The following is a 121,896-nucleotide window of genomic DNA, read 5'->3' on the forward strand; positions in this document are numbered from 1 at the left end:
TCATGTGCTATGAACAGTGAACGGCACATCAGTAGCAATAAATATGTCGAATGAATGGAACATAAAGCTATGTTTTTATGACCTCAGCTAATCCTCAGAACAGGCCATAGAGAGGATCATCTCATTTCCCAAACAGGGAAACTAAGGTTCACAGATGTAAGACAGTTCACTCAGCGTCACCTTCCAAGATGATAGCAGAACAGGAGTTAGAATCCAGTTGACTCTCTCCCATGGCATCCCGCAGAAGGGTCTGAAAAGTGGAAGGGACGACTTGACTCTCAGAGCCTGGACACAGAAAATAGCAATCCTCCACCCATCAGCACCCCCAAAGGCAGAGCAAGAAGACTGGACTCATAACCACAGTAATCACACGACCCAGCAATTCCACCCCTAGGTTTATATGTACCCAAGAGCAATAAGGACATACGACCACTCAAAACGTTGCACACGAATGTCCGTAGCAGCATTATGCACAATAGCCAAAAAGTGGAAACAACCCAAATGTCCATCAACTGACGGATGTATAAATAAAATGTATATCTATTAAGTGACAGAGTCTTCAACAATAAAAAGGAACAAAGTACCAATCCATGCTACAACATGGATGAACCTTGAAAACATTACACAGTGAAAAAGCCAGGCACAAAAGACCACATATTATATCATTTCATTTATATGAAATGTCCAGAATAGACAAATATATGGAAACGGAAAGCAGACCAGTGATTGCCCAGGGCTGGGGGGATTAAGGGACTAGTAGAGGGTGATGGCTAAAGGCTGTGGGGTTTCTTTGGGGAGGGAGGAGGTAATGAGCATTCAAGCAGATCTCCAATGCAAAGTGAGATGTGCAGGAAGGAAGGATTGGGGATTAGGATAATGGGGATCCCATGACCATCAGAAGAACAAACGTGCCAAATACTCTCTCCAAACACTACATGCGTTAATGTGGGTCCTCACAACACCCTGTGAGGCAGGGGCTAGCATTACCTTCTCCACTCTACAGGTAAGAAGACTGAGGCCCAGAAAGTTTACGTGGTGTGTCCAAGGTCACGTAGCTAGAAAATAATAGAACCAGGACACCAAGCGGCAGGATGGGAGCACAGCAATGCTCCTAACCTCCTGCTCTGTTGTCATCTGTCTGGACTTATGACATAAGAGCGTCTTCTTTGACCAGGAGGTCAGAGAAGGCCTCTCCGAGAAGCTGAGACCCCCAAGGGGGAGCAGTCAGGCCAGGAAAGGGTGGGGGATGGGTTGAGGCCGGAGGTAGTGAGGGTCTGGCAGAGGCCATTACCCAGGAAGCTGATGACTAAGTTCTGAGACCCACAGCGCAGGAAGCCTTTTTCACAGGAGGAGGAGCTCAGGCAGCTGGGAATGTTTCCAGGCAGGGAGGGAGCCAGGTTACTATCAGGAAGCATTTCTATGCAAGCATTTCTGGGAAATCGCCTTACCAACTCTCAGAAGAAAGGAATCTGAAGCTTGAAAATCTCCAGCAACTTGCTGTGATTTCTTTTCACATTCTTAATAAATATTCACGTCTGTACCCAATGTTATACTCATAATTTTATTTTATATTCTTTTTCTTAAAGATGGTTGCCCAAAATTAAAATTAAAATCACAGTGTTTTCACACGGCCTACCCACCAGAATGGCTCATACAAAAGCCCCTCGTCCCCCACCACACACACACAAAGTGTCAGTTGAAGATGTGGAAGAAGAACTTTCATACGCAGCTGGGAGAGGAGTGGAAATTGTACGGCCACTTTGGAAAATTATTCGCAGTATCTTCTAAAGCGGAATGTTCAGTTGCTCCCTAGGAGGCAGTAATTCCTCTCATGGATGTTTACCCAACAGAAATGAGTCCTTATGTGGTCCAAAGACACGTGCAAGAATGTTCATAGCAGCTTTTTTTTTAAATATAATATCCCAAAGGTGAAAACAACCTGAGGGTCCAATGCTAGTAGGATGGATATATAAAATGTGGTATAGTCGTTCAAAGTAATAGTATAAGAGCAAGAAAGAATGAACCAGAGCTACGTGCAGCAATTTCTTGAATCCCACAAACACGTTAAGCAGAAGATGGAAGACATTGAACGGCTTTTATTCACGTGAAGTTCAACGCCAGGCAACACTCCTCTGTGCTGTTAGAAGTCAGATAGTGGTTCCCTTTAGGGGTTGGGGAGTGGCACCAGGGGAAGGTCTGGGGTGCTGGTGATGGTCTGATTCTTGAGCACCCAGGGTGCCAGTTTACATGGCCATGTTCAGCGTGGGAGAATTCCTGGAAGTGTGTGCTTATGACACATGCATTTTCTATATGCACGTTATCCTTTAATAACAATCTCCCCAATGGGATAACCTTTGAGTCCCTCAGAGCCTTGACCTGCCTTTGAGATCAGAGAAGGATTTGGATTTTTATCCTCATGCAGTGGTTCCCGCTGGAGGGATGTGAGTGGCAGGTGATATGATCTCCTGAGGCTTTAGGAAGCTGCCCCTGGGTGTAAGTGGAGACACTTGAGAGGTGCTGTGGAGGGGCCCAGGGAGGGGTAAAGGACAGCGAAGTCTCCCCTGATGGGATTTCAAGGGCAAGACAGGCATAGAGGAGGTGGAGGTGGGTGGAGAGGATTACTTGGGCAAAGATGGAATAAAATAGGGGCAACCAGGGTGGGGGGTAGAGAGAGGTCTGGTCTCTGATTATCCTGCAATCAGCCCGGTGCCCTGGCACCACCAGGCTCTGCGCTACCTGGAAGCCAACTCTCTCTTGGCCAACTCCCCCTTCATTCCTTCCCTGGGCTGGCCAACCCTACTCACGGAAACTCTAAGGGGCCCACAGCCAGATCTTGGCGGTCACCCAGACCTTTACAGCACTGACAACTTGTCTCTCAATCGTGCCTCATTTTTCTTTTTCCTCTTTCCTATTTTATGGACCCATGTCTTCGTGAGGGCTTTCTTGGGGCCGACTTCAAACTTGATGACCTGTATCTTATGTCATTGAGCCCCCTGGTGGCACTGGTGAAGTGGCTGTTACTAACCCATTTCACAGATGAGGAAAGTGAGAATGGACGAGGTGAAGGGACTTGGAGTCAACACCACCCACCCAATAAGGAGCAGAGCTAGATGTAAACAATAACAACAATGGCAGCTGCCATGTATTCGCTCTAAATGGTGCCAGACGCTGTGCTAAGCACTGTGCATACATTTGCCCACCCATTCAATCCTCACAGTGACCCAGTGCAGGAAGTTGCAATTATTATCACCACCTCAAAAAAACTTTTTATTGAAGTCTTACATACATATGCAGAAAAATGTATAAATCATAACAGCCTGATGAATTTCCACAAACTGAAGTCACCCATAGGACTCGCACCCAGGTTAAAAAATATAACAATTGATACAACACCAAAAGCATAAGTGATAAAAGAAAAAACTGATAAACTGGACTTCATAAAGATTTAAAATTTTGGTGTTTCAAAGGACACCATCAAGAAAGTGGAAAGATGAGACATGCAAATAAAAACCACAGTGAGGTATAACTTCACACCTGTCAGATTGGCTATCATCAATAAATCAATGAACAAGTGCTGGTGAGGATGTGGAGAAAAGGGAACATTCGTGTACTGTTGGTGGGATTGCAAATTGGTGCCGCCACTATGGAAAACAGTATGGAGGTTCCTCAAAAAATCAAAAATAGAACTACCTTATGACCAAGCAATTCCACTCCTGGGCATTTATCCAGAGAAATCTAAAACATTAATTCAAAAAATATATATGCACCCCTATGTTTACTACAGTGCTATTCACAATAGCCAAGATATGAAAACCATTTAAATGCCATCAGCAGACAATTGGATAAAGAAATTGTGGTTCACATATACAATGGGGTTTTCTCTGCCATAAAAAAAGAATGAAATATTACCATTTGCAACAACATGGATGGACCTAAAGGATATTATGCTAAGTGAAATAAGTTGGACTGAGAAAGGCAAATACCACATGATATCACTTATGTGTGAAATCTAAAAAACAGAATAAATGAGCAAACAAAACAGAAATAGACTCAGACAGAGAGAACACATTGATGGTTGCTAGATGGGAGGGGGTTGGGGGGGATGGGTGAGAAACGTGAAGGGATTAGGAAGTACAAATTGGGAATCACAAAATAGTCACAGGGATGTGAAATACAGTATGGGGAATACAGTCAATAATATTGTAAAAACTATGTATAGTGTCAGATGGATACTGGACTTACCAGAGGGATCACTTCATAAATTATATAAATGCCTAACCACTATGTTGTACACCTGAAACTAATGTAAAAATAATATTGAATGTCAACTACAATTTTAAAGAATATATAGTCACGGGATGTAAAGTACAGCATAGGGAATGTAGTCAATGGCATTGTAATAGCTATATATGATGTCAGGGGTAGTAGACTTGTTGGGTGATCAATTTGTGAGGGGTATAAATGTCTAATCATTATGTTGTTTTATACACGTGAAACTGATAATAATAAAAAAAAATGAAGTGAAAAGACAACAAATAGAATGGGGAAAATATTTGAAATTATATATCTAATAAGAGCCTAGCATCCAGAATATATAAAGAACTCCTACAACTCAACAATAGAAAGGCAAGCAATCTAACTTAAAATTAGGCAAAGGATTTGAATCAGGCATTTCTCAAAAAAAAGATATACAAATGGCTAATAATGAAAAGATGCTCAACATCATTAGCCACTGGGAAATGAAAATAAAAACCACACAGAGATGCCACTTTACACCAACCACATGGCTATGACCAATAAGACAGGTAATAACACACGTGGGCAAGGATGTGGAGAAATTGGAATCCTAATATACTGCTGCTGGAAACAAAATGGTACAGCTGCGTTGGATAGTTCCTCAAAGGGGTATACACAAGAGTTGCCATCTGACTCATCAAGTCCACTTCTAGTAGAATTAGAGAACAAAAACATATGTTTACACAAAAAGTGGTACATGAAACTCGTAGCAGCAGTATTTATAGTAGCTGAAATGTAGAAACAACTTACATGTCCATCAACTCATAATGGATAAATAAAATGTGGTATATCCATAAAATAGAATATTATTCAGCAATAAAAGGGAATAAAGTAATACATGCTACAACATGAGTGAAACCTGAAAACATTATGCTAGATGAGAAAAACCAGTCACAAAAGACCACATATTGTATAACTCCATTTATATGAAATGTCCAGGATAGATAAATAGAAAGTAGATTAGTGGTTGCTTCAGGCTAGGGGTTGGGGAAGTTGGGGGTGAGGTCCAGAGGGTAGAGTAACTGCTAATGAGTACTTCCTTTTTAGTACGATGGAAATGTTCTAAAATTATATTATGGTGATGGTTGCACAACTGTTAAATATACATTGAATTGTATACTTTAAATGGATGGACTTTATAGTATGTAAATTGTATCTTGATAAAGCTGTTTAAAAATAAAAAAGATATTCCGTGCCTTTTTCATGTTGTTCATATACCTGAATTGCTCCAACCTTTCCCGTTTTCTCTGAATGTGCAAAACACAATTGATTTCTAAGCTACAACTCAAATGCCATTACAAAGGTTTCCTTGACCTATTCCCATCAGAAGTATTTCTCTCTCCTCTGAACTCCCATGGCAATTCACAACATTCACTTAGAGATGATTTATAAAGGTACCTATTAAGTGTCTGAAACATATTACATTTCACATGATTATTTAAGTAGCCATCTCATCTCTGCTACTATATCGTAAGCTTTTGGAGAGAGGAGATTGTGTTTTATTCCCTTCTGTGTACTCAGAACCGAGCAATGTGAATGGCATGCAGAAGTCTTTCAAGGAGACATGTGGAGTTTACTCTAAATTTTCTTTTTTTCACATCAGCCTCCTTCCAGAAAACAGCACTTCAATGGCAGCTTCAAGGTATGATTCATCATTCATCCCCCAGAGAAAGAGCCTAGCACTTAGTAGGTTTTTGTCGAGTAAAAACAAAATGATTAAATGATAAAGGTGGCTTTAGTTTCCATCATAACTGTCCAGCCAAAGTTTTTGAAAGGAGGTGAGTCTTACCTCCAAGTTTGGAAGATGGGCAGGGATAAGTGAGGAATTGCAACCAAGATGGGGAACAGCAGAAAATGAGTGTGATCTTGCAAATATTTGCAGGGAACAGGAAACCATAAAAGGTACCTAAAAGAATTAAATGAGAACCAAACAGAACTTTTAGAAATGAAAAATATAACAACTAAACTTAAAACTCAGTGATTGAGCTTGATAGCAGATTAGACAGAGCTGAAGAGAGAACTAGTGAAGTAGAAGATAAACGATCCAAGATGCTGCACAGAGAAATAGAGAAATGTAAAATACAAAAGAGAAGTGGGGAGGCATGAAAGACAGGGTAAGAAAGTTGAAAATATTTTTATTAGAAGTTTCAGAAGGATACAACAGAGAAAAAGAGGCAGACGCAATAATTGAAAAGATAATGACTGAGAAATTTACAAAACTGCTGAGAGCTAATAATTCACAAAATCAAGAATCCCAGCAAACCCCAAGCAAGGTAACAAGAATAAACCAATGTCTAGATACATAGTAAAGCTGAAAATCAAAGAAAAAGAGGAAGCTCTAATGAGCATCCAGAGAATTAGAGAAAATACCTTCAAAAGAATGACAGAATTATGCTGACTAAATGCAAAATGGAAGTCCAGGTGATGGTGAAATTCTGTCTTCAAAGTGCTAAAAGAAAATAACAACTTAACTAAAATTCTATATCCACCAAAATGTACTTGAAGAATAAGGCTTATAAAGACTTTTCAGATAAACAAAAAGCAGAGCTTCCTGCTACTAAAATCTCATTAAAGAAAATTCTAAAGGATATATTTCATGTAGAAGGATTATGAAATGTTATGGAAGGCTTGAGACGAAAGAAGAAATGAAGAGCAAAGAAACTGATAAATACATCTGCAAATCTACGTGAGCATTGGCTACATAAATAACAATATTACTGTCTTATAGAGTTTCTCTCTTTTTTATTTATTTGATAGAATTAGAATACATGAAAACTATGGCATATATGTCAACGCAGTGTTGTAGTGTTCTAAGCCTGGGAAAAGATCAAAGTTATCTATTACCTTTAGACTTTGGTAAGTTAAATATTCAGGTTGTAATTTCAAGGGTAACATTTTTTTCTTTTTAATTGGGGAATAGTGTGTTTCTCCAGGGTCCAACAGCTCCAAGTTGGTGACCTTCAATCTAGTTGTGGGGGGCGCAGCTCAGCTCCAAGTCCAATTGCCATTTTCAGTCATTAGTTGCAGGGGGCGCAGCCCACAATCCCATGCAGGAATTGAACCAGCAACCTTGTTGTTAAGAACATGCACTCTAACTAGCTGAGCCATCCAGCCACCCCTCCGGAAGTTCAGCAGCAGTTCATTGTCTTTGATCTAGTTGTGGAGGGTGCAGCGCACTGGCCCATGTAGGAATCGAACCGGCCGGCAACCCTGTTGTTAAGAGCTCGCGCTCTAACCAGCTGAGCCATCTGGCCACCCAAGGATAACATTTTTTTAAAAAATAGAAACAATGTGTAATCTCCAAACTAGTGGAGAGTGGAAATAGAATTTAAAAAATAATCAACTCAAAATAGCACAAAATGAATAGAAAAATAACAGAAAAGATGAGATAAAAAGAAATCACAAAATAAGCTAGTGGACTCTCACATTTATACATCAAAAAAATGTATTAAATATCAAGACAAAATGCTCCAGTTAAAAGACAAAGATTGATAGCTTGGATTTGAAAAATCCAAATATATATGTTTATAAGAAGCATACAGGAAACATAAGAATACAAAAAGGATTGAGAATAAAAGGAAGGAATAAAATATAACTTGCAAAAGAATAATGGTGTGACTATATTAATATAAAATAAACAGACTTTATCATTAAAAGTATTCCTAGAGATAAGAAGGGCACTGCATAATAGCAAGTGTTTTAATTTACTGGATCATATAACTATTTTAATTTTCTATACACCTAATGACATAGGTTCAAAATATACAAAACAAAAACTGATAGAGCTCTAAGGAGAAATACAAATGCAAATCACAATGGAATGTTCGATACATCTCTCTTTCAGAGTTTAACAGAACATGAAAACAAAAAGTCAGTATAGATATAGAAGATGTATTTATCAGATAGCAATAGATACGCTGCAGTAACAAAAAGATCCAAAGTCTCAGTGGCTTAATACAACACAGTTTTATTTCTCACTCACACCAGTTCCCCTGGAGTCAGGCAATTCTCAGGGACGTTCTGCTCTATGCAGTGACCCAAGGATCCAGGCTTCTTTCATCACATGACTCTGCTACCTAAACGAGATGTTTCTCAAGAAAAGAAAGCATGAAGGTAGCACACTGGTTTTAAATGCCATGGTTCAGAAGTTATACACATCACTTTCATTCAAATCTCTTAGGCTAGAACTGGCCACAGGGTCTCTCCTACCTCTAATGGTACTGAGAAATACAGTCTGCCTATGTCTCCAGAAAAGAGAGAAGAACCAGGTAGGAGTGAGCATTTGTAGTCTCTACTCACAGGATTTCAACAAAACAATGAGTAAACTTGACCTAATGGACATATATAGATAACGTCTTATTTTCAAGCACATAAAACTATACAAAATTTTACTATAACCTGGTTATAAAGCCAGTCTCACAACGTTTCAAAGAACCCAAATTACATAGAGCATATTATCTAAACAGTTATTCCTTATAACTAAAGTATTAATCAATAATGAGATAATTAGAAATTTTCCATATGATAGGAAATACAAAAATACACTTCTAAATAACCCATGCGTCGCGTCAAAAAAGAACTCATAAGGAGCAGCCAGTTAGTTCAGTTGGTTAGAGCTCGGTGCTCTTAACAACAAGGTTGCCAGTTCGATCCCTGCATGGGCCACTGTGCGCTGTACCCTCCACAACTAGATTGAAACAACTACTTGACTTGAGGCTGATGGGTCCTGGAAAAACATACTTTAAAAAAAAGCCAAAAACTCATAAATGAAGCCAGAAAACATTTTGAATCAATTGACAATGAAGAAAATTCATAACAAAATTTGTAGATGTAGGTAAATCAGTACATAGAAGGAAATTTATAGTCTTAAATGCATATGTCAGAGAAGAAAAAATGCTGAAAATAGATAAAATAAACATCCACCTCAAGAAGTTGGAAAAGGAATGTCAAAACAAACCCAGTAAAAGTAGGAAGTAAATAAAGGCAAGAGCAGAAATGAATAAAATAAGAAAGCAAAAATTAAAACAAAGCTAATCCAACAAGGCCAAAAAGTCAGTTCTTTGAAAAGACAATAAAATTGACAACCTTTGAATGAAACTGGTCTAGAGAAAAACAGAAATAGCACACACACACACACACACACACACACACACACAAAATATTAGGAATGAAATGTGGGATATCACTACAGATGCTGCCAACATTGAACAAATAGGATATTTTGAACAACTTAGAATCAATACATTTGAAATTTTAAATGAAATGAACAGCGTCCTAGAGGGACATAATATACTGATTTTGACTCAAGACAAAACACAAAAACTAAAGAATTTTCTAACAATTAAGGATATTGAAATACCCTTTCCATAAAGAAAACTCAACCCTCGATGGCTTCATTGGCAAGTTCCATCCAACATTTAAAGAAGACAAAATTTTAGTCTTTGATAATTTCTTCCAGAGAATAGAAAAATAGGGAATAATCCCCATTTCATTTTATGAGGCTAACATAACCTGTGTACCAAAACAGCACTAATAGTGCAAAAAAAAAAAAAAGGAAAATTACAGGCCAAATTTGCTCATAAACAGAAAAAGAAAATCCTTAATAAAATGTTAACCACAAAAATCCATCAATCTATAAAAGGGTACCACAGACAAAATGGGCTAATCTCAGGAACCCAAGGTTGATTTTAACATCAGAAAATCCATTAATGTAATTCAGCACATAAACTGATTCAGGACAAAAAACGACATTCCAAAACACATTTGATAAAAATTTAATATTTATTTATGATTTTAAAACTAAAAAAATAATAATCTGGGAAATTATGAATGAAAAGGATTTTCTGTAGTGTGATAAAGATTGTGTCTGCAGCGAACATAATCAATGGCAAATATAGCAAGCTTTTCCTTTTGAGGTCAGAGACAAGTCAAGAATGCCCACTGCACCCATTTTATTCAACATTTTACAGGAAGTCTTAACCAGTGCCATACAGCAAGAAAAATAAATTTTTCTTAACATTTTAAGAGATGTTATCTATGCTCAAGCAGTAGTTCGCCATAATCAGAAGTGTCTGGATGCTGATGGGAACCACTTTGAGCACCTCTTGTAATTGCAGAACTCAAATGTGACTTGTATTCATCTTTTGTTATCGGTATATATTGAGTATTACAATTTTAGTAGTTTTTTCCTTTCTTAAAATGTGTCTACATTTTGTTGGCATCCTCTGTATAAGAGGTAACATTTTGGAGAAGAAAAACAGTCATCTTTCAAAGGTGGACGGAAAAAGGGGTTCTGTGGAAAGTAACCTCACAGGGTGATCTGATTATAAATTCCTAACTGGGCAGGTCATGGTGGGTAGTCAGGCCCCAGGCCTATAACTTCTTTAGTAAAAGGTTTATCTTCCCCTTAAGCAAGCCCTGTCCATTGTTCTTATGCCTCTAGGTTAACATACCTTTAAAATACCAGAGTAATCCTCTTTTTTTAGACCCCTGTGAAGCACCCACCCTCAAGAAAGCACATAATCAAGTTGACTGTTTCGTAATCTAATCCCTGCCTTGCTCTCTCCCACCTTTGTGTAATGTTCCTTAGTTCCCTCCTTAATTCCAAAGCATAAAAGAAACTGCAAAACGGTCACTCTCCGGAGCATTTGAGATCTTGGCAATTGTCATTAGTTTTGGCTCAAATAAACTCTAAAATTCTCTACATATCTGGATGTTTCTCAGGTCGACAAAGGTGATATAATTATGTATAAAGAAACCTCAAAATAATCTACAACATGCTATTTAAATTAACAAGAAAAGGGGGGTTATCATTTTGAGAAGGGTGTAAATGTCTATTACATGGCTTTGTACACCTGAAACATTAAAAAAAATTAACAAGAAAATTCAGCATTTTTATTAGATGCAAAATAAATATAATAAATTACGTTTCTATATAACAACCTACTGAATTACCGAGTGAAGCTACTGAAGGGAAGATATGTGCTTGGGGGGCAAAAAGCTCTTCTGAGCATCCAGAGATAAAGCTGTGGAAACAGGCTACTCCATACGTGAGCGAGCTCCCTGTTATTAGAAGGGTTCAAGCAGGAACAGGATGGGTTGCGTCGCGGGGTGCTGGAGACAGAACTTGGGCCCAGAATAAGAGGCTGGGCCCTCCCCAGGCTGGTCCTCAGCTCTTCTTACACTTGGCCCTGGAGTCGGCCTCTCTCCTCTCTTTCCATGTCTCCTCTTTAAATCAACTTAATCCTCCCGGTAAACTGCGTAAAATGAGCCAGGATTTACAGCTCCAGGAAATGTTTGTAACAATCCCTAATCTTATCAGAGTCCACTCCCTTCTCCTAGGCTCCACTTTCAGAGAAAACCCACAACCGTTATTTCTCTTCCTCTTTCCCCTGCCCCCACACCACTAGATATTTTCCTAGTTCAAGTTCTCTGGCAGAACGCCCGACTCCCCAGGTGTGGTAGGTATTGGGCCAGGGGCTTCTCTACAAGCACAAAGCAGAAAGGTCACTCTGGTCAAAGGTTCCCTTATTGCCAAGTGTCATGTTTTTCTTCAACCACACAGACCACATTTACAAAGGCAAATCCTTCCTAGGTGGCCAGCACTGTGCTAGGGGCTGTGTATGGCTGACTTCACCAAATCCGCTATCCATCCCCATAGGTACGGTCTATTATTTGCTCCTCAGGTCACCCAGTAAGTGGGTACTTGAGACTAGAACATGCTTATTTCAAATCACACATTCTGAAACACCATGCTACGTGGTTTGGTTTAGTTTAGTTTTTGTAACTGTTTTTCAAGTGACATTTTACATGGTCCTTAAGGGCACAACATGAACAAGTAGAGCTGCTTTCTCTGAAGCAGGGATGGAGGACTGAAGCCCTGCCTCCTCCACTTTCCCACCTTATGTCACCCAAACAGCCCCCCCAGACCACTAAGGCACCAAATCCATAACCCTTACCACAGAGGTGCCAAGGAAGCGGAGAGCATAAGCACGCAGACTTGGGAGTCAGCCAGCTCTGTACTTGCCATCTACATGACCTTTGGCCTTGGGTTTCCTTATCTGCAGAATTGGGCTTGTAGGCACTCTTACTTCTGCAGGGTTATTGTGAGGCTTTAACAAGATGGTGAAATGTAAGGGTTCATCACCTAGGAGGTGCTCTATACACGTTGTCTGCAGTTATCGGCAGTCTCTGGGGTTTGGGGTACCCCGCAACACCTCCCTCTGGACGCTCAACAGAGCAGAGCTGGAGCCATAAGCTCTGGAAATGCTGCAACCCAGGGGCTGCAGCAGCCCTGATCCCGTTGCGGACACAGCCATAGAGCCTCACCGGCTCTACTTGCAGCTAGAGCATCAGGGCAGATGCAGAGAGGCAAGGCTGATAATAAATCTGTCAGTTTCCAGGAGGCCCCCACTCCAGGGCCCTGCACTGACAGGCACCACAGGAAGGCTGAGGCCCAGCTGGCAGCAGACCCCAACGTAGGCTGAGCCGCTAGATAACTCCGTAATAAACTGTCCCTCAAGCTGAAGGCAGTAACCTTGCTTCCACCCAGAGGCCTGGGCTCTGGGCTTAACCCTTCCCATCCCAGCCCCAGGGAAACTGAGAGCACAGCTTGTGTGAGGGAGGGCAGGATTGATTATCTATTGCCACCTAACACATTACCCCAAAATTTGGTGGCTGCAAATAACAAATAATTATTAGCTCTCAGTTTTTGTGGATAAGGAATCTGAAAGTGGCTTCACGGGGTATTTCTGACTCAAGGATTTTCATCAGAGTCCAATCAAGGTGTTGGCCTTCGTGGCAGTCATCTCTCAAGGCTTAACGGGGGTGGGAGGGATCAGATTCCAAAATCTCTCAGGTAGCCAGAGCCATTGGCAGGCTTCCAAAGATACGTCCCTAAGCAATTGCAGGGGCCTCTCCACAAGGTTGTCTCACTGGCTTCCTCCAGCACAAGCAATGAAGAGAGAGCAAGAGAAAGCACCCAAGATGGAAGACACCGTTCTTTTATAACCCAACCTTTTCATCCATCAGTCCTGACATATTTTGTTTGTTTGCTGCAAGTGTCACTAAGTCCAGTCCACACTCAGGAGGAAATTACACAGGGTGTGAAAACCAGGAAGTAGGAGATCATTGGGGGCCATCTCAGAGGCTACCTGCTTCAGAGGACTGTTGCTGGGACACACTCATAGATCTGAGGCCAGCTCACCTTCAGGTGCTCCTGCCCAGAGACACAAGAGTTGGTCTCAACTCTTTGTTCCATCGCTAAGTCCTGTTGATTAAAAAATCTAAACGGCCCTCAAGTCTGACCACTCGCTCTCTCTTGACTGTCATGGCTCTAGTCAGCCCCTCATTTTGTCTCACCAGGATGTCGTCACCACCTCCTCACTGGTCCCCCCGCATCTATTCTGCTCCCCTCAATCTCCACCCATCCCTTCCACCATCCCCTGTCTCTTTCCAACAGTATTCAGAGGAGTCTTTTCAAAATGCAGAGCTGATCTGTCTTTCTCTGCTGAAAACCCTTTTGGGTCATCCCACATTTTCTGCATGTCGACCCACGTCTCCTCCAGGGCCGACAAGATTCTGCAGCGTCTGGCTCATCCAGAACCTTGACAGCCTCACCTCACAACAACAATGGCTCTTTTCAACGCCCCGAACATAATTGTGCCCGCCTGGCACAGGCTTTACACATGCTATTCCTCTTCCAAGAATGCTTTTCTTGTCCCCTTCACCTAGCTAACCTTTCATCACCCTTTGGATTTCAGTTCAAGACTCACTTCCTCCAACAAGCTGTCCCCATTCAGCCCTGACTTGGTTCCAGTCTCCTGCTGAAAACTCGTCCTCTTGTGCTTGCACTCTGCTAGGCACACGGTTCCTTATCTGATTAGTTCCTGTTTGTTGCCCCCCCCCCAAGACTGTAAGTGCCCACGAGGGCAGGACTGTACCTGGTTTTCCTAGCTGCCTCCATAGTACCTATCACCAGTGGGTACTTAAGAAACAACTGTTGAATTAAAACAAATTAAAGTCCTTGTGCAGGTGATAAAAGCACAAATTTGGAAACATGTTTTCATTAGAATCACAGAACTCCAGGGCTCAAAGGGGGCTCAGTAACCAACCAGCCAACCTCCTCGTTTTCAGAAGAGGAAACTGAGGCCCAGAGACAGGGAGTACTTCCCAGGCTGTGGAGTAAATAAGAACAGAAAGAAGACGCCAGGCCTCTGGTGACCCCTCACCTGCCATTTTCCATCTGTCATAAGCCCCATTTGCCTTCCATCATCACTTAAACTTCACCATTGGCACCTGACAAATGCTAACAGATCACCTCCATCAGCCCTAAGACCTTGGCACCCAGACTCTGCAAGCTGCTGGCAAAGCCTCCTTTCTGGTACATTCTTTTCTTAGTTTTGGAGCTACTTAAGGATGCACAAACAGTCCTGAAAACAGCTGTTTGACCCCAAATCAAGAACCAGCCCTGTTTTTGAAAAGTCTCCTGATTGGGTTCCTCCCAAGTAGAGCCCTAGGCCATTTGAGCTGTCAGGGAGCTGAGATATTCTAGTCCAATTCCAGAAGGGGAAACTGAGGCCAGAGAAAGCCAGAGACTTTCCCAAGACAACACAAAGAATCGGTGACAGGGCAGGGACCAGAACCCGGCCTTTCCCACTCTCAGGCCGGTGCTCTCATCTCTACAGAGGGTTGCAAATAGCCGAATTGGGTTAACTTGAAGGTACCCACAAGCTCTGATCTGAGGCTAACAGATTCTTCTCAGAACAGGGAGCCTTTCTCAGACGGTGGTCAGCGATGCAGACTCCTCTCGCAGATCCTCAGCAGAGAAGAACCCTCGACTTGCGGAAGTGGCAAACTGGCATTCCAAAACAAACAAACAAACAAACAAACAAACAAACAAAATAAATTGAATTTGCAAAGACACTGGTATTAAAAAAAATCTTCCAACTGGGATTCAAATTGTTTGCCAACATTTTTAAAAATTGAGAGATTTTTACATGCAAATCTAGGTTTCCATCTTCTCAGAGACAAATCAGACAATGTGGCAACACTAGTCCCGCCTCCTGGCATGCCAACACTTGGCTGAACTGCATAGCGGTTGTCACACTCGCCTGTCCACAGCTGGCAAAATTCCCTCCTTTCCGTTGCCTTTCCAGGCCATGAAGGCATTTGTGTTTGCAGCATCTCTTCTACTGGATTTGAGAATCCCCTCTATAACCTATTCCCCAGATAAGTGGTCCCATAGGTCCTGTCTGATGCCTCCAGGGAGTTCATTACCAGTCTGTTCCATGGCTGGTCCAGTAGGTGGTGGTGGGGAGGAAGAGCTTAATTTGAACCCTGGTGAATCTGAATCCATGTTTGACAGGTCATGCCATAATGTAATTCCTGAGCCGAATAAACTTTAATTGCCTCATGGCCAGGACTCTCCATGCTTGTTTTGGCTGAGGTAGGTAAGAAAGCCACTCTTGGTAATGACTTCAAAGATTTCCAGGCCATTAAAATTAAGTCCAGATGCCACAGCATTCCAGGCAAACAAGGGGCCAGGTCTGGAAGGCCCTTTTGAAATTTCAAAGGCAATGGCCGCTGTTACCCAAAAAAAAGGTTTGGAGGTTCATTTTTGGGTTCTTGAGCAATGATAACTCTCAAATTGCCTTTCGATGACCTCGCCAGGAGCTGTCACCACCACCCATATTTCATAATCTACGGGAGGAGCATGGGAGGGGGCGGGGCCTCCCATTAATGCAGGCTGCTGAGCACGTCATCAAGAGGCAGCCTAGGGTATCCGGGCAGACACCCTTTATAGAGTTCTTGGCAAGCTTCACACTTTGGAACTTTAAAATATCAGTGGCTTTGTTCCCACCACACTTATCAGTCCTCAAATTTCAAAGCCAACAGAAATGTTACCGTCCAGGACTATTAGACCTGGGAGGGCCCTTGTATGTTTTATCTCCTTCCAACTTTCTGCCTTCATCAAGAAGCTCCCTACAGCACAGCAGATAAGAAGCGTCATCATCCAGCCTTGTGGGGCAACAAGCGTTCCTGATAAGGAGGCAGAGGCCCTCCCCACTGAAACTTCCATCTCCTGCCCTCCAAGGAAGAAGCGTTTGTATGCTCGTCTTCATCTATAGCCTTTGAGCACTTCCAGGCTTGCTGTCCCGTGGTCTGCAGACTAACCCACTCCATGTCATCTATTTCTTCCTGGGAGGCCTCGATTTAGAGGCCTGACCACCCTCCTACAATTAGCCAGTGTCCCTCTTCAGCAGTGACTTCACAACAGCTGTGACTTTAAGAGGACACAGTTCTGGCTCCAGGACCTCTAGACAAGAAAGGCTGAGTCCAGCTGTGCCACATCCTCGGCTTGCATGCCCAGGGTTTGCACAGATTGTTCCTATCACCAAACAGCTTTTATTTATTTAATAAATACATAGCTCCGCTTACTTTAGCAGCATTGATTCATTACATCCCCACAACCCTCTGAGAGAGAGCGTCCATTGCTATCGTCCCCAGGGCACATATGATGGAACCAAGACAAGGGAAGTGAAGTCACTTGGCTGAAGTGCCAGTTAGGTGAGGAGATTGAGACTCAAACTCAAATCATTGGCGTCTGAGCTGGTGCTCGTTACCTGTGCCGTGTCTCCATGTAGTTGTCAATATTAAACATGGGGACGAGTGCCTCCAGGGAGATCTAGAAACACGAAACCTTCCTGATAAGTCAGCGCCACCCCTGAGATGTGAAGTAACTTGTCTAAAGTCACTCCATTCTGCAGTGATGCAGTTGGGACTTCAACCGGATTCCAAATTCAGGGCTCGTTGCTGTCGCCTAGAGCATGCTGAGTGGACAAATCTGATTCAATCAAAGTGAAATCCTCCAGGGTAGCATTATCACAAAGATCCTATCGGGGGAGCAGGGCACATTCCAACCTGTCGTGGAGCCCACATGCATATCTGACAGGTCACAATTACCCAGTGGGTCCCTGGGCCAAGGAGAGGAGAACTACCCAACCTAGGCATCTGATATTTGGAAAGTACACCTGTTAGAAAATACATGGCGACCTCATTCATTCATAACCCAATAACTTAGAAGCCATCATGGTCTCTGCTTAGCTGAAGTGTACATTAATCAAGAGATGGACAAACTCTTTCTTGCCAAGGGCCAGATAGTAAATATGTTGGGAAACGCAGTCGTACACAGCCTGGTGACCCTTGCACAATTGCATCAGTGTGTACCTGGGGCCTGAAACATTTCCTTACAGGAAAATGAGGGCCTGATGTGTACTTGATTGTTCTGTTTAAGCGTGGGCATCATGTGGTACCTGTCCAACCCTACTGTTGTCTCTGTTCCCAGCAGGAGAAAGCAGGGTCCCCCACCTGACGCACAAGAGGGCCGTGTACAGGTCATCTCCCTGTGTCAGCTGTGGGACGAGACCCGCTGGCCCTGGGGGATAGATGCTCACTATTGAAGCTGATATTGCTCTGTCTGCTCTCTCTGTAAGTGACGCATCATTCCACCAAGTGCCTATGTGAGTCGTGTCTTCCTTGGTGACATTGACACACTTTAAATATCTTACTATGTCTGCCTTTTAATTGAGGTATTTGGACTATTTACATTTAATATGATTTCTGATATGATCAGGTTTTAGTATGTCGTAGTATTTGTTTTCTATTTGTCTCACCTCTCCTTTTTTTTTTTTTTTTTTTGCCTTCTTTTGGAATAGTTGAATAATTTTTATGATTTCATTGCCTCTGCTTTTTTGGCTTATTAGCTACAACGCTTTGGTTATTTTCGTGGTTGTTTTAGACTTTTTAGTGTATATCTTTAACTTTTCATATTCTACTTTTAAGTGGCATTATAATACTTCACAAATACTGTAAGATCTTTATAATAATATACTTCCATTTCTCCTCCTGACCTTTATGTTATTGTCATGCATTTTGCTTTCTTATGTTATAAACCCAAAATATGCTATTACTTCTGTTTAAACAGTCAATTATCTTTTACAGAGATTCAAATAATAAGAGAAAGTTATATACTTCCCCATGTAGTTACTCTTTTCAGTGATCTTCATTCCTTTGTGTAGATCCAGAACTCCATCTGGTATCATTTTTCTTCCATCTGAAAAACTTACTTTAATGTTTCTTATTGTTCAGGTCTACTAGTGATATATTCTTTCAGCATTTGTTGCTTTGAAAAGGCTTATTTTGTCTTCATTTTTGAAAGACATTTTTATCAAATACAGAAATCTAGATTGACAGGTTTTTTTCCCCTTTCAAAACTTTAAAGATGTCGTTCCATTCTTTTCTGGCTTGCATAGTTTCTGATGAGAAGTCTGCTGCCATTCTGATCTTTGTTCTTCTGTATGTTTCTTTTTACTCATTATCACTGTTTCAGCAATTTGACTATGATGTGTCTTAACACGTGTAGTTTTTTCATGTTTATTCTTCCTGAGGTTTACCAAGCTTCTTGGGTCTGTGGCTTTATAGTTTTCATCATATTTGGGTAATGACCATTATTTCTTCAAATATGCTTTCTATCTCTTTGCCTTTTTCTTCTCCTTCTCGTTTATATTTTCAATACTTGGTATCATCCCACAAGCTGCTCAGGTCGTTCACTTTCTAGTATTCTCTCTCTGTGCTTCATTTTGAATAATTTTTATTTCTGTGCCTTTTATTTCACTGATCTTTCCTTCTGCAGTGTCCAATATTCTGTTAACTATTCAGTTTAGTTTAGTTTCAGATATTGTATTTTCATTTCTAAAAACCTGATTTGGATTTCCTATGTCTTTCTTTATTATGTTCATGTTTTCTGTTATATCCTTGAGTATTTACAATATAAATAATAGTTGTTTAAGGTCTTTATCAGCTGATTTTACCATCTGTGTCATTCTGGATCTATTGATTTATTTTTCTCCTGGCTCTGGTCATATTTTTCTACTTCTTTGCATGCCTGGTGATTTTTTTTATTGTTGTTGGATGCCAAACATAGTAAATTTTACATTGTTGAGTGCTGGATTTTGTTGTCTTTCTTCAGGCAGTGTTGGACTTTGTTCTGCCAAACAGTTAAGTTACTTGCAGATTAGTTTAAGGCTTACGATTAAGCTTTTGTATGGCAGGCTAAGAGCAGCCTGTACTCTAGGGCTAATTTGACCCCACTACAAATGTATGACCTTTTAGAGGATTCTACCTAATGCTCTGTGTATTACAAGGTCTCTCCACTATAGCTAGCAAACACTGCAACTATTCCCAGATCTGTGCGAGCTCTGGGAATTACTTGGCCTACTGCTTTTCTGTTTGTTCTTTCCCTGGTCTCATGCAGTTTCATCCCACATGTGTCCTGATCAGAGCTCCCCTAAGGGTGAAAATTTTCTGAGCTGTGTTTCTGCGCAGCTCCCTCCTCTCTGGTATTTCTCCCTGCAAATTCTAGCCATCTCAGTCTTCTTGAACTCTGATCTCTGTCTCCTTAATTCAGTGATACAATGGGCCTCTAGGTCCTCATCTCTGTGCTGTAGATTGAAAGCACTTTGAGTCAGAGGGGCACACACCTCTCCCTGTTCGTTGTCCTTCTCTCGGGGGCTCACAGTTCTGTGGTTCTTGATGTCCAATGTCTGAAAACATTTTTAAAAATGTATTTTGTCTTCTTTTCTAGTTGTTTATAGTGGAGGGCAATTCCCATAGCACTTAATTTGTCATGGGTGGAACTCTACACTTGTTTTCATGATTGGTTTATACTTTAAAATATTATTTAACTAACAGATGGTGACTTCATTAAAGGTTGTTAGAAAATTGTGTTTGGAGTTAGTGCCTGGATATTTTTGAGTGTTAGAATTCTACCAGGAAGCCAGGCTCTGTAAGGATTGTTAGGAATATGTTGAACTGGGAAGAGATCGTCAAGGCTAAGCTGACTGATCAAGGCACACCTCGTCTTATTGTGCTTCGCTTTATTACATTTCACAGATATTATGATTTTTACAAATTGAAGGTTTGTGGTAACCCTTGGGTCAAGCAAGTTGATCGGCGCCATTGTTTCAACAGGCTCAGATAATGGTTAGCATTTTTTAGCAATAGAGTACTTTTTAAATTAAGGTATGTACATTTTTTGGACATAAGGCTACTGCACACTTAATAGATTACAGTATAGTGTAAATATAACTTTTATAGGCACTGGGAGAAAAATTTGTGTGACTCATTTTATAGCCATATATGCTTTATTGTGGTGGTCTGGAATATCTCCAAGGTATGCCTGTATGTAAGATAACTTTTAAATTCACTTTTAAAAGTGTTCAAACTTTTGACAAGGGTACCAAAACCATTCAAGGGGAAAGAATAATCTCTTCAATAAACGGTGCTGGGACAACTAAGTACCCACATGCAAGAATAAATTTGAACTCTTACCTCATACCCTATACAAAAATAACTCAAAATGGATCAAACACCTAAATATAAGAGCTAAAAGTATAAAATCCTAGAAGAAAACACAGGAGTAAATCTTCATGACCTTGGATTGGGCAATGTTTACTTAGATGTGAGACTGAAACAGGGCCCAGTTGGGACCCCCATAATAGAGGCCTTGCAACGACCAGGCCTTACCTTTCCTTGACCTACGCATAGCTTAACAATAGACCATCCATCTATGGGTTGAGCTCGGAATATACCCTATCCCACCCAGTTCCCTGTTTTAGGAAATTACACTGAAACTTGTGATTAATACCTTAGGCTTATTGATCACAATCTCTATGGTCTAGCATTCTTTCCAGGCTAATCCCATCATTGTTCCTGGGTTGCTGACTCCACCAGAGAATCACATGGCCAGAAGGAAGGCTCCATGCAGACCCCTGGAACCATCTAGTGGCCTCTAGAGGAACACCCAGATTTTCCCTTAAATACCCCAAGCCAGTCTGAGAATGTTAAGGCAGTTTTTGGCGGTGTTAACCTGCAGCCTCCTCAGACCACTGGTCCGCTGATAATAATTCAATATAACTTATTCTGTGGCCCAATTCCTGTGTCGGTCTATTGGGTGAGAGAAGCGGGCAGCATGAGTCCCGCAGTCACTTGTCCTCTGGTTTCAAGACCAAAAGCATAAGCAACAAAAGAAAAAAACAACTAAATTGGAATTCATCAAAATTAAAAACTTACATACATGAAAGAACATTATCAAAAGAGTAAAATTATACCCGCAGGATGGGAGAAAATATTTGCAAATCATGTAAGTGGTAAGGGTCTAGTATCCAGAATATATGAAGAACTCTAACAACTCAACAATGACAGAGACAACCCAATTCAAAAACAGGCAAAGAACTGGAATAGACATTTCTTCAAAGAAGATATACAAATGTGCGACAAGCACAGGAGATGCTCAATGTCCTTAGTCACCAGGGAAATGCAAATCAAACCCATAAGGAGATATCACCCCAACTAGGATGGTTACTGTTATGGATTGTGCCCCAAAAATATATGTTGAAGTTCTAACCAGCAGTATCTGTGACTATGACCTCATTTGGAAATAAGGTCTTTGCATATTTAATTAGGTTAAGATAAGGTTATTAAACTGGACCTTAATTCAATATGACTAGCATACTTATAAAAAGAAGGAAAATTCGGACAGAGACACGGAAGGAAGATGACCATGTGAAGATGGAAGCAGAGATTAGAGTTACATTGCCACAAGCCAAGGAAAGCCTGGGGCTACAAGATAATAATAATAAACCCTGTAGTTACTTAAGGAGCAAAACAGTCTCAGAAATGTCAATGACCAATTCCATGTTATAATCAAAATGGCTTATCATTTGACGTGGGGGCTTCTCGGCCTGCTGCGGGAGGGAAGCCAGCATCCGGGAGGGGAGGCCTCGTTGTTTATTAAGGTTTAGGGCAGTGAGAGTGAGGGAAGGGAGGCAAAGCAAGAGAAGAGTCTCACTTGAGGCGTTGCGGTGACTGGGCACTGGCTTGGCAAATTACTTCTTTCTCTGGACACTCCTCACAGTGAATCATCCTAGGCCTTCTCCCAGCCATCCCGTCTTGGCCCCCATCACCAGGGATCTCTCAGGGGTGGTGCCTACCTCGCTGGCTCTTAACTTTCTGCTTGTTACTCAGCACTGCAAGTCAGAAGTGCATGTCCTGGAGAAGACCCCTGCCTCTTGGGTCAGCCTGAGATGACTCCACGTTGGTTCTCTTCCATGCAGCTCACATCTGACCTGCGGGAGTGCAGACATGCACCCCCTGCCCCGACAAACTTTAGGAATGGATGCTGCACCCAACTCAGCCACCTATCCCTTGCTCCATCATCAAAACTCCTAGCCAGCTACTGGCACCTCCTCCTTTAGATTTTTTCCAGACATGGGTCTCTCTAGTACACTGGATCACCACCTTACAGGGGACACATAGTAAGCTCCACTGAGGCCCTTTTCCCCAGCCTTGACGCAAGGGACAGGTGGCATCCACTAGTCTCCCTTAGAAGATTCAAAACACACAATGGCTCTCGTTACAGAAATCCCCAGCCCAAATCCTCTTGCTTCAACTCTAACTCCTGACTCTTATATACTCACTGTAGGTGAGAGAGTTTGAGGGAGCTATAGGTGTTTGACCATCTTCCATTGTAAATACAGCATATGTTATAGGTATGTGGTATCTATTGTTGCCTTCCAAAACATGTATTTTAACTGCTTCTTACATGTGCTTTTAAATACCTACATTCATTATTGAATATAGTAACAGCTACCATTGAACCCCTTCATTTGTCCCAGACATGGCACTAGGCCCGTTTTGCAAACATCTCATTTAAAGTTAATAGGTGTGTTTGAAATACTTCAATTTGTCATTTTCATAACTAAGAATTCATACAGATAACTGGCATTTAAAACTCTGTGGAGTGCATAATTAGTAAGATTTTCGGTAAGAAAAAATATTCTGAAAGCCTAGTCACAGAACTTCAGTTCTGGAAAGGACTTCTGTGGTTAGTCAAATTTCCTCATTTCCTTTAAAAAGTTGCTGAGGTCCCGAAAAGCTGAGGGGTTTCCCCAAGGTCATCACAGTGAGAGATCAGAAGATGTGAGTTATCATTTGCCACAGCTGCCTCTTATGTTCATAAAAAATATTAGATAAATTCTGATTCATGCTGCTAATTTTCAAACCAGTTGTAGAAATGAATTTTTAATGCAAAATAACTATTTCAGAGTCTAAAAAACTGAACAAACTGGGCTTCCAATACTACATAGAGCTGCATGAATCCCAATCTACTGTGCAGTAGAATAATGGATTTTTATTTTTTTTCAATTATCAGTGAATAGTGTGTTTCTCCAGGCCCATCAGCTCCAACTCGGTGTCCTTCAGTCTAGTTGTGGAGGGCGCAGCTCAACTCCAAGTCCAGTTGCCATTTTCAATCTTTAGTTGCAGGGGGCGCAGCCCACCATCCCATATGGGAATTGAACCGGCAACCTTGTTGTTGAGAGCTCTGCTCTAACCAACTGGGCCATCCGGCCGCTCCTCTGAAGCTCAGTGGCAGCTCATTGTCTTCCATCCAGTTGTGGAGGGCGCAGCTCACTGGCCTATGTAGGAATCAAACTGGCAACCCTGTTGTTCGGAGCTCGTGTTCTAACCACCTGAGTCATCGGCTGCCCGGAATGAATTGAATCTGTGCCTCAGAGTGGAAGAATAATTTTTAAATGGAAAATCTCATGGAGGTGGTGATGAGAATTGAGTTGAGCCAGATGAATGATCCTAGGAGAAAGTAAGATAGCAAAGCAGGCTGGAAAATAGCTTTTTCTTAAAGATCTCAAGTGAACCAAATGCAGATTATTTGTGCCTAGACAATGAACTATCTTTAATTCCATCTTCCTAGTCTTGGGACTCTCTTGTGTTCTGATCCTTATAGATGACGATCTCCAGGATTTCATATATGCTCATATATACTGGGGGTGCCAAAAAATTTGTACACAAAAAATTGTGTACAAGTAGACACTTTGGCCAATGTTACTCAAGCAGCAGTTTGCTGCAATCAGAAGTGTCTGGACGCTGATGGTAACCACTTTGAGCACCTCTTGTAATTGCAGAGGTCAAACGTGACTTGTATTCTTGTTATCTGCATATGTTACAATTTAAAGTTTTTTCCTTTCTTAAAATGTGTATACATTTTGGCACCGTCTGTATATATAATTATTATTCATCTAATGTTCCATTGGGAACCTAGGACATGCCACCCAGCGTTCTCAGGCTTTAGTCCTGCTTTCTTTTCATGCAACACAATCCTGAGCTTTCTGGGTTGGCAGGGAGCCTAGAAATCGTTTAGTCCAATACTACACTTCAAAGGTAAGAAAACTGAGGCCCAGAGAGAGAAGTACCTTGCCCAGGAAGGCCACACAGTTAATAGCTCTCATCACAAGAGTTGAGCATTTTGACAGATTCATGAACTCTTGGGTAGTTCCACCTTCAACTCTGAGGCCCTCAGTCACACTTTGTAGCCTGAAGTGCTAATTAAACCAGAAGAATTATGGACTTACTATTTATAGGGAGGAGTGAAGACATTAACTAGGCCATGAAAACTGGGGACACAGAAGAGCTTGTCTCCTGAGAGCCACATATTACATTCCATCTTTGTATTTTAAGACAGAACTTGGGGAATGCACAGCCTCAACTTTCCTAATTCTGAACTTCAACTTGAGTTGCATTTGGTCTTGAAGGACCACAGCTACTGCCATTTTCTGCCTGAGATAAATAGGTAAACCCACTCCTTCTGGCAAATGCTGCCCTCACCCAGTAGAAAAGTTAAAGCCATCTTTCCAAACATCAACGACTTCAAAAAGAACTATTTCAAACCATTTTCCTATTATTTTGAATTTTAACCAATAATAATCAATATGCTTTCATTGAATTTAAAAGTGAAAGGGAGAAAGGAAACCCACAAACGTGTTTTTAAAGGCAAACCACTTGGGTTTCAATTATCTCATTTTTCTTTTCACTGTGCAGAGTGGCTTTGACTGTTTTGCCCAAATCAAATTCTCAGGAGGCCTCATGGTGTGAATGAAAGTGCTGAAAACAAAGAACTTGCAAGTTTTAATCTGTCAGAGACTGTGTGGCAGTGGGACGAGAGTCATTTTTCTCTCTTCACCAGTTCCCACTTCTGTACAATGAGGATAAAAGGATGGAGGTACCTCTCTCCTGGGTACTGTGCGGATTGGCTAATTAAGCCCCTGGAATGAACCAGAAAATACTGTGTAAGTGCTGAGTATTTATGGGCCACTAACAGTCACAAAAACTCCTGAGGGACAAGATTCTGTGCAGACAGCACAATCTCTACTGGTGATTACTAATTACCCACTGCTTACAAAGCACTGGGTGTTCCGTAACAGGGCAGGGAAAAGAAACATCACGCAATGTCATTCAACAACACCATCTTTATTCAAAAATATATATCTATGAGACATTTCAGAATATACTGCTGCCACCAATGACAGCCTATACTTCTAAATAAAGTCCTAAATTAATATACAAATTTAAGCTTTAAAAATATTCTTTAAGAAAAAAAGGGGGACGATTAAAGACTTTCTGAGGAATATGACCTAAAGGAAAGGTCCTTTGAGGCCTATGGACGCCCGATGGATGCCCTCAGTAAAGATGAAAAAACACAAAACAAAAACCACCCACCCCACCCCGCCAGATCACCTCATACATACAAGGAGAAAGGTTCACTTAAATTAAACAAATGAAGTAAGCACACTTGGGGAGGATGTGGGAGGATTAAGATTTAAAAAACAAAAGCATTTCATTAAAAAACAGAAAAAACAAAACTAACTTCCTCACAGGAAGTCCACTAGTAACAGGTGTTAAGAGGCCAACCCATTCATTTACATAATTGCTACTTTTATTTCTTGCTCTTGCTGTAATAATAATTATGTACCAATTGCTGGTCAAAGACTCAATCAGATAAAACATAGCAGGGGGTGAAATCCATTACGTTCTAACATTTCCTCTAGCTGATTGGAGCAAATATCTACTGTACCCTTTTGGTTGGTTTGTGGCTAGTAAAATTCTGCTTCCTTGGTGAAAGTAGAGAGAATGTCCAAGGGTCTGTTGAGAAACAAGCTTGTGAGTAGGACTAAAGCAGCACGCCACACAGGGAGAGGGTATATATGCAGAAACAGGAAAGACTGGAATTCCATCTTTCAATTTTAGTAAAGTCACCCATTGCCCTATGGCCTCTGGGAGAAAAACTTTATATAGACTCATTAATTTAATAATGACAGGACAACAGGCAGTGTTAATAAGCAAACACAGTCCACATAGTCCGTATTCAAATCTGAAACAGCTTAAATGCTAGTAGGTTCTACAGAGTTACACTGAATAAATACCTGCTATGACTTTCCATTTTTCTCACTTCATGGCAGGCAGGAGGGCTCCCTCAAGGGAAGCCTGTTACACTTTTTAAAACATAGGTTATGTTTTAACATGTTTAACATGTAAAATTACATGTAACTGGCTTTTGGTAATGCTGAAAAGAACAACTCAAAATAATGGAGATTCTGAAGCCCCCTCCGCTGAATCCTTTTATAGTTTTTGGATTTCAGCCTCTGGGCTATAATTCCTAATACACAATTGGGGCAAATTGTTTTCTGTCCTTTCCAATGTCAGAAATAAGCCTGCCAAATTAGAATGATTTAGTTAGCAGGCCTAACCGTTACTAAAAGCAAGGTAAAAATCCTAACTACATTATGTAGTTGTAATGTCAGCTGGCATGATAATAGAATTAAAACCCCCAATTAATGTCCCTGACTTCCCTCCCTCCCCTGCCCAAGATGACTATTCAGTAACGTCTGATGCAAAGTACCCCTCCTCCTACGAGCACAAGGACACGTGCAGTGGTGTCTTATTTGTAAGGGAGACATTCAAGTTTAGTCATCATACTGAGGCCATGCGCCCACAGTGAACTTGGCCCGACTCCCCCAAAGAAAGGGTCAGAGCAATACCCACGCAGAGCCAACTCTCAGCATGCCTTTAGCTTTTGGGGCCCACCAGCGCCATACCTAACAATCACCTTCACAACCAATTACGGTCAAAACCTTGTGTTTTTAAGAACGAGCTCTGTGACAGGGAGTGGGACCCTCGGTAAGGGAGTCTGGAAGGCTGTATGTAGAAACCTGAAGCAAATAATTTTGAACTCATACTTGTGATTCCTGTTACTCTGTCTCGGAACTGACTTGATGCCCTAGATCAGCTTTAAATCTTCCTCTACATTCTCTAGTCTGCTTACGAAACAAATGACCAAGCCTCTGACTGTACATGGCTAGAAGTAATGGTAAGGGAGAACCAAATTTGGCAAACTCCTTATGGCAAAGCTGCTCCATGGCTGTGCCTCCACCCTCTGGGGCGGATGGTAGTCAGGAAAGCCAATGATTCCAGAGTCCCTCGGGAGAAGCCTGGACTGAACTTGAACAAGCCCAGCTCAGATAGGAGAAGCTGCTTTCATGACACAATGCTGTCATCAGGGACAAGATTCTTCTGAAAGCTTCCAGAAGCACACGTGATTTTCATAACATCTTGGGTGTAAAGAGAGAGCTAAGAATGGAAAATCAACAGTGGCATAAAAACACGAAGTAGGAGTTTGTATTCTTTCCAAATATCCACTTGCCACTGTTCTGAACTGTGCTCAGCAGAGGCCGGACAGGAGACTCAGCCTGTGGTTCTTGCTTGAGGCTGAGGGGCTGGGTGGCTTGGGTGGAAGGAGGGATAGAACCAGGGCTGTGAGGTTATTTCCACCCATGACCTGCCCTCTTCTTTCTGCTGGTAGAGATGGGAATCTGGGGCACGACACCTGCCCTAGTCAGTAGAAAACAGATCACCAGCAGAGGGCAGAGGGGCCAAGCCCCCGGTGACATTGGGCAGCAGGGAGAGGTCTGGCAGGCTCTGAATGTGGGACTTCAGTTCCTTGCGGACCTGGGTTACCCGAGCGAGCTTCTGTTTGTATTCCTGAGGAGACAGAGAGGACAATGCAGTTAGATGTGTGGGCTGAGGTCAGGTTGAAGGAGCTGCTCCAGACCCCCTCACCCTCCTGCTCCACTTTCTTCCCACCAGATCGTCCCTCCCCTACGCAGCTAAAGGGTTTTCAAACTCTCAAAAGGTAGAACTTCGTATAAAAAGAGGAAAGCAGAGCTCAATTCCAGCAACAGTATTCAATGGTATTTAACAGCACTTGAGATTTGGAAGTAAAAAGAAGTGACACTTTGTATTTGCAGTGTCTTTTTATTTGGTTCTTACCTATTTCAAAATGCCTTATAAAACAAAATACAGATGCTCAGGAAATTATTTTGAGGGGTACCCCTGGACATGGCTAGAAAAATCACTATAAAGCTATACCTTCTGTGGTAAACTTAAGAGATTAACCAGGATTGATCATTTTTGCAGACAAGGAGCACAGAACTCATCATGCCCGACGCCACTACCCGTGGGCAGCACTTCCTTATTCCATGCACGAGTAACTGCAACAAGTCTCTCAGGAGGCTTCTAGTCGTTTCCCCTCAACATGCCACATGTATCTTCCAAAAGCCCACCTTTCCTCAAGCCACTCCTCTCAGAAGGTGAAACACAGCAACCGCGCTCTCTACATGACTGCTCACAGCTCAAGGTCTAAGCTTAGCTCCCGCCCAGATGAATTTCTCACAACTTCCCCGCCCCGTCTGCACAGGCCACTGCCTGCGTGGGCCATTTGTCCAGGATTCTCCTCAAGCCTAGAGGGGAACACAAATCTAGACACGGACCCTCCTCCTCCCGGTCCCAGCGCGGTGCTGCCTACCTGCCGAGTCCCACCCGCCTCTCTGGGAAAATCTTCTCCCCTCATCCAGGAGACTGGTCCCCATCTCCGCCTGCTCTGGATGACACCCTCCTGTGCACTGAGCGTGCATCTGGGCCCCTTGCAGGCTGCTCGGAGGTGCTCTCTCCTTCCACGTTAGAATTCCATGTTCCTCTAAAATATGACTCTCCTGACAACAGGAACTGGGTATCCTATTTTCTTTCCTCAGCTCCCAGGTAAAGGTCTTCTTGGTCAGTCTGTATAGAACCACCACCCTGGGCCATGGGAGGTCTGTGGTTTATGGTCCCCTTGGGGCTTGTCTTTTTTCCTCTAGCTGTGCCACCCTCCTTGGTGTTTCTGCAAAGACAAGCATGCTCCTGAGGCTGGGTCCCTGCTGACTAAAGCCTCTCCTGCTGGAACGTTAATGGAAAGAGCTGGACTGAGACTCAAAGACCTGGGTTTAGTTCTGGCTCTGACTCTTACTTGCTGTGCAACTATGGACATGTTCCCTCTCTTCCTTCGTCCTCACCTGAAAATGAAAGAACTGGACCACCCCTAAGATCTTCCTTCAAGTTCTAGATACCTTCACGCCAGACACCTTATATACACTTGAAGAGGCAGAGGGTTTGAGGGCATAAGGTTAAGCACACCTGGGAAGAGCGGTAAGACAAGAAATAGGTTAAATAAAGAACACTTAGTTCAAGTTGTCAAGATGAAGTCCAAGCAAGGAGTGGGACAGGGGAATCGGGGAGACGAGCAGAGAGGCTCTGTCCCCACATCACTGCAGGCCGTCAGCCTTCTACCTGAAACGAGCTGCTCACACAGAACATCAATGAAGAGACAGGAAAGAAAGCAAGCTCTCGTGGCACCCCATTTCTTTCTTGTGTAGACTTCATAGAACTAAAACGATGACTTATGTAAATGATTAATTACTCCCCCATCAAACTTGTCAACTCCAGGAGGCTAGGACCACCCCGTCTGCTGCACCCAGCATCCATCATGCCCAGCAGGGCCCTGAAAACAGTAGGTGACCAATACGGTTGCCCAAAGAATTAATAATATATAAAATATGTAAGTACACAACATTAATCAGCTTTCATTCTTAAAACTGAAGACTAATTTCAAATGTGAGGATGTAAAATGTCAAGGTTCCCTGTCCTTCCATCTACAATCATTTTTCTTCCTTGGTTTTAGATACTTCAAGGGAAAATAATAAAGACCAATTCTCTATTACTTGACATGGATTCATTTAATTCATTTCTTCTGAATTCTAGGTATAAAAAGGGCAAAATAGTTACTAAATAGGTACCCCTTGTTCCCTGCCCAAATCCTCTGACCACAGGCGACAAATGAAGCCATCTCAACGTGGAGCCATCCACTCCTGGCAGCTACACAGCACTTCAGTTGAAGGAATTCTTTAAGAACAGTTTGAAATCACTGAGTCTCTAGTGAGCTGAGCTGAGATCAGAATCCCAGGCTCTCCACTCTTGGGTGATCCTCAGACTAACTTAGCAAGTCCATCCAAGGGTAAAAGGGAAGGCAGCTGGTATGATTCAATACCACCCTGAGTTCCAATAACTCTCTCCCAGGTGATCGTTACAACAAATAAACAACAAAATCCCATCTGTTCCTGTTTGGGGTGAGGTGGGGTTGTCTCATCATGCTTCGGCTACTATTATATTCTAGATATCATAAAAAAAACACCTTCATTTTAATAAAAAGAAGAATGTCTCCACATTAAAGTCCTCTCCTCAGTCCACTATGAAAGCCAACGGATCCTGTCCACCTCTCCTCATGCCACTGGGTTACTCTTTCCATAGGGATTTCTATTTTAAAAGCAGGTGCATGAGCCTAGGAGAAGGGCAGTACTAGAGAAAGGATGAGAGTGGCACTGTCACTTAAAAAACATAAAGTTGAAAGACACAAGGTTAATAATATACAAGCCAGTCACTATGCTATGTTAGCAGCAACAAACAAGTGGAATTTGAAATTAAAACACAATAGGATTTACATTAGCACCCAAAACAATGAAATACTTAAGTATAACAAATTAGGTACAAGATCTGTATGAGGAAAACTGTAAAACACTGAAGGAAACAAAGAACTAAATAAATGGAGAGATATTCCACGTTCATCGATAGGACTCAATATCACTAAGATGTCAGTTCTTTCCAACTATCTCTATAGATCCAATGCAATCCCAATCAAAATCACAGCAAGTTATTTTGTAGATATAGACAAACTGATTCTAAAATTTGTATGGAGAGGGAAAAGACTCAGAATAGCCAAAACAATATTGAAAAGAATAGTTAAAACCTACTTGACTCCAAGACTTACTGTAAAGCTACAGTAATCAAGACCATATGGTACTGGCAAAAGAATAAACAGATCAATCAACAGAATAGAAGGCCCAGAAATAGACCCATATAAATATAGTCAACTGATCTTTGACAAAGGAGCAAAGGCAATACAGTGGAAAAAAGACAGTAATTTTAAAAAATGGTGCTGGAACAATTGGTCATCCACATGCAAAAAAAAACAAATCTAGACACAGGCCTTACATTCTTTTCAAAAATTAACTCAAAATGAATCACAGATAAAAATGTAAAACACAAAACTATAGAACTCCTAGAAGATAACATACAAGATCTTTGGTTTGATGATGACTTTTTACATACAACACCAAAGGCTCGATCCATGAAAAAACTGATAAGCTGGACTTTATTAAAATGAAAAACTGCTGCTTTGTAAAAGACTCTGTCAAGAGAATGAAAAGACAAGCCACAGCCTGAAAGACAATGTTTGCAAGAGACACCACATGTCATCAGGGGAATGCAAATTAAAACAACAATGAAATATCACCATGCATCTATTCCAATGGCCAAAATCCAGAACACTCGTAACACCAGATGCTGACGAGGATGTGGAGCAATAGGAACGCTCATCCACTGCTGGTGGGAGTGCAAAATGGTGCAGCCACTTTGGAAAACAGTTTGGGGGTCTCTTATACAAAACTACACATACTCTTACCATCCGAGCCAGCATCACGCTTACCGCCAAAACTTGGAAGCAACAAAGATGTCCTTCGGTAGACGGATGGATAAATCAACTTTGGTAAATCCAAACAGGATATTATTCAGCATTAAAAAGAAATAAGCTACCAAGTCATAAAAAGACCTGAAGGAACCATTCTTAAACGCATATTAATAAGTGAAAAGCTAACTTGAAAAGGCTAACTACGATATGAGTCCAGCTATATGACATTCTGAGAAAGGCAAAACTATGGAGAGAGGGGTTGGTGGCGGGGAGGATGAATGGACAGAACACAGAGGATTTTTAGGGTAGTGAAATTGCTATAATGATGGATATACTAGGTGTGATAAAAACAATACGATGAATGCTGCTGCCGAGTGCTATCCGATGGAAAAGAAGGGATCTTCAATACGAGAAGTGGCACTTCCAACCTTAGTAACAGTGTGTGACAAGTTTCAACTTGTTTGGTGCAGTTAGGTGTGAGCTACGGTTGAGAGAGAAGGTGTGTTTAAAAGTGTGCAATAAATTGTGGGTCATGAACAATACATTAACATGAAATTTTTTCAAACTGCAAAAACGTGCTAAAGAAAACCACAAAATGTTAAAATTAGTTTATGGTGATGCTGCAGTGACCATGAAGACGGTTCACAAGTGATTCGAGCAACTTCATTAATGGTTGTGAATCGAATGAAGAGGAGAGATTGGGACGTCTTCAACATCAAAAACCCAAGAGAATGCTGAAAGAGTAAGTAAAATGATTCAATCAAATAGGCGACTGACTATTAGGAAAATTTCTGAGGATCTGAACTTCTCTTATGGTTCCGTTCAAAGCATTTTAACAACAGATTTGAACAGGTGCAAGTGAGTGCGAATTTTGTTCCACACGTTTTGATTGTTGAACAAAAGCAACAACGTTTTGTCAATTTCATTGGAGTTGTGCAATCATGCCACTTCAGATTTCAGCTTTTTAAGACATGTCATCATAGGAGATGAAACTTGGGTCTATGGTTATACTCCTGAGACAAAGGTTCAGACTTCTCAATGGAAATCACCCAGTTCTCATGTTAAAAAAGTATGTCAATTAAGATCTAACATCAAGGTGATGTTACTTGTAATTGTTTATTGACCTTGATGGAATTGTGCGAGCTGAGTTTGCACCTGGGAACACCATGGTGACCTTTGAATATTATAAGGGCTTATTAGAGCGTTTAAGAAATGACGTGCGTAGAAAATGTCCTGAGAAATGGGCAAACAGTTTCATCCTCCATCATGACAACGCTCCATGTCACACATCGCTTCTGGTATATGGCAATTTCTGTCAAATAAAAACATTACGGTGTATCCTCATCCATCTTATTCACTGGACCTGGCACAGTGCAACTTCTGGCTCTTCCCCAAAGTCAAAATGACCATGAAAAGTAAACGTTTTGAATCGATTCAGGACATCGAGGCAGCTACAACAGCACAACTAAAGACACTAATGAAAGAGGACTTCCAGAACTGCTTCAGAAAGTGGCAAGAACAATGGGATAAGTTTTCGAAGCGAGGGGATTTTGAGGGGGATTAACGGCAATGTGTCTTTTACTGTAATACATTTTTTAAAATTTAAACATTCACCATATTGTTTGATCACACCTCACATGTCATTGTACATTTGTCCAAATCTGAAGAATGTACACCAATGTGAACCCTGTAAATTATGGACTTTGGGTCATTATAATGTGTCAACGTAGGTTCATCCACAGTGACAAATGTACCACTCTGGTGGGGGAAGCTGACAGTGGGGGAGATTATACATGTGTGGGGGTAGGGAAGGGGGTGTATGGGAAATCTCTGTACCTTCCTCTTAATTTTGCTGTGAACCTAAAACTGCTCTAAAAAAATAGCCTTAAAAAAAGCCCATACACACAACTTAATGGGCCTAGAGTTTTAAATGCATCAGCAAAGGTGAGTAGGTATATACTCTGAATATCCAAATACAGGTAAAGCTTGCCTTTAAAACAGTTAAAACAGGTATCTGCCCAACTGAGACAACTGAATGACCTAGCTTAATGCCTTGAGGAGAGATGAGCAGGTTAGAATCCACGGCAAGCTCTGACTAGGTCAAACTGAAACTAGAGTAATTTTACGGTCCCCTAAATAGATTCAGTAGTAACTGACCGTCATCCCCCTGCCTCCTTTTTAAAACAGATTCAGCTTTTTTCCAAATGAAGTCATCTGTAAATGCTGCCATGAATCAAAAAAAAGTTAAGAGTGAATCCAATCAAAACCATCCCCCAAATACAACTCCGGCCTTTACTTGCCTCCCAATTCTCCCCCTTCTGAGGCTCCCTCAGTAACTGCCTTTCCAGTTCTTCTCTTTGGTTCTGCACAGCTTAAGGAGACAAATCCAGAAAAATCCAAGAATCCTTTTTCTCAACACTACCAGCCTGCTTTTTGCCAAGTGCGGTCCACAAGCTTTGCTGCTACAAGGTTCCAAACTGTGCCCTCAGACACTCCCGTTCTCAGAAGTTCAGGCTTCTTTTCATGGTACCACTAAACCCAACTTCAATGTGATGAGACCCATTCAAGTTCTTTTGACTCATTTAAGTGTGCCGCGTCCCACAATCTCTAGTACACAAGTACCACTCAGACAGAGAAAAGATGTGGCAATATGGTTACATGTGCTTTATAAATACCTTACACCTGTGTGCAACAGAGCACTGAGCCTTTAATCTAACACTCACGCCACGTTGCCTGGTATAGAAATTCAAGAGATCAAGACCTGCACAATTTTTATCAGCAGGACGACACGGCTGCAGCACGTCTGCTCATCACTCTTCTCCCTAATGCTTGATTCATCTCAACCACAGTCCACATGGCTCTTTTTTGTACTCTTGTCTTCAGACCCCTGCCTTTCCTCCACTACCAATCTTAAGCGCGAGAAGACAAGGCAAACCCAAGCAGTCCTGTTGCCGTTCCTTTTCTGCTCATGCAGAATTTATACTCTGCGGTGGCAGAGGTGAGGGGTTGAGCTGAATCCTCCATTCGGCTACTTCCTGCAGCAAATTCTATCTCACTGCTGAGAGGCCATGGGGATGCATGAAACAGATAAATGTTCTATCAGACTTCTGCTGTACCTTGTTTCAGGATCTGTGGAGGGAGGGGGGGAACGGGGCACCTGTGATAAACTGCCTGGGTTTATTTGCCTGCCAAGAAATGTTTAAAACGTAGAGGGTAAACGCCCAATGTGCAGTTCTGAGAGAATGCCTAGGATTTATGCTCCTGGCAAAGCTTTGGAATCTTGCCTCACAGACTCTCCAAAGTTGCAAGAGACAATGTCTCCAACATGCCCGCTTCCAGTGAATCCAGCTGACACTGTGACACAGACCTTCATGGAGCATCAAGACAACTGGCCGAGAGGAGCGAGCCTTACACATTCTTTGCCTTTTTTGGTTAGAGCAGTAAGCCAGACCTGACATGCTGCAGATGAGCTCCGGGATAAAAGGGTTAAAAATGACAGGCGCTGACATTGCAATGACCTTTCTGCAGGAATTTCATTTTCAAAACAAACAAAATTACAAGCATTTCCTCTAGCAACCCATGTAAGAAATACTGATCAAAATGTAAACATTGTCAAGCCTACATTTTTCTTGCTAGGAAGTATTTATGTAAGAAAAATTATGTTAGAAATAACACCACAGGCAGGGGCTTGACTTGACAATACAAAACTTCAAGTATCAAGACTCAGGTTTTCCTTTATCTTGCCCTGTTGTGCTACAGCACATATGGTATCTAAAAATCACCCACTGCTCGGCTACTGCCGATTAAGAGTTAAGGGTTGTTATGCACAAAACCATCTAAGAAGAACCCTGTTTTAAAGGTGACCTGCCTCACCGAATGTAAGTCAAAGAACTGATTCATTGCATGGAAGAGCCCAACAGCAGGGGAAGCTGACTTTCACCCCACTATTATGTAACATGCCCACTCAGCCCCCCTCACCCTGCCAGGAGGCTTACCTTTCGCCACTAAGGCTCATGGGATCTACACTCAGAAATCACAGCTTCTACTTCAATCACAACGCTCTGATTTTCTTTCATTTTTTTAGGGAAAATAGAATGTATAAATCTTTCGACTGAAAATAAGAACGCCGCTTGTAATTTTCCTTCAAGGATCTATATAGGAACAAAAAAGCCATCACTGACCTGCACCTCTCTCCCAGCCAGTTCCACGCTCCCACGTGACCTAGTGGCAGCTGCGACACTTCACAATTATACACTCTGAGGTGTCACAGCAAGGCTAGAGCTGCTCAGTAAGCGGCTGGGGAAGACACAAGGGAAAGAGGAAGCTGTGGACGCCATCCTAGTGCTCAGGGCCTCTCCGCTCCATCACCAAAACCAGTAAGAAAGGCACACACAGTATTTCCCAGAAGGAAAAATGATAAAATGGCTCCCATGAGAGCCACGTTCTCAGAGCAAGCCAACCGTCCAGTGGAGGAATCTTAAGCCCGAAATCGCACCATGAACAACTGTTTTCAGGGTACGTCCTCCCCTGCAGAGGGCCTTTACACCGAAAGGTTTATGGGAGCTTCTACTGCCACCACAAACACCCCCTCAGACAGGGATTTGCGGAAGCAAGGGAAGAAGTATAAAAAGTTAAGTGTTTACACATAACTAAGCTAATAAAAATAAAATCCATTTTAGGGCTGGGCAAATTTTCAAACCTTAATTATAAAGCTAAATATTTACAATGTAACAGATATCCATTACATGCTTTAAGAGACTTACTTAAAAATGCACCTGGGGCCTTCAAAAATTCTCACATTATTTACTCGGGTACCTCATTACATAAAACCAGAATACTAAAGTACAAGAAGCACTATTTATATAATCGGTTCTATTTTTTTTAAGTTAACTGTCAAAAATGTAAGCTTTCTGCAAGTATCAAAGCCTCACAAACAGGCTTCCTTAAAGTCCACTTTAATGGAAAACTAGGTTACTGATGTTGTGAAGACAAAGGTGTAGACCCTTCTGTTGTTTCTCCTTTTGAGCCAAATACTGAGAGTTGAGCATTCCTGGAGGGCAGCTGAGAAGCAAAGGGTAGAAAAGGAAAAGGGCAGTTTTCACACAAAGTAATTTTAAGCAATGTTTATTGTCATTTTAAGTGCTAGAAGGTCTGCCTGGGCAAGGCAGCCTGTAGGTTATTGCACTGCATTTGGATGTAGCTCTATACAAGCAATAAAAAGACTTCAATTCCTTTCCACTAGCAAACAGGAAAGGAGGGAGTTCGCTATGGTAGAACAGAGTCAGAAAATCCAAGTTCAAATCCTCCTGTACCACTTGCCTGCTCGGTGGGACATATGACTTCACCTCGCTGGGCTTAGAGTCCTTCTATGTAAGACAGGAATAGAAATAATGCCTGCACCATGGAGTGGCTGCGAGATCTGAATGAGACCAGTTATTAGTCAATGTGAATTAGCAGATCTGAGGGGGAAAAGAACAATCACCACCCCCCATGTTTATTATTTTATGAGCCCTATTTAATCTTCCTGATTTATATGTTAAGACATGCAGAACTGAAGAAAAAGAATTATTAATGGGATACAAATGATTCGAGTATGTCCTGAAAATTTAGCACATTTACTAGAAGCTGGCTTGAGAAAATGAAAGGGCCCTTGAGCTCCAAGTTGGGGGACAAGTCACAGAATTGTATGAGCATCCTCAACTTGGAAAGAGCCCCCACCAAATGTATACAGTTGACCCCTGAACCCCTTTGGGGGTTAGTGCCCACATCTCGAGCAGTCAAAAACCTGCATGTAACTTCTGACCACCCCCCAAACTTACCCAGTCTCCCCTCGGGATCCATGGGGAACTGGTTCTAGGACCCTCTGCAGATGCTCAAATCCCTTCTATGAAACGGCCCAGAACAGTGCATACAGTCTGCCCTCCACATCCAGATTCCCAACTGTGGGATCAAAAACACTGCTTCTGACCCCGCAGTGGGTTGAACCCACAGATGTAAAACCAGCCACAGAGAGGGCAAACTGTATACTTACTTTTAAAAAAACCCAAGTATTTTTCTACTACCACGGGTTGAACCCAGGTAGTTCAAACCCGTGTTGTTTAAGGATCAACCATACTCTGCCTGACCTAGCCGGGCGATGAACCGAGCTGCAAGCGTATTGGCTACCGGGGATCAGGATGCGGTGCCAGGGGCAGGGTTAGTGTGAAAGGGTGACAATACAGATAGGATTTTATGATCTGGTCAGAGTTCATAAATAACTCATAAACAGAATGACGAACCAAGGACAAAGACAGGGAGCTGTGACAGTATATGCGGGGAATGGGAGAGAAAGTCCTGGCTCCATTATGGGGTAGAAATGGGAGTGGGGTGTCAGAGAAATACTGTTTGACTTGGGATATAAACGATAAATAGGAATCAACTAAGGGTAATTGGTGGGAAGTAAAGGGGGCAGAGTGTTCTAGGCAGAGGAAATAGTGCATGTAAAGCCAGAGACAAAAAGGCCAGCGAAGACAAAATGCAATGGAACACGGCAGGAGATATATGGCTGATGACATCAGCAGGGGCCAAGTTACGGGGTGTATGTGGCAGGGGGGAGAACATGCAAGGATTTGGGCCTATATTCCAGGAGCAATGAGAAGCCATTTAAATCTTGGAGCAGGGCAATGATGCTCAGGGCTACATGTGAAAACATCACAGAGCTGCCATGTGAAGAATGGACGAGGATACCTTCAGCCAGGGGAGACCTCTTCCACAGAAAGGAGAATACATTGGCCCTAAAGGTCCTGCGTGGTCAGGAAAGTCAGATACTAACAACTTCAGGTTAGACAAGTGTTGGAACCTGTTTGTCCCAGGTGAGGGTAAAATTGTTCTTTTCTAAACGAGAAACTACAGTGAAGAGAAAAGGCTGCCAGGACTATGGGCCTCGATAGAGAAAGCACAGAGTCTGGAATAGGCATTACAGACCCTCATCACTGAATCATCACTGGGGTAACTGGCATCCTTATAGGATTAACTCCAAGTAAATCTGTCCCCCACAGACTAGAAACTGGGCAAAACAGCAGGACCTGGTAAAGCACCAAATATATCATACCATACATCATGATGAAAAAATAGGGTGTCCATTCAAAATCACTATCCAAACCCCAAGAATGCTTAGAAGGCTGCTGATAAATTCCTGGGTTGAAATTTACAGTTACTCTGCTTAAAATTGTTTATAATGGCAAGAGAGCTGTCCACACTTTTTCCTAAAGATGCTTATAGGATCTGAATATGGAAGAGAACAAATAAGGGCTTAGGAAGTCTGAAAGACAGCTGGCTGGTATCATCACTTCTTCACATGAAGCATGCCACATGTTGGGAGCTCATGGACTTTGTTTGCAGGTTTCATTTTTGGATTCCTGATTATGACCATGCACATTTTTGCCTTAATCATGGAAAAAGAGTCTTTCTGACCTTATTTCAGATCCCACATCTTATAGACAGGAAAATGAAGTCAGAGATGTAATTTCTGAGATTACAAAGTATACCACAATCAATTTTACTTTCTTCAAAGACCACAACTTGGAGTGGGAGTAGAAGGCCCACCTTAATAACACAGGCATACCTCAGAAGATATTGCGGGTGGGGTTCCAGACCACAATAAAATGAGTCATCATCTTTTTGCTGGTGGAGGGTCTTGCCTTCGATTTGTAAAAAATGTAACATCTGTAAAGTGCAATAAATTGAGGTGCAATAAAACAAGGTATGCCTGTAGTAGGAACATTTATAAAGACTAAAAATAGATCTTTGCTCAAAATAACCCATACCCACTGGGTCAAATAGACACTTAGACACTAGAGCTCCAATTTCTGTAATCTGAACTCTGCTCTCAAAGTTATGCTTACTCCAGTCCATGTTATAATAAGAAATATCTGTTATTTTTCCACAACTGTTTCAAATGTAAACAGATAATTTAAAACCCAGAAGAGAGCCCCATTTGTATAATTAAACTATTCAATGTTCATTCCTTCATAAAACAAAGATTAGTCTTTAATTTGTAGAGATATCTATCTATCTTTTGTCTGTCTGCCTGCCTACAAAACTCAGTGAAATTCTAGACTGCTTAAGATGCTTTGGAAAAGAACAAGAATTCCAAAGGCAAGAATGCATTCTGGTGACAAAGACCTTGAAATGTGTATAACCTTCAGTGTATATAAGACAGGTAGACATCTGTACATACACACAGAATCCATTTTTAGAAATTTACAGGAAAGAAATAATCCAAATACTGAAAGTTAGCCTAAAGTAAAAAAAAAAAGAAGAAACATAAATGCTCAATAAAAAGAATAGTTGAATATCCAACCACAGGTATTCAAGCAGCCATTTAAATGTTTATAAAGGGAAATGATCAAGTAAAAAAATAAAATAAAAGCATGACAGAAAACTTGCTACACATTACGATCATTTTAATTTTAAAATAGGGGGGAAAATAAGGAAATAATACCAAAATTAAAAGTAGTTGTCTCTAGGTAGTGAGATTTTGATTTTTTTCCTTTATACTTACTTTCTAAGTTTCCTATGATGTGTTTCTTTCGTAATGAGAAAAAAGAAATAAAGAAAGAACTGAGAGTATCAGGTGAGCAAGAATGAATGTCCTGGCAGATAAGCCCAGTGACAAGGGGCCCAGATGCTGTTTTCACTTTAACATATATGTGTACTTTATAAATGTAAAAAATTAGTGCTACATACACCAGCTAAAATTCAGTGGAGCTTCAGAAAGCAGGAGGAGTCACCAAAAGTTGGGCTGTACATATGAAAACAAGGCTATGGCTAAAAGTATGGGATTCTTGCTGGGAGAGCTCTGAAATCATGTCAGTTTTTCAATGTCAAGTCTCAAATGTTGGCGAACCAAGCCCTTAGGTCACCAAGTATGTGAAGTACACTATAACGATTATAATGTGGCATTTTTTCCCTGGAATGAAGAGACGAATAAATACCAAATGTTTCACATTGTGATATGGAAAGAATGCACACACGTATCTTTGCACACGCACCTTGATGCTGAAGCTGCAAATGTGGCCTGAGCTATAAGGGTCAGAGTGACTGACACGAATGACAGGAATCCCAGGACCCAACATACAGTCTGACACTTCATATTACTCACAGAAACATACAACTCAAGAAAAGCCACCTACTGGAGGGAAACCTGGAAAAAAGAGACGCTCCCCTATCAAAGCAGGGATGAAAAAAGCAGTGAGCAAGCCATGGGCTGCTAGTGGGGAAGGATGAGGGCAAGCCCCCCATGATCACCTGACCAGTATAAGCAGACTGACCTTTTTAACAACTGTTCTACCAGCCCATGGTGCTGACAGCACGGCTCATGTCGGGAGGAAAGAATTATGCGCTAAGGAAGGACAGTGAGCGCAGAGGACTGGTGGGCAGGCAGCGCCAGGCCAGGCAGAGCTGTGAGAGGCGGCTCGAGGCGGTTCCCTCCTAGAGTCAGAAGTCAGGAGATCGGGGTTCTGGTCCTCACTAATTTCTTCTGTGACCTTAAATTGCTCATAAGAGCCCAGAACTTTGTTTTCTCATCTAAAATGAGGATTAGATCACCCGCTCCCATCTGCTCTTAATGGACAATGAGATAGTGGCTTTGATCATCATGGGGGAAGGAGAGAATTTACTTCAAAGTAGACTCTCTATCTCCACCTATTGCCTACCCCGTTATTGAAATGAACGCTTTTAACCATCTGCACCCTGCAGGGAGGTGGAGGATGCTGCCAAAAACAACAGATGGCCATCAGTTTGGTTTAGTACTCCCTCAGCTAAAGCCAAAGAATTTCTCAAGTTGTTATAACCAAATTACAAACAGAAATATGAAGAGTCACAAGGCAATGTTGGATTCTGGGCCATTTCCCCTCCCCAGCTGTGTTGTCTGAACTAGAAGGCTCTATTCCTGAGTATTCTTTACAGCCAAAGGGGAGGGCAAGCTGGGGGGAAACAGCAGCAGTTTCAAGTTCAATGAGCCAATCCTCCCCTCCCTCACCTCAAAGCAAGAACATGCACAGTTACAGTGAGGAGGGTACTTAAAGCCTTGGTGGCAGAGTGAGTACTCTCCAACTGAAGGTATTCTTGGAGGCCACTCTGGAATGCATCATGCAACCACTTTAATCCCTCTCCATAAAATGTCACTTCACCAAAACAAGGTTCTTGGGGATTGCCGACATGATTCAACTTTGGCTACTCTTCTGTGTAGGATGTCCTCCTGCTGTTGACCTTATGGAATCAAATTTAAAAGAAACAAAACAAATGAAAACACAAACTCAATGGAAAGTTATCAGATGTCTGCCTTGGATTCTATTCCTGGTCTGGGCTAACTCCCTCCTCTGGGTCTTGAGTTTCTTTACCAATTCGGGAAGTCAGACTACACAATGTCTAAAGTTTCATATCCGGATCTGTTAAAAGCCTTTATCTAGACATCCAGGTCTCTCTGTGCCACTTTACTCTGCAGAGTAAAGTTGGCTGTCTTATGACTGTGCCCTAGTAATTTTGTTGAGCACAAATGCATATACACCCATTACCTTCTAAAGGTGGGGGTAAACACTGTCTACTGAAAGGTGACCCCGATACCTACAGCACCTAAACAGAAATGCTGTAATGTCAAATGCATCAGTAAGTGGTACTCTAGCATGCTTTTTAAAATTCTGCAGCAGAAATTAAAGATTTAAAAAAATGAAAAGAAATCCCATGTTCATGGATAGGATTGTTAAGATGTTAAGAGTCCCCAAAGCAATCTACAGATTCAATGCAATTCCTAATTAAAATTCCAACAGGCTTTTTGAGGAAGTGGAAAAGCTGATCCTCAAATTCATATGGCATTGCAAGAGGCCCTCTGACAGCCAAAATAATATTGAAAAAGAAGAACAAAGTCTGCGGACTCACATTTTCCAACCTTAAAACTTAATATGAAGCTATAGTGATCAAAATAGTGTGATACCAGCATTAGATCAACGGAACAAAATAGAGTCCAGAAATAAAGCCATATATCTCTGGCCAATTGATTTTTGACAAAAGTGGCAAGCATTCAGTGAGGAAAACAGTAGTCTCTTCAACAAATGGTGTTGGGACAACTGGATCCACATGCAAAGATCAGCTCGTTCCCTACCTCACTCCATATACAAAAATTAACTCAAAATGTACCCACGACCTAAATGTAAAAGCTAAAACTATAAAACTCCTAGAAGAAAATATACGAGTAAATCTTTATGATCTAAGATTTGGCAATGGATTCTTAAACGTGACACCAAAACAGGAGAAACAAAAGAAAAAAACAGATACTGGAACTTACCAAAATTCAAAACTTATGCACTTCAAAGGACATTATTAAGAAGGTGGTAAGACACGGAATGGGAGAAAATATTTACAAATGCTGTATCTGACAAGAGTCTATTACCTAATATGTATACAGAACTCTTGCAATTCAATAACAAAATAAACCACCTAATTAAAAAAATAGGCAAAGGCCTTAAAAGACATTTCTCAGAAAGAGATATACAAGCACATGCAAAGATGCTCAATCATTAATCACGAGGAAAATGCAATCAAAACCATAATGAAATACCACTTCATATCCACTAGGATGGCTAAGATTTAAAAAAAAAAAAGACAAACAATAACAAATGTTGTCGAGAATGTGGAGAAACTGGAACTCCCATACATTGTTAGTGGAAATGTAAAATCGTGCGCCTGCTGTGGGAAACAGTTGGGTGGTTCCTCAAAAAGTTGAACACAAAATTACTATATGATTCCAATTCCGTTCCTAGGCATACATATACCCGAGAGAAATAAAAACATTTGTCCACACAAAACTTTTACACAGGTGTTTATAGCAGCATTACCCTTAATGGCCAAGAGGTGGAAATAATCTACATGCCCATCAGTAGATGAATGGATAGACAGATTGTTGCATATCCATGTAATGGACAATTTAGCCATAAAAAGGAATGAAGTACTGACACAGGCTGCAATGTGGAAGAACCTCAAAAAACATGGTAAGTTAAAGAAGCCAAACACAATTGTATGAAATCTCCAGCACAGGCAATCCACACAGACAGAAGGCAGGCTAGTGGTTGCCAGGGGTGAGAGGAGGGGGCACAGGAGCGCTGGATAATGGGTATGGGGTTTTCGTTTGGTGTGAAATGTGAAATGTTTTAGAATGTGATACAAGTGGTGGCTGCACAATACTATAAATGTACAAGATGTCACTGAAATGTATGGAGTTTAAATGGCTGCCTTTAATGTTTTGTAAATTGCTCAAAAAGAACAACAACAAAAAATTGCAGATAAACCACTTTTCAAGCAACCTAAGAAAAAAACTCCTATATAGAAAAAGATTGTATCAAGTGCCCAATTTCACTCACGGAATATTTACAAACTTAAAAACAAAAACAAAAAAATCCCACTAATGAGTAAAGGAATTAGAACTTTGAGATAACAGACCCTTAAGCAAACAATTACGTTTCCAAAGTTCTAAGAAGTCCATGCATTAGGTTGGTGTAAAAGTAATTGCGGTTTTTGCAAGTATTTTTAACCTTTTAAACCGCAATTACTTTCGCACCAACCTAATATTTACACATGTATATTACACATGTAATATACACATTATTTACTACATTGAAGGCAATAAAAGGATTAAAAAATAAAAGCACATTCCATTAGCATTCTGACATGGCAGTTTTGAAACAAGGACGGGCAGTGTTAAAAAAATGAATGCTAAAAAGATAGGTATGCTTTATGCACTGTGCTCATCAATAAGACTTTTGGAGGCTTTAGAAGAATTCAGAAGTAATAATGTATCTTTCAAGTGGCATACACTGACATGTTTTACCACCACTATAAGGAAATAACGAAATAAGACCAGTCTATTATGGGATGTGAGAGAAAAATCTTAGATTCTAGAGAGCAGACTGTTCACATTTTTAGCAAGCATAAAGAATGAACTAAAGCCATCTCTCAACATCTTATGTTGTATCTAGTCATTTGCTTTTTCACATGCTTTTGCTCAAGTGGCTGAGAGACGTGGCTTGAGATAAGAACCTTTAGTTCAGAATCTGTACTTTCCAGTGGTGGGTCCTTCCGGCTCTGATTCTTAAGCAACAGAAATCCAACGCCCAGGTGAGTAGGGAATTTAGGCTGGAAAGCTACAGAAAAGACCCAAATCTCTGACCGTGTCTCTACTTTAATGACCTCTCATGGCATCTAGCAAACCTCTGGTTCTATAAACACTATAAGGAGGAAAGTATAACTGTAAGAAGGGAAAGGAACAAAGAGTTAATCCATTCTACCAACCCAATCTCCTTCCCAAAGACTCTGATCTCTATGGTTGCCTGCCACGTCCCGCCCAACAGCTGCTCATGATAATCAATGTCTGACAGATCAGAGAAAGCCCTTAATGTGTCGCCAAGGGGCAGTTCAACAGATGGCATGGTGACTTACAACCAGAATCATTAATTACACTCTCTTATTAGTCCCGGGGCACAGTGCTAAAAATGCTTCCTCAGTGAAAGACGAGCATTTCAGATAAATGACCGTCTGGTACTGCCTATGAAGCTCCCTTTAGGACTTTTGGTCAGTGTTGATTTCTAAATCTAAGCCATACTATTTTTACAGTCGTTTCCCACATTCCGCTTTCAAGCTGGCTAGGAATGTCAAGTTCCCAATACCACGACCCATCATCTCTCCCATAATCACTGCAGGGAAAGCTATGATAAAAAGTGCCCATCATTCATTTACCCCCTCAAGTCAGGTGACTGGGTTCAAAGGCAAACACAATAATCTCAGCCCCGGGACTAGCTCGGTTTTCCCTCCAGCGGCGCCAGAGAACAGTGTTTCCTGAGCGCACGATGGGTCGGGGGTCTATCCCCTCCCTCATCTACTCTGGTACTTCATGTAATATGTGATTAGTTCTCCAACTCTAAACTGTAACCCCCTCCCAAACCACTGGCTGCAACTCTTCTCCAAGTCTCTTTTTAAAACACGAAGGGCAGAAATTCCTGAAAAGGAAGCCTAGCAGCCTGCGGCTGGTCCCCCAGCAAAAGGTCCCCCGTGTCCACACTGCTGGCTGTTATCCCAAGGGACTAAGCACTGAAGTTAAACCACCACCCCCTTAATTAACAAGCCAAATAAATGCAAGTGACGAACTCATTCTGAAGCTCCTCCCCAAGGGCATTCAGACTCAAGTCAGCTCAGGGTAGAAATTAGTGCCTTCTCAACAGTCTGAGAACTGGACTCCCATAAACAGGACTGAATTTTTAGAACTGACTGCAGACAGGGGTTGGAGGCAGGCAGGATATTTACTGGCTTTTGCATGATACAAGTCAGAAATAAATCTCAATACGATCCAAAAGAAAGACATGTTTAAGCATTTCCCAAATACTACCAAATAAATCACCACATAAATAGTCTTCGGTTTTGCTGACCTCCTGTCCTTTTTTTGTACCTCAATCTCTAATTGTTTTTGTTTTAATGTGAGTTCAAACTAACACAACATTAAGATCCTATATGCTATGATTTAAAAGTTCATCGTTTGTGTTTCCTATATTCTGTTTTGTTCTCTCTTAGATATATAAAAATGTGGCTTCAACTTTCAATTAGGTTCAAATAATTGCAATACCTGATGGATGTTCTCATCTCATGAAATTTTAAAAGACAAAAAATGTGTCAAGGCATAATAAAAACTTTCTATTGTGGGCTACAGGAAAGGAAACTTGGGAAGTCTAGGTCTGCCTTGCAATGTACTCACTTCTAGTTTTTTCTCCTTTTCTGACAAAACGTCTTTCTGGTTCTGGGTGTACTCCACCAACATCCGAGCCAGCTGGCGCCGGTCTTCAAGTTCTGCTGCCAGGCGCCCGTTATATTCTGCTAGTAACAGACATGCTTCATCTACTGTTTTCGAAAGACGTTCAGCTGCCTCTTTGTCTAAGCACAAATGAGACCAAAAAATAGAGACAACAGACAAATCACATAGGCACGAGATGCAAACATTTCTGGGGTGGTGATCAGTTTCTCTCCCAAAGTCCAAAGTCCAAGACTAAGCCAGAACCTGTGGACAAAAACATGGACTGGCTGACCGAGAAATCCAAAGGCTCTCAATCCTGTTAACAAGACAGGACATTTCTGAATTACCTGAAGTGAGGCAATTAATTGTACAAGGAGGGAAATCTGGCAAAAATTTCTTAATGCCTATTACTGCAAAAGCTCTACAAATAAAACAAAGTAATATTTAAGGTCATACATGAAATAATTTTTCCTTGTCTCTGAGAATGTCAAAAGTGCTTTCATTCATATTACTTTAAGTATTCTTTGAACATTCCTCTGAAATACAAAATACAAGCACTATATGAAATACAAAAGCAAGCATTCATTTCTTGGGTGTGGAAACTAAAAAAAACAAAAAAACAAAAAAACCCCAAAACACTACACAACAGGTTAGACAGCAGGCAGTTAGCTAAGGAGTTGGGACTCAAAACCAAGTCTCTAAAATGGACTTAGAGGACTCTACCTCTTAAACTCTGCAAGCCTTGAACTTGGGTATGAGCTCACGTCTTTCATTCAGCAAAGTATCAGGTCTGATAAAACAGAGGCTTTCAAATGCTTCTGAACATGACCCACAGTAAAAAATACAACTTTAAATACATATACTTTATGTGAACATATATGAAAGTAAAAGAAACAAAAGTTTCATAAAACAATATCCTTACTATGTACAAAATGTTCTATCTTGTATTCCATTAAAAAAATGTTGGTCATTACCTAACAGACTGATTTCATGTCCAATTGATGGGTTGCAACTCATTGTTTGGAGAGAAAAAAAAAAGACTGTGCTGAAGTATCAAAGAATCTGAGGAAGGGTATTCTCAGAAAGAAGTGATAAAAAAGGCTCAAGGTAGGAAATGAGAAAAGAGACAAAAGGATGATTTATATTTAAAAGAACAGATAATTAATTATCCTTGGGCGGTGGTGAGATTAGAACTTTAAATATGTATACCTCACTTTTAAGAGGTCGTTAAGGATCAAAAGAGGAGACGGGTGTTTTGAAACAGGGCACCAGAGACTCCAGTAGCTCCATGGGACAAACTAAAAGTGAGTTACACAGTGACACAGACATGGTGCCTCTACTACAGGGTGTGAGGTGAGAGACCTCAGCCTTCTCACAGGTAACTGGGAATTCTGAATTCCCAACACAGTGTCTCTGGTGACAGTTTGTGCGGCTTTTAGATGCCTTCTTAAAATGAATATTGGGAGATGAACAGTGGAGGGATTCCAAAGTAGGCCTGACGCCAAAGATCAGGCACTTCTACCCTCTCCAGGGATAGGGCAACAGAAAGATGCTCTTGGGGAAAAAGAAAGAGACGTCAGCCTTAGAGGGAAGAGAGGACAGCAAAACATTCTTCTGGATTGGTGGTCTGGTCTGGGAATAAGCTGTTGGGGTGGTTAGGCTGGTTTTAGCTTTGTCGTTGCTTGACTATACGATTTTAAAAATGTTTAAGTACCCATGGCAAAAACTGGCCAGGAAAACACAAATATGTAAGATTTTCTTTAAAAAATCAATTCTCACCCTCTAAGAACTTGTACAAGGGAGAAAATTCAAACACAGAAATAACTGCAACCCAGAAAGATAACTTGTACAAATTTTGAGCTATAGAAAAAATGCCATCAAAATGTAGCAGTGAGACGCTCACTTCAGAGAACTTACCTGTGGGGGTCCTCAGGTGCTCTGCCCTCCCTGTTACAGATGAGCGGCCGTGTGCCTTTCAGCCAGCCCTCCACTCATGCTCAGGCGTCCCATTCCCTCTTGCTTACTCCAAGATTCAGTTTCTGCACCTGTCCCGTTTCCCCATCTCGCCAACTTCTCTCTTCCTCCCCTGCAGCACTACCATCAGCATGCAAACATGCTGTTCTATCTTCGGACCACATGTCACGCCCCAATTACTGCCCCATTTCCCTGCTCCCTTTACAGCAGAACCCCTCAAGGGAGTTGTCTATACTCGCAGTACCCATCTTCTCGCCTCCCATTGTCACTAAACCCAATCCAATCAGACCTTTGTATCTGTCAGGCCTCTGTGCAATGAGCTAAACAGGTATGTGGGCTCCTAGTGTGCCCAGCACTGTTCTAGGCTCTCAGAGACAGCAGGGAACACAAAGGACAAAACAAAAACCTCTCTGCCCCCAAGTTTACATTCTCAGGTAGAAAAGAGAAACAATATACTATATTTTACTTATTTATCAGCTGAAGATAAGAACTCTAGAGGGAATAAGGCAGAGGAGGAAAAAAACAAGGCATGGTGGGGGGGGTGAGAATTGCAATTTTAAATAAGGTGGTCAGGGTAGGCTTCACTGAGATGATATGTAAACCAGAGCCTGAAGGAAGTTAGAGAACTAGCTGGGGAAGACCATTCCAAGCAGAGGGAACAGCAAGAACAAAGGCTCTGGGGGGGCGGGAGGGGCATGTCTGGCAAGAAGTCCTAGGACCTGAGCAGTGAGCGAGGGCAAAGTAGTGAAAGTCTATGCAGTAATAGGGGCCAAGCTGTAGAGGCCGCTGCAAGAGTGGTTTGTATTCTAGGTGACTGGGGTGCCAATGGGGAAGACATGGTCCGACTTCCACTGGCACAGATCACACTGGTCACTGTTGAGAACAGAATGAGAGCTGCAGATGGAGGACGAGGAAGCAGCTGGGAGACCCGTAGGCCTCGCTGATCCCAGCGAAGATGGTGGTTGGCTCTACCAGGTGGCAGTGCAGGTGGTGAAAAGGTGTCAGATAACTGATTTTGGTTCCAATCAACAAGAATGATGAGGGGGCATTTATTAAGATAGGGAAGACCATGACAGAAACAGGACTTGGAGGGAAGATCAGAGATTTGGTTTGAGGCAGTTTAAGTTTGAAAGGTCTACTGGCAATGAGTAGGAGGTTGGATATAAGGGTCTCAAATAGTAACAATGAGTAGGAGGTTGGCTGTAAGGGTCTCAAGGTCTAGAGAGAGGTTTACATTAGATATGTAAATTAGGGATCATTAGCATTTAAAAAGCCTGTTATTTAAAGTAACCAAACTGGATGAGCCCAACCTGCAGTGAACCTAGCTAGTATAGAGGGCAAAGTACTCAACACTAAGAAGTCAAGAAGTGCAGAAGCCAGCAAAGGAGAATGAAAAGGCTGAGCCAGAGACAGAAGAGGAAAACTAGGAGAATGCAGGGTCCTAGTTTCCTACTGCTGCTGTAACGAATCGCCATAAACTTAGTGGCTTAAAACAACACAAATGGATTAAGATTTATTATTGTAGCCCCTTCTTCCATCTTCAAAGTGTATCATTCCAACTTCTGCTTCCAGTCACATCTCCTGCTCTGACTCTTGCCTTCCTACCTCCCTTTTACAAGGACCGTGATTACACTGCCCCCCCCCCCCAATAGTCCAGGACCACCTCCCCATCTCAAGATCCTTAATTTAATCACATCTGCAAAGTCCCTCTGACCATGGAAGATAATATATTCACAAGTTCTGGGAATCAGGACGTGGACATTTTAGGGGATTATTTTTCTATCTACCACATCAAGTACTTTCTGGACAAAGAAATGATCAACTGGGCCAAATGTTACTGAGATCAGCTTACGATGACCTCAGGCTACGAGTGGGCAAAATAGTCACCACTGAGTTTAGCAACATGGAAGTCAGCAGCAACAGTGATAGAAGCAGTTTCAGTAAAGTACAATCAGGAGAGAATGAGAGGAGGGTAAATGGAGACAGATGAGCACAGGCAATATATTTAGGATGTTTTGCTAAAATGAACAGAGAAATGAGGCGGTAGCTAGAAGAAGGAAATGGGTCAAAGAAGAATTTTTTCCCCACACAGGAAAAAAAATACATGTTTTTACATTATGGATAATGATCCAGTAGAGAGGAAAACTGGGAGATACAGGAGAAAAGGGAGATCTATTGGAGAAAAAACAGGTCTAACAAACAGGTAGAGGGGCTGGTTTAGAAAACAGCACGTTCATCTCCACACAAAGAGGAAGAAGTCAGCCAATGTGTGTTGTTTTCCTCAGCCACATTCAGCTGTGCAGATCCAAGACATAAACAGATGAAAGGCTAGATTTAAGAATGGTGGCTGCCAGGAGCTGGGGGTGGGGGGGTAGGGGGGATTTGTTATTTAATGGGTATAGAGTTCCAGTTTTGCAAGATGAAAAGAGTTCTGGTAATTGGTTGCACAACAACGTGAGTATACTTAATACTTCTGAACTGTACACTTAAGATTATAAAGACCCTAAGCTGAATAAAGAAAATGAGGACATACGGTGAGTGAAGGCTGGGAAATGGTAGAAGGATCAATAGACTGTTAAATCCAGTAGGGTTTCATTGTTGGAGCTGAGAAGTAGACAGTAAGTGCAACTGCTTCTTGTATGATTTGGAAAGCATTGTGCTGTGCTCCCCATCCATCCAAGCACACTCCTGCCTGAAGGTCTTTACAGGTACTGTTCCCTCTGCCTGGGGCCCTCCTTCCCCTCAGACAACCTCACAGCTAGTTTCCTGTTTTGGGTGGGGCCTCTGATGGAAGAGCATCTCATCAGAAAGGCCTTCCCAGGCCACCTTTAAAATAGTGCCTCCTTCAATTATCTCCACCCCCACATCCCTGCTTTATTTTTCTTTTTGGCACTTAATCCAGGAGGGGATGTGGGTGGGACACGAGTATTTGCTACACCGTGTACCTCAAATATTTATTGAATGAAGGAAATATTTCATGAGCAACCTTGGTTTTCTTTAAATGAATATGGAGGAAGTTTGTGAAGCAGCCAAGTCAAGGGACTGGAAGGGAAAAATGGTAGCCCTTGGATGAGACTGTAAGGAAAGACCTGAGCTTTTGTAATGGAAAGAGCACAGGCTTTGCAGCCTAGGGTGGAATCCCAAGATGTACTACTCATGTGACCTTGGGTAAGACCCGTAACATCTCGAGGCCTCAATTTCCTCCTATGCAATAAGGAGATATACATGCAGCGATCTCAAGAGATCATCTATCACGAAGAGAAGTATTATCTGGCACAGAGCATACTCTACAAATATTAGTTCATGCTTCATCCCTTCCTTGTAGTATTAAGAGAGATAAAGGATAAAGAGAGAATAATGTCAACTGCTCCTCCCTGTTTCATTGGGGGTGATCATCAAGAGGGCAAAATGACATACTAACAATACATACCCAGAGTTCTTGGCACTGAAGGCACTGTTATCTATGGGGTGTGTCAGTGCGCAGTGTATAAATCACAGAACACTGAATTATATAATTTTTTTTAATAAGAGGGTCATAAGTTTAATGCCTTCTGCTCTTAGCACCTCCGCACACACAATGTGCCCTGTTTTCAACAGACCTCCCTTAGAGTGCCATAAGTTGTGGCATGCCAGCCTTTCTGCAATAATTCCTAGGCTCACTATGCAAGCTTGTACTTTTCCAGCAGCTTCACTGTTCGGCCTGTGAGTTATGTTTGCAAATCCCAAGAGGGCAGAGCACCTAATACCAAATGAAAAGTCTATACCTGCAGACATAAGCACGTCCTAGGGTTTGATGCATTAGAGGTATGTACCTCTTCCCTCATCTTTCACCCAAATTCTACCCTCTTACCTGTTATTTTTTCTAAGAGAGAAACATCTTGGACTTCCTGGGGCAAAGAAGCAATTTTCTGTCGGACCGTAGCATCCCCTGATGCGGCATTTTCCAGGTCCTGTAAAGCTTTGATTAGTTCCTCAGTCTGTACAATAAAACACAAACAACACTATCCATTAAGACAGATGGTGTTTAAAGAAAATTAGTTGGAGTTAAATGAGGTGGAGGCAAATTTTAAAAATGATCATTCCTAACATTTAATATTGTTCTTAGTCCCAGACCTTATACCAAAGTCAATGATATGGAGTCTAAGAGAATGTGTAAAGTTAATTTTTCCAACTCTGTGGCAGAACATGAATAAAATTCTACATAATTCTTTTAAAAACTGTTTTAAAGAGCATTTATGGGCAACTTAAAAAATAGAGTCTGTTTTGTATTGCTTAGTACCAAATGATGCATTATTTCTATAAGGTACGTGCAAAAGTAACTGCGGTTTCAAAGGTCAAAAATTGCAAAAACCACAATTACTTTTGCACCAACCTATGGTCTAGCATGGCCTCCAGTATATAATAAAGGTATACATATCAGATCTTGAACAACTGTGTTGACTGATTAAAAGAAATGACAAACACGACATTTTAAATTTTGGTAGCCCCAAAATTGTGTCTAATTCATCAATTACAAACAAAGGGATTAAAAAAAAACAAGAGCAAACTAAGAATGCATACGCTATATACCAAAAAGGGGTTTTTAAATGATCAGAAAACAGAATGCTGACAGCTTAGCCAGTCCATAATGACCTACCATGTTTCCCGAAAATAAGACCTAGCCGGACAATCAGCTCTAATGCGTCTTTTGGAGCAAAAAATATAAGACCCAGTCTTATATTACATTATATTACATAAGACCTGGTATTCAGTTGTTATGTTATGTTATATAAGACCCGCTTTTATTTTACTATAATTTTTGCTCCAAAAGACACATTAGAGCTGATTGTCCGACTAGGTCTTATTTTCGGGGAAACATGATAGCAGTAACTAACCAGATAGATATAGATGGTAGTTAGGTTATCCTGAAAGTTGATAATTCAGGCTGTTCTCTTGAAAGTTTTCAAATGCAAAAATATATGGCTTAACATTGCTTTCATTTAACCCCAGTCTAATTCAACACTTTAACATAACACAAATCACACGCCATTATTTATTATACAAAGACCTTAAACACCCATGTGTAATAAAGGAAAGCTGTTTTAGGCAGCATAACTCATGGGCTTTGAAGTCAGACCCAGATTCAAATTAAGACATTGGGTAGATTACCTAATCTATCTCCCTGAGCCTCCCTCTCTTTGACTGCAGAGAGAGACACAGACAGACAAACAGCTAGCTAGCTAAAACGAACCAACCACATCGAGTTCATGAGCTAACATATATAAAGGGCCAAACAATGCAAACATATGATTAAAAATTCAGTAAATGGTAGTTCCCTGTTTTACTATTTAAACAGGTTATAGTATAGCAAATCTGCTATTGCCACACAGACTGTCCTTAGAAACTAAAGAGTGGTTTACTTATAAAAATCAACCATGCTATTGGAGACAAGACATTGCAGAGGCCTTTTGAATGTCTTTGTAACATTACCTATCCTACGCCTTTCACCAAAATCTATTCTTTTGAGAATATTTTCAATGTCTAAGAGTGAAAAAAACCAAGTCCAGGTCACTATAAAACATCAGAGGCCTGGCATGCAAAGAGCAGGTCAAGCCCGCGGCCTGCCGAGCCTCACTGGGTGGATCTTGCACCCAGGACCCAGAGCTACCCTTTAAAGGGTGATCCCATACTAGTGGACACCAGCGCCACCTTGTGGTCATAATCTCTAACTAGAGGTCATTTCAATAAACAATTTGTGCCCACTTCTCTGGGGATGAAAACATACCAGCAGGGGTCCTGCAGAAGGATCTTGGGGAGAGTAGCTTCCAGGGTAGTCGTCATCCTCCTCCTCTTGTATCTGCTGAAAAGTTCGCTTCAGAGATTTCTTCTCCTCTGTTGCTAGAGGAAAGAAAACAGTGACAAATTTGGGTCACCACACCCTGTATTGGAGGAATCATATGCTATGCACAAAATGGGTCACATGTAAAAAAAAAGGGCAGGAGGGGTGTACATTTCCAGAGATAGTTTAACATTAACCTTTATGCCAGTTTTTTTAAATTGGTGGTAGTTCTACTACAAAGAGTGAAAATGGCCTTAGTCTGTCATCTCAGATTGACTCACTGGAAAAATACTACTGAAAACAAGCACTGAAAAGTGAAACTTACCAAACTAACACATTTCGTTAAAAAAACCTCATTATCTTTAGAAATGGTAAGAAACCCATCAGACAATATAATGAAGCAAGCTGATGGGTGTGAAGGTTTAGAGAGAATATACTGTGTATAAACGAGATTCTTTATACTTTCCAGGATAAGTTCAGAAAATAAACAGTAGTGAGAAACCCATCAATAAAATTTTGTCAAAAACTCTAAACACAAATAGCCTTTAAACTATCCCTTTGAAAACAAAACAATATTACCTTAAAATTAAAAGTAATCATTATTGAGAAATATGATTGATACCACTGGGAAAAATTACTTAAGTTTCCATTTTAAAATTAACCTCTTTTGGGACTAACAGGTTACATTTTGAATTATCTGTAGTGAATGCTTTTAAATTGTTACGATAGATGTGTTAATTCTAAAATCATTCCTTTTGCATCAAATTGAACAATACAAAGTAAATGTCCAACAACTGTGGGACATAAATCTAGATGATAAATTTAAGGTTTGGAAAGTAAAGGAACTACTGGACAACTCACATGTGCCAGGCATTGCAACAATTTAATCCTTCCCACAATTCTAAGATTATAATATTTCCATTTTACAGGTGAGAAAATGAAGACCCAGAGAAGTTAAATAACTCATTTAAAGGTACGACTGCAAAATCTGTGCTCTTTCTACTGCCGTCAAATTACTTAGCACCACACAATTACCCTCCCATCTGTCAAATGAGGGGTCACCATGCTTCTTTCTCAGAACTCTGAGTTATAAACAGAATGTACACTTCTTGCTTAATTAAACATTTTCTTCTAGAACCAAGGATGTAGTTCCTGTTTTCTACCTTACACATTAACTGACCAAACTGTTTGATGTGAAAGCCAAGTCAGTATCATGGGTTTTATTTTTTCTTCATGTTTGTCTGTTCCACCAAAAAACCCATTTGCAATACAGGCAGCCCTCACTTTGCACAACATAGATCAAATACCATGGCATATTAACTACGAGTAATTGCATAAAGAATAAGCTTCGCTACTGATTTCAGTCCACGAATTACTCTGTAAGTAAGAGAAGTGGATCATGACCAGTGACCATATCATTTCTTTCAAGGTCAGTGACTGGTCAAGGCACATCTGGTATTCAGTTCACACACTGACAGCAAAGTGGTATTGTCTCCCAGTGATAAAATCCACATTTTATAAAATGCATAATCAAAACAGGGAACTGACTGACAAAGATGAAAGAGCCGCAAAGAAACTACAACTAAAACAATGCTGGGAATGAAATCTGAATCAATGGAGTTGTAGCGGAAAGAGGCCGCTGTGGGATAAGTGGCAATGCCACACCCTTCTAGAGACTTGATGCAAGCCAGAGAAACTCAGTGAAGACCAACTTATAACATAAATGAAGAAAGTGTTGTGATGAAAGGGTGACAATGGCCCACAGAAAGTGATGCTGACAAAAAAGTTTCATGTTAAAGGACCTCTCGGAGATCTTGCACGACTCTGAAAGCGCAAAGGATAAAATGTTGGAAACTGACTCAAACTTAGAAAGGGGTATGACAATTCACTAAGAAAAGATACTTGCTCCATATTTTAAATTATATAAGCAAGCAAGCTTTGTTTAAACTACTCTTGAAAAGTTTGTTAGAAATACACATTAATTCTCAATGTTTCTAACTAGTTACAGAATGCTGAACAGTTTTACTATCTTTATCTTTTTTGTTTCACTATGCAATTACAATCAACAGTGAGGTTTTAATTCTCTGGCAAAAAATTTTAGTTCCAGAACAACTGTAAATTTCCCCATTGATCATTAAGATCACTGCACGGTTTCAGCTCGCATGCTCGTTTTTACAGTCCTGTGCTAGAATGCAAGGCAAGGACTGCTAATTTTTAAAACAAAATCTATCAGGATATAACTTACACATGAAATACCTAGCAGTACTTTGCCCACAATAGCTAATTAATCTGTAGTGTGTGGTGTGACCCACGTAGACATTCAGTCACTAAAGCATCAAAGTGGCCGTGTGTGAGGAATGGATACAAGAATGTAAGCACAAGAAGTAAAAATGTTTACTGTTTGGTTCACTTCCAAACACCTAGAAGAGCGCTCAATAACTAATTGTTAAGACATTAAAGAAGGTAGAAAAAAATTATACAGCTTGCATCCTTCAGTTTTCAAACTCTCATACAGAGATTTTTATATATTACACGAAAACCACACATCACTCAATACCACAGGGCACTCAGAATCACTGAATTTAGGAACTGGAGGGCTTTCCTCCTCATTGTTCTTGAGAATATCAAGGCCCGCAGGCCGCGGTTTGTCCTAAGTCAGGAGAGCTCCTTAGTCTCAGTCTGGGTCCTACAGCCGAATCACCTGCCTCCTGCTCTGGATTCCTCACAGCACTTCGTGCTTCCCCTCATTCGCAGACTAAATCAAACGGATGCTAACAGTTTTCGGGCCACTTCCGTCCTTTGCCATTCTGATGGAAGAGGGGGTGACAGGGGGTAACCATTACCATCATACTTTTCCAGTTCTCTCCTATCCACTTGGAAGACCTACTGGAAACGAATTATTCATCATTTCCCCGTAGGGCTCCTCCTTTCCGGAACTTCCTATTTCCACTATGAATACGTCCACTGGCTGCATCTTCCAAGTACAACGCCATGGAGACCACCAGAGTTTCTCCCCGAGTCCCAACTTCTAGCAGATTGCACACCTCTGACAAATCTTACCTGTCTCCTCTCTGCTCCTTCCCATGGCCTCTCACCAGCAACCTGCCCTTCCCATGCCTTGTCCAGACCGCTGTCCCAACTGGTCTCTCTGCCTCCAGTCGCTCCTTTGCCAACTTAGACTCCTTCTTATTCCTGGTGATGGTACGCAGTAGCATCGTGAGTTCTCTCTCTCTCTCTGTCATCATCTCCCTCTGCCTCCCACAGCGCTTGGCCACTGCTATTTTGCATGGTCACCTCTCTGATAGAAACATTGTCTTACTCCTTTACATCCCTCTAATACCTCGGAAAATGCCAACCGACTTGAGTTTGAAGCCTCTTCAAGGCAGAGGAAGCACTGAGCTTGGAAAGCCTTGGTGCTGTGCCAGAAAAGACTATCACTGCACCCCTTAAACAAACAGGACGGTTGCTCTGGTAACTCTACCCTGACTCATCTGTACAAGTTAGCAGCTAGGATGCCCAGTATTCTCAATTTAGTCAGCCATTAAAAATAACCTAGGAAATCTGTCAGTCTGATTCTTATGGCTAAATTTAAGATAAGGCATCCTTCCACTATCACTTCAGCTTCTGACCACAGGATTTATTAATACACTCCTGTTTTAACTCAAACAGCGTTTGCAGGCAGGGCAAACACTACGGGTGGCCAAAATCCTTCTGCCTGCATATTGGTATACCTTCTAGATTCTGTCCTCCAACCTGTCCGCATCTCTAAAGGGCCTTTTACTCAGGGAACTTTCAAATAATCCTGGTTCCCTCAGTGTTTATGGTATGCCTTTTGGAGACCTGCATTGTGGTAGAATTTCAGACACCATGGCAGACTGTGAAACTAATTTTAAGGTAAAAAGGTAGCCTGAAGGTTCCCAAATCACATTACAGAATGTAGTCATCTACTTATAAAGCTGGATATTCTAAAGAATGTACTTGAAATTTTCTGGGATTAAAAAAAAAAAAAAGGAAGAAAGAAAGACCCACAGATTTTTATATGACTTTTATAATGAGAAAAGAATTAGGAAATATTGTTTGCAATAGCTCCCTCATTCTTTGTTCCCTCCTTGCAAAATAAAGAAAAATATTTTTTAAAGCACATTAAACTTTATTCGTGGAAAGAAAAAGATCTGCAGCGAACAAAGGGCGGCCATTTGAGGCACAATTCTGACAGCACTTTACCCGTATCATCTCATGGAACTGAGTGGCCAGGTCCGGACTTGAACCCGGGAAGCTGGGCCTAGAGCCTGTGTTCTTAACCACGATGCTTTCTAGTCTTGCACAAAATCTGAGAAACCGAAAACACTAATAAGTCTCCTCCTACTTCTGCTACTGGTTCAAATTTAGAAACTCAGAATATCAGACATCAGAACTGGGGAGGACAAGTTCAAGTCCAATCATCACTCAACTCTTCACATCTTACCTATGTTATCTCAAGTGATCCTCACAACCCTATGATGTATTACTATTAATATCCATAATGTACAGTGTCGAACCTGAGGCTCAGAAAGGTCAAACGCTGTGCCCAAGGTCACACAGCCTGAAAGTCAGAGAGCGGAGATTTATATTCTGGAAGTCTGATTTCAAACTCCCGCTCTGAGTAGCTAAACTAACTATACTAAGGTCCAGGAAAGTTGAGTGGCCTGCTCATGAATTCATAGCTTCATTCAAGTCTATTGCATCCATGTGCTTTCAGGTAAAAGTACGGTATAAAGAACACAGACTTTAAAGTCATATAGATCTGGGTTTGAATTCTCCACATCAATTTCACCTATTTGGACAAAATTACTATATCCTTTAGAGCCTTAGTACCCTCATCTGAAATATGGAATTAATACCAAATTCAGAGTAGTTGTGTGGATCTAAAATAAACATGAAAAGCAGTCAACAGAAAGGCAGGTACCTAATAGATGCTCAATAAATGTCATTTCCTTTGTATCTGTCTTTCCTTTCTAAATCCCTCTACTATAGGATACTGTGTGCCTCATGTGTGACTCAAGTAAATAATGACGTTCCAATTAGTCAAGCAAAAGCTTGAGTATTCCTAAGAAAAGACAGATTACTTTAGAATACCTGGGTCTTGCACATGGGGAGACAGGTATCAACTCAAGAAAACTCCAGTTCGAAAACAACACTCCTAAGCTCATGCACGTTCCAATGTTAGAACTATCAAAGTTCCATAGGAAAAGTTTTATTTCAAAGATAAATTTGAAAGCTGTCTGAAATCAAAGAATTATCCACAAATCAACGGTGAAATATAAAAGGACTATTCAAACTTGGAAATAAACTTCTGGAGAAATCATCAATATTTTGAAAGGGTTGTGGTAAAATATTCTGATAACTCAAGTCCAAAGAAGACAGTGAGAAGACAGAGTGGGTTATAACTTGGACTAACATACACACGCTGGAACCTTCTGATCGGTGTTTTCGTCTTCACAGAACAGAGGAGAAACTACCTTTCAGCAGCAGCATTATCCTTCCACACACAGGGACACTGCCTCTATTGTTAATGTCTAGCCACACAAAAAACTCAGAATCCCAACTGAGATATTTTCAAATCTACCACGGCCACAGATTCCCCCATTTGTCTGACTGCTCCCTGAGGGCAGAACTATTTCTCATTCCTCTCCCCCTCTTTCCTATAGCACCTGGCATAGCTGTTTACTCAAAGCACATGGCCAGCAAATGTTTGTTGAATTGAAATTCAACACTTAGCTTCAAACATTGTCTTTCAAAGCTCTCCTACTTGCCCAAAGGTGTTTTAAAAAACCAGCACAGTTTACCAATGAACTGGAAGGCAGAGTAAAGAAAAGAATGCTGGATAATTCCCCAACACTGCAGAATCTCCAAAGGATACAATACAAACACCACCAGAATCCAAAGTAGGAAACATCTTGCTTTTTAGAAGCTACTGCCCAGAGTGACCCCAAAATTGTTGCTATCAACTCCAAGTAAAATAACAATAACCTGCACGTATGTCATTCTTAGAGAGCCGCTAATCTCTAGTTTCACAGGAAAGTTACCCCGCCTTAAAATGCACATAAACTCAGACCTGGAAGAGATCATGGAAGGTACGCAAATAAAGGACTGCTATTATCATGTGTGCTAATCATGGTGGTATTCCATAGCAGAGGCATGTAAAACACACCAGGGGCATGTGGAGGGAATGGCTACATGCGCCCAGACGAGCTAGGGAAGATGTCAGGAGGAGAGGAACATTCTTGAAGAATGAATTCACCACACAGTGAAAGGGGCAGAAGGACATTTCTGGCAGAGGTAATAACAGATGCAAAGGAAGAGACACTGACAGAGCATCCAGAGGGGACATTGTTGGGTATGGCAGAGAATACGGTGTGTATGAGGGAATGGCAGAAGAACCTGGAAAAGTAAACTAGTTCAGATTATAAAGGGTCCTAAATACTATGTTAGTACTTGGACTTGATCCTCCAGGCAATGAGTACGTGTGCAGTTAGATCAGATCTGTAGCTTAAAAACATGTTATGCCAACTAGGAGCCAAAGAACCAGATAATGTTTGATCTTCCTTCTCTTTAATGGAAAAAATAATGTAAGCTCTTAAGAAGGACTTGGTAAAATTCACACACATGTAGGTACACACTTCCCAAGGACATCCTTGGGGTCAGTAGAGCCCCAAATCAATTTTAGACGGCAAGCTGACAAATCGTGGTCTAACACCGCCTGCATTAACATTTAATGAAACCAAGTTCTGAAAGGGCTAAGGGACCACAATCTTATAGTCATTAGCGGCAGGGCTAGGATGAAATCTTAGTCCAGGGCATTTCCTAGTTCCCCCCAACCCTACACAACTTTGCTGTTCCTTTTCCTTGTCCAAGGAAAGTCTCTGAAAGGCAGAGGAGAGCCGAGGAGAACACAGAGCAAAAGTCAGGGTGTGAGATGATGAACAGCATGAATGCTAGCACCAGGCTTACACGCTGCGAGCACTACATAAATTCTCACCATCGTTCATGAGCATCTCTCCCTGAAGAATCATACAATCGCTGATGGTTCACAGCAACCCCCACTGCAGCTTTTCACATTTGATTCGAAAGTAGGCAAAGACCAAGAGCTGTAAACATGTGGTGATGTTTCTACCTTTGGGGGGAGGGCTCTTGGAGTCCTCCATAGACAGCTTCAGCTGCTGTATGAACTCGCCGCCATACACACTTCTTTCTTGCCAGATGTTCAGCAATCTTTCTAAAGGTTTTTTACAGCCTTCATCTGCCTCTCTGCCCAGAAAAGATGAAAAGATATATATAAGCTTAAGGTTTTTTGCTTTTAATTAGGACAGATCTACTCAAAAAAAAAAAAAAAAAAAAATCAACAACTGACTAAATGATTTACACATTTAAAAACACCAAGAAGAGTAAGGTACATATTGTTGTAAATGGATACCCCAAAACGTGACCAGAAACTACATTCTTCCTGGGGTGCACAGGGGAGAGTGATTATGTGATAGAAATAATCTGTGTCTTTTATCCCCTTTGAAAGATGGGGCAAATGAGGTAAAAAGCCAATGGATAATTTTTACAGACGGAGAATTATCAAAAATTGCCTCATCCATTGTGACAGCTTGCTTTTTTAGGAAGACATTAATCGGAATCTAGTGCCAGACATTCTGCTGGAAACTAAACTTTTAAGGATAGGAAAAAAAATTTTTTTAAAGCCAAATATTTAAAATGGGGAATTCATTACAACACATCAATGCTAACGCACTAACACCTCTACATGTATCATTGCAATCATACACACACATATGCCAACACTGGTCTCAACTTTAACTGAACAACATCATTATTTTAATTCTGGGCTAGGTCTGTATTCCATGTTCACATAAAGATGTCTAGTAGATGATCTTAGAACACACTGAGCACAATACAGTTCTTAGTAATTTAGACAGCTTTTTCCCTGACATATTACACTCTTGAAACAGAGTATGAGGCGACTATTACTAGCACTCAGTGTGAACCAATGGCTACCTAACATGTCAGACAGCAAGTGGAAGAGTGGGGAAGACTTTCTGAAAGGAAAACAAATTCAATTCCCTCCCCATCCATCCACTAGCTACTATAAATTTTTCTAGTTTGTAAGCTGTCTGGATGTCAATTATCTTGCATTGAATGACTTCAAACTAAGTCAATATCTTTAATAGGAACTTCAAGAAGAAACCATCCCAAATCAACTGAGATGGGAATTTCATCCACCCTCAGCCCTGACAGCATTTTTCTAAAACATATGTTAACACTTGAGGGGAGGGGAGGTTTTGGCCTAATCTGGTCAAACTGTGATACTTATGAATTATTTGTGGCAAATTTCACCGAATTGGGGTTCAAGTACTAAATCAGGGCACATACGAATTAATTTTTTGTTGTTGTTCAACCCTTTTCTTTTAGGCAGAGGTGAGCGGGAAAAATTTCTACTTATAAATAATTAAACATAAAGATATGACCTAATTATTTGATATTTGTGATAAAACATTTTTACTCCACCTTCAAAATGTATTTAGAAACAGGTCACTTCTCACTTCTTCCTCTGCTATCAGCCCCTGTCCGAGCTCCTGTCACCTCTCGCCTGATTACTACAAAAGACTCCCGCATGACTGATCTCCTTGCTTCCACCCTGGTCCTCCTACAATCTGTTCTAAAGCTTTAAAAATATAAGTCTAGCTGTTGTTACAGCAGATCATGTCACTCTTTTGCTCAAAACTTCCAACAGTTTTTCCTGTGCTCCCTCAGAATAAAAGGGCAAGTCCTTATAAGGCCATTCTCTACCCAGTCCATTATTTCTCTGGCCTCCCCGCCTCCCTTCACAACAGCTACCACGGCAGCCTTCCTGCCTCAGGGCCTTTGCACTTCAAGTTCACTTTGCCAGGAACCACATTTCCCCAGATGGTGGCATGGCTCTTTGGCTTTCCTCTTCCAGGTGTGTGTTTACTCACACAGCACCTTTTCAGTGAGTCCTCCCCTAATGTCCCTATTTAAAAGTACACTCCCTACCCCTACTTAATTTTTCTCCACACAACTTATCTTCTGGTATGCTATATAGTTACTTGTTGTTTACACGCCTTCCATTTGAACGTAATTTCCACAAGGACAGGGATCTGTCTCCTTCCCCCTACTGCTATTCACCCTGGAACAAGCACAATATTTGTCTAATTGTAATCTTTTTTGAAAAACTTTTAAGCAGGTTTCAGTAAGCCATACAATTAGTTAACTTTCAGCGATCACCTTACTACATCAAGGTCATTCATGTCAGACATCAACTAGCTAATCACTCACCTGTGCATTCAATGAGGTTTATGAAATACTGTACTTGGAATACAAGGGATTAGGCCTAGGTCCTGACCTCTAGGGCTTGACCCAGTAGCCTCTCACCTTTCCATACCCTACGTGGGGCTTCATATTCTAGCAACACTTGAACATATGTATTTTCTACTCAGAGCTTGCAAACTCTCATGCATGAGCCTTTACTCATGCTATCTCCTCTCCTTTGAATGGAACCCCCAAAGTAGAACAAAGTGAAAAGGGAGAAGTTGTGAGTGATTCAAGTGGCTGAAGTGTATGGGGAATGTGTAGAAATAGCCGAAGAATCTGGAAGGACAGAGTGGAATTAGATTTTAGAGGGTCTTGAATGCCTTCTTAAGTGTGTGGCCTTTACCCTGAAGGCAAAGGGCAGTCCCTAAAAGGATCAAATTTATGGTTTAGAAAAATGGTCATTTTAACTAGTACAACCAAGTCACAACTAATCAGAACTTAACTGGTTGGTACTTTTAACATAAAATCTGTTCTTTGAAAAATTTCCCTTCACTTAAAAGAGAATCCAATCATGACAACCAATTCTTATCTAGGATTTAGTTAAAAGAAAGGGGAGGGACACAACACCCACCTACCCACCATCTCTGGGGATATTTGGGACTCAAATAAGATTTAAGTACAGCTTCAGCCATATACTGTACAATAGAAACTGGTGCTCAAACCTATTATAACCTAAAGACATTTTCAAAAGACTTTCACCACGAAAAGCTAAAGTCAAAAAGGGGCTCTGGGTTAATTGGTGAATGAACTTAACCAGGACTGGCTAATTCTTTGAACACTATAGTAAGTCAAGGTTTTGCGAGATAAATTTCAAAGTTACACATAACAACAGTCAAGAAATCTTTTTACTGATGAGGTTTTGCCATTAAGTAGCTCCAACAAACTGGAAGTCACTTTAGCACCTAGAACTGTACACAACTAAAGCAATAAAGTAGTTTTACAACAGAAGGAGCTATCTTTTCAGATTGCACTAACCCCACTCTAAATTGAGAAATCTTTAAATGAAAAAACACCAAAAAAATCACTGCCACTCATCAATGAATAAACTGGAAAATGATAAATAATTACATACATAATTTATTATATTAAACACAATTTAATATGAATTTTAATTCTGATTAATTGAATCACTGCAAAATTGATCTAAAAACTGAAGAGCGTGTATTATACACACATAGGACTGAGCTTGGAGTGTCAGCTGGATACCTGAGGTCTTGTCAAGCCAGCTTGAAGGGGCGGGGGGCAGGGGAGGGCATTTCTCCCTTTGCAGTTTTAATGGCATTTCCTTGGTACAACCACTATAATTTCTGTGTTTCTGTCTTATCCCATGTACAGTAGGTCTACGACAGCCTACTAAAGGCAGGAATTCTTTCTAAGTATCTCCAACACCTCTGAGAGCATCTCCTGTGTAGCTGGAGCAGAAATGTCCCTTTGTAACTGGGCAGAAGAGAGTTAACAGAGTAAGCCTGAGACAACTACCCTTAGCCCTTAGAAAGGCTTGCTTACGAGGCTGGCCCTTGGCGGGCATCTGGGACCTTGGGTTTCAGGAGTGTTGCTGTCACATCCTGATAAGGGTGTTTTACTGTGCCGAAATTGTTTGTGCAGAAGGATTATGCTGCACACCTGCTTTCCTTCTAGGAGTCCGGAACTTTGGCAGAGGATGCCAGTGGCCAACCCTAATCAAAACTCTGGGCACTGAGTCTCTAATGAGCTTCCCAGGTACACATTTCACACCTGCTGCCATAATTCAATACTGGAGGAATTAAGTGTGTCTTGAGTGACGCTACTGTGAGAGCACTCTTGGAAGCTTATGCCAGGTCTCCTCTGAACTTCATCCCATGCACGCTATCCCTTCGCTGAGCACAACTATATACTGAGTCTTTTAGTCCTCCTATTAAGTCACCAAACCTGGGAGTGGTCTTGGGGACCCATGAGTAAGTAAGTATGCGTATGGTGCTAACTCCAGAGTCATGTCTCCAGAAATTAATTTCCTAGAGCTTCAGACTACAGGCATACTTTGGAAATATTACGGGTTTGGTTTCAAACCACCGCAATAAAGCGAGTATCTCAATAAAGCAAGCCATGATCTTTTTGCCAGTGGAGGGGCTTGCCTTCAATTTGTGAAAAATGCAGCATCTGTGAAGTGCAATAATGCTAATACCCACAATAAAACAAGGTGTGCCTGTATTTTATCCATCTGCCTAGCTGGCATTGCACCTTGGAATGTCTACTAGACATCTCAAACTTAGCACGGCCAAAACAAAACCCTGGATTTCCTCTACCCCATCTTTTCCCCAAACCTCATCTTAGTAAAGGGCACCACTGGCCATTCACTTACGTCAAAAGCCTAGAAATAATCTTTGATTTCTCTTCCCTTACTACCAGTTCCCATAAATCCTATCAGTTTCACATGGGGGTGGGCGAGAATCTATCCACAAAGCAAATTCAATAAAGAGAAGCTATTATCTTCTCACTGCTTCGGAGTCCTCACTGATGTCACCACTAGCCTGTACTAGAGCAACACCCTCCAAACTAATGTCCCTGCCCCTCCCTTGGCCCTTACAACCCATTCCCCAAACCAAGCCAGAGGGATCTTTTAACAATGTGACGAAATATATCATTCCCCTGCTTAAAACCCTTCACGGACATTCCATCATCAGAGCACAATCCTCTCCCCCAAGGCTTACAAGGCACATGTGACTGTCACCTGCCTACCTTTCTGATCCCATCTGGATGCTCCCTTTCCCTTTGCTCACTGTGTTCTCCTCGCTGGCCCTTCTGACCCTCTTAACATGCCCAGATTATTTCCACCTGAAGTTCTTACAGCTGTTCCTACTTCACGTGATTGCCTCCAGCGTCACTTCCCGAGACGCCTTCCTTCCCCACACTAGGAGAGACCACCCTCCAGAATGTCATTCTCTTGTATCACGTCCACATCAGCGCTCTCTGAAAGTATCTGTTCATTTCTCTGTCCTGGTCTGCATTCTTCACTGCTGCTCCCTACTGTCTGGATCGGTCCTTGGCACGAAGAAGGCACTCAAATACATGCTGAATGAAAAATAAGGGGCACAACTATCTCCAAACTGAGGAGAAAACAAGAAGACATTTGTAGGGGAAAAAGTTCAACGTCTGGTTAATTAAACTGCTATTCAAATTAAATCTACCCTATGAGTCTGGCAGCTTTCTCTGACTTGAGAAGTTTGGTTTTGGGGTTTTTTTGGGCGGGGGTGGGGGAACGAGGGAGGAGGTAGGAAATTGTCATAAAGAGATTCCTAATCAATTTTGGTCAGTATTAACACGTTGCGTACGGCGGGGTTTAAATCCCTCGTGAAGATTCTCGTGATCTGTACGCAACGTGTTAAGAGGCCAACTATCTTTGTTCATCAACTGGCCACAGAAAAACCATACAGAGAGCACTTCTTACTGTTGATAAGGTGCGTCAGACCTGAAGTGGAGTGACTGGCCTTTCTGTTGTAACAGTGGGGGGTATGGAAACATGGGGATCCCAAATATAATACCCAAACAGGGTATTAAAAGAAATAGAAGAATGCAAAAAAAGAAAGAAAAGAAATGAATGAATGAATGAATGAATGAATAAATAAAGGCTAATTTTTAATTTTAATTTTATTTTATTAGAAAGGACCAGATTTATTTTCCCCACAATGCCACAGGCTCTGCCAAGACCTTTTTACAGTTCCTGCTAGATAGGTTTTAGGATGTTACTAAGTAGAAAAGGAATTTTCAATCCTGGTATTCCCATCCCCCTTCTCCCACCTCTTTCTACTTATCCTTTTCTGGTTTTGGTGCAGTTAACAATTATTGTTCAATTTTTACATAAAAACATTCTTTTTACTAACCCTACAGGAAACGATTTTAGTCAACTTCCTATACGCTGAATTAATTATCTTCTTCATCAAATAGGGACTGAATCTCTCTCTGTGCCAGGGTAGACCACGTCGCCCAGCTCCTAGGACACCATCCATTCCATGAAGGCTACATAAATGGTGTTCTCTAAATCTATGTAACCCAGCAGCTCCATACCACACACTTAATTAGGTGCTTGGGATACAGGAAAAACCAAAACAGAAACGGACTTTCTCTTCAGTTTATAATTTAGTATATTCCCATGAAGGAGCAAAGACTATGGATTGGTCACTGTACTCACTATATTATGTACTTTCAAACACACTGTTTTACTTTAGCTTTACAACAACTCTGAGATAGGTGGTGTCATCCCCTTTTAATCAATCAAGAAACTTGGGCTCAATAAGCTAAGTAAGACATCTAAAGTCACTCAGTGTTGGAGGCAGAGCTACAGCCAACATCTGAGGAACTGAACTAAATCTCTTCGAAACAAGAAAATGCCTGTCTCTAATTTCAGACATCTACTCTACTCATTTGTTCTAAGCTTACTCTCTGTGATGACTAGTCAGTATTTATTCAAGTTCATAACACATTCTGCTTCTTCAGTGTCCATGTTCACCAAAAGAAAGGACAATCAAAAAACCCCTTTTTTCTGGTGGCCAGGTGGCTCAGTTGGTTAGAGCGCGAGCTCTGAACCACAGGGTTGCGGGTTCGATTCCCACGTGGACCAGTGAGCTGTGCCCTCCACAACTAGATGGAAGGACAACGACTTGGAGCTGATGGGCCTGGAGAAACACAGTGTCCCCCAATATTCCCCAATAAAAAAAATAAAAATCTTTTTTCCCATCGTTAGATAGCTAGATGTCATTTCTTTCTTTAGGATTTCTCATTTTATTTCTTCATAAAGTTTCAAATCTTTCATGGAATGCCAGACTTATCTTCACATTGAAGACCTTTCACTTACACGTTGGTCTCTAGATCAATTTTTATTTAACCCACTAGTCTCTTTTGTGCCGTTCCCAATTTCCTTTTGCAAAGATGTTTATTTTTATGTTTACCTAGTAATGGGCTAGTGAAAAATAATCTTTCTCTGCTCCTCCTGAGCAACTTATGTCTCCAGAGAAGCAGTTTGTTTTTAAATAAGAATAATTGATAAAACCTCTAATCAATATTATGTTTTGTGATATTAGCTGTATGTATGTTGTGCTCCAGTCCTCTGTTACAAAACACGACAGTGACAGACTTCATATGATATATAGCCAGAGCAAACACCTACTTTCCACCTTAGCAATTACCTTTGCAGTTATAGTAATGACTCTTTCTAGTAAACCATACATCTAAACATCCAGAAGGAAGGAAGTAAAAATGAATACATAAGCAACGAATTTCTTGCTAATTAAGGTTTTGTTACTAGAAGGTTCCCTTGTACTATTTGGCTGTGTTTTTTGACCATACGCTAATGAGGCTATTGAGCCAAAATAAGAAAAATACCATGTTCAAAAAATGAATTCAATAAATGAATACATGCAGGGAAAAAGATGTACTTCAGGGGCTAGATCCCTTCAATGCATCAAAACGTTTGCATGTCTGAGAGTGTTTCTAAGGGCCCAGCAAAACATACAACCGTAATTTGGCCTCTGCACCACTCTCTGTAAACTACAAGCTGTCAATTTACAAAGGCTATCTTGGAAAAGGAAAGAACAAAAAGGAGGAGAGGTAATGCATTTAAAAACAAAACAGAACAAAAAAAGGGACAACATACCTGGCAACATGAGAAAAAGCATCCACAAGGACAGATTCAAATTCTCTAGTGAACTCAGGTCCTTTCCTCTTACTGTTTTGGATGACATCATTTGCTAAGTACAAAAAAGTAAGCTTCCTATTTGATTTGGCTGGAAAAAAAGAAAAGAAGATAATTTAACTTACACCAAGGAAATTCTCAATTCACAATTCTTTTGCCCTAAGCTATACCAAAAAAAAAATTTTAAGACAAGTATTATCTACTTGAGATCAAGGCTCGCTATGTGTTTGAAAAACAACTTAAGGAACTCTTTGACATCTTTAACAAAAGAGGTTTGAGAACACAACATTTGTAAAAAACAAATACAAAACAAGAATAGGCCAGCTTCATTTCCGTGTTATCTTAACCAGGGTTAGTTAATTATCGGTAAAGACGAAGATAATCTGAAATTACTACAGGATAAGCAGTCAATATTCTCCAGAAGACATGCTAAAACCAAGATTTTCATTTATTCTATTGCAAAGATGAACATTTCTAACTCACTGTTAATTACCAAATACTGCAGAATGCAAGACTGAGTTAGATTTTAATTTTAAAATAGATTCTTGTAATCGATGCTCCTAGACTAAAAATTTCTCTTTGAACATTCCAATAACCATAATCAATCAATGACATCAACTCTACAATCCAGAGGAATCTCTAGATGCACCAATGGATATTTATCTCAAATACAAACATATATTAATGCTACATTATTATTGAAAATTTACACACGTCTGAGATCTGGGTATACAAAATTATGACTCCTATAAAAACCATAATTCTTCTCTTTTATACATACTAAATGTATCAGTTCCTATTATTCTATCTGGTATCATATTTTAAACCATAAAAACCTCATGCAATATGTCTGAGTTACAGTTGCTTGGGGGAACATTACTGAATTTCCTGGCTTCTGTGCACATAACTCCTCAACTGTGAAGTTATATCACTACAATTTTTGGTCCCAGTTTTCTCTTAAAAGAAATAAATAAGAACACAATCAGTAGTTCAAAACACTAAGTAAGTTTTCTCCAATGCCAAAGTACCTGAAAAACTCAACCAAGCCTTAGGTCAACCTTTACACACTTGAGTAACTAGTCCTTACTCCATTTCTCTCAGAAACCACTTCTTTCTTTTGAGATGCACACACCATGTATCAATTTTGAAACAGCAGGCATAAGTGCTGACATTTTTAAATGTAGCTACAGAAGAATAACCCAAGTTAAAAACAAGATTTTTAAAGCACGTTATAGTTTAAACTGATGACTTAACGTGCTCATAAAATTAAATATGGATATCCTGAATTGTATTAACCTTCTGGTAATAACCTAATTTTGATAGCCAATTGATGAGAACGTTGAAAACCTAGTTATGGTGCTACAAAGGTATGATTATGGCAAAAGCCTTTTTTAAAACAAATAATTTATTTTAGGTGTGTTTTTCCAGGACCCCTCAGCTCCAAATCAAGTAACTGTTTCAATCTAGTTGTGGAGGGCGCAGCTCATAGTGACCCATGCAGGGACTGAACCAGCAACCCTGGTGTTAGGAGCATCGCCTTCCTCCCTCTTTTTTAAGCAAATCTTATTCTGGGATGCTGCGAGTAAAACTACCAAGTCTATAACGCCATGAAAGTTAACAGATTCAAAAGTAAAACAGAACTGCAACAAAGCACATTTTAGTTAAGTGAAGCTTTACAAATTCCATGTACTTTACATTTAAAAAAACAACAACAACCCAGAATCCTTATTTTAAAATGTCAATTTGGACACTCAAGATGTGGTACATTTTTCAGTATTACAAATATGACGGCTAAGAGAGGCCAGAGAGCCAAGGTTTTCACTATCTACAAGGCCAATTAATTTTCATCATCCTCCAACTTAGCAATGGGGATTGATTTAGCATAAAACTTTCGTCCCTCCACATCCAGCACCCTGAATAGTCAATAAGAGCATTGTGTGCGTGAAGGTGAGATGACAAAGCCCTAGGGTACTTCAACATAGTTACAATGCATGCAACACACACACACACACACCCTCCACTCCAACCCCAGGTGACAGCTCACCTGTTCAGATGTCTTTCCAGAATGACAACATACTCATAGATCTTTTTACACCCCACCTATGCTCTTTCCAAACTGGTTATTGAGCAAAGTTTAAATAACTAGCTAGACCAAAAATTTTCACTTATATGGCTGGTTTTGACATCTAGAAAAGTAATTTGGGGGGAAAAATGGCCTATTTATCTGCATTCAGGCCAAGATACAAAAACATTACTGAAAAATATTCATCTAAGAGCATGTCTACACCAAACTGCTCCAAAAGAAGGGGAGTTCTACCTAGAACAGAGCCCAAAAGGATAAAGAACTATTCCTAGAAAATGGAAAGAAAATAACACTTCAGGAATAGAGGCAATATTTAAGCAAGAATAAGTAATTTTTTGTTAAGTCTCGTAAATATTTTGAAGGCAACTCAGAGACAATCTGTGAACACTTTAGGGAAAATGACGTGACCATAGATAGAAATGTCTACTTTTAAAGACTCAGGGTGGGCTAGAATCCAAGGGGCTGGTCAATTTGAACATCAGGGCACAAAATATTTTTCACTTTAGAGTGGGGGCATTGTCCATTCAAGAAGGAAGCGTGGGTCTCCGGAAGCTGTGTTCTGATGCTTGGAAGAGCATCCTCCAGCTCTGCACTGTCCAGGATGGTAGCCGCTGGCCAGATGAGTGAACAACTGAATTGTGGCCACTTACTAAAGCTCAGGACCTCAATTTTTAATTGTATTTATTTAAAGCTTTAGTTCCTTAGTCACACATTTCAAGTGCTCAATAGCCACCTGGGGCAAGCGGCCACCTTGCTGGACAGAGCAAATACAAAACATTTCTATCATCGCAGAAAGTTGTACTAGTGTAGTTTGGATCCTTTACAACCATGAAAATGATGTTGAGAGACCACAATTTAACTCTTACCATATTTTTAACTGTGTAACCGTCACCATGCTAAATGCTGTAGGCGTTACAAAGACGCAAGAGGCCAAGTTTCTCCCTCAAAACACAATCTAGTGAAAAAGACATAACTAGTAAGGATGAAATACAGTAGGCCCTTAGTATCCAAGAGGGACTGGTTCCAGGACAACTCTTCCCCACCCCCTCTCCCAACCTGCTGCTCGAATACCAAAATCCACAGATGCTCAAGTGCCCTAAGTAAAATGGTATAGCATCTGCATATAATCTAAGCACATCCTCCGTATAATTTTAAGTCATCTCTAGATTACTTATAATACCTAATAAAATGTAAATACTATGTAAATTGTTATACTGTATTGTTTAGGGAATAACAACAAGAAAAAAAGTCTGTGCATGTTGTTCAGTATAGAGGCAACCATCCCAGGCCTAACTAAGTACATGTCAGCAACTATAATATAATTTTTTCTCTAGAACATTTTCAACCTCCCCCCCTTGGGTTGAATTCAGGGATAGAGAGAACCAACTATAAATGCTCAACTGGTGTGGGATGGGGTGGGAGGCAGTGATTAATTCTAATAAACAAACGCACTCCGGGTTTGGTTGGAAGGTTATGATCTCCTTCACGTATTATTAAGTGCAATGAGGCACTGCGTACTTGAAAGCACATGTTTTGGTGTTAGAGCGTGCTGGGATCATGTCCCAGCTGTATGCCCCTGAACAAAGCACTTAATCTCTCTGTATCTTTATCTTCTCATCTATAAAACGGGGGTAAGAATGCCAGGCTACTCCACTTACAACATAAGGTTCCATCATATGAAGTTAGGATTCAAGGAGCTTCATAATGACTACACTCTCTAAACTGCTTTTTACAACAACTCAAGTAGGGTGAGGAGGGGAATCAACTAGTAGTAACATTTGAGATGGAGTCTGACCTGTCTCTGAGATCCTACCAGATAGAATCCTGCAGAGGTGATTCCTTTTTTTCACATCTCAGATTTTGGAAATATTTGAATGGCACAGCGGGGATAGAGCCTGGGAGCTCCAGGCTCTATCCCCCAACTGCCCAGAGGGCTGAGGGGACTCCTATCTCAGTAAAGCACATGATGGGGGGGGGCGGGGGCAGGTTCTCTGCTAGAAGGCTAGCACTTGGTCTCCTGAAAGAATCCTGGATTTTGGTGTCGGCCAGCCTGATGTAGTCTGAACCTCACCAATTCCAATGCCTTAAAAATACTACTTAGCCACTTCGGTTTCCTCATCTGTAACACAGGATAGAGTTCCCACTTTATAGATAGTAGAGAACACATGCAAAGTTGCTTCCTATGCTATAAAGAGCCTGCCACCCATAGGCTGTCCAAAGCAGCTCTAAGCTTCATTTCCTCAGCTTTCCGCTATGGAACTCATCAGAGTATCAGATAGCTGGTGACCATCTTTCCCCACCAGACTCCAAGCTACTTGAAGGCAAAGACCATGCCTCACATTGAATAATCAATAATTTCATCTCGACCTTATTTCTCGAATGCCTACACTGATCCAGACACATGCTGGACCTTCATTTGAATTATCCTGTTTACGCCTCACCACAAGTTGTATGACCCTCAGATTTTCCTCATCTGCAAGTTTCTATTCATAGGGCTCTGAGAATTTAAAAAATGACAATGTATGTAAAGATATAAGTACTGCACGTGGCACATAATAAAGGCTCAGTAAATCGGTTAACGTCACCTCCATTTTACAGAGAAGGAAACTGAGCAGCAAATGTCAGTCAGGCTTAAATTCCAGACAGTTGGCCTCCGGAGCCAACACGCTTTCAATCACCCAACCCAGTGCCTGGCACACAATGGGCTGAGCTCAATGAATGTCAGATCCTGAGCAGGGTCTACAATCAATGAAAGTTGCATAAGAGGAGCTTAGGTGGTGTGGTCCCTTACCCTATCTATGTCCAGGAAGTTAACTACCCACTTCATAGGGCTGTTCTGAGAACTGAGTGCCAGGATGCATGTAAAGGTCTTGGAATCGTGACTGGCACAGAATCAGGGCTCTCTATGTAAGTGGCAGCTATCCTCATCCTCGTTTTACAGATGAGAAAACAGAAGCGTCGAGATGAAGAAACTCTCCCAGTATTCGCTCAGCTAGGAAGTGGCTGTGCCAAGACTCGATCTAGGCAGTCTTACTCCAGGGTCTGCTGGCTCTTACTCCAAATGCCCAGCAACGCGCCTGGCACACAACTGGCTAGGGCCAGTCCCCTCCGCGAGGCGCATCACGCTGCAGAGATAATAATAGTCACAAGTGTCAGGAGGAGCCCGAGGGGAAAACGACTGGGTGAACTGGGAGTCTGGGCACCGGAGCCCCGGTCGGTGGAACCTCAGACAAGTACCTTCAACCTAACTGGGCCTCAGTTTCCTTCTCCGAGAAATGGGGATAACACTGTCTCCAACCTCAGAAGCGCAAGCAGAGGCCCGGACCTGGAAAGTAAGGCTCCAGGAAGAAGCTAGAGGGGCCTCAGCAGTGGGTGGGAGAGACAACCGGGGGGGGGGGGGGGGCACGAGGTGGGGAGGGGGGTGTTTACCTTTGCGGAGCTCGCGGTGCCACACCGAGACGATGGGTCCCGCGTGCTTGCGGTGGTGGATGAGCCACAGGGACAGGGTCTGCACGCTCTGCTGAGAGTTGCTCAACTCCGAGAGCTTCTTCTCCAGCGCCGACTCCGAGAAGGAGGACATGGTGGCGGCGGTGAGGCCCGGCAGGGAGCGGCCTGGGCCGCCCAGCGCGGCGGGAAGAACGACGGCACGAGGCCGGGGCCTCACCTGACCGCCTGGGGGACTCTTTACTGACTGACAGACGGCGAGGCGGGCCAGGGGGTGGGGGGATGGGTCTCCGCAGTAACAGCCGCCCGCGCCGCCGCCACAAGATGGCCACCGACCTCTCACCCCACCGCGAAGGCAGGGTTAAAGGGCAAGGGCCGGAGTCGCCGGACACCGGGAGAGGTCAGAGCTGTCGGAAAACGCGCCTGCAGTGGCGGCGGCCTCTCTGAACGTCGCCCGGGGCACTCTGAAAGCCACAGATGGGGAAAGAAACGCAGTTCGGCGGCCTCCGGAAGGCGCCGCGACCGCTCGCGCCCGCACGCCGGCGCAGTGAGTCGCGCCGGGCCCTTTCTCCCGCTCCCGGGGAACCTGTGTGGCGCTGCGGCGCGCGCCTTAGCGCGTCACTACCGGCGGGGAGGAGGAGGCGGGAGAGTGAGGGAGAGGCTGGAAGACAAGGTAAGGGAAGAGTGGCGGGAGCAGGAGGGAGCCCAGCAACTGGCAGCCTGTGGAGGGGGCTCCTGAGGGGACAGTGAGGCTGAGAGATCGGGACTTAGGTATGAGAGGGGGCTTTCTCCCTCGACTGGCATGGCCCTCGGCCGCACTCTTCCTCCATACGTGCCCTGCTCCCTGGCCTCCCTCCCCCCAAAGCTGCTTTTTGGTTCTGCCAAGCCACCCACGTGCACTTTTCACGCCTCCACGTCTAGGCTCTCGCTGTTCTTTCTCCAAAGGTGACGCCCCCTTCTCACCTGATGGGCTCCCCACTCGGCTCCAGGGCCACCCTTTCATGTCCAGTTCTGACGTTTGCACTGTGACAGCAGGGCCATAAAATACACTTTTCTCCTCTTGGCTCTTAATTGTTTGCTTTATTCCCAGAAGTACGTGCTGCCCTCCGGGGGTCCATTTGACTGTGTCTCACGTTTAAGTAATGTTAACTTTTGGGGGGGGGGGTGGAGGCAGAGGGAACATTGACCTTTAAAACACACTGTTTGAGACTCTGAACCCCTTTCCTATTTTTAAAAAGTTTAAAATTCCAGTTATCAAATCAGCAGGGAAATTTGTCCTTCTGCTATTGGGGTGGTGGTAGGGAGTTAGGTTATTGTAGACATAGGGAATTTTAAAATTTCCTAATCGTCCTGCAACTTAGCAGTTGTGGACAGACTCCAGATTCTCTTACTGCGCTGTATTGTAGTTCTTTGTTTAGATGCTTCTAGTTCTTCTCCAGACTAGAATCATTATCCTAGCCAGCATAGTGAGCAGTTGCTGTGAACTGGACACTGTGTTTTCACATAGTAACACATTTCATCCCTACCACAAAGCTATGAGGTGGGTATTACATTATTCCCGTTTGGCAAATGAAGAAACTGAGAGAGGCCGCATAGCTAAGATTAGAGGGAAGGACCTGCATCTTACCTTTTTTACCTCAGCACCTGATTCATAGCTGATTGAGTGAATTAACATAAAAGAGGTGAACAGCTTAAAATCACACAGTCATATCTAGTTGTAATTATAACCTAAGGCCTTTGAGTCAAAGTCTAGACGATCTTTGTGTATTAAGTAACACTGTCATATACTGAGCATTTTTATAGCAAGTCACGGTGTATTAAGCACATTCCATACCTTCTTTTATTTAATCATTACAACTAGTGCTATGAGGTGAGGATTATCACTATTTGATAAATGAGAAAACATAAAGCCTGGGTGAGTGTGTCCAATGTCACTTGGACATAGGAAATGACAGAGCAGGAGTCAAATCAAGGTTATCTGACGTGTGATCCCAAATGTTTCATTCCCAAGCCAGTGGTTCATTCATTCACTCAGCAAATAATTTTGAGCATCTTTGAAGCACTATTCTAGGCAAACAGTCAGAATCCAGTCCTCGGAAGCTTACCTTCTACAGGGGAAGATAGATAAACATGCAAGTATAAAATGAGTCAAAAATGAGTGCCTTAAATACAAATCAAGGAGGGTAAAGGGGAATGAGGAATGTATGTGTGGGCAGGTAGGAATCTATTATATATGCTGGTCAGAGCAAGCCTCACTGATGTGGTGACACTTGATCAGAGCCCTGAAAGAAATAAGAGAACAAGCCATGTGCTCTGTAGTGGGATGTTGTTCCAGGCAGAGGGAAAACCAAGTACAAAGTCCTGGGGTTAGATGGGCCATGTCTGAGGAACTGCAAGGAGGACAATAAGGCTAGAGTGGTAGGAACCAGAAGGCAGGAAATGAGCTCAGAAAAGTAGCCCGGGATCACATCACATTGTGGGCAATAGGAAGGACTTTGGATATTACTTAGTGAAATGACAGTCCATTAAATGGTTTTGAGCAAAGGAGGCGCGTTGTGGCTGTTTAGGAGAAACTAGTAAGGGTGTAAGAAGCAGGAAGACCAGTTTGGCAGCTATTGTAATAACCCAGATGAAAGGATAACTCAGACCAGCGTGGAGGTGGTGAGAAAGGGTCAGATTCTGGGGATGTTTTAGAAGAAGAGGTGACCGATTAGATATGAGATGTAAAAGAAACACGAGTTTATGCGGTAGCCTAAGCAACCGTAAGAATGGGTTCTTCCATTTACCGAACTGAGGAACGAGCTGGTTTGGGGAGTAAGAGCAGGAGTTTAGATTTGTACATGTCGGGTTGGAAATGCCTATCCAAACAGAGCTGTCTCATAGGTAATTGGATCTGTGAGTCTGGAGTTCAAGGGAGAGATCTGGACTAGAGGTATAAATGTGTGAGTCATAAAAGGGAATAAGTGTGGAAAGAAAAGGGGTCCAGTGACTGAGTCCTCGGATACTTTAGGATCTAGAGGTATGAATGTGAGGATGATATCATCATGTGATTTTTCTTCTTTAGCTTGTTAATATTAATTACACTGATTGATTTTCAAATATTGAGCCATGCTTTCATCCCTAGAATAAATCCTGCTTTGTCATGGTGTATAATTCTATTTACATGCTACTGAATTATACGAGGTATGACAATTAAGTTCGTGACCTCATCCTAGAAAAAATGCTACATACCTCATTGCTGAATATCACTACGGTCACCTTCAAAGTACTCCCCTTGGGAAGCTATGCATCAATAGAGAAACAGTTAGGAAAATCTTAACTGAAAATCTTGGCATGAGAAAGGTGTGTGCAAATATAGTCCCGAAGGAGCTCTTGCATCACGACAATGCATCAGCTCACATGGCACTGTCTGTGAGGGAGTTTTTAGCCAGTAAACAAATAACTGTATTGGAACACCCTTCCTACTCACCTTATCTGGCCACCAATGACTTCTTTCTTGACTTGAAGATAAAAGAAATATTGAAAGGAAGACATTTTGATGACATTTGGGACATCAAGGGTAATATGACGACAGCTCTGATGGCCATTCCAGAAAAAAATTTCCAAAATTGCTTTGAATGGTGGACTAGGCGCTGGCATCAGTGCATAGCTTCCCAAGAAGAGTACTTTGAAGGTGACCATAGTTATATTTAGCAATGAGGGATGTAGCACTTTTTCTAGAATGAGTTCACAAACTTGATTGTCAGACCTCGTATTTCCTAATATTTTGTTTAGGGTCTTTGCATCTATATTCATGAGGAAAATTGGTCTGCAGTTTTTAAAAATTTTTGTATTGTCTTTGTTGAGTTTTGGTGGTATCAGGGTGATACTAGCTTCACAAAATGGATTGGAAAGTATTTCCTCCTCTTCTTTTCCTGAAAGATTGTGTAAAATTGGTGTTAATTCTTCTTTAAATGGTTGGTAGAATATCCCAGTGAAACTATCTGGACTTGGAGATTTCTTTCCTTCCTTCCCTCTCTCTTTCCCTTCCTCCCTTCCATTCTACCTTTCTTTCTTCTTTTTCCTTTTTTACTTTTTCCTTTCCTTTTTTCTTTCTTTTCTTCTTTCTTTCTTTCTTTCTTTCTTTCTTTCTTTCTTTCTTTCTTTTTTTTTTGAGTACTTAAATGACAATTCAATTTCCTTAAAAGTTATAAGGCTATTCAAATGATCTATTTAATTTTATATGAGTTATAGTAGTTTGTGTTTTTTGAGGAAGTCACCATTTCATCTAAGTTGTCAAAGTTATTTGTAGTATTCCTGTATTATCCTTTGATGTCTACAGGGTCTGTAGTGCTGTCTCATTTCAGTATTAATATTGCTAATTTTTCTCTTTCCCTTTCTCTCTCTCTCTCTCTCTCTCTCTCTCTCTCTCTCTCACACACACACACACACAAAATCAGTCTTGCCAGAAGTCTGACAATTTTATTGATCTTTTCAAAGAACTAGTTCTTTTGTTTCATTGATTTTTATCTGTTGTTTTCTGTTCTCAATTTCATTGATCTGTGCTCTGTTCTTTATTAAATCCTTCCTTCTGCTTTCTTTGGTTTTATCTTGCTTGTCTTTTTCTAGGTTCTTGAGGTGGGAGTTTAGATTATTGATTTGAGACCTTTCCTCTTTTCTAATATATATATGTGTGTTTATAAATTTCCCTCTCAGCATGGCTGTAACTGTGTCCCACAAATTTTATGTTGTATTTTTATTTTCATTGATTTCCATGTTTTTGTGTAAATTTCCCTTGAGATTTCCTCTTTGATCTATGTATTATTTAGAAATGTGTTGCTTAGTTTCCAGGTGTTCGGGTCTTTTTCTGTTAGCGATTTCTCATTTGATTCCATTGTGGTTGAAGAACACACTCTGTATGATTTCAATTATTTTAAATTCGTTGAGGTTTATTTTATGGCCCAGGGTATGGTCTATATCAGTATATGTTCTGTGGGCATTTGAAAAGAATGTGTATTCTGCTGTTATGGGTTGAAGTATTCTCTAAATGTCGATGAGATCCTGCTGGTTGTTGATGGTTGTTGCGTTCTTTTGTTATCCTTGCTGATTTTCTGTCTAGTTCTTCTATCAGTTGTTGAGAGGAATGTTGAAGTCACCACCTATACTTGTGATCACCTATACTTTCAGTTTTATCTGTTTTTGCTTCACACATAGTATTAGTATAAGTGTTCTATAGAGGACAGCTATAAACAAAGTACTAAGTAACCCTGGAGTAATTTCTGGAAGGATTTATGTGAAATCTTGATTCCCCTCCTCCACCTTCTATTTTGTATACTTAATGTTTTGCAGTACACTCCCCCTGCAGGGCTAGACCCTCCAGTTAACGTTGTATCTCTGTTCCCTCTTCAAGAGCTTAGCACAGTGTATGGCACATAGTATATGCTAAGGAAACATGTCTAGGTAGAAGGAAGGATAAGTAGGAAGCTACAAAACTTCAGGGTATGCTGGAAGTTTAATGTTTATCCAGCTTTTATTCATTTATTAAACAAACAGTGAGTGGGAACTGCTTGGCAGACACTGTACCAGATGCTGGGAAAACCACAATAAAGCTGAAACACTAAAAAAATACACCATTCAGTTGAAGAGACATACAAATTAGCCAATCTTTTTAACGCAAGGCAGTAGTCCCCCAGCGTACCATGAGCACTACTGCCAGATGGATTATCGAACAAGTACCTTTTTTAATCACCTGACTCTTGTTCTTTGGAAAACAGAATGTGTGGAGTGTATATAGTACAGGATTCCCACACCTGGATGGTTATCAGACTGACCTTGCAAACTTTTAAAATAGATTCCCGAGCATACCCCCCCCATGTAGATTCTGATTCAGTAAATCTGGTGTGGGGCCTAAGAATTTGTACCTACATTGTTCCCCCTTAATTCTGATAAACAGTTGGGTTGGGAACCTCTGGTATAGTGGAAAGAGTACATACAGCCTTTGGAGTCACACAGGCTTGAGGTGAATTCCAGGTCTGACACTGCTTACTGTGTGACGGTGGGCATCACTTAACCTCTCTGAGCCTTGTGTTACTCAGCTTATGGATGAGGAATTTACGTACAAAAAATTATGTACGTGAAAAATACATAAAATTGTGTACACATTGCCTGGCATAGGGTGGTTTTTTCCAACAAATATTAATTCTTTTCCTTCTATTCAAGAACTTATACTGGGAATTCTTACTGTCCGAACTCCTGTCTCTGGGATCTAAACTCCATCTTCCAGTCCACATGCTGATTAATCAAAGCTAGAAGTTTGGAGATCATCTTACCCACCAAGTTTATTTTAGGTTGAAAAAAACCAGAAATGCATGGAAATCACACAGCCAGGTACTACAGAAGCCATGACTAGAACCCAGATTGTCAGATCTGTGTTCATCTCCTCATTCTATTCCTGTCCTGGAAACAGTCTGAAAGTGGGCTGCACACAGCCAAAATCGAGAGCTATGATGGTCCCCTGAGAATGCATCTGGCAAGATCCTCCCAGAACGGATCACATCAACTACCTATGGGAATAACTCACCCCAGGAAAAGGAAAGTGGCATTTCTTTTACCCAGAATCCAGTTCAGAGGTAGCCGATATTACAGCTCTATCAACGAGAGAACCAGACCTTGGCCTATGGCTGTTGGTTCAACAGGCATTTACTGAATACCTGCTCTGTGCCAGAAACAATAAGCAAACCTGTCAAATATCACTACTTTCATAGAGCCTATGTTCTAGGGAGGGAAGAAAGACAATAAACAAATAAATAGGTAGATAATCTGGTGTGATGGATGGTGCTAAGTGCTATGGAAGAAATTTTCAAAGGCAGGGAAAGGAGAGAGTGAGTATCAGGGTGGGAGCGGGGGAGTGAGGATGGGTTGCAGTTTGAAATAAGGGTGATGAGAGAAGGCTTCCCTCTGAATTCCCGTTTGAGCAAAGCCCTGAAAGAGCTGAGGAAGTGAGCCATGAGGATATATGATGAAACAGTAAGTGCAAAGGCCCTGAGCAAGTGATCGGATGTCACGCCTGGTGCAGTGGGGCTCTCTGGCTATAACGGCATCTCTGTCTCGTGTCTCTGCTTTGTCAGGTGCTATGACTTTTCTTCTTCTGGCCTTGGCTCATGACGTGCGTTCGTTTTACCTTGAGCAGCCTTCCCCTACCGGCCCCCCATCCCAGCACAGATCTGCCTCCCTCCACAAACACCTCCCTGTTGGTCCTTCTTTGTCCAAATTCCTTTTTCGCGCTTCTTTTTTTTTTTTCTTCCCCATTTTACTTCCTGATTGTGTGATATAAGTACCTCGTGATCTGCCATCTTACCCTTTTTTTAAGTGTCTGTAAAGTATAGCACCTTATGCTGTACAGGTTGCCCCATTTGTCTTCACCACCTGTATGCCTTGGCCCGGGGATCTTACATAGCCCCTCCCTGTGACGAGGCAGAAAGGGACGAGAGGAGGGAAAGGGGCTGCGAGAGCGAATGGCTTCCCTTGTGTTGTATGATGGCAGATCTCCTCCCTCACCTCTCGGGTGACGGCCTTCCACAACCACAGGAGGAGAACGCTGAACTAGGAAAGGTTTCCATGGCCATCAGCAGTCAAGAACTGGTTATTCAGGCTCATGTTTATTCAGTCACTGTCTGCCACAGTCAGACTCGGAGTTGTTTTTTCTGCTCACACAGGGAATCCGCTTGTTCTGAATGCCTCACCCCAGTATCAATTCCTGGGCCAGAAAGCCCCTGTTACTGCCAGTTATATCAACATCTAACGTAGCAGCACCACTTTAAATAATCAGAGTTGTATTTTATAGGGATAGAATCCAAGACTCCTAAGGTTCTAAATCTCTAAACAATTCCTTCTGTAATTGACATATTGTCACACAAGTGTGATTTCATGGCCATCCCATAAAGGTATATGATTGCCTTTTATAGTCATGTCAAAGTAGCAGTTTGTTATACTGTCTTCCTCACAGAAAGCTAGCTTATATATTTCTGAGCCTGAAACCCATCCTTTTGAAGATGTTCGGTTGTGGTAAATCTTCATCTGTATAGAATTCCATTGAGAGAATATACCACAATTTATCCATTTAACTACGATAGCCACAATTTATCCACTATAGACGGGCATTTGGGTAGTATTTGTTTGAGGGCAATTGTGGATAGTGTATTCCAGAACCTGTCTTTTGGTAAATTTATTTATGCATTTCTGTTGGGTATATATAAAAGAGTGGGAGTACTAGATCATAGACCGTACGTGTATTCGCTTCTAGAATAATGGATCTGCTAAAGTGGTTCCCAAAGTAGCTGTACCGATTTATACTCCTACCAGCCCTGAATGAGAGTTCTGGTTGCTTCATATCCTTGCTACTAGCACCTAGTATTTTCTTTTTCCTTTTTTCCCTTTTTTTCGGCTTTGCACTTCTGGTGGGTATATAACAGTGTTTTATTATGGTTTTAAATTGCATTTTCCTGACTAGTGATGTTGAATGTCTTTTCATGTTTATTGGCTGTTTAGATATCCTCTTTTGTGATATGCCTGTTCGAGTCCTTTTCCATGTTGGGTTGTCTTTTTCTTAAAGATTTATTTTTTAAATCTTTTATGTTATAAATACTATAAGTGTTTTGTCAGGTATAGGAAATCTCTTTCCCCACTGTATGCGTCTTTTCACTCTCTTTATGGTGTCTTTTGATGACTACAAGTTCTTAATTTTAATATAGTCGAATTTGTCAATTTTTTTATGGTTAGCCCTTTTCTGTATCCTGTTTAAGAAATCTTTGCCTATTCCAAGATCACAAGATATCTTATGTTTTCTTTGGAAAACTTGGTTGTTTTACATTTCACATTTAAATCTGGTGTGAGATAGAATCAAGTTATATACAGAGGGTGCCAAAAAATGTATACACATTTTAAGAAAGGAAAACTGTATTAAAATTGTAATACTCTATATATACCGATAACAAAAGATGAATACAAGTCACGTTTGACTTCTGCAATTACAAGAGGTGCTCAGAGTGGTTACCATCAGTGTCCAGACACTTCTGATTACGGCGAACTACTGCTTGAGCAAGCTTGACCAAAGTGTGCACTTGTGTAAATTTGTTTGACACCCCCGGTATATATTTTCTCATGTTGATAGCCAACCAAGTGACACAGTACCATTAATTGAAAAGACCATTTTCCCCAGTTCATTTCAGTATCACCTTTGTCAGGTATGTAAGTCTATATATGGACTCTATTTTATATGTGAGGGCTGTTTCTGAACTCTTTTCTGTCCCATTAATCTGTTTGTCTTTCTTTATGCCAAAAACACACTCTTTAATTATTGGAGCTTTATACCATGTTTCCCCGTAAATAAGACCTAACCAGAAAATAAGCCCCAGCATGATTTTTCAGAATGACATCCCCTGAACGTAAGCCTTAATGCGTCTTTTGGAGCAAAAATTAATATAAGACCCGGTCTTAGTTTCAGGGAACACAATAGTAAATCTTGAAATTAGATGGTGTAAGAGCTTAACACTGCCACAACTTACCAATTTAATTCTTCTTCAAGGTTGTCTTTGTTTTAGGTGCTTTGCATTCCCATATCCATTTTAGAATCATCTTGTTATTATACTTTCCACAAAAATCCTGCTAAAAATTCACTCTACACCAGTGGTTCTCACCGAGGGGCAATTTTTGCTCTCCATGAGACATTTGGCAGCGTCTGGAGACATTTTTGGTTGTCACACCTGCGGGAGTGCTACTGGCATCTGGGAGACAGAGGCCAAAGACGCTGCTAAATATCTTACAATGGGAAGGACAGCCCTCCACCCACAAATAATTATCCTGCCCAAGATGTCAATCGTGCCACCGTTGAGAAACTCTGAATTAGTGTAATCACTGTTTCAGCTGGGCTTCTGTCTACCATCTTATTGTTTGTTTTCTATTTGACCCACCAGTTTTTCTTTCTTCTTTTCTCTAATTTTTTACCTGCTTTTGGATAAATTAAAAATATTATCCCATTTTTACTGTTCTCTGAACTTGTTAGGTATATATTCTTTTACAATTCTTTTGGAGCTTACCCTACAGATTTCAACATCCATTTTATAGTCCAACACAAATTATTTTACCACTTCCTGATACTGCTAGACTTTTTTTTTTTTTTAAAGATTTTATTGGGGAAGGGGAATAGGACTTTATTGGGGAACAGTGTATACTTCCAGGACTTTTTTCCGAGTCAAGTTGTTGTCCTTTCAATCTTAGTTGTGGAGGGTGCCGTTCAGCTTCAAGTTGTCCTTTCAGTCTTAGTTGTGGAGGGCGCAGCTCAGCTCCAGTTGCTGTTTCGAGTTGCAGGGGCGCAGCCCACCATCCCTTGCGGGAGTCCAACCGGCAACCTTGTGGTTGAGAGCCCGCACTCCAATCAACTGAGCCATCCGGGATCTCAGCGGCAGCTCAGCTCAAGGTGCTGTGTTCAATCTTAGTTGCAGGGGGCGCTGCCCATCATCCCTTGCGGGACTGGATGCAAGGAATCGAACTGGCAACCTTGTGGTTCCCACCATCCCCCACGGGACTCAAGGAGTTGAACCAGCAATCTTGTGGTTGAGAGCCCGCTGGCCCATGTAGGAATCGAACCGGCAGCCTTCAGAGTTAGGAGCACAGAGCTCCAACCGCCTGAGCCACTGGGCCAACCCCTAGACTCTTACTTAATACACTTAATTCCTCTTATACCCCCGCCATGGGCCTTTTGTGCATTTTTGTCTTGCATTTTAGTTTTGTATATATACTTAAACTACAAAAGACATGATAATTATTGTTTCGTAATTAATATTCTTTTATATTGACCTGTTGCATTGTTCTTAATTCCCTCCTAAATTTCCATGCTTCTGTTTAGGTTCAATTTCTCTCTTTGGTTTTTCCTTTAGTGCAGACCTGATAGCAATGAGTTCACTCAGTTTTTGTTTGTCTAAAACATCTGTATTTTCGGGTTGTTTTTTTTTCAACTTAGTTGACAGTCAATATTATTTTATATTAGTTTCAGGTGTACAGTGTAGTGGTTAGACATTTATATAATTTATGAAATGATTTCCCCCAATATGTCCAATACCCATGTGGCACTGTACATAGTTGTTACAGTATTATTGACTATATTCCCTGTGCTGTACTTTACATCTCCGTGACTATTTTGTAACTGCCAATATGTACTTCTTAACCCCTTCACCTTTTTCACCCAGCCTTCCGACCCCGTCCCATCTGGTCACCATCAGTTTGTTCTTAGCATTTATGAGTCTGTTTATGTTGTTTTGTTTGTTTGTTCTTTAGAGTCCACATATAAGTGACATCATATGGTATTTGTCTTTCTCTGTCTGACTTATTTCATGTAGCATAATATCTTTCTAGGTCCATCCATGTTGTCGCAAATGGTAAAAATTCATTTTCTTTTTTAAGGCTGAGTTTTTACCTTCCGTTTTGTAGGGTGTAAAAGTCAAGGATGGCAGTTATTTTCTTTCAGCACCTTAAAGATGTCATTCTATTGTCTTCTGGATTTTATCACTTCTGTTGAGAAGTTGTCTGTCAATCTTATTGCTCCATTACTTCTAAGACATTTTATTTTTGGTTTTCAGCAGTTTGACTATGAGGTATCTGTATGTATTTTTCTTTGTACTGTTGACTTGGGGTTTGCTGAACTTCTTGATCTGGGTTGATCTCTTTCATTTTTTTGGACGTTTCTCAGCCATTTATCCCCCAGCAGCAGCCTTCTCTCAGAAGTCATGTATTTTGAGATCCCTGGAGACTGCAGTTTTGCCCTCTGCTCAGCCCTCCGTGACCACATTAAAAGCATTGTGGTCTCTTTTTCCTCAGTGACAGCCCTTGGCCCGGGCCACACTAATCCCGAGTTCCTGTCCAATATCAGCATATGCACCACAGGGGAAAAAAAGGCAGCTACTGATTGCCAACTCCCTCTGAAATTCACCCCTCAGTAGAGTTTTAGTTCATCATGTTGCTTCCACAACTATCCGATGCTCTAAGAAATGATTTTTTGTAATTTATCTGGCCTTTTCTAGTTGCCAGCAAGAGGATTGGCCTGCCACACCCTACTACATCCTACATGAAAGCAGAATCTGTCTAGTTGTTTCTGAGTGCTTGTCAGATGCCACGTGCCCTCTAGGCTGTAAGTATAGGATTGCCCAGTCTAAAGCAGGTAAGACAGACATATAGAGAATAACACAACATGCTAAATATTGTAATAGCCGTGTGTACAGCAGTAGGACAAAGGAGGCGAATGTGAAGTAGCATCGCGTGTTTGGGACATTGCAAGTTTCATAATTTTACATGGTGGCAATTTCAAGTTCAAGGTGTGAAGCAATAGAGATGAGGTTGGTGAGATAGGTAGAGGCCTGCTGATGAAGGCCCTGTATGCCACTGTAAAAAGGTGTTTGTACTTGGGGCAGGCTACAGCGATCGGTTGAAGAATTTTAAGAATGGAGGAGAGTGATCAGATTTTTATTTAGAAAGATTACTTACCTGTCAGCATGAAAGGTGGGTTCACGAAGGGCAGGTACACAAGGCAGGAAGCCAGAGAGGAAACAGTTATAGTCGGTTCAACATCAAATAGATGATTATCACCATGAATAGATTTGAAAGATGTTGAAAGGGTAGAAATGATGAAACTTAAGGGCATGGTGGAATTCAGAGGGAGGTGAAAGAAAGCAGAGTCTAAGGTTCCTGGCTCAGGTGAGGACTATAAATCACAGAGAGACTACAGGAGAAAGAGTCGGTAAGTTCAGTTTGGGACATAGTTTGTGTTCCCGCTTCATTCGCTCTATTACGGTTTTTGTCATATAATCTAAGAACATAGTTCAGGGCACCCCAGGTTATTCTCTTGAAACTCCTGAGATAAGCAAGTGAGATGCAGAACTCCAAACCATTGCCTTCACCTCAGCTTTAACCAGACTCTCTGATTTTATCTGTTTTATAGGTTGGGCTTCCACTCAACCATTTTATTTAAAGTTTCCCATGCTAAAAAAAAAAGCTTTATTTAAGGTCACTTTTGTTTGTTGTTTGAACAGAGCCCCTTTTCAGGTATCTTTTAAGGTCTGTGCATACCCTCTCAATTCTTGCATATTGTTCTTTCACCATGACAGGAGACTATCTTGGCTGTATGTGGGGCTTGGGGGCCACCGTCCTTCATTTGCAATCAGTAGATAGATGTTATTCCACTGTCAGTCTTACTGCTCCATTACTTACTACTCCATTGTTGCAAGTGAGAAATCCAAAGCCAGTCTTTTTCTTTCGAAAGTCACTTGTTGTTTCTTCTGGAAACCATATACGATTTCTCTCTTGGTCTTTTTACTATACAGGAATTTTATCAAATGTGACTAGGTGTGTATCCTTCAGTCTTTTCAATCTCCAGATAAATCTTGTTTTGCAGCCCAGGAAAATGTGTCAGTTACTTGTTTTAGCTCCTCCATCTATTCCTTTTTCTCCTTCCAGAATCCCCAGCTATTTACGTGTTGGTTCTCCCATATCTGTCTTCCAGGTCTCCCAATGTCCATCTCTGCGTTTCTGCTCAGAGTTTTAAGATAACTCGACATGATCTTCCAGACCACTAGTTGGTCTCAGCGGTTAGCCATCTCCCCCACCCCCATCCCCGCCTCCCATCATTTGAGCTTTTTTTGGTGTGGAAAATTATGCTTTAAAAATTCTAAGACCATCTTGTCATTGAACTTCCTTTCTGGTCTTATTATTTTTAAAATTTTTGTCTGTCTCCTTGGGGTTCTATTAATCCAAGATTCACCACGTCGTGGGTGCTCTGTTTGCTTTTCCTGCCTCTGACTGCTAGGTTCCAGTAAGTGGCTGTCTTCCTTTTCTTCTATTGTTCCAACTACCAGTAATTCAGGCAGGGGATGGCGCAGCAGCTTCTGGGTCACCAGCGTGTGAACCAGTGCAGATGAGCTGTCAGTAGTCCCCAGCCAAGCTTCCTGGCATCCACATCTGGCATCTTCCTAGCCTGAGATAGGGACAGTTAGAGCTCCTTCCCTCTCCTGGTTTCTTGGGGGGTCACAGAGACCAGGAGATACTACTCCAAGAAGTCTCAGGGAGACCAGCATTGCCTTTTCTCGCTGGGGTCCATGGAACTCTGGACCAGACTCTCTAGGGGATTGGAGCCTGATTGCTGCCCTGGAGCCCTCTCCTGACCCAGGGGGACAATCCAGCACCAGCTCTCTTTCTGGGCTGAGCATGTCTTGCCCACACCCACCAAACAACACTTGCCTGCCAGCCCTAGTCACTGGGGCTCAATAGAGTTCATTGGATTGGGGACAGGGAGAGGCAGCAGAGACACTTTCTTGTCATCCTCTGTTCAGAACTCCCCAGCAAGTAGAGCTGGGGTTGGGGGGGGGGAGGAGAGAGAGAGAGACAGAACCAGACTAGATAGTCTATCCAATGCCAACAGTTGTACAGCAGTTTTACAGTTGTACACATTTATGGTCTCCAGCTTCAGCTCGGTCCTCTGTACCCTTGGGCCACATTTTCATGTCTTCCCAGCATGCTTTGCTTCCCCAAAGGGATTGAGATTTGTATTTCTCTCTTCAAGCCTTCTGTTTACCTTCCTTGTTCACTGCCAGCCCATGACTTTGAATGTCTCCTCACGGAGAAAACAGACTCTTGTATTAAGTTGCTCAACTCTGTCGCTTACCCATAGACCTATCTCCTTTCACTGTCCGCCTACAGGCCTGCCTGCCTGCCATCCATCTTTCCATCCTGCTTGAATCTCTCCTCTCCCATGATTTCTGTGGTAATGTGTGCTCCTGGTTTTCACATTTCTCTGGCTACTCTTTTTCAGTTTGTTTTGCTTCCAGTCTCACCCAGCTCTGCCTCTTCTCCCTTATTGCTGGCTGCCAGGAGATCTTTGCAGTGCCTGAAGTTGAGCATATCTCCCTCTGCTTAAAACCTCTCTCTGACAAGAACAGGTAAAACTAACCTGTAGTGATAGAAGTCAAAACAGTGGCTACTTCTGGGAAATAGGAATTGATTGCAGAAGGGAATCAGGGAGCTTTCCAGGGTGCTGGAAATATTCTATATCTTGTTTTGGGCAGTGGTTACATGGGTCTCTACATACATAAAAATGCACTGAGCTATACATTAAGACTAATGCATTTTACTCTATATATGTTATGCCTCAAGTTAAAAAAGACAAACCTTTCAGTGGCTTTCCATTACTACCACAGGTTAAAATCCAAACTTCTTAGACTAGTCCACAAATTCTTATTTATTCCTCCCTGAAGTCTTGGCTCAAGCATCTTCCTGTAAAACCCATCCTGGTTTTCCCAGGATTATGACACGTGGTCTTCCGTACTCACGTAGGACTGTCAGCACGGGCCTGTCCTAGTTCTTCACAGACTGTGTTGTCGCTGTCATCTGCTTCCCTCGCTAGCCTGGGTGCTCCCTAAGAAGAGGGACCATCTCTTTTCAGTTCCATTGCTCCCCTCGTACCTTATGCAGTGACTGGCACAGAGGCCCCAACTACATGTCTGTTCAGCGAATGCAAGTTCACTCTGTATTTGCATTGCGCTTGACCTTCTTTACTGAAAAGTGTGCTTCCTCCAGCTTGCAGGATGTCTTCTCGGTGAGAGGAAGGCTTTTGCACTATGGCCGTTTTTGATACTCCTGAGGAGGCCTTTGGCGTCTTACGTCCCATCTGTGTTCAGCTCACAAAGACCCAGACCGTGGAGACCGTGGAGCAGCTGCAGGCACAGTTACAAGCCGTGAGTGACTCTGCCCTTCAGCAACTTCAGCAGTACATCCTCTTCCCTTTGCGATTTGCCCTAAAGACCCCTGGTCCCAAAAGAGAGCGCTTGATCCAGAGTGTGGTGGAATGCCTCACATTTGTCCTCTCCTCAACATGTGTGAAGGAACAGGAACTTCTCCAGGAACTCTTTTCGGAACTCTCTGCTTGTCTGTATTCGCCCAACTCCCAGAAACCTGCCACTGTGTCAGAGGAGTTGAAATTGGCCGTGATCCAGGGACTCAGCACATTAATGCACTCGGCATATGGGGACATCATTGTGACTTTTTATGAGCCCTCCATGCTGCCTCGTTTAGGATTTGCAGTGTCTTTACTGTTAGGCCTAGCAGAACAGGAGAAATCAAAGCAAATTAAAATTGCTGCCTTAAAATGTTTACAGGTTCTTCTCCTTCAGTGTGAGTGTGACGACCATCCAAGGTCCTTGGATGAGCTTGAGCAAAAGCAGCTGGGGGACTTGTTTGCTGCTTTTTTACCTGGAATCTCCACTGCGCTGACCAGGGTTATCACGGGCGATTTTAAACAAGGGCACACCATTGTCGTATGTTCCCTAAAGATCTTTTACAGGACAGTGGGCTTCATCATGGCTGATGAACAGCTCAGAAGCATCTCCACAGTCCAAGAAAAGCCTGCCGTGGAGCACCGAGTAGCAAAGCTGATGGTTCACAGGGAAGCCGATTGGGTGAAAAATACTGGCGACAAGTTGACTATCCTTCTTAAAAAGATCATTGAGGGTGTTTCAGTTCACCCCCACTGGAAGGTGAGGCTGGAGCTGGTAGAACTTGTGGAGGCCCTTCTTTTGAAATGCACTCAGTCACTGGTCGAATCGGCTGGCCCCCTTCTGCAGGCTTTGGTGGGCCTACTAAACGATGAGAGTCCTGACATCCAAGCCCGGTGCCATAAAGTGCTGAGACATTTTGCAGATCAGAAAGTAGTGGTGGGCAACAGAGCCTTTGCTGACATCTTGGCAGAACACCTGCATTCCCTTGCCACCTCTCTTCCCCGCCTAATGAACTCCCAAGACGATCAGGGCAAGTTCTCTACTCTCTCCTTGTTACTCGGGTATCTGAAACTCCTGGGCCCCAAAGTAAGCTTTGTCCTCAACTCTGTGGCCCATCTCCAGCGCCTTTCCAAAGCGCTTATCCAAGTTCTAGAATTAGACGTGGCTGACATCAAAATTGTTGAAGAGCGGCGTTGGAACTCTGATCATCTGAGTACTTCCCCGAAGACCTCCGCCTCACGGCCGTGGAGTCAATTCCAGAGAAGATATTTCCGCTTCTTCACTGACGAGAGGGTATTCCTGCTCCTGTGCCAGGTCTGTCAGCTTCTTGGTTTTTATGGAAACCTCTATTTGCTTGTGGATCACTTTCTGGAATTGTACCACGAATCCGTGGTTTACCGGAAGCAAGCTGCCATGGTCCTTAATGAACTGGTTGTAGGAGCTGCTGGGTTGGAGGTGGAGAATCTTCACGAAAAGCATATTAAAACAAGCCCAGAGGAACTGAGCAAGATTGTGACATCTATACTTGAGGAGTACACGAGCCAAGAAAACTGGCATTTGGTCACATGCGTCGAAGCTGAAGAAATGGGGGAGGAGCTAACAATGCAGCAGTCAGGCCTCCAGGCCATCACGTCTGGTTCATCTACCTGTCAAGTTACATCTTTTCCAGCCTTTTCAAAACCAAGTCCCACTATTTGCTCCATGAACAGCAACATCTGGCAAATATGCATCCAGTTGGAAGGGATTGGCCACTTTGCACATGCACTAGGAGCAGACTTTCGTTTGCTGTTGACGTCAGCCCTCTATCCAGTACTGGAGAAGGCTGGGGACCAAACCCTGCTCATTAGCCAGGCAGCTACCAGCGCCATGATGGACATTTGCCTTGCCTGTGGCTATGACTCCCTGCAGCACCTCATCAATCAGAATTCAGACTATTTGGTGAACGGGATCTCTTTAAATCTGCGTCATCTGTCTCTGCACCCCCACACCCCAAAAGTGTTGGAAGTCATGCTGCAGAACTCAGATGCTAGTCTGCTTCCTTTGGTGGCAGATGTGGTTCAAGATGTGTTGGCCACCCTGGACCAATTTTATGATAAGAGAGCTGCTTCCTTTGTCGGTGTTCTGCACGCCCTGCTGGCAGCATTAGGTACATTGAGGGTCCTTTTTAATGCTAAGTTGGGGGAAGGACCGGTATCCTTGTTTGCCTAACCTGATTTTTTTCTTTGTTTGTGCTATGTTTATGCTACGAAGGACATTATTTGAATATTGTTTGAATTTGAATTTTATTTGAATTTGTCCAGTCCCATGATAGGGTTCCATTGCCTTTTTGTATGTGTGGGGGTGTGTGTGTGGGGTGTGTGTGTAGGTGTGTGTGTGTGTGTGTGTGTGTGTGTGTGCGCGCACATGCATGTGTGCAAAAAAAGTACACACATTTTAAGAGATACTATCTATGCTCAAGCAGTAGTTCGCCGTAATCAGAAGTGTCTGGACGCTGATGGTAACCACTTTGAGCACCTCTTGTAATTGCAGAAGTCAAACGTGACTTGTATTCATCTTTTGTTATCGGTATATATTCAGTATCACAATTTTAGTACAGTTTTTTTCTTTCTTAAAATGCATATACATTTTTTTGGCACCCTCTGTGTGTGTGTGTGTGTGTGTGTGTGTGTGTGTGTGTGTGTATAAATGTGTATATAGGCATACCGGGGTGCCAAAAAAATGTACACATTTTAAGAGATGTAATCTATGTATTACTTTTCAAAGTTGAATTGAATTACAGTGGCAACGTGTAGTATGACATTCGCTCAAAAGATGGCATTAATCAAATGAATGCTAGCGTCATTCATTGTATTACAATTTTAATACAGGCTTTTTTCCTTTCTTAAAATGCATATACATTTTTTTGGCACCTTCTGTGTGTGTGTGTGTAATGTATATATATACACACACACACACATTTATACTTTTAATAATCTCTGCCATCTATTGAGTTCCTGCTACTGTGCCACAGACATAAACCTTGCAGACTCAATATAAATATTTTTGTTTGACAGATAAGAAGAGCTAAGGCTCAGTGAGATCCTACTTAGCCAGGGTCACACAATTAACAAGGAGTAAAGTCAGGATTTGTGATTTTGTTCTTTTCAATATACCAAACTGCTCCTGACGATGCTTAAGAATTAGCAGTATCCATGCTCATGGAGAACACGAATAGCATGAATTATTCAGTCCACAGATAATCCCGTCCAGTGCTGCCCAATAGAACTTTCTGTGCTGATGGACATGTTCTGTATCTCTTCTGCCTAATATAGTAGCCACTAGCTACATGTGGCCAGTGCAGCTGAGGAACTGAATTTTTAATATGAATTTAAATAATCACGTGTAGTTAGCGACTGCCATAACAGACTGAGCAGGTCTGGAAACTTTTAACTCTTTACCTGTGTAAGGTGGTTGGAGTTTCTCTCCTTCACTTTGATCCTGTTGGGTATCTATTGGAGATGTTAGCCCCCATTAAAATGGCAAAGTTTTAGACTGTGAGAAAAAGAATCCCTCAGCTGGATAGTCAGTCTTTGAATTAAAAAAATAATGAGCTGTACACCTGAGTCCCTTTTATCCAAAGAGCATAGCTCCGGTACGTATTTCAGTACCGCTAACAGCCTCTAAAGTCCGTGGGAAGGTTGCTGCCCTCATTTTGTCAGCTGAGAAAGCCAAGACCATGTGAGAAAGTTTCTCCCAGAAGGTGACTGGAACAGGCACAGTCCTTTGGCCTGTAGCTGCTGCTGTTTGCAATTTCATTCATTCATTTATGAACATTCACATGCAGTGTGACAGGGCGAAGAAACTCATGGAGCTTTCCTGCTGCTTCAAGAGAGGTCATAAACATGTAAACCAATCACTAAGCTCATTTCAGGTTCTAATGAGCACTGTGAAGAAAATAGCTTGATGCAAGAGAGTAACAGGGGCCAGACTACTTTAAGTAAGTAGAGATATGCTCTTTGCATCAAAGTAAGTAGTCCAGGAGGCCCTCTCTGAGGAAGCGACCATAGAACTGAGACCTGATGGCTGAGAGGGGCCAATACAGAGCTGTCACATCCTCTGTGTATTTTTAAGAACATTCAGACAAAGGGAACAGCAGCTGCAAAGGCCTGGAGGGAAGAAAGGGCTTGTGGTCTTTGGAGAATGGAGAGAGGGTGTTGTGGAGAGATTGATACAAGGTGAAATTAGAAAGGTGGGCAAGGACAAATCCTGTAGACGAAGGGAAGAAGTTTAGGTTTTATTTTGCAACGACACGGAAGCCTGGACTAGTCACTGGGACGTCAGCAGTGACCAAGAAGAACCTGGCCTCTGCCCTCAGGGACCACTACTAAGACTGGCTAACTACGTATGATTCTAGACTGGCTGCCACGGTCCAAATACACTTAGACTTCTGCCTTTAGTGCTCTGGGGAACTAGACTGCATGTAAATTTGAGATTTTAAAAATATATTAAGAGGGCGTCCGGATGGCTCAGTGGGTTAGAGCGCGAGCTCTCAACAACAAGGTTGCTGGTTCAATTCCCACATGGGATGATGGGCTGTGCCCCCTGCAACTAACATTGAAAACAGCGACTGAACTTGGAGCTGAGCTGCGCCCCCCACAACTAGATTGAAGGACAACGGCTTAGAGCTGATGGGCCCTGGAGAAACACACTGTCCCCCTGTATTCCCCAATTAAAAAAAAAGGAAAGCAATTGAAAAAATTAAAAAAAAAATAAATATATATATATATGAAGAAAAGGCCTATTAAATATATCCTCTCAGGAGATACCGCAATTTGGGCCTTGAAAATGGAATTGCCTTGGATTGCTGATGACTTTGGTCACCTTTCAAGGAGAAAGCCTGTATAGCACTTTTTTTAAAAAAATTGGAAGTGGAAGAGGAGGAGGAGTGGTCTCCATTGCAGAGAGGAAAATGAGGGCAGGTAAGATTGACATGAGAGCATCCTAGGAAAAGAAGCAAAACTGGGGATAGCTTTTCTGAAAGTTTTGAGACAACCCAGAATCCACTTGTATCCTGACCGGTAAGCGGTACCGAGGTGGAGTTGATCAGTCACATACCAGTCCCCGTAGCTGCCCATTTCTGTTTTGTCATCGAACTGTCTAACTGATGGTCACTGTTTTAAGGTGGGAGTGGAAGTGTGGTCTCAGGGAACTTCGAAAAAAAAGGTCTTAAAAGAACCCAGTCCGTGTTTTAGGAAAGTGAGTTACCATAAACATAGTGTTTCATGTGCATTGACCAAAAAGCGTTCGGTAGCACCGTGAGGACAGTAGCCATCCGTGAAATTACTCCTGGCCACCATCCACGGCTTGGCTGATCACCCATCCCAACAAAACAATAAGGTAGTTTTCAAAGGTCAGCACTTGGAGGTTATGCCCCATCTGTAATACGGGGCTGTCACGCTGTTTGGATGGCTGCGTACGTAGTCTTCTGCTATGTAGCTGCACCAATTTTTATTGAAGCACTCCTTTCTTAATGGACATTTCAGTTGTTTCCAGTCTTTTTGCCACCACAAAAAAATGCTGCAGTCAATATCTTTGTAGGTCATTTCAACCTGTCTGAGTCTATCAATAGGGTCAATTCCTAAGACAAATGCTAGCTTAGAGGGTATTACATTTAAATTTTTGATAGAATCAAATTGCTCTCCAAAGAGTTCACACCAATTTAAACTCCCCATCAGCAGGGTGCCTCGTTGGCCACGCCGTCACCCGCACTTTATATTACCAGCTTTTGGATCTTTGCTAATCTAATAGAAGAAAAATAGCACCTTATCATAGTTTAATTTGCACTAGAGCAAGGTTGAGCTTCATTTCATGTGTTTAAAAGCCGTTTGTGAACAAAGACTTTTTAATGCCTGGCACTAGCCTTAAGTCTAGAAAATAATCTTCATAGCCTGTCTACTTTTAGCAGTGCAAGTGCTGGATGTTGACTTTAACTCTTTGGGAGTGCACTACGGGCCTGATTTACGTCTGGGAATGAGGCACTGAACAAATGTCATCACTGCCCCCTACACGTAGGAACCTCCAGGTCCTGGATCAAAGGCTCGCGTCTCCAGCATTATCTCTGCTGCTCCCAGTTGCCTGACCCAGCATCTTCCAACTGTTGCTCCGGCTCTGTGCAGATGCTTCTAGATGGAAAGATTAGCAGGTGCTAAAGCTTATCAGGCACTTTTTCCCTTCTGTCTGCAAAGAGGGCGAAAATTCAGGCTGAGGGGTTTTCTTACTGTTCTTTCATTTTTTAAGTGCTAAGAGCTTTTTTGAAATGAAGTCTTAGTGGGACCCCAACATACAAAAATAGTTGAAATGAGAACTGGTCTGGTTAAATAAGTGGTAGGAACCCTGAACCCATCCCCTTTAGCCTGCTGTCTCAGCCTCTCTGTTGTGACTGCAAGACAGTTCTGCAGAGCTAGGGCTCCTCAAGGTCCAGTTTGAAAACCACTGGTTCAGTGAGGTTTAAGGCTTCTTCTGTGGTGACACATCAGGGGTATTGATGCATCACTGAAGAAGGAAAAGCTTTGGAAAAAATGCCAGTCTTCTGAAGCATTTTACATCAATACATGTGTGAGACAATGTCCATTCTCAAGGCTCCAGAGAGCCTGTCTTCTGCTAATGAGTCGCATATCCTGTACTGAGAATTTTGTCACCTGTGTGTGCGCTCCAGTCCAGCGTATTCATTCTTTCAGCATATATTTTGAATACCCACTCTGTGCTGGGCATATTGGATCCATGGGGCATAGAGTCTAATGGGAGATTCAGACACTAAACAGCACACACACACACAAAATATCGTTACACATTGTGATGGGTTGATATGAAAGGAGAGAACATGCTGCCATAGAAGACAGCATGTAAGGGACCTAAGTTAGATTGGGGAGTCGGGATGGCTATACTGGGCAAGTTATATTTGTGTTGGAATTTGCCATATGTGACATGGGCGGGGCAGGGGTGGTGAGGGGAGCATTCCAGATACTGAAAACAGCATATGCAAAAGTTCTAAGGCAGGAAAACATCTGGTGCGTTGGAGGACTGGAAGATGGTCAGTTAACAGGTGCCTGGGAGTGGTTAGAAGATGAGGTTGGAGAGATGGGTAGGGACGACTGGCTCATGCGGGAGCCATGCAGGCCGCGCAAAGAGCTTATTCTACTTATAACGTATTAGTACCCATTGTCATTGCCCAAGGTGATCATTGCACCACTTTATTTGCAGCCCAGTGGTTCCCAGACACAGGTGATCTTGGGCAACCCCAAGCACAAAGTGTCGGGGAGAAGGGAAGTCATTTGAGCCCAAGACCTGCAGCTCTTGAGAAAGGCCTTGAGAAATCCACCACAGCAGAAGACATTGAACAGTTTTTGCTGAACTACCTCAAAGAGAAGGATGTGGCAGATGGGAATGTCTCAGGTTTCGATAATGAGGAAGGTAACTATTGTTTTGGCTTAGCCGGTTTTTCGTTTGTTTGTCTGTTTGTTTGCTTTTGAAGCAGATTATTGTAAAAACAATATATTGATGAGCCATCATTATAGAAAGGTTGGAAATAAGAAAAGTCGCTCATAACCCTACCATGCTAACGTAGGCATTCTCACTTTTTGTGTAATCCTCTCCCATTCTTTTTTTTGTTGCACACCCATTCTTAATGTGGTTGCAGCCTGCATTTAAATGCATTATGCCCTGTTTGCATTTTAGTTATATAATAAGGATCTCTCCATGTTGCTATAGCATTTTCATAATTAATGTTTTAATAGCTGCTACTAAGTATCCATTCCCCTGGGGGAAGTTTAGGTTGCTTCTAGCTTTTCACTCTAATAAACAGTGCTGCAGTGGATGATTCTGTGCACGTGACCTTTTCTTCCTTTTTGCTTATTTCTTTATAAATCCCAGAAGTGGGATTTGTGGGTCAAGGGTATGAACATTATTTTATGCTTGCCAAATTGCCTTCCAGGAGGGCGTCCCTTCAGCAGTATAGGACTCATACTGGTTTCGCCACAACCTTGCCTATTTGGCTATTACCAGTTTTACGTCTTGCTAAATTTAAATGGTTCTTGGTATTCTACTTTGTGTTTCTCTGATTAGTGGAAAGGCTGAACATCTTTCTGTGTGCTTCTTTCCTAACAGTTTTTTTCTCTCTTAATGCCTGTTGTCTATTTAAATGCTTTGTCTATTTATTTATTGGTGGGAGGAGATTTCAGTGTGTTTTCTTATCAATTTATATGATAAAGGAGAAGGGAGTGCAGGCTAGCTGAAGCTCTGGCCTGTTGTTTTATTCACAAGCTCAATCTGGAGCTTCAGGTCACAAAAGGATTAATAAATTATTAGAATCTCCTCTGCAAATATATAATGCCAAGTTATAATGAGCTTGGTGGTCTCAGAACTCTCCTAAATCGAACTGAGTCCCAAATTAGTTTGTTAGGTTGGAATCGAACAGATTTCTTCTTTTTCTTTTTTTTCTTTTTTCTTTTTTTTTTTGGCAGTTTGTGCTCAGACACTGATGAACTGAAGCCAACACTTCCAGGGTAACAGGAAATAGTAGCTCCATGCAACTAACTACAGACAGCAAATGCTTTCTAAATAGCAGGGAAGCAGGGCCCAAATCATAATTTATGCACAGTTAAGTCATTGCTCTCCCCAAGGACAGAGTTTTCTGATCAGCTTTTTCTTCTCAGGTTTGTTTCTTGAGCCAACCCAATCCTTCTTTTCTTGAACTGTCGCCCTAGCCCAAACCTGGAAGCCCTGAAGAAGGGGAGGCATCTGTATCCCTCGTAATCCGGATTTGCCGTTCTTGTTTGAGATTGTAGCTTTGTCAGTGAATCCGTTCTTTTCATGATTAGGAGCTTCTGGTTGTAGTTGATGTCCACTAGGAGCCGACTGAATGAATCAAACCTTTCTTCCAGTAACAGAAAAATCCACATCCCTCAAATAACGTCCGCAGTAGGTGAATTCCAAACAACAGACCCTCCTCTGGGAAGAAAAGCACAGCCTTATCATGCTTATAATTATCATCCATCATGAACATGCCACATGCTTGGCATTATAAAGAATGTTTGGCTTGATGTTGGTTTGACATCGTTTTTTTGTTTTGTTTTGTTTTAACCACAGTGAAAGGAAAGTACCTTGTATATCTGAGGTCTCTTTCTCCAAGAAATCCAAGCATTGTGCAAATGCATTTTCATTTATCCTTTTAGCATCTGTTAGAGACAGGTGTGGTCTCTAACTATAAGATTCTGTTTTTCCAGCAGAGGAGACTGAAATGGGAAAAAGTTAAGGAGCAGCATTTAGCTTCATGGAAACAAGCACAGCTGGTAATGGGAGCGAGGCGGGGAGGCTGGGGCCTCGGAGTAGACAGAGGAAACATTTTCAGGATAGGGATTTTGGCTTGGGTTTCGTGAAACTCTTGGGTCTTTTTGTTGTTTTAATTGACAAACTTATACCTTTCTCATGCAACACAGCACTCTGTAGGCAGTGAAAGAATGAGAATAGCTGGTGACATTCATCGACTCTCTCGACAAGCAGATAAGGTATACAAGCTTGATCCCTTTTTTTCAGACGAGGAAATGTGGGATGAGAGGAGTTGCTAATAGGTTGTGGAGGCAAGACCTGCACCCACCTCCTCTGGTCAGACCCCATCCGTCTGTATTGTACCAGGCTGCCCTCATGTTAGCTCCCATACAAAGATAAGTAAGCCTTGATCTTGGCCATCAGAAGATCTGAAAGGCTGGTGGAGAAGACAGACACGTACCCCCTTTAGTCAAAGGATGAACCAACAGGAAAGAGAATAAAGGGCCAAAGGCCAGCCAGGGGACTGCTCAGCCTCAGGGCTCCATATTAGAACCTTGCTGTCTTAGGTTTTTATTTGAACTATTTATTACTGGAAATTTAGAAAAGACCAAAGGTATGGGAAAAAGTAATCATCTGTTATCTCATGACCTCGTCTCTGTTAATACTCTGTTGTACTTTCATCTTTATATAAAAGTGTATACACTAGTGCTCCCACGGTGTGTACAGTTTTGTATCCTGCTTTTCTCTTCTTAACACTATTATTTCATAAGCATTTTCCCTTGTCGTTAAAGCCCTTGGTAAACACCAATTTTAGGAGCCCTCATAGCTGTACCAAGGTTTATAAACCATTCCTCCTTAGTGGACCTGGCGGGTTTTCCCCCAGTTTTTAGCTGTTACAGTTAATGCTTTGAATATCTTGACTCATATCTTGACCCAAAGTTTACGTGGTTTCCTTAGGATCCTCCCTAGACGTTTTCCCTCCTAAGTCTTGTTCCGGATCTGAGGTGGGGAGATCAAGTCGAAGTGGGACATCTCTCATAAAATATTGTCCCCGTTATACTCTCTTTCCAGAGGAGCAGTCAGACCCTCCCACAGTGGACGAGAATGACACCGTCCCCGATGTGGAGCCGCCACGGCCAGTGCAGATTCAAATAGCCGCAGACGTGATGGAGCGCTGCATCCACTTGTTGTCAGACAAAAATCTGAAAATCCGCCTGAAGGTCAGTGTGTGGCCCTTTCCCTGCACCCACAGAGCAGCGGGACCATGGCTCGGTCTGGTTGGCGGGGACTGTACAGAGGAGCAAGTAGCTGCCCTTATCTTTTGGTCCATGTGGTGGCCTGGAGAAGCTACCAGGAGGCATTTATCTGTGGGGTGACAGGCTTACAGCTTTGTGCATCAGCTGCCATGCCAAAAGGAGCGGAGTCCCCTGTGTGGAATTAAAAACCCACCAAGTATTGGAGATTCGTTGAGTTTCCCAGGGAAGAAAGGCATATGTTTTGGCAAGGAGGTCATTTTTGAGCTGACTTAATGCGGGATGTAGGTTCTAGGACTTTTAAAGTGGTCACTCTTCCAAGCCTGACGCTAGCCCTTATCTCTGTTTCTGTTTCTATTTTCATCCTGGGAAACACGCCAACACTTTTCTTAATCTCACATCTTCGTTTGGTGGCAGTTTCCCAAGCAGCATCCCCCTCGGCAAGGACTTAAACTGTACAGGAGTGACTCCAGTAACAGACCAGAGGGGTGTGGAGGGGTGAGCGTCGAAACAGGCCTGTCAAAATCACTTTGGAGCTTAACATCCAAAGAAAAACAACACAGCCGGGCCCATTCCTCCCCACCCACAAGCCAGAGTGAGAAGCACAGCTGAGTCCACGAAATACCATTAGTGAGGAGAGCACATTGCCTTGCTCAGGGGTGGTGGTTTGGGAAATCCTGACCCACAGATTCTCTCAAACCTCAGCATCTGTGTTTTTGCAGAATTTGTTTAGTCTTCCCGGAGACACTTCTTTAGCATTCATCTGTGTTCTATTCAGGAGGCACTTTTTGAGTGCCTGCTACCTGCATGGGTTTATTGTGGGTGTCTGGTCAATGCATTCGTGAAGTGTCTTCCCTTTCATTGAGGCTTTGTAGCAGTTGTTTACAAATTACCGTAGTTACTGAGAGCGTCAGCATTTGAGTCAGACCTGCATACCTGCGTTCAAATCCTGGCTCTGCCTCTTCCTAACCATATAACGTTGAGTCAGTTAATTCACCTTTTTGAGCCTCAGCTTCTTCATCTGTAAAATGGGAGTGATCTTACCTACCTACTGCACTGGGTTGATTATAAATATAAATATGAAATAGCGTCAGGTATGGCATACACTCATTCATTTATTCACGAAATGTTTATCGAGGATTGATACAGGTCAGGCAGAGGGTATATAGAAGGAAATGAAGCAGGTGTGATCCATGTGTTCATGGAACTTCCTGTCTCTTGTGGAGAAAGAGGCGACACACAAACACACACTTACACATTGAGGAAACGCTCTGAGGTGAATAGGCAGGTTCCATGATAGAAACTAGTAATTGAGCCATGTCGTAACCATGTACTGGGAACCTACTCTCCCAAACCCTGTGGAATGAGACAGAGCTTACGTTCTGATTTAGACCAGGTCATCAGGAAGACCTCTGACGTGGGAATATTTAAGCTGAGACTTAGAAGGTTGAGGAGGAGCCAGCAATACAAAGGGACAAAGGCAAAGAGGAGAACATTCCAGGCAGAGGGGGGAAATATGTCTTTGAATCAATGAAGTAAGACGTAACTTGCCCAATGAGTGACAACTCCAATTCAAAGCCAGCCAGTGATACCAAAGCCATTTGCACTGTACTCCTCTCCGCTCTGCTGTATACTGAGGTGTCTCTTATTCCCCTGCCGAACTGTTCACCCCTCGAAGGCAGGGCTTCTTCTGTTCTTTGCTTCTGTTCCAGTCTCAGTGCGACCAGCTCATAGTGCCCATCCAGTAAGGATGCTTGCTGCTTCATGTTGGCCTTCACTCTGTCTTTCTGACTCACACATGCACCCTCGCCTGCTCTGCGAAGGCTGGCCCATCTGTGCAGGAGGGAAACCTGCACTGGTCATTGTGGTGACCACTGCTTATGCCCCTGGAGCAGCCCACCTGTTTTCAGTGAGCTTTGAGATACAAGAGATTAGTAAACATCTTCTCAGGGAAGGTGAAAACTCCCATTTCCATCTAGGCTACTCCAAACCTTTCTTCTGAGGTTGACCTGGATCTCAGCTGCCTGCTTGACTTCTCCCTGGAGTCGTAACGGAGCTTGAACCCCCCCTGCCTCTCGAGTTGCTCCTCCTCCTTTGTTCCTGTCTCATTAGGCAGCGCCTGCATCTATTCGGCTGTCGCTAAGCCTGAACCCAGGCAGCCCTTTGTGGCAGCTCTTCATCTCCCCAGTATCGAGTCTTTCCGCAAGGTAAGCCATTTCATGTCCAAAACAGATAAACCCTTTCTCTTCTCTGCCTCTGCCACCGTCATGGGGCCGCATCTCTTGCCTCTCACGCGGACATGTGCCATGGCTTCCTAAAGGGCCTCCTCACTTCTCTCTTCTGCTCCAAGTCCCTTCTCCACTCGGCAGCCAGAATGACCTTTTTAAAACAGGAATTGTATTGTGTCACTTTCCTGCTTAAAACATTGTGATGGCTCCCCGCTGCACTTAGTACAAAATAAAAGATTCTGAACATGACACCTGGGTCCAGCCCCGTCTTCCCCTCCTGTCTTGCTCCACACTGCGCCCCCTTAGCTGCCTCAGCCCTGTAGGCTCTCCCACCTCGGTGTCTTCCTCATTACTCTTTTCAGTCCTGGGAGCACTCTCTCCCTCTCGTCATGACTTTATGTCTTCTCCTGTCACTTCCTCAGAGAAGCCCGCCCGACGGTCTGTGTGGTTTAGATCCCTCCCTCTAGCTTCTTTGCATTTTACCCTTTACTTTCCTTCCTAGCGCTGTCACAGTTGATAGTCATCCCTTAATTTGGCTGTTATCTAATTAACGTCTTTCTCCAGTTGACCATAAGCCTCCGAAGGCGAGGAAACATATGTATTTTGTCCCTGTGTTCCGCCCCCTGCATGCCCCCAAGTGCCTAGCCAGTGCTTGGCATGTTGTTAGGACTCAGTAAATATTTATTCAATTAATGCGTTTCTAAATGTTATTCTTTCCAAATGGTGACTTGATCCCAGCTGTCTGGTTTCAAGCCTTTACTATGGCTGCAGTCATGTCCCCTTATCTTCCAGGTCTTGGAGGTGCTGGATCTGTGTGTGGTGGTTCTGCAGTCCCACAAGAACCAGCTCCTTCCCCTGGCCCACCGTACCTGGCCCTCGCTCGTGCATCGCCTCACCAATGATGACCCCCTGGCAGTGCTCAGAGCCTTCAAGGTGGGCACTGGTGGGTTACTGCTGCCATGGGGATGGAGGGTAGTAGGCACAGAGCTCACCAGTGTCTTTTGGGTTTGGTTCTCTTTTTATCTCATTGCAATATTATATACCTTGAAGAAAGTATAGAAAAATAAGGAAAGCACAAAGAAGAAAATAGAAGTCCGTTTCCTTCTGAATTTGAAGAAGAGCAAACTAGTAGGTGAAAATGTCTATTAAGGACCCACTATGTGCCAGGCAGCGTGCTTGGCACTTTCCCTCGCATGAGCTCATCTCCTTGTAACAGCCTTGCAAGGTAGATGTTATTATCCCCATGTTTGACAGAGGAGGAAACAAGCTCAGAGAAACTAAGGAATTTTCTCAAGCTCACACAGCTAGAAAGACCCCAAATCAGTAAGTTCACGCCGTGTGTTTTGCACCGCACAAGAGCCAAGGTGAAGGGACCTGGTTCTAGCAATGGGCTTCCTGTGCCAGCCAGGTGACTTTGGGCAAAGCCCATGACCACCCATTATCATGTCAGGCTTAGGGACACCTGTCCCCTCTTCCTCACAGGGTTGTTGTCAAGAATAAAGTGACTGTTTGGTGAAATGCTCTGAAAAATTAAAAGCCCTGCATATATGTAAGGTGGTATTCTCCCTGACTTAGTGTGGCTAATAGTAAGTAGCTCACGTATTTTAGTTTATTTATTTATATTCTTCCATGTTCTAAAAAGCACTTACAGCAACCGACAGAGATACATCTACCATGGCAAGCTCATGTAAATTAGAAGTAGGTGAGCAAGATGAGGCAAAGAAAAAAGATGTGCAGGGATATAAAATGGAACCAGGAATGCAACTAAGATACTTGGCAAAGGTATTTTGGTTTTCTGTAAGATTCTTCAGCATAAACCAGATCAAAATACAGGCTTACATTTAAAACATATAAAATCGCTAATATTTTATTCAAAAGCAAAACACACAAAATGACGTGTGTGTGTGTGTGTGTGTGTGTGTGTGTGTGGAGAGAGAGAGAGAGAGAGAGAGAGAGAGAGAGAGAGAGAGAGAGAGAAGGAGGAGGTTGGGGGAGAGGGTCCTTATTAAGTCTTATTCAGATATGCTGCTTTCCTTTATGAAAATTAATAGGTTACCTGAAATGATAGCAAGCGTGGAAAAATGAAACAATACAAAGATGTGTGTGCTGTTACTGAGGCTGCTTTTCCACTCCCAGACACGCTGATGACACTGAGACCTGTAAGGCCTCGTGCAGTCCAGCTGGGGGACCTGAAAATAAGCGCCTTATTTTCTGCAAAGTTGGCAAACACTCTCTGTGCTAGTTCTGCCTTGCTTACCAATTTTTAAAGAAATTCCTGTTATCCTGTATACTCAGTCTTGTGCAGCAGGGCAAAACATTTCAATATGTTCTGCTAGAGAAAGTTTAAAACGAGACATGCAAAGAAACTGCCTGTGGTGAAAGATGGAACGAGGGTGATATACATAAGAGATTGGGCAGTGGAATAGAAGCAACTCCAGCTGGGCTCCGACCCCTGGGAACACTGCCCCTACTCGGCCAAGGCACCTCGGTCAGCCATTGCCCTCCTGGTGCCTGCACGTGGCAGCAGCGAGGCTGCTGTGTTGGTGTTTGTTCAGCTAGCTAGAGTGAAAAACGCAAGTCTTTTCTCAGGGGATGTTAGGAAGATTCAGAGATGATCTATGTGAGCTGCTTTAAGGTCCTTTTTTTTTTTTTAGACAAAAAAGGGAGGAAAATCAAGGGATTAATCATATTCATCTAACCCAAGATTTCTTTGAATTATTCTCCATGTAATCTGTATTTATGGAGAAAAGCAGCCATGCCTGGGGAGCTGAGACCTCCAAATTCATAACTGTCAGAATCACAAACCATGGGCAAGGAATTAACAGCAGTAATTCTACCTTTTTTTTTTTTTTCAAGCAAAGACCTAGATGGAATTGAATTACCAAATGTTCTTTAGCTCTCTTGCTGCCTTGGCGATGTTCAGTCACCAGGTTGGGGGCTGTTTCTGCAGGTTTTGCGTACCCTGGGAGGCAAGTGTGGTGATTTCCTCCGAAGCCGGTTCTGCAAAGATGTCCTGCCCAAGCTGGCTGGCTCCTTAGTCACCCAGGCTACTGTCAGTGCCAGGGCCGGACCAGTTTACTCCCACACGCTGGCCTTCAAGTTGCAGCTGGCTGTCTTGCAGGGCCTGGGCCCCCTCTGCGAGGAACTGGACCTGGGTAGGTACCAGCCCGTCTCACCTGGACACACCGCCTGCATTCCGTCCCCCCCCCCCCCCATTGCACTGTCCGCTTAGCCAGGCTGCCCTCAGCCCCCTTTCCGTGCTCATCCTTCAGTCTTACTTTGGCCTCACGTATCCCCTTACCTTGATGTGTGTTTGGACTTGTGGGGTGGAGGAAAGAGCCCATGACATCTTGCCTATAGCTGTTCCAGTTTCAGCAGACGGCAGTTGGTTACTGCTTGTCCCAAATGAAGTCTGAGGGCCAGCGCTTGTTTTGTTTTTCCTCTCTGCAGGTGAGGGTGACCTGAATAAAGTGGCTGATGCCTGCTTGATTTACCTCAGCGCCAAACAGCCCGTGAAATTACAAGAGGCTGCCAGGAGGTACGTCTGCTTGGTCATCTGCAACTCTTTACGTTTATCCTAAATTATAGATGATTTGCTAATGGCAGGCCGAGTCGAGGCAGCTCTGTTTTTTCCTCTTCTCTCTGTTCTTGCCAGGTTAAGATGACTTCTTTTAACTGTGCCAACTCTAGAGATGGTATTTTTCCTAGACGCATTTGTCTTTGCAAGTAACCTTTACCTCTGCTGTCACGTCAGCAACAATTCCAAAGGGGCAAAAAGCAGAAAGATGGCGCGCTGCAGGGAACAAAGCACTCTCCTGGTTGGAGGGCGAGCTGCTTCCAGGCTCTGCGCGCCTGCTGACCAGGTGACCCTGGCACCTCTCTGGGCCTCAACTCCCTCAGCCACAAAGTGAAAGCATTGGGTTACCGATCTTGCATACCTTGACGCCAGCGAGCATCTTAATGGTGTCAGATGCCACGAACGCTCACTAATTATATGCAAAATTGGGTGTGTGCAAGCAGGCACATAATGTGCCTTTTTCTAGACAGTCCTTACCATTCGTCCAATTATAATAAGTCTGTGAACCAAGAAATGTTAAGAACCACAGGACTAATGGCATAAAGGGCCTATTCTGACTCTGAAATGATGTGATTCTTATTTTCAAGAGTTTTTGCTTTTTCAAGAATAGCTGTACCCCCTTTCATGGAAGAAGCTATATCTGGTTCTTTGAGTCCTAAAGGATTGTTCTCCAAAGTAAAACTCTGAGCACAGCAGCATTCCGCAAACTTGAGACCCAAAAGGTACTCTGGCCCGCTTTCGCCAGCTCTCCTTCCATCTGGGAGCAGCCTGTTCCCCGGAACTGCCATCCCCTGGATGTCTGCTGCTGGAGCAAAAGCTGGCCTGGCACTGGGTACTGGTCGGCCCTGCAGCTCCATGTCCCAGAGCAAAGAAACAGCCCCTCCCCGCTTCTTAGCCTCTGGAAACATGTCCCCGATCTTCCTCAGAGGTAGGAGTCATGTCTTTCCTTAAGGGGCTGACCAGCTGCTCTCACTGAGAAATGAGGAAAGTCAACTTGCTCCTTTATAAACCTTATACTCCCTGGGAGCGATGGAAATATCTTTTTGAATTGATTTGTTGTCCTTTGCAATTTTTTGCTCTTGATTTCCCCAGTCCCCTTTCTTTCTTCTCCATCACCTCCCTTAGGGCCAGAATCGGTCATGGTTTCTCCAGTACTAGGGGTACATCCCAACCGGCTCCTTATTCCCAGACGTTCTCATTCCTTAGAGAACCAACTTAGGGTGAAAATGGTCCTCCCCTGGGCAGTGTCCCTGAAGCTAAGTGCGCTGTAATGCAAAGTACAACTCAAGAACATCACGAATTCATCTTGAAGTACATTCTTCTGTGTGCCTGTAAACAACCAAGAGTTACATAGATCCGATTTTCACAATCCCTGTCCCATTCTTTTTCTACACCCACCCCATACTCATCCTTCAAGTTTAGACCCATCAAACAAGCTAATATTCGCAATTCATTATCTTTTCATGTCTTTTTTTTTTTTTGCCACTCACGGCAGTCATACCCGGAAGTGAGCCTTGCTGAATCTTGAGCTGGTATCCAGGATGCCATGCCTGGGAGGAGGGAAACGCAGGGACCACTTGACTGCAGCGCCTTTGTTTGCTTCATCACATTCCTTTTGGGGTTGAGTCCAATGACCTCGCCCTTGCAGGGCTGGGAGGGGAGGAAGTGCAAGGTTGACTGCTTCACAAACACATCATCTGCAAACTTATTTTGAAGTCAGGGCAGAAAAGTCAGTGTTGTCCTTGATCCGGAGCTGATGTGGCTTCCTGACTCAAAAATGAGTAAGCTCTCTACATGGGAGGAGAAGCCTGGGAGGTGGGGAAGCTGGTCTCCGTGAGCCTCATTACCGAGTGAAGAGGGAGACGGGTGCCGCTGAGCCTGGGAACAGTCCTCCCGACAGGGACTGATGGAAAGGTCCCTGGGATGAGACGGGAATCCCCAGCTCAGCAAATGGCTGCACCATCCATCCACTTGTTTGTCCTTAATTCTTCTCTTTCCTTCACACCCCACATCCATTCCAGAAATGAAGCCTGTCTCCCTAACTTACAAAATGCCTCTTCAAACTGTCTGTTTCTCTTCACCTCCCAGCTGCCAGGTCAGGCCAGGTCACCCTCATCTCTTACCGGAAAGACTGCAGAAGCCTCCCTGCCGGTCCCCTGCTTCCACTCCTGTATCCCCTTCGCAGTAGTCAGTGATACCCCCAGCCCTCATGGGAGAAGAGAAGGCTGTTAAGTTCGTTGCCCCCGGGGGGGTGGGGGAAGCCCTGCACCCAGAGAGTTACAAAAATTCTAGCATCAGCTCAGTACTCAGAAGAAGCAGTAAAGCCAGAGCTGTCCAGAGACGCCCCTGCTCCCTCAGAGGTAGTGAGTTTGCGACACTGGGCAGGTGGCCAGCTTGCTTTGAGAGTGGCCCCCTCTGTCCGACAGGGCTGGTGAGGAAACCAGTGAGGGCCAGTGGCTGCTCTGAAAGGACGTGGGTGAACAGCCCTGTCCGTGGGTCCTGCGGGTGGGGGTTGCGACCCCTGAGGGGCAGCCTCCCTCGAGTTGGAAAGGAGGCAAACTCAGCCTCTCCATAAAAATTCCTCTTTGTGTACATTACACTTGGGTTTTTCCTGCCTCCTCTTTGCTTTTCCTGGCTCCAAAGAATGACCAAGCCCGTGTTTGCTTTTTAAATTTGTCATATTAAATACAGCCTTTGTGGCAGGCTTTTACATCCAGGCTGTAAACTCTAGAAATGGAAATTGATCAGGGGGTGGTTGATATAACCAAGGCTGTAAATGCTCAGAACGTAGAGTTTAATGCTTTTATCTGGCGAATGTGCCTTGTAAGGAGGGGCATAAATCTTACAACTGGGGGAGGGGTGGGGGTAGGGGCCGAGTGTAACCTTGCTGCATGTTACCACCAGGTGTCACTGTTAACTGGCTATGCAAGAAAAATACCAGCTCCCCCAAAGTCCATCTAGTTAAATACCTTCAATGGATAACAAATAGGAAAATCATATTTGGGCTTGGGAGGAGGGCTCAGCATACCACAAGCTACAAGGAAGGCAGTGTCCCTGAGGGTTACAGAACTGGGTTACAGAATAACAGGCCCTGTCAGCCACGCCCCCACCTCAGCCACCGCACAGGCCTCGGCACAGGCCGACTGAACTGATTTAAATTCCCAGGTGGCCTGGGAAGCCTCTGACATATCTCCCAGCTTGCAGTGGGCCTCCACAGTTCTGTGCCTTTCTGGCCACGGAGCTTTTCCTTCCCAAACATGAAAGGAGTTTGAGACGAGAACGTATACCCCAACTTTCTGCGTTTTCCCTTCAGGCCAGTACGTGCTCTCAGCCTGGTTCAGCTCAACCCCACTGAAACCACACTCCCTGAGCCTGTCTGAGCAGCCGCTGAGGCTCCCTGTCTTTTCAGGGAGGTCTTAAATCATCCAGTGAGTTTTCTACCCTGGGGCTAAAAGGAACAAAGTAGGCAGTGCCTATTTTTAAAAAGGTGAAGTCCATGCCCAACAAGACTCAGGATGGAGGAACAATGCATTTAGGTCAGTCACTTGGTCTCCTCCCCCAGTCCCACCTCCACCTGCCAACCCCCAAGCCCAGGTGAGGCTGTAGGGTGCCAGCAGGCAATGGTGGCCAGTGCACCTTGGGTCGTGCAGGCACGGGATGCTGCCGTCCTTGGTGCATGTGGGGGTTGGGAATGCCCTCCCAGCATCCTGTGCCTCGCCATTGTATATGAGGGCAAAGGGTACTCACCCGTCTTGGAGGTGGACAAACCTAGGTTCAGATCTTACCTGCTCTGTGACCTTGAGCAAATGACCTAGTTGCCTTGTGCCTCATTTCCTCTATAAATTGGGGGTGGTGATAACACCTTCCTCCCAGAGTGATTGTGCAGATAAGGGAGCCTCCACCCTCACAGTGCTTGTGTTCTAGAGATATATTTACGTGTGCGTACACACCTGTGTGGGCTATATATAGCTGCACCAAACACATGTATTACGTCTATGTTATATAGACCCATACACGCCTGGGCATGGAGTTCTTTGTAGTAAGCTGGCGTCATCTTGACTGAAATCTGGACAGAGGTTTTCACCTCAGAAAGATCTTTTTCGTGTTAATTGTGCCACCTTCCCCTGCCATCCATTTGCTTGAGAAGTCAGGACCAGGTTTGAAGGTTCATTTACTGACTGACTTCCCCGCTTGCTTTCTAACGGCAGGATCCCAGCCCATCAAAGAACCAGCCGGTGCCTTCAAACCCTGGACGCACACAGACTGGCACAGGCTGGTTCATTTCATCCCTGTCAGAGCCCCAGCGCCTCTCTTTACCCACACCTGGCCTATTATATTTGAACGGATCAAGGAGCCACAGACTAGTGATCCATTAGTTCAGCTGAGCTTGAAATGAGTAGCTCATCCCCTTAAATGGTGTGGGCAGTTTGTTGGAGCTCAGGCTGCAGAGCTGCTTCCACCTTGGATTGCACCCAACATGGAAATGAGGGCACTCCTAATATTTTTCCTTTTGACATTTGATTAATAGTTGACAAATCCAGACCCAAGTAGTTAGCTTTCCCATTATCCATCTTTTGACAGGCATTGCTGCTTTTCCAGGCTCATTGTTCTAAAAATACGCTCAGATCTGAAGCTGTTCACTGTGCATCTATAGGCATGATTTCCTGGTGCCAAAGATAAGAGACATCTGCCATGCAGATTACAAACAAAGAGGGTTGCTGGGTTTCAGATCTGACGGCAGGGCCCTCTGTGCTGCTTAAATCAAATGCTGTCCCCCATCCTTTCCCTGCTTCCTTGGCGTTGTCCTGTGATTGATAATCTGCCCGGGGTGACCGTGTCACCACCCAGTGGGTGGGGAAGGCGAGTCTGGGGTGTGCTTGCGGGTGTACGCACCGTTCCGGGTCGGGAATCAGGAGGCTCTGATGCTCCTGGAAGCGGGACCACCTGCACAAAGTGGATTCCAGATAGCAAAAGCCGTGGCAGACGGCAGGGTAGCCATTCATGACTTGGCAGGGTCTGTGGCCTGTCCCAGACACCTAACAGGCTTGAGTGCATGTCATCTCAGTACCGAGTGAAGGAGCCAGGGAAATGGCCTTGATTGTCTTATTATATGTGTATTTATTTAAAAGATGCTTGGGGCTGAGCCAAGAATTGTACTGAGAGTTGAAAGATTTCAAAGATGAATTCCACGTTAGGGTCGGCCTCACATTTGCTGCTCGATAGCGATATAGCCTTGGATAAATTACCTTACTTCTCCCAGTGTCAGTTTCCTCATCTACAAAACTAGAGCAAGCCTCTCCAATAGAATTATTACAAGGAATTAGTAAAGTCACATAGATTATTCTTTCGCACAAAATATCAGCACAGAGGAAAACAGTCAATAAGTAGTAGTAATCATTATTTAAACTTCCTCCTTATTCCCCCCAAAAAAAGACCTAGGGCATCTTATAAATTAAGGGTATGCAACAAGAAAACTAGGAAGTGAATACGTTTTTTAAAAGGAAAACTAATAAAAGGAAAACAAGGCGAAACCAGGGTTGAGGGTAACATAAAATGCGGACGTGGAGCTCTGCACCCTTGCTGGAGAGGAGCCCGCTGTGTGGCTCTGGGCTTCCTGACAGAGCAAAGAGGCAATTCTAGTTATTGCTGGGATAAAAAAAAGAAAGCTTTTCAGAAAGAGGCGCAGCTTTCCTCAGTACTGAACCCTAAGAAAATTTCTCCATGGGTCATCAACACTGGGTACGTCGTGACTAATATCCCTAACACCCTTGCAATAAATACAGAAGTACATTTCCTAGAGCTGTTTCTTACAGCATCCATCAGTGAAGGCTGCTGGCTTAGTGCCAGAGCGTGGGTTCCAGGAAAACAGTTCAGGGGGAGGGAGGGAAAATAGGTAGGCTGCTATGAAGATGTCTTTATCTTCAGGAATACGCATCTTCCAGGGAGGAAGCAGGAAACCCTCTGTGTGGCCTGAGAGGCCAGCCAGCCGGGGCCAAGACCCAAGCCTGCCACCTTGGTACTTGGCACGGGGCCACTTTGAAATCCGTGCCTAGCAGCGTGGCCATCATGGAATCTAGGCCTGCGGGACGCCTGGAGGCAGGAGAGCTAGCCAGATGGAAGGGGCTGCTTTTAAATCCTGTCCCAGTGGGATTTAAACCCTTCAGGTTCTGGTTTATTTTTGAATTGCCTGTAACAGATTGGTCCTCTCAGTGCCGTATCTTTTTAAATATGCACAAAGCAATGGAGTCATTCCACTGCATTTATGACACTCTGTCTTGTGGTACTTTAAAGGCGCGATTAGCATCATAAGCTTCTACTGGTGTTCATGGTTTTAAATCCTGTCCCCGTTGCACTTAAATATTTTGAATATCAGTCTCTGCGTGAGTATGTGGGTTGGAGCTGGGTTGATAGATGAAGGGTCTTGAACAGGTAAATACAGTTAAGTCTAACGAGAATGTATAGCTGCAAAGGTAATTGGTAGTATTTATTTAGAGAGTAAATCGTTGCTTCAAGTCATAATCCTCCATTTTCAACATTTAGAAACAAAAAAACGACCTCCGTGCAGGGGAAGATAGCTAAATTGAATAGCAAGGAAAGACAGGCTTGAAATACTGGTTAACCAATGAACCGAGACCCATTAGAGTAAATTACCGAGTATGGAAACATCGGCCCACTGCTTGCTGGCTGAGACACGTGGACACCCTGAGCGTCCATTTGTTTAAAAGGAAACACACAACCTCGTTTGTAGCATCAGCATGTGTGGAGTCACGGGAGAAGAGATGGCCAGAGAACAGAAGAGTGTGGAGGCTATTCAGCCAGAGAGGAAATAGCAGGGAAGCTAAAATAACTGTGGGTCTGCCTGCTTTCCAACGAGTGAGCTGATCTTCCGATTGCATTTAGTTATGCCCGTGTAGAGACAGCCTGTGTCGTGTTCCTAAGGAGACATCCTTGAGTAACTGCCTTAGAAGCCCAAAATAAATAAATAAACAGAGAAACAGATCACAAAGCCACAAGTTCTTTACCACTGGCATTTACACAGACAGCTCATGAGAGCATTTTATAAATCCAGAAAGAGACAAGGAGCAGCAGATCCCTCAAGCAAGTAATTGACAGAGAAAGAATAGCCTGTCTCACCCAGGAGAGCTGGAAGCTCTGAATTTCAGTTACAGTTTGTTTAGCTTTCCTGGGCTTTGATTGGCTGGTGGTTTTCTAGAGCTCCCCCCAAGCAGATGTTGTCTAGACTGACATGGTGAGGACACCCTGTGATATTTGCATCTGCAGCAGAGGGGTTTCTTTTTGGTTTTACCACATTTTGGGGGAAGGGCCTGTCTTCCACTGCCCACTGTTGTGAACCGCTGTAGACTGTTGGAGCTGGAAGGGGCCTTAGAACTCATCTGATGCACCACCCCACCCCCACCCCCGCCCCCTTTACAGAAAAGAGACTTCCATGTCCCCTCCTTCCTGGTTCCACCCTGCACATGACTTCTAGCATGGCCCTCTCCACATTGCATATGGGCCTCTGATTAGTCTGTCCTCCCTGCCAGACAGGGAGCCGTGAGGCCAGAGTCTTTTTGTCCGTCCAGCTTCGTATCCCACACATCTAGCGCAGTCCCTAGGCCAGACCAGGTGTTGGTAAACCATGAAGGGATGGAACCCAAACCCAGCCGACCAGATTCAGGTAGCATAGTTCCTACCTCCTCAGCCTGCTTCACCCCCAGCTCGGTCACCGGAGCACCCTGATATTGATCGTACAGGAATGAGCTGCTTCTGTTGGTTTGGCGTCTGGAGTTTATTAGGTACTTACTGATACCCGTCAGTTGAAGATAGGGCTGAAGTGCAGGGAAATGGCTGCCTGCATGAAGTGAAATTCAATAAAATCGCATTTTAAGTGAAAAATCAGTATAAACACCAGGCTTCTTTGCCATGGAAACAGAGGTTGCTTAGAAACTGCCTAACGGCGAGTTCTAAATTTTTTAAAGTCAAGTTATCATTTAAGCTACACGGCCCTACAGGTTATTGAGAGATAATCACTCGCCCCAGGCCACTCAAAGAGGCATGAGGCACAGCCGAGTACCTCCCCAAACTCTGGGGACCAGATCATCTCTTGATAACTGTGCTCCCTTGGAGCCACTGATTTGGGCCTGGGGGAAGGAGAAAGAAATTTTTGTTCAGAAGTTAAATGGTGTACATATATTTTTTAAAAAGTACTTCTCTCTGGGTTTGAAAAAAGATGGAGCTGGCCATTTGGCATGTTCAACAGCCATCCCTGCCATGTGTCAAGATGTATTAGGAACATTTTCCCAGCAGTTACTGCAATCACTTCAAAGCAGAGGTCCTGTCTTTGTCTTCTGGCTTTTGATTATACAAAAAGGGCTTTCGAGGTCTTCAGCTTTCTGCTCTTCCCTCTCCAGGAGCCCCACGGTGGGTGGGAACTGGCCCCAGGACGAAGTGGTGCCAGAGTTGGGAGCAAAGCTGGGCCACTGAGCACTCAGACCAGACCTCCTGGGCCTCGAGCTCAGCTCCCAGGGGCTTAAAGTAAACAAGGGTCCCAGTCCAGAATTTGTCGGTGTTTCGAGTTCAGTGGGTCACTTTTGCCAACCAAAAGCACCGCTACACCTGTCAGCACCTGATAGCATAGAACCCTGTTTGTTTCCGACCTCGGGCATGCAGAGGGGCAAAGACTGTTGCATTCCTTTCTTCCTGAAAATAATGGGCAAAACTAGAACCCATGTGGCTGAGCATTGGGACCCCCACCAAGTCAGTATGAAGGAAATTATGAGTGAAACAAAAGACAAATGTCCTGCCCTTTTCAGAGTGTTGAGAATTATCCATAGCATGGCCGTGTGCCAGGGTTGGTAGTGATAATTATTCCTTAGACACACACCCACTTTCTCTGGAAGGAACAGTGTTTTCATTAGACCCTTCAAAGTGTTTTCTTGTACCTCATCTCCTTAGAGCCTCGGAACAAACCTGTGAGTAGGGTAGGGCAGGTGTGATCATCTTCCTTTGGAGAAAGAGGAAGAAACAGGTTCACTGAGGCAAAATAACGGGGCTTCAAGCCCCAGAGGTGGGAGAAGTTGCATCGCTACCTGCCAATCTGTGGAGTCTGCCCCTTTAAGAGCTAAGGAGTGAGACCCCAAATAATTCTTCCAAGAGTTTGGCTCTTGCTTAATAAAAGTAGGTGAACTTTGCACGCGTTTTTGCTTTGCTTTCCTGTTAACATTTTATTTAGAGATCTCACAGGGAAAAGAGAGCGGCTTTTCCTTTCCTGCCAACGATTACAATGTCCGCACTTAGCATGTTAAAAAGGACGCAGAAAATGAACCTTGCAACGTTTTTATGCCTCTATGACTGAACGGAGCCAAGGCACCACTTTGCTGGGTGTTGCCCAGTTCAAAATATTCCTTGAAGCTGAGATTGTGCCATGCTGTAGCTTGAGAAATTGTTCCAGTTCTTGAAGGGGGAAAAAAAAAATCAGATGAAACCATTTGCATTCTAACAGTCTTTGGCACCAGGGAAAACTGTCAACTGTGTCACGTGTAAATAGAAGTCTGCTTCCCATTTTTTGGTGCATTTTTTTCATAATTTCCCTTGCCACTCTAATTATCAAAGATATTTTTGTTTTTAAACAAAAATTGTCTCCCACGCAGGCCCAGCTCCTTTCTGCGGTGAAGTGGAAACAATGAATTGGAATATTCTAATCACTTCTCCAGCAACGACCGCTGAGGTTATAAATACAAGATTATCCTAAGTAAAGAAAACTTGAATTGTGTAGGCACAAAACAGGTCAGAAAAATTTTCAAAGTGCCCCCCTCCCACCTGCCTCCCTTGCCTCCTTAGCATATGTCTTCTAAACCCTACGAAGAAAGCAAAAGTGCACAGGCTTTTCAGATTAACATAATTAAAAACCAGAATTTAGCTCCATTCAGCAAGCATTTAAGTCGCTATTTGATGGCCAGCTGTATGGGAGAGGCTCCTAGGAATGGTCATCAAGAATCAAATGTGGTCCATCAAATAGATATTCTCCACTATTGGTAGATAGGGATCGCATTTGCGAGGCACTGGGTAGGACTGGATCTGTGTTTTCTCAGTTAAATCTCTGCAAAACCCTGAGGGAAGTACATTCCCCCATTTTTAGAAATGAGGAAACCGAGACTGAGACAGATTGAATTATCTCCCACAGCCACTTAGCTACCAGTGTCTGCAGTGATGTGAATCCTGTAACTAACGTTCCTTAGTCCTTCCTTGGTGGTGAGCAGTTGACCTGTCCTTTAGATCCTTCTATAGAATGTGAATATTCCAGAGAGGGATGTCATCTTCAGTCATTAGTGGACAACCTAAGAAGTCGCTTAGTCAGTATGTGAACCTGTTCAATCAAGTACTGGTTGAGTGCTTACCATGTGCCATGCTAGGTGCCCGGGATGCAGCAGTGAGCCAAACAGACATGGTCCCTGCCCCCCAGGAGCTTGTATTGTGAGGACGGGAAATGGTCCACAGACAAGTAGTTGATAAGTGCTGGGTGTCCTGAAAAAGAAAAATAAGGGGCAGCCACCTAGGTATAATGGTCCAGGAAGGCCGACTTCTCTGAGCAGGTGATGTGTGAGCTGGCGTGGGCAGGATGGCTGAGCGGGAGCTTCCCCACTAGGGGAGAGCCTCGTCTTTCCTGGGATTGAAAAGCCAGGCTCTGAATCCTAGAGTCGGCCAAGTGTATGGAGTTGACACTTAGACACCCAGTGCAGTGGCCCTGGGCATGTGACTGGTCATTTAGAAATGGGATATGACCTCACAGTTCAGGCCAAAATAACCATGGTAGGTGTATCGTGTCAGGTGGTCCAGACCCTTCAGCTCCGTCCTTATCATATGGGACACCAGTGCCTTGCCTTTGCCCAAGGTCATAGGACAGGGCTCAGCCAGTCCTGCCCCAGGAGAGGAACGAGCTGAACCCTGTCGGAGCATGTCCAGACCACCGAGAACGGCTCTCTGGTCAGAAAGGGCCAGCTACAGAGGTCGGCAGTGAGCTGGAGGGCTGGTGCTCTGAGCCAAGGGGAGCCTGTCGTGAAGGGTGGGCCTGTCCATTTTCTTCCTTCTGAAAACTCGGGCTTCACACCCCAAAACCGGACTCTGCCAGGAGCTTGTTTGATGCCAGGTCTGTTCTGGTCGGACTAATTACTCTTCTTCTCTATGTCGGGGGGTACGACACTCCTCACCTCTATTTCAGATAGGCTTTGGGGCCCTGCGAATGGCCCTGCCTTATGAACTGAAGTGGGTTTGTTCTGCTGTTCGTGATTTGATGTTGCTGTCAGTTTTCTCTCCAATAGCCCAGTGAGCGGCCTCTTGGGTAGAACACCAGCAGCTTCCCCTCCCTGAGCGCCCACCCCCCTCCTCACTCCTGTTCATCTCTCCACAGGGTTTTCTTCCACTTGATGAAGGTAGACCCAGACTCCACCTGGTTCCTCCTGAACGAACTTTACTGCCCTGAGCAGCTCACACCTCCCCACCCCAGCCTCCATCCTGTGCAGCTGCGGGGGGCTGTGGGGCAGCAGAACCCTTACATAGCCAACGTGCTCCTCCTGCTCCAGGAGCTACAGTGACCCCCCACCCCCACTGGGCAGGCACGGGCCAGAGGAGGTCACCTCCGCTGCCTGCAGGTGGGGCGCTGACCCCACCCTGGCCAAAGGCCTTGGCTGCTGCAGCAGAGAAGACTGCAAAGGTGGATTAAACAGCCAATCGATTTATAAATTGATTGATCACGCAACTGCTTAGAAATTGGATTGAAGGAAAGTAGCTGACTGTTATTTATATTTCTATACCTGGTGATTTCAAATGACATTGTCGGCAGCTCTAAGGGCTTAACTCCTTAGCTTACTGTCTCCTGAGGTCCCGGCTGCCTCACCGGCCACCCCTTCCATCACCACACACACCCCCCTGAGTGTGGGGCAGAGGCCTGTTCTGTGCATCGTGTGTGTCCTCTGAGTACCTGAGGACCACGTGGAAGTAGCACTCATCCAGGCGTGTTCAGAACACAGCCCAGCATCACAGACACACACAACTCCCTCACCACGAAGACTGAGATGGAACTAACGCATTGCACCTTACCTGTTCTTGGGAAGAAAATGAAATAAAGGCATTTCTTGGATGAAAAGTATGATCCAGAGCTCACTTTGAAGTTTTTTATTTAAATTGGGCGATTTCTTTTTTTAATTGAGTGTATATTCTTGAATGGATAATCCAGAACCACGGCATAAACATCCAAGCAGCACAAAGCAGAAACTGAAAAGTCAGTCTCCTCGTGTCCCAGACATCTGGTTTTCCTCCCCAAAAGCAAACAGTCATGACAATTTTTTGGATACCTTTTAAGCAGGAGATGAATGTTTTTTACTTTGTATTATGGATAATAGTATTCTGATGCCCTAGGTACCCATAACTCAGCTGCCCCAGTTGCCAGCACGTAGCCAGCCAGCCTTGCTTCCTCAAGCCCCCTGCCCACTTACCTCCCCACCCCCACCAACCCCTGGATTATTTTCAAGCAAATCCCTGCAATTTTTTTTAAACCTCCAAAATCACACCTACAACCATTAACGATGGTCCTTTAATATTGGATTCAGTTGGTGTTTCAATTTCCCCAGTGTGTGTGAATTAGGATCCAAATAAGGTACGTACACTGCTGTTATCGATATGTCCCTTAATGCATCTCTTCTCATTTATAGATTCCGCCTCCATCTCTTTTTTTTTTTCCCCTGAAAGTTTTATGGTGAGGAAAGAAGGTCATTTATCCTACAGCATTCCCCACAGTGTGGATTTACAGATTACATCCCTGTGGAGTCATTTCACAGGCTCCTCCTGTCACCTGTATTTCTTGTAAATGGGGAGGCACAACAAGAGGCTCGCTCAGGTTTGGTTTTTTTGTTTCTGTGTTTTGGCAACACTCCTCCATATGTGGTGTTGTGGCGTTACTTCCATCGGGCGGTATGTGATGTCTGAGCTCCTCTCACGATACTGGCTGTCCTTGGTGAACCTCACCTGGATCCACTGGTTCTTTAGCGATGCTTGCCAGGTAGTGCTGCTCTAGTCGCACCATGCCAGCCTGCTTTCAGCTAGAGTGCTTGTAGAAGGGGACCTGCCCTTCCTCAACCATGCGCTAACCTTGAGGGAGTTTGTGTACAAAAGGCAGGATAAGTACTTGATTTTTCTAGCTGGGGGATTTACAAGGCACAGATTATGTAAATTCAGGTAACCTGCGACACACACACGCACACACACAACACACAGACTGAAGGCCTCCTCACCACGTGCATGGGGAGGAGCCACCATCTAGATAACGCCTCCAGTAATTTAGGTGATCCTTGAGCTCTACAAAAACCCTGAAGGTGGTTGGCTTGGGGACATACTGGAACAAGGGTCCCCAGCCAGTTCCGGACAGGCTCCCTCATCGCCTTTTAGGGTCTTCCCTGCAAGGGAAGCGGGATGTCTGGGTGACAGCAGCCTGGCTTCCAGTCTGGCTCTGCCAGAAATCATCAGACACGTTCCCTCTCTTTGGGCCTCAGTTCTCCCACCTGTAAAGTGGAGCCAGAAGGAGAGCTCTTAACTCTTTTGGGATTCTGGGCCCTTCTAGGAATCTGATGAAATCTGAGGACCCACTCCCCAGAAACTCTTCCTCCTCCAGTGTCACTCCCGGGAGGGCACTGCATCGCCGCAAGACTGCATTCACACACCATCTCCTCATCGGCTGGGTCTGCTCAGCGGACATCACAAAATGCTCTACAATTCCAGAGCCTACACACATGACCCTGCAGGGACCCCCCAAGTGAAGAACCCCTGAAAAGGAGAGGACTCCAGTTTTTAAATTCTGGGATGATTTTCTTTGGGAAAGGGAGGGTCTGCCCTCTAATTGAGATTATAAATGGATTCACAGCATTGTTCCTAATTCCACTGGGGACACAAAGTGATAGGCTAATTCCATCTCTAAATCCTGACAAATGAGAAAACAGGTCAGAGGTGGCACGATTTGTTGAGCTCCCAGTGAGATGAAAGTAACCAGCCTTCCTGGGGCCCCGGGTGTGGCAGGCTGTGCTGGGGTCCAGGGAGGCAGGGGACATACACACATATCCTGGGCTGTGATAAAACCTGGGCTCTGGGGACACTCTGCCCAGGATAATCTGCTTGAGAGGATTTGCCATGGTGTTCTAGAAAGCCATCTTCCTCTAAGCGTTAAGACATCCTGAGTTGCTTTCAGATTCCTGCAGGCAGATTGTTGCACTTGATTAAAAAAAAAGAAAGAAACTAATTAGAGTGCCTCTCCAGTTATGATTCTATTCAGCCAACTTTCATTTTGAGCCTGTCCAGTTGACTCAATCGCGGGGGCACCAAGGGATCATTTCCCCCTGTTAAAACGTGCTGGTGGTGACAACGGGCTCTCCTTTCACTCGGGGTTTTCGTGTGTTGGTTTGGCTGGAGTTAGGGGTCAGTGAGAGA

General features: G+C 42.9%; 2 protein-coding genes and 1 long non-coding RNA gene across 11 annotated transcripts; 1 reads left to right on the forward strand and 2 right to left on the reverse strand.

Annotated features, from left to right (window-relative positions):
- Nucleotides 1–25,658: 25,658 nt before the first annotated feature.
- Nucleotides 25,659–75,829, reverse strand: RPRD1B (regulation of nuclear pre-mRNA domain containing 1B). 4 transcript variants are annotated; one of them, XM_074317878.1, is made up of 8 exons: nucleotides 75,255–75,829; nucleotides 69,704–69,833; nucleotides 61,859–61,992; nucleotides 54,652–54,764; nucleotides 52,738–52,864; nucleotides 46,878–47,053; nucleotides 39,705–39,805; nucleotides 25,659–28,245 (listed from the first exon to the last, which is right to left on the reverse strand). In XM_074317878.1, exons 1-8 carry the CDS (start codon nucleotides 75,403–75,405, stop codon nucleotides 28,218–28,220), a joined length of 960 nt encoding a protein of 319 aa, XP_074173979.1. In that variant the 5' UTR covers nucleotides 75,406–75,829; the 3' UTR covers nucleotides 25,659–28,217. The 4 variants fall into 4 exon arrangements, with proteins under 4 accessions (XP_074173979.1, XP_074173978.1, XP_074173980.1 ...); XM_074317877.1 differs by lacking the exon at nucleotides 39,705–39,805 and having other exon boundaries at nucleotides 75,255–75,828; XM_074317879.1 differs by lacking the exons at nucleotides 39,705–39,805; nucleotides 46,878–47,053 and having other exon boundaries at nucleotides 75,255–75,828.
- Nucleotides 75,830–75,839: 10 nt separating this feature from the next.
- On the forward strand, nucleotides 75,840–119,569 carry TTI1 (TELO2 interacting protein 1). 6 transcript variants are annotated; one of them, XM_074317873.1, is made up of 9 exons: nucleotides 75,927–75,942; nucleotides 87,323–87,429; nucleotides 90,867–93,209; nucleotides 98,303–98,512; nucleotides 101,438–101,586; nucleotides 104,640–104,780; nucleotides 106,798–107,002; nucleotides 107,298–107,385; nucleotides 118,832–119,569. In XM_074317873.1, the coding sequence occupies exons 3-9, from the start codon at nucleotides 90,908–90,910 to the stop codon at nucleotides 119,013–119,015; spliced, it is 3,279 nt and encodes a 1,092-aa protein (XP_074173974.1). In that variant the 5' UTR covers nucleotides 75,927–75,942; nucleotides 87,323–87,429; nucleotides 90,867–90,907; the 3' UTR covers nucleotides 119,016–119,569. The 6 variants fall into 6 exon arrangements, with proteins under 6 accessions (XP_019605769.2, XP_074173977.1, XP_074173974.1 ...); XM_019750210.2 differs by lacking the exon at nucleotides 87,323–87,429 and having other exon boundaries at nucleotides 75,840–75,942; XM_019750211.2 differs by lacking the exon at nucleotides 87,323–87,429 and having other exon boundaries at nucleotides 75,942–76,040.
- Nucleotides 101,583–109,429, reverse strand: LOC141568257 (uncharacterized). Its single transcript, XR_012491350.1, has 3 exons — nucleotides 108,926–109,429; nucleotides 107,149–108,753; nucleotides 101,583–103,998 (listed from the first exon to the last, which is right to left on the reverse strand). It is a non-coding gene; the product is annotated as an uncharacterized LOC141568257 (long non-coding RNA).
- Nucleotides 119,570–121,896: the final 2,327 nt, after the last annotated feature.

This window comes from Rhinolophus sinicus, linkage group LG13, assembly GCF_036562045.2.
Source record: "Rhinolophus sinicus isolate RSC01 linkage group LG13, ASM3656204v1, whole genome shotgun sequence".
NCBI classification, from domain to species: Eukaryota; Metazoa; Chordata; class Mammalia; order Chiroptera; family Rhinolophidae; genus Rhinolophus; species Rhinolophus sinicus.

What these genes read in the sequence shown, in the direction of transcription:
- TTI1 (XM_019750210.2), top strand. Translation starts at nt 90,908, where the DNA reads ATGGCCGTTTTTGATACTCCTGAGGAGGCCTTTGGCGTCTTACGTCCC. An exon ending in CGCCCTGCTGGCAGCATTAG is followed by an intron (nt 93,210 to 98,302) that starts GTACATTGAGGG and finishes CTTTATTTGCAG; the next exon opens with CCCAGTGGTTCCCAGACACA. An exon ending in CAGTGCTCAGAGCCTTCAAG is followed by an intron (nt 104,781 to 106,797) that starts GTGGGCACTGGT and finishes CTGTTTCTGCAG; the next exon opens with GTTTTGCGTACCCTGGGAGG.
- RPRD1B (XM_074317877.1), bottom strand. Translation starts at nt 75,405, where the DNA reads ATGTCCTCCTTCTCGGAGTCGGCGCTGGAGAAGAAGCTCTCGGAGTTG. An exon ending in GCTTTTTCTCATGTTGCCAG is followed by an intron (nt 61,993 to 69,703) that starts GTATGTTGTCCC and finishes TTTTCTGGGCAG; the next exon opens with AGAGGCAGATGAAGGCTGTA. An exon ending in CAAGAGCCCTCCCCCCAAAG is followed by an intron (nt 54,765 to 61,858) that starts GTAGAAACATCA and finishes TCTTTCCTCTAG; the next exon opens with CAACAGAGGAGAAGAAATCT.